Source organism: Bos grunniens, chromosome 15, assembly GCF_055505025.1.
Source record: "Bos grunniens cultivar Pamir isolate PY7600 chromosome 15, Bosgru_T2T1.0, whole genome shotgun sequence".
Classification (NCBI taxonomy): Eukaryota; Metazoa; Chordata; class Mammalia; order Artiodactyla; family Bovidae; genus Bos; species Bos grunniens.
The window spans coordinates 53,579,961-53,694,168 of record NC_141179.1 but is presented as its reverse complement, the minus strand read 5'-3'; the positions used below and the strand labels follow the sequence as shown (position 1 = coordinate 53,694,168).

Below are 114,208 nucleotides of genomic sequence, written 5' to 3'. Positions count from 1 at the left end.
AGACTCCCTGCTCCCAATGCAGGAGGCCCAGGTTCAGTCCTTGTTCAGGGAACTAGATCCTACATGCCTCAACGTAGATCAAAGATCCTGCGTGCCACAACTAAGATCTGGTACAGCCAATTAAATAAATATTTTTTTAAAATAAGACTCAGAGAATTGCAGTGACTTGCTCAATATTACACAGCTAGAAAAGTGGACTCAGGTTTTAATCTCCTAGCCCAATGATCTTTTCATCCAACCTCCACTACTCAACATTATGTGTGTGCTCAGTCATTCAGCTGTTCTGACTCTTTACAATGACCCCTTGGACTGTAGCCCACCAGGCTCCTCTGTCCATGGCATTTTCCAGGCAAGAATAATGGAGTAGGTTGCCATTTCTTACTCCAAAGGATATTCCCAACCCAGGGAATTCCCAACCCGGAATTCCCAATCTGGATCTCTTTCCTTTCCTGCATTGGTAGGTGGATTCTTTACCACCATGCCACTGTCACTATATCATTTGATAATTGTTACTTGGAGACTCACATTCAGGCCAGTTTATCTTTACTACAGGATCCCTGAGCAGTCAGTCTCTCTACTCCTATGGAAGGTCCCATGGAAGGGATCAAAACTTATTATTCGCCTATCAAATAAATAAGTGAATAAAATCATGAAAAACTCCCCCTTCCTATCCTGCTTATCTGCCTAATTAGAAACTGCAGTGTCAGACAGATATCTAGAAAAGCTTATAGGCAGGAAGAAGTTGGGGCTACACCACCTGACAATTCTTGACCAGGCTGTGAAGAGTTGTTAGAGCCATTTTAACACAGGAGAAACACTGAGTATATCTAGTAAGAGGTGTCTTTTTTTTGGTGGTGGGGGGGTGGGGTGGTATTTTGGCCCTATCCTAAGGCATGCACAACAGACCAGGGATCCAACCAGAGGCCCCTGCAGTGGGAGCTCTGAGTCCAAATCACTGACCCACCAAGGAAATCCAGAGGTGACATTTTAAATGCAAAGGACTCAACTTTTGAGAAGACTCTGATTGTTAGATATTCACCATTTGGTGAAGTTTGGATTTGTTTCTTCAAAGATCCGTACACTCCAAGATATTATGATTCTGAGTTTCTCAAGATTGTAACACTCTAGAATCCTAAGACTGTAAAGTCTCTGAAGGCTCTACAATTTTGTAATTCTTATGGAAGAACTTTCCAAAGGAAAATCAATTGTGGACTAGCCAGTTCTTAGCTGTCTCTCCTTTACCTGCCCCACCTCCAATCTGCTTTTCACTTAAAGTCTCAGGTGTTTATTGTGGTCCAATGGTTAAGAATCTGCCTTCCAATCCAAGGGAAGCAGGTTAGGACAGGGTTAGGGCCTGCCTTCCTTGCCATTCAACCTGGCAACTAAGCCACAACTAAGACCTAAGGCAGCCAAATAAACAAACAGTTAAAAGCCTATTTGTGGAAAACAAAAATTATGGCACATTCATCCACAGAGTACTTGATACTATGTATTCAATTAAAATAGTAAAAGAAATATTTACTTTGTAACAAACGATACCTAACTTTATACTGCATTGCCCCGATTGGGTACACAGAAGAAAATAAAAGGAAGAACGACAAAAATCAGTCATGATTATTTCTGGTCGGTGGATTTTTCTTTTCATTATTCTTTTCCCACGTTCCCAGTTTTCTAAATTACGTATATGTTTTCACAATCGGAAAAAAACTTTTAAGTTCAAATATGTTAGGCCACACCTGGCGCAGCCACTGTATTGTCAGGATATAGAGATGAGTCACCTCAAAGGCGAGGGAGGGGCCAGCCGGGCAAGGACGAGGGCTGGCTTTGAAGGGGAGGGACAAGCACTGGATAGGGTGGGGACTGATCAGCTAAGTTTGAGTCCAAGCCGGAAGCGCTGACGGTGGCACCCTACCGGGCAAAATCCAGCGGCAAAGCCTGGGAATAACGTGGCAGCCGCAAAACGCCAGCGGCGCTGGCCTTGCCCGAGTGGTCCCGGAAGGCCTTCTGACCCACGCCCTTGGCGAGCTCCCGCCCTTTGCTTCTCCCCATTGGTCCACTGAAATTTATTTGGCTCCTAGAGCCCGCCCCCCTGGGCCTACGAAAGGTGGTGCGTCCCTCCCCCACTTCCGACAGGAGTAGCCATACTGAGTGTGGCGGGACGTGGAAGCGGGTGTGGTCCGCTCTTTGGCTTTTGCCCCCTCCGTGTGTTTCTCTATGGTCTCGGGTTATCAGGACCCAGAAGAAAGGGTAGTTTGCCCAGTTGGTAGCGGGGCGTTCGTGTAATGTGCAGAGGTCCCCTGCCCTGCCTCCAGTTCCCGGGAGTCCAGTGGGACTTTTAGTTTTCCAGAGGTGATGTCATCGCAAAACCTTTCCAAGGTCCTAATGCCGCCGTGGTTAGGGTCTCACAACCTTAGATCATTAGAGACAGGGTGACCGAAGAGTTTATTGTTCGAACTGCGACAGCTTTGAAAGCCTAAGGGGATACTTAATAATTAACATTGACACAACAGTCATAAATGTGAACTGTTTGGGAATTTAGAGCCACCCTACTCCAGATCATCAAATCCTAGGCCCGGTTCTTTTGTTTGTGGTGTGTGTGTGTGTTGAAATGTATGTAACAAACACTTCCATTTTAACTTTTCTTTTTTTCATTTTTATTTTCTAATTTTAGTATAGTTGATTTACAATGTTACTTTGGTTTCAGGTTTATAACATACTAATTCTATATTTTTATAGCTTTTACTCCATTTAAAGTTATATCAACTGTACATTACATATTTGTATCATTTATTTCATACCTACTATTTCATGCATCTTAATCCCCTAAACCTATCTTGCCCATTCCCTACCTTGCTTCACAGTGGTAACCACTAGTTTGTTCTCCGTATCTGTGAGTGTTTCTGTTTTGTTATATATATATATATTTTTTTTTTTATGTATATATATTTCTGTTATATTCATTTGTTTATTTTTTAGATTCCACGTATAAGTGAGAACATACAGGGTTTGTCTGTGATTTATTCACGTAACATAGTACCCTCCAGCTCCAGCCATGGTGTTGCAAATTCTTTTTAACCATTTTTAAGTAGTATTATGGAGAAGTATTATGGAGAGTAGTATTATGGAGAAGGCAATGGCAACCCACTCCAGTGGGCAACCCACTCTTGCCTGAAGAGTCCCATGGACAGAGGAGCCTGGTGGGCTACAGTCCAAGGGGTCACTAAGAGTCAGACAGGACTGAGCGACTTCTCTTTCACTTTTCACTTTCATGCTTTGGAGAAGGCAATGGCAACCCACTCCAGTGTTCTTGCCTGGAGAATCCCAGGGACGGGGGAGCCTGGTGGGCTGCCGTCTATGGGGTCGCACAGAGTTGGACACCACTGACACGACTTAGTAGCAGCAGCAGCAAGTAGTAGTAGTTACATTCACAGTATAGTGCAACTATCACCATTGTTTCCAAAAACTTTTTATCACCTCAAGCAGAAACTCTACCCATTAGGCAATTACTCCCCACTCCCTCAGCCCCAACTGAACTAGTCCCTGATAGTCTCTTTGAATTTGCTTGTACTAGATACTTCACATAAGTGGAATCATGCAATGTTTGTCCTTTCAGGTCTGACTTATTTCCTCAGCATATTTTCACCCATAGTGTAGCATGTATGAGTACTTCATTCCATATAATGAAATAATAACCTTACATTGGTTATTTGTTGTTATTATTGAGTCATTAAGTTGTGTTTCACTCTTTTGTAGTGGTGGACTGTAGCCCACCAGGCTCCTCTGTCCACGGGATTTCCCAGGCAAGAATACTGGAGTAGGTTGCTGTTTCCTTCTCCAGGGAATCTTCCTGACCCAGAGACTGAACCTATGGCTCCTGCATTGGCAGGCAGATTCTTTACCATTGAGCGGCCAGGGGAGCCCTCCATTGGTTATACCACCATTTGTTTATCCATTTATTAGCTAGCTGATGGACGCTTCAGTTGTTTCTACCTTTTGGCTATTGTGAATAATGTTGCTATGAACACTCCCATATGCATTTTTTGTTTGATTACATGTTTTCAATTATTTTGAGTATGTACTTTGGTGTGCGATTGCTGGTTCGTATGGTAATTCTATGTGTTAACCTTTTGAGGAGCTGTCCTACTGTTCTCCACAGCAACTGTACCATTTTACATTCCCATCAACAATGGATAAGGATTCTAATTTCTCCACATCCTCACCAACACTTGTTATTTTCCAATTTTTGTTTTTACTTTTTATAGTCATCTTGTAGGTGTGAAATGGTAGTTCACTGTAATTTTGGTTTGCATTTCCCTAATGACAAATGACATTGAGCATCTTTTCATATGCTTACTGGTCATTTGTGTGTCTTCTCTGGATAAATTTCTATTCAAGTCCTTTGCCCATTATTTTTGAGCTGTTGAATTGTTGGAGTTCTTTATATATTCTGAATATTACTCCTTATCAGCTATAGGATTAGCAAATATTTTCTCCCATTCTGTGAACTGTCTTTCCCCTCTCTTGATACATTTGTTGGTACACAAAAGTTTTTAATTTTAGTAAAGTCCAATTTATCTATTTTGTTGTTGCCTGTGCTTTTGGTATCATACTTAAGAAATCATTGCCAAATCTAAGGTCACATGGCCCATCTCATTTTAGATATGAAGAAATTGAAGACTACATGGGGAAAAGCCTGAGGGCTCAATGTTGCCATCAATTAATGACAGTGGGGACTAAAATCCAGAGTTCCATTCAAAACCATCAATTTTTTTAAATGCTTAAAAATTATTGAGGGGAATTTTACCTTCAATAATAAAACAGTATAATAGAGTAGAACCTTCAGAATAACTTTGCTCCTAGAATAAACAGAGAAGATTGCATATATAGTTCAAATTATTGTGACAGTAGACAACTTTGATTGAGTCATTTTTTGGAGTTGGTATTAAACAAACAAATAAAAATTGATCTCTTTGAGAAAGAAACAAGCAAGAACCTGGCTTACTTCAGGACATAAAATTTATAGAATGACCCTTTAATTCATGGCCTTGTATACTAGGAATTTAGAAATCTAAATCTTTACTGGTTGAGTTACTTGTGGGGGCTCCCTGTTGAGGCCAAGAGCCAAAATGTCAATTTCACTTAAATTTTTTTACCAGTGTACATGAATAGAAATGCCTTTCAAAATTGCCTTTAAAATTGAGCACATATGTCTGAAGTTTAAAATCATTTTATTCAACAAGTACCTATAGAGAACTTTAGGTCTGTTAGGGTCTTTATTCCTATTTTGTTCATTAATTTGTAACTATTATGAATTTCTCTTTCTCTGAAATTTATATGGTGCTCTCTATTAGGGCTTGAACAAGGCTACTCCTTGCTAGAGCATGTATATAAGTCAAGAAGAAATGTGGTGTATCTGTAGTGCCAGTGCTTCCCCATCACGGTCGTTTCTGGACGTCTTAGTAGCATTATTATTTTCCCTTGAGACTATAAGGTTTGGAATAGAGATCAATTAGAAATCACCGGAATAGGAGGGATCTTAGACCCTGTCCTAATTGAAGTAGGTGGTAAGGTTGGTGGGGTCATATTATGTTCTTTTTTCTTCAAATCATTTTAATACTCTGGCAGTTATTCAAAGTATGGGGATGCTACCTTGCCTTACAACAAGCATGATCAAAGGCAATAATGAGACCAGATTCTGAACAGCAAGAGTTGTAGGAAGGCTTCAGGGCTCACAGATTGAAGAGCTTGGTTTCAGAAAGTCTCTTGAAAGCTAGCAGATAGCAGAAAGTGAAAGTGAAGTCGCTCAGTCATGTCTGACTCTTAGCGACCCCATAGACTACAGCCCACCAGGCCCTCTGTCCGTGGGATTTTCCAGGCAAGAGTACTGGAGTGGGGTGCCATTGCCTTCTCCGTTAACAGCGGCTAGGCATATTATATTTACTTGGAGCTGGTATACTTGGTGACAGCAGGTAAATTTTAAGAGATCCTCAGAGAATGGGTGAATGGATACTGAGTCATGAGTACCTTGAGGCATTCCCTGATGGTAGTTGGGCGTCAAGAGTATTTGTGGTCTGGGGTTAACAGACCAGAATGGGCTGAGCAAGTCTGTTATCTCATAGGGTCAAGCTTCTTCACTGTATAGACCCAGTTCACTGTATAGACCCAGTCTCCTTGATCCTTGAGGTAATACTTGAAAAACATGACCACCCCAAAGTCAGAGGTTCCAATTCCATCTGTCCATATTATTTTGTGCTTTAAAAAAATATGGAAGTTTTTACTTATAAAAAATTTTAAAAACTGTCCAAAATAAATGTTGCATTCACTAAGCAATTAATTTAAAAAGGGAAGAAATTGCCAACTATAATACTGTCTCTTTCAAACCTTTCCACAAACCTTCCCACCCTTCAGCCCATCTTCTATCAGAACTGCGTTTAAAAATAAACAGACCTGAAAGACAAGTGTGTCTAAATATGATTTTTGTACCTGCAGAGCATATGTCTTCTCAGGAATATAAAAAGGCATAATAATTATCTCCTTCCCAATTTTTCTGCAAATAAGAATTATAGTATTTTAATCTATCTTCTATAAAATCTGACCATTATAGTACATGTTTTCTATTTCAATCTCTCTGTTGAGCATGTGAGATTGCTTGGTTCTAAGGCTTTCAGATTAAGGCAGAAAAAAACCCTTAGCCAATCTGTCAGAATGCAAGATTTGATTTCTTACTAAAGGTTACTCATAGAGTTGCAAGATTAGCAAATGAAAATAAGGATGCCCAGTTAAATTTGAATATAGAATTTTAAATTCTAATTTAGTCTGGTATCAAGTGTTTTATCTGGCAACACAATCCAATTAATATACCAATATTTTGCATTTATTATTTCAATATGTTTTATTGAACACCACTATAGTGAAATGTTGGGCTAGGCTTTGTAGGTCAAACTGAAGGTAAAATGTGTGTCCTCAAAGATTTTATAATATTGGAAGATACCAGGCAGACACTGAAATTATATATAAGCAAATGAAAATTACATGTATAGTAAAATTAATATATAGAACTGACTGTCAATGTCTCTGTAGTTTGTTTCTTTGAATGTTGAGTATTGGTACTTCTCAGGTGTTTGTAAGAACAACAGAGTCCTTCCTCTGTAGTGAAGTTCTATCTTGAAATTAGCATGGCTTTTCCCTGTTCATTGCTACCAAAGCATAAATATTGGTATTGAACAGGGCTGTCCAATATTTTAATTCTCTCTACAGTAAAGTGAAAAATTAGAAAGCTATACACTTAGATGCTCTTTTTTCATTATAATTTCAAACTTGCTTTATCTTCATTTGTGCTTGATATTTAATCAATAATGGTTTGTTATACTTGAGCTTTTGGTTTGCGTTCTGTTAAGAACTTAATGGAGTTTAATGACCTCTAAACAAAAACTTAAAGGGACTTCTCTGGCAGTCAAGTGGTTAAAGACTCCATGCTTCCACTGCAAGAGCATGGGTTCAACCCCTTATTGGGGAACTAAGATCCCACATTCCGTGTGGGAAAAAAATAAATAAATAAAAATAAATAAACAAACACTTAAGAAGATGGTACGAAAAGGAAGTCTGTGACCCCTTTGCAATGGATGAATTGTTTTGCAATATGAATAATTTCACTGTCCAATTGATGAGTTTATAAGTAAAATGGGTTAGTAGCTCGTAAAATGTTAACTTTTCTATCAGTACCAAAAGGATGTTATCCCATGGGGAAGAGAGCAACATCTCTACATAAACACTTTTTTATCTTTCCCTCCAAATGGTAACTATTTATTGAGTTCTTTCTCTGTGCTGGTATACTAAATGCTTTACAGATATTAAATGTAATCCTGTGCTCGCTTCGGCAGCACATATACTAAAAATTGGAACGATACAGAGAAGATTAGCATGGCCCCTGCGCAAGGATGACATGCAAATTCGTGAAGCGTTCCATATTTTTAGACAATCTCTTTAACAAGTGGTGCTGGGAAAACTGGTCAACCGCTTGTAAAAGAATGAAACTAGAACACTTTCTAACACCATACACAAAAATAAACTCAAAATGGATTAAAGATCTAAACATAAGACCAGAAACTATAAAACTCCTAGAGGAGAACATAGGCAAAACACTCTCTGACATACATCACAGCAGGATCCTCTATGACCCACCTCCCAGAATATCGGAAATAAAAGCAAAAATAAACAAATGGGACCTAATTAACCTTAAAAGCTTCTGCACATCAAAGGAAACTATCAGCAAGGTGAAAAGACAGCCTTCAGAATGGGAGAAAATAATAGCAAATGAAGCAGCTGACAAACAACTAATCTCAAAAATATACAAGCAACTCCTCCAGCTCAACTCCAGAAAAATAAATGACCCAATCAAAAAATGGGCCAAAGAACTAAATAGACATTTCTCCAAAGAAGACATACAGATGGCTAACAAACACATGAAAAGATGCTCAACATCACTCATTATCAGAGAAATGCAAATCAAGACCACTATGAGGTACCATTTCACACCAGTCAGAATGGCTGCGATCCAAAAGTCTACAAATAATAAATGTTGGAGAGGGTGTGGAGGAAAGGGAACCCTCTTACACTGTTGGTGGGAATGCAAACTAGTACAGCCACTATGGAGAACAGTGTGGAGATTCCTTAAAAAACTGGAAATAGAACTGCCTTATGATCCAGCAATCCCACTGCTGGGCATACACACTGAGGAAACCAGAAGGGAAAGAGACACGTGTACCCCAATGTTCATCGCAGCACTGTTTATAATAGCCAGGACATGGAAGCAACCTAGATGTCCATCAGCAGATGAGTGGATAAGAAAGCTGTGGTACATATACACAATGGAGTATTACTCAGCCATTAAAAAGAATACATTTGAATCAGTTCTAATGAGGTGGATGAAACTGGAGCCTATTATACAGAGTGAAGTAAGCCAGAAGGAAAAACACCAATACAGTATACTAACGCATATATATGGAATTTAGAAAGATGATAACAATAACCCTGTGTACGAGACAGCAAAAGTGACGCTGATGTATGGAACAGTCTTATGGACTCTGTGGGAGAGGGAGAGGGTGGGAAGATTTGGGAGAATGGCATTGAAACATGTAAAATATCATGTATGAAACGAGATGCCAGTCCAGGTTCAATGCACGATACTGGATGCTTGGGGCTGGTGCACTGGGACGACCCAGAGGGATGGTATGGGGAGGGAGGAGGCAGGAGGGTTCAGGATGGGGAGCACATGTATACCTGTGATGGATTCATTTTGATATTTGGCAAAACTAATACAATTATGTAAAGTTTAAAAATAAAATAAAATTTAAAAAAAATAAATAAATGTAATCCTGATGGAGAAATCAAGGCTACAGAGAGAGATGTGATCCAATGTTTTTGTAGGCTATTTGGCAGTCTTTTAAACACTAACAATAGAAAACACAACAGCACACAATGTTTTTCTTAAATGAAAAGTTTGAAACACTTAATTTTGAAAAGAGAGAGCTGAGTTCAATACAAGTAAAAACTTCTTGATAGTGAAGAACTGAAATGGGGAGGTTGGAGAGATTTTCTTTACTAGGGGCTTTACTAGGGGTTTATATGCCTAGAAACTGATAGAGATGATTAAATCCTACAGATATTCTCTGAGCTCAGTAATTATGGGAAAGGGAGTTTGCCTGGAGATCAGAGAGGGGAATTTTATGTGGTTGCTCCCTTTCCAGCTTCAATCCTATGCCCATCTATTGTGGAACTTTGTACTACAATTCCTACTTCTAAACAAAAACTAATAATTATCTACCTCTAGCTATTTGGAGGAGAAGGCAATGGCAACCCACTCCAGTACTCTTGCCTGGAAAATCCCATAGGCGGAGGAGCCTGGTGGGCTGCAGTCCATGGGGTCTCGAAGAGTCGGACACGACTGAAGCGACTTAGCATCATCATCATCATCATCCGCAGCAGCAGCAGCTATTTGGATTCTTACTTCAAATGTAATATGTGTAAAACTAAACTCACTATCTTCCTCCCTTCCTTGACCTTGTATGTCTCACCTCTTTATTTGCTACCTTTTTGTTTCTTTCCTTCTCTTCTGAACCAAATTCTTTAGATGAAAGAGCCTCCATTTTCCTCCATTTCTTCTTCTCTTATTCTTTTTGTTCTTGTTGCCTCCATTTCTCAATCTCCCATTTCCCCCTAAACCCAAATATGGCTTTTGTCCTCCTCTCTCCATTGAAACTTCTAATTCAAGCCAGTGACTCTTTGAAGAAAAGAAAACTTTATTAAGATATAATTTACCTATGATAAAAATCATTCATTTCAAGTGACTTAATTATAATCCAGTGATTTTTAGTAAATTTACAGCATTGTACAATTATCACAATAAAATTTTAGAACATTTCTAGTGCTTAGAAAAGAGCCTGTGCCCATTTGCAGTTACTTACCTTTTGAGAACAGATTCAATGAATGATTTTCAGCCCACAGGTTACTTAACTGCTCTGAATACATTTGGCCCTACTGACCACACCTTTCCTTTTGAAACTTTCTCTTCCCTTCTTTTTAGCCATCACTTTCTCCTGGTTTCCCTCCTAACTTTTTGCTAGTTCTTCACAGATTGTTTTCTCTGCCTGACTTCAAATATTGCTATTCCATCCAGTTCTGTCCTCACCTTTCAGATTACTCTTTACTTAAATGATTACATTCATCTTTATGGCCACAACTGCCATCTGTAAACTTATGACTTCAAAATTTCTATTTCCAGTTCAGACTTGTGCCATGAGCTCCAGTCTGGTAGAGTATAGTAGTAAAATTGCTTATCATCAACAGTGGCTCTTCTTTGTCTGTAATAAAATGCAACAGAAAACTCATCAAATTAGCAGATAAATACTGTTGCTCTTGGGAAAGGAGATTAAGATTCACCCATACTGTGTTAAGTTTCAAAGTGGTGGATGAAATATGGAATATATGTATGATCTCTGAAGTCTCTAAGACTATATGTAAGACCATAATATACTCTTCTTAGCTGATTGTGTATTTTAAATAGAATTTTAATGTACCTGCAACTCTAGTACTTCATTCTAGTTAACACTTTTACATATGTGTCTCACCAGTTGATTGATATAAACTCAAGAGCAGGGACCAAATCTATTTCTGCTTTGTCTTTCCAGTAGGAAAGCACAGTGCTTGGTATAAAGTAGGTAAAAGTATTTGTAGAATGAATAAATGAATATGTCAAGGCAGAACATACTTGAAACTGAAATGGTGTGTTAATGTAGTGCACATTGGTGGTAGACTGCCAAATGTCATTTTCCATCTTTTCTTCCTTATTAGAAAATTGTAATTTTATTATAATAACCCATCTCCCTCCACACAGCTATACACGTGTATATATCAGAGTAATCCTATTTCTTTCTCTTGCTGGGGACAGATTTAGGATGGGTATATAAAGAAATTCTGGCCAGTGAGATGTAATGAGGTGTCTGCTGGGGAGATTCTGGGGAAAGTTTCTCACTTACAAAGAGATACATTGGGGAATTCCCTGGCTTCCCAGTGGTTAGGACTCCATACTCTCACTGCCCAGAGTCCAAGTTCAATCCTTCGTTGGGAAACTAAGATCCCACAAATCACATGTGGAGCCAAAAAAAAAAAGAAGATACACAGAAGTATCTTATTTCTTGGGACTTTATACTATCTAGAACTACCACAGCCATGTTATGATTATTTGGTAAGCTAGTATCTAGGGGCAAAGTCAATATACTGAGGAAAGCAGAACAGAAAGACAGAAGAAAGTAGTTTTTACAGACATTGTTGGATAGAAATTAAGCAAGTCTGAAGCTGCCCTAACTTGGGACTTCTTTATGTGAATTGCCCCACTGTTTAAACTATTTAGAGTTGAATTTTCTATTTCTTCCAGCTGAAAGACTCCTAACTGATAATTTTAGTAAAAGGATAACATAGTAAATAACCTATGCCTTTTCTTTTCCTCGTTAGACTACGTAGACTCTGGACAAAGAGCACACGTTGACTCTGTTGTCTGTGTTGCACTCAAGCTGTAATGTAGATGTTCTTGCAAACCTCCTCTGAAAAGACTGTTTGCATATTAACCTTGATAGTCTCAGATCTAGACAACAAAAACAATAATTTACATGTCAAGTGAAGCTGCTGCTGCTGCTGCTGCTAAGTCGCTTCAGTCATGTCAGACTCTGTGCGACCCCATAGACGGCAGCCCACCAGGATCCCCCATCCCTGGGATTCTCCAGGCAAGAACACTGGAGTGGGTTGCCATTTCCTTCTCCAATGCATGAAAGTGAAAAGTGAAAGTGAAGTCACTCAGTCGTGTCCATCTCTTGGCGACCCCATGGACTGCAGCCTACCAGGGTCCTCTGTCCATGTGATTTTCCAGGCAAGAGTACTGGAGTGGGGTGCCATTGCCTTCTCCGTCAAGTGAAGCTAGGAAGATGTATTTTAGGATCAGTGATATGGAGACTTCTTGCTTTTACTGATGAAAATAATGAGGATATTCAGCCTGATTCTACCTCTCAGTGCTGGAATTTTCTAACCTATGGGCAGAATTCTAATGGTAATTATATTCAGGAGACTTAAAGATAAATATTGACACCAGTTCTTTGCAGTTATTACAATATTATTTACACAAATTTCAGTACTTTTACTTTTTTCTCCTCCCTTTTCATCTATTCAAATTCTGCCAGTATGCCAAAATGCAACTGAGATTTCACCCTTGTCAGAAACGCTGTGACTCATGATGTTAACTCTAATGCACCAAAATACCTGTATTTCTGAACACCAAACACTGTAAGACACTATGAGTACATTATATACACAAGGTACAACCCTACCTTGAATAACTTATGATCTAATTGGAAAACCAGGACACAAAGAAAGTACGGAATAGCATATTGATTCTCAAACTTAGGGTGCATAAAAATCCATTTAATAAACCTGTTAAAAATGGATTTTCTAGGCCATACCATTAGAGACTTTTGAGTCACTAGTTTCAGCTTGGGGCTCCCTAATCTTAATTTTTGAGATTCCTTAGACTGATTTTGATTGTAGGTGTAATGAGACTTTCTATTTGAGAACACAGTGGAGTGAGAGAGTGATATTTTTTGTTTCTTTGGACTGTGGTACCATGCTGAAATGGGCCTGTGGTAGGAGTATAATTATAAAGGCCTAGATTCATTCATATTATCTTAATAGTGGTAACATGGCATCCAGTCCCATCATGGTAAATAGATGGGGAAACAGTGGAAACAGTGTCAGACTTTATTTTTTGGGGCTCCAAACTCACAGCAGATGGTGACTGCAGCCATGAAATTAAAAGACACTTGCTCCTTGGAAGAAAAGCTATGACCAACATGCTGCTGCTAAATCGCTTCAGTCGTGTCCGACTCTGTGTGACCCCATTGACGGAAGCCCACCAGGCTCCCCCATCCCTGGGATTCTCCAGGCAAGAACACTGGAGTGGGTTGCCATTTCCTTCTCCAGTGCATGAAAGTGAAAAGTGAAAGTGAAGTCGATCAGTCGTGTCCGACTCTTAACGACACCATGGACTACAGCCTACCAGGCTCCTCCATCCATGGGATTTTCCAGGCAAGAGTACTGGAGTGGGGTGCCATTGCCTTTTCCGATGACCAACATAGACAGCATATTAAAAAGCAGAGACATTACTTTGCCAACAAAGGTCCGTCTAGTCAAGGCTATGGTTTTTCCAGTAGTCATGTATGGATGTGAGAGTTGGACTATAAAGAAAGCTGAGCGCTGAAGAATTGATGCTTTTGAACTGTGGTGTTGGAGAAGATTCTTGCGAGTCCCTTGGACTGCAAGGAAATCTAACCAGTCCATCCTAAAGGAAATCAGTACTGAATATTCATTGGAAGGACTGATGCTGAAACTGAAACTCCAATACTTCGGCCACCTGATGCGAAGAGCTGACTCATTGGAAAAGACTCTGATGCTGGGAAAGATTAAAGGCGGGAGAAGGGTATGACAGAGGATGAGACGGTTGGATGGCATCACCAACTCGATGGACATGAGTTTGAGTAAACTCCGGGAGTTGATGATGGACAGGGAGGCTTGGCGTGCTGCAGTCCATGGGGTTGCAAAGACTTGGACACGACTGAGCGACTGAACTGAACTAAACTGAATAATGGTAATGGTGAAGATGGAACTAATTGTAACAGAGGGATGTTGAAGAGATAGCTATCACAGGGTGTGGTGACTAATTAAATATAAATGATAAGGAAGAAGAAAAAGTCAAGGATGACAGTAAATATCTGATTTAAGTAATTCCCAACTCTTGTTAGCTCTATGACTGATTCTCTTACTTCTTCATCTTTAAATGAAGATAATAATATCTACCTCATAGCATTATTTGGAGAAGGCAATGGCACCCCACTCCAGTACTTTTGCCTGGAAAATCCCATGGACAGAGGAGCCTGATAGCCTGCAGTCCATGGGGTCGCTAGAGTCAGACAGATTGAGCGACTTCACTTTCGCTTTTCACTTTCATGCATTGGAGAAGGAAATGGCAACCCACTCCAGTGTTCTTGCCTGGAGAATCCCAGGGACGGGGAAGCCTGGTGGGCTGCCGTCTATGGGGTCGCACAGAGTCGGACACGACTGAAGCGACTTAGCAGCAGCAGCACAGCATTATTGTAAAGTACAACAACTAAATTAGGGTGCTTAATAGACACTCAAATATTTAGTTTTCTGAAAGAAATTTAATAACAATAGATGGTAACATATGGTTAATGCTTAATGAAGGACTGGCACAAATTTTAAGAATGAAAATGGATGTGGAGTAGAAAAGATCAGTGTGGCCTGGCATAAACCATCTCAGTACTTTAAAAGAATCACTTACATTTTTAAATTTTGATTTATTTTTTTATTGAGGGAGCATTGGTTTATAACATTATATAAATGTCATGTGTAAAACATTCTATTTCTATATACCTTACATCACTTTTTTCTGTCACCATAGAAGGTGATTCCCTTTATCCATTTCTCTCTCCCCTCTGCCACTTCCTTCTTGGTAACCACTACTCTATTTTCTGTATCTATGGCTTTATTTTTGTCTGATTTAGTTTGCTCATTTATTTGGTCTTGTTTTTTTATATTCTACAAATGCGTGTAATCATACAGTTTTTGTCTTTCTCCATCTGAGTTATTTCACTTAGAATATTACCCTCAAGGTCCATCCATGTTGTCACAAATGGCAAGATTTCATCTTTTTATGGCTGAATAGTATTTGATTTTATATAAATATATATCTCACATCTTCTTTATCCATTCATCCATTGATGGGCACTTAGTTTGATTATATATCTTGGCTATTATAGATAATGATACAGTGAATATAGGGGTGCATATATCTTTTTGAATTAGTATCTTCATGTTAATTGCTTCTTATTTGGATAAATACCCAGAATGGGATGGTTGGATCACCTTAGTTCTATTTTTACTTTTTTGAGGAATCTCCATACTGTTTTCCATAGTAGTTGCACCAATTTACTAACAATTGTGCAGCACAAACGTTTCCATTTTTCCATATCCTTACCAGCATGTGCTGTATCTTGCCTTTTTAGTAATAGCCATTTTAACAGTTATGAGGGGCTTCCCTGGTGGCTCAGTGATGAAGGATCTGCCTGCCAATGCAGGAGATGTAGGTTCGATCCCCTGGAGAAGGAAATGACAACTCCAGTGTTCTTGCCTGGGAAATCCCATGGACAGAGAAGTATGGCAGACTAGTCCACGGGGCTGCAAAAGAGTCAGACATGACTTAGAAACTAAAACAGCAACAAACAACAGTTGTGAGGTGGTATCTCATTATAGTTTTCCTTTGTATTTCCCTAATATTTAGTGCTGTTGAGCATCTTTTTCTGTGCCAGTTGGCCATCTGTAGGTCTTCTTTGGAAAAATGTGTATTCAACTCCTCTGCCCATTTTTCAATTGAGTTGTTTGCTTTTTGTTGTTGAGTTGTATGAGTTCTTTATTATTTTGGATATAAACCCCTTATTGAATGTTTCATTTGCACTTAATAGGTTATTTTTTGTTGTTGTTGTTGATAGTTTTTTTTGCTGTTTGGAAGCTTTTTAGTTTGATGTTGTCCCATTTGTTTATTTTTGGTTTTGTTTCTCTTGCCTGAGTAGACACACCTAGACAGATATTACTAAGACAAATGTCAAAGAAAGTACTGTCTATGTTTTCTTCTAGGAGTTTTATTGTTTCAAGTCTTACATTCAATTCTTTAATTTGTTTTGAGTTGATTTTTGTATATGGTGTGAGATAGTGGTCTAGTTTCATTTTTTTTGCATGTGACTGTCCAGTTTTTCCAGCACCATTTATAGAATTCAATTACATTTAATCAAAATGTGTATAGGTATAGTTTTAAAAAGTCTAATGGTGCTATAATTCTCTCTTCATTTGTCTAGTTTTTTGTGTTTTTTTTTGCACTTGTTGTTAAGTTTTCCTTCAACTCTTCGCATGAGGTGGCCAAAGTACTGGAGTTTCAGCTTTAGCATCATTCCTTCCAAAGAAATCCCAGGGCTGATCTCCTTCAGAATGAACTGGATGGATCTCCTCGCAGTCCAAGGGACTCTCAAGAGTCTTCTCCAACATCACAGTTCAAAAGCATCAACTCTTCGGCGCTCAGCCTTCTTCACAGTCCAACTCTCATATCCATACATGACCACAGGAAAAATTTCTGGAAACTTTTAAGATCTTCTTTTGTCTTTGATATGGAATTTCATAATGATGTAACCTGAAATATTCTTATTTTCTTTTTGCTGGATGTCTGACATACCCTTCCAATTTGGAAACTCATGTTTCCCAGATGTGAGAACTTATTTTATATGATTTATTTTATAATAATCTCTGCATTAGAATTTCTATTATTTGTATGCTGTGTCTTCTGGATTAATCCTAGATACTCCTCAAATTATCTAGTGTCCATTTCTTAGCTTTTTGCTATGCTTTCTGGAACATTTCCTTAATGTTATTTTCCAAATATTCTATTTTTAAACTTTGGCTATCATAATTTTAATTTCCAAGAAAGCCTGTTTTCAAAGTGTCCCTTTTTTAAAAATAGGATCTTGCTATTCTTTCAAAAATGCAATAGCTTTTGCCATATATTTTCCTTTTTTTTCCTGGTTTATTTATATTCTCTATTTAATATTGGAGATGTTATCAAATATATAGCAAACCTTTACAGCTTGTTCAGATTTAAGAGAAGCATCAAAATAATCGGAAACTCAGTGTGAGGGGGTTGCATTTACTGATTGCCGCTGCTGCTGCTGCTAAGTCGCTTCAGTCGTGTCCGACTCTGTGCGACCCCATAGACGGCAGCCCAGCAGGCTCCCTCGTCCCTGGGATTCTCCAGGCAAGAACACTGGAGTGGGTTGCCATTTCCTTCTCCAATGCATGAAAGTGAAAAGTGAAAGTGAAGTCGCTCAGTCGTGTCTGACTCTTAGCGACACCATGGACTGCAGGCTACCAGGCTCCTCTGTCCATGGGATTTTCCAGGCAAGAGTACTGGAGTGGGGTGCCATTGCCTTCTCCCAGCATTTACTGATTAGAAGGGTTCAATATAGGATGATTTGAAGGTGAACTGGCTGAACTTACCTCTATATTCATAATTCACTGGCCCTTTCTCTGAGATGTTTCAGCTTATATAAAGAAGGATCTTCCCATCTCTTTTTCAGACTTATAAATTGCTGCCTGTGTTATGAAAGGTGCTTGGAGAGAGACCATTGGCTATCAAGCCCCATATCTTCTGACAGCTCCTCACCCTAGTACTCTACCATGCCTGATATGTATATGCCTAGAGATACTATGCCTAGAGCCTCTTATGTTCAATTCCTCCATTTCTAGGGATAGGTTTTTAACTACTGTTTATATGATCTTTGATACAGTTCCCTTGTGTCCCTTTTCTCCTCCCTAACTTACGTGGTACCTAGAACTTCACATTCCTGAGCCTTTCTAGTATTCTGCTTGGCTGATTGACTTGCTTCTTGTTACTTTCCCCTTCAGTAAGCACTTTCTATCCTCTGTACAGTCAGCTACCATTGTTCTTTGTCTCCTAACTTAAAATATTATGGAACTGGGTTAGAGATGTTAAAGCCAGAGTTTGCATTTTATTTTTGTTGTTCTTGTTTTGGAACAGTTTCAGAGAAGGAAGAAAGCAGAAACAACTTTAATCGACTATGCTAAAACTGGAAGTTTGTTCAGTTTTTCCAAATGATATTGTAGCTTATCATCTCACTGGATACTTTCAGCTACAAAATAAAGATTTTTATACCTTTTGATTTTTGTATAAAATTCAAAAATCCAGAAAAATGTCCCCCAAAAGATGGTTTCTCTTGGCGTTTTAGGCAAGTTAAAATTTGGCTGTACAGTCTGTTGGCATTTAAGTGCAAACAGTATTGGTCTCATTTTTCTGTCCTAAGATACTCTGTTCTTTACATAAACAGCAATAGAAGCAGTTGTTCTCTTCTTCTGTGAGAGTGATAATCTCTTAGTAGCAGGTGGGATGATTCATTCTCCTGCACATCTTAGAGGAGACTATTATTTGTGGGGGATAGAGTGTGGAGAGTTGAGAGCTCCAGCCATGTGTCAGGTATTACACATTCTGGACTAGTTTTAAAAGAAGCAACCTCTTCCCCCACTGCATTTCAAAGCCTAGAAGTAACATCTCACATCTAAGGCTCTGAGAAACCGCATTATCCTTAACAGGGACCATGATTCACATGAACAGAACAAAATGGAACTATCAAAAATAGATTGTGTAGATCACTCTGTAGCAAAAATATCTTCTGACTCAGCTTATGAATTGGCCATAATCATAGGAAGAACCATTCCATTGAGGTTCTACCTGCCTTCTCCTCCACCTTGACTGAATAACCTTTATACTACTCCCACAGCACATAAGTTATTTGGAAAACAGGTTTTGATATGAGGCCCCCCACTCCTTTTTTTTTTTTTAATTGTACTCCTTTTGAAATAGGACTTGCTTAAATATATCTTGTGTTAATTGTGGTCATGTAATTGGTCGCCTTGAATTATTGGGCATTTGTCATTTTTTATGCTTTGTAATATTGATCCACTATTATTTTTAGTAGCAATGGTTTTAATAACTTTCAGAATAGGTTAGAAGGGCTTCACATTTGATGGAATTTGAATTCCTGCCAGAGTTATTATTTGTTTCAAATATGAGCAATATGAGTTCAGTTCTTTTACCTGGGTAGTTTTTCTCCTTTTATTGATTTCCTGCCTCTCCAAGAGTAATAACTTCTTTTTAGGGAGTAGTAAGCAGAAAAAGGCATTCCAGAGTGGTAACTATTACTGTATTATATATACATACACTCGCACACAGTATTGAGCGCCTAATATTTAAGGAGTTGTATGAGGTATTTTAAGGGATCTAAAGATGAGACTATCAGATGCTTCCAGCCACAAGTAACAATGACAAAGACATATTGTGAAGACATTAATACATATAAAGACATTTATTATTTTGCTAAAAAGAAACCCAGAGGAAGTTCAGTGATATGATGATGCCTTTTAGCTTTTTGCTTAGCCATCATCAGTGAGTTGACCTTTTTCTTCAGGATTATATATTAATGTTCACATAATGTGTTTGCTCTAGATATCACATCCTTATATAACCATACTCAGTGGCAGAAAGATGGCAGTTTTTCCTCATCTATCTCTTCTCATCAAGGAAGAAAATTTATCTTAGAAGTCTCTGGCACATTTCCTTTGTATCCCATCGGCTCAGATAAAGTCAGGTGCCTATATAGCTTAGCTGAAGGGAAGCTGGAAAAGTATTCATCATTTCCAGTATATATTGTGGAAGTGTGTGTGTGTGTGTTGGTTTGGATAGGCAACAAATAGTGTCTGTCACAGGAAATGGTCCTCCTTCAGGAGGTTTTTTCTCTGGGGGCAGAAAGACAAGCTGCAATTGTACTACGATTTCTGTGTGTTAGATTCCTGGTCACACTCATGGGCTTTAAATTAGCAATCCTTTTTGAACTAATGAAAGAACGCTGCTCTGGTACTTTCCCAATGGAGCTGCCAAGGCTGTCCTCTCCCACTGTCCCCAATTTTTAGTTATGAAATTCTGATCTGGGCATCTTTTCCATAAGTGTGTTAAAGGAATGCAGTATCCATTTACATCACATGATTTTAAGTGATGTTCTCTTTCTCCAAGATGCTCTTGCCCTTCTATCTCCATATGCCCAAATCACAGTCACCTTTTGAAGAAAACTAAAAATAATCTCTCATTTATTTCACAAAAATTTGTTACATGCTTACCGTGGAGCAAGCACTCTGCAAGTGTTGGGAATACAAAACATGAGCTTTTACCTCATTAAGCATGTAGTCAGGTGGGGAAGACTGACAATTAACAAATACAATTAAGTGATGGGGAAGAATAGGATACAACGGAGGGCTTCCCAGGTGGAGCCAGTGGTAAAGAACCCACCTGCCAATGCAGGAGATGTAAGAAATAAGGGGTTGATCCCTGGGTTGGGAAGATCCCCTGCAGGAGGTAAAAGCAACCCACTCCAGTAGTCTCACCTGGAGAACCCCCATGGACAGAGGAGCCTGGCAGGCTACAGTGTATAGGGTGGCAAAGAGTCAGACTCAACTGAAGCGACTTAGCATGCACGCAGGATACAGTGGGAGTTCAGGAAAGATATTTACTCTTGGTGGGAACGGGGGCAGACTGAGAAGGTTTTTTAGAACTTTTTAAAGGTAATTTTAAAGAATGAGAGGAATTGGGAAGAGGAAGGAAGGTGTTCAAGATAAGGAGAAATCATAGAGGTGAAAGTGTTGGGGAAAGCACCTTTGAAAAAGGCCCCTTTAATTCCTTCTTCTCCCAAGTAATTTCTCCATTTGATGAATGGAGTTGCATAGTACACAATATGCAACTTTTAGACCATAAGATCTCTAAAGATAAAACATATTACTTACACAGAGCACTTGATATATATGAATTTAGCTTCAGAAGAGAATGAGACTGTATATGTGTCAATGCAAAATGCCAAGTTAAAACATTAAAAACATTTGAGGTAAGAGATGCCTATGTAATATCGCTCTTTAGAATGGTAGGAATAGTCACACCCACCCAGGTGATTACAGAGATCAAAGCAGCAGGGAAGAATTGATTCATAAAGTTCTGGAGGAAGCACAAAATAATTATAGTTCCAATCCTCAGATGTTCCTTTAAAGGTTATTTTAGGAAACATAATGAAGACCTGGTACACATCAGAAAGAAAAAATCGCCACTCATTTTTGTTTGCAGAGTTTTTCTACTTGGCATTAGCTACTCTTTTTGTGTACTAAGGTTCTGGGTTACTGGTGGGGAGGGCCTTAGCAGACCTGACAAATTACTTTTAAAATCAAATATTAAAAAAGAAAAATCAAAGTTGTGTCCATGTCACGACTGAGGTTTTTACCATTTCATTTTAGATGTGTGTTCTAAAATCTTTCTGCTGCTTGGTTGACAGGAACTAGACAGAAGTAAATTTTGATGGAGAAGGAGATTCGAGGATATATCTGTTGTCTTGATAGGCCAGAATAGATGAAGATGTAAGAATCTCTTTTCCTCCCCTCAATTTATCCTAGTTCATTCAGCAATTCATCCCTGGGTTTGAGAAGGCAATTGTTTGATCCTGTCATTTCTATAGCTAAGTAAATAACCCTCAAATAATGAGAAAATGTACATAAATGTGTTTTGTGAATGGTATGGCTCTATACACAAATTTAATAACTTATTTTTTATTATTAACTTGGAAGTATTTTTGACACCAGTTTTCAAGTGCCTTTTTCAAGGGCAAGGATTACTTTTTCATATGCTGTCCTATAGTATGGTGAGTTGTGACTGAACTATGGTAAAGGGTTGATGCCAAATTCTCTAATTTGACAAGTCATTTATTTGGTAATTCTTAACATTTATTTATCTTTTATTAATAGACTTTATTTTTTTAAAGTTTTAGATTTACAGAAAAATTGAGTAGAAAGTACAGGAAATCCCCATATGCCTCTCCTTACCCCCAGTTTCCTCTATTACCCTGATTAGTATGTTTGTTATAATTAATACACGAATATTGTTACATTGTAATTAACTAAAATCCATATATATTCAGATTTCCTTAGTTTTTGCCCAATGTCCTTTCTCTGTTCCAGGATTCCATTCAGCCTTAACAGTTTAGTTATCATGTTAGTTGTTAGTTGTATTCACATTACTCTTAGTTGTCACATCTTCTTGAGCTCCTCTTGAGTGTGACATTAGTTTTGGGGGGTCATCTTCATTTTGGGGGTCATGAACTGGGTTGAAAGTTATGGACTCTCTTCACAGAAAAATAAGCAAGCTGTAGATGGCTAATTTAAGGGAGGTCTACCCACAGCAGATTCGGAAACCCTGCTTTAGAAGAAACGGATGATCCTTAGAATATCCATTTCCCCACATCAGGGCCATGCTCTACCTGCAATTTGCTGTGTGACCTTTCTGCAAACCCATTTCGTACATGAGCCTCAGTTACACCAGCTGTGAAATGGGGGATTTGGTTTACCTGATATCTAAATCCTTTTCTATCACAGTAGAAGGTGGGGTCACCTAGAGCTGTCCACATCTGAGCCACAAAGATTGGTAACAGAAGACCGTAACAGGTCACGCAAAGAAAGTGAATAGGCTTATCAACAAGGAGTTGTGGAGGTTCAATGGGGAAAAAGACAAAACCTGGGTTCCACTTTATGACTGTGGATTTTGTAAGTCATTTCCTTCCCATGAGCTTCTGTTTCTTCATCTGCAAAAAATATGAAAGCCCTGCTTCTGGTAGTTATGAAACTCCTTGGAGCAACAGCGGAGAACGTACCAAGAAGGGTATCATGTGAAGAATTATAAGAAAGAAAATGGAGAAAGTGGGTGAAAGGCGGATGTGAGGAATGAGAAGCAAGGTTGAGGGCTCAGGAAAGAGGAACCATCTGCACACCTAAGGCCTTCCGACTTCACCTGCACTTGTCTGGGTCAATTCCATCTCCTTTCCGGCCCCGCCTCCGCCCCAATTCCCTCCCCCCCCTCAGGCTGCGACTGGCCACACTTCGCATGGCCGCCACGCTCAGCCGCTTTCCACCACGCGAAGGTGGCGCGCGCGCTCTGGGGCCGCCACCTCACTCCTATCTCTGCCTGCCCTTGACCTCTTTCGATTGGTTCATCCAGTAACTGACGTAAGTGCTCCCTATTCCACCTCCAACAGTTCCTCCAGCCTCCGCCCCACCACCTCCCTGCATCTCCCCAAGCCAGTGGAAACCTAACCACCCCTGATCTCCGCTGAGCGGGCGGAGCCGGGAAAGCAGGCTGAACCAGGAAGGCGCAGTCTGTGGCGCGCACGCGCACGCACGCACGCACGCCGGGGCTGGCGGGGCGGCAGGCTCGCGCCCGGGCTCGCCCCGCGCCGCGCCACAGGCTCGCGCACTCAGCAGGTTGGGCTGCGGCGGCGGCAGCTGTGGAGCTGAAGCGCTGCGTGTGAGAGGTCCCAAACGCTTCTGCGGCTCCCACTCCGCCACCCTCACCTCAGTTTCGGTGCCGGGTGCTGAGAGGGGAAAGGCTCTAGCCTTGGGATCCCCCCACCCCTAGCACGCCCCTGGCTGCTTCCGACACCGCCTTCATTCCCTTTCTAGCTGCGGGCCTCGCTAGGTGCTAGGCGACTCCGAGGGGAGGCGACGGCGACGGCTGCCTGTCTGTGTAGAGGAGCCCTGCTCTCCAGCCTTGCTCCGCCGCCGGGCCCTGCAGGGGCCGAGATAGCTCGGCGCCGGCCCTTCCTCTAGCCTCTTCGTTAACCGGTTGGAGCAGCGTCGGTCCGGGAGGTCTCTGGGCTGAGGCGGCGGCAGCTTCTCCGGCTCCATCATGTCCGCGGGCGGAGACTTCGGGAATCCGCTGAGGAAATTCAAGCTGGTGTTCCTGGGGGAGCAGAGCGGTGAGTGCGCGGCTCCCCCACTCCTGGCGGCTGGCCGTGGCTTCTCCGCACCGCCCCCCAATGCTGCCCTTCAGTCCGTGAAGGCTCCCTGCGGGCCTCGCGTTCGCGCTCGGTTCTACCCCCCGCAGCCCCTGCTCGTATTCGGTTCGCCGACCCCTCTTCGCCACCCGTTCCTCTTCCCATGATCCGTCGCTCGGATTTTGACCCTTCAGTCCCCGACTCCACCGGCTCCGTTCCCCGCAGCCCGGCCCTCTCGGGTCGATCTGCCCTCCCCACTCCTCACCCCGCCCAGCCCCAGCCTCCTGTCCATCCCTTTCTTCCTCCGTTCTCCGTCGTCTCGCCTACCCCAGCTCCCTCCCTTGAGCCCCACCCTTGTTCCTTGCTCTTATCCCAGTTGGTCTGCTCTGTGAGGCCCACCCGGGAAGCCCCACGGTGGGTAACCGGCCCTCTTCAGCCTAGCGCTATGAGGGTGGGATCTGGGCGTTGTTTTCCCCAGAGGTTTAGCCGCGAGAAGTGCGGGTCTTACCGAAGGTGGGAAGTAGGGAGGGGGGGGGGTCCTAGGAAATTATTGGATTGTTTTCACCTGGGTGGGGAATTGGCCGGGGTTTTGGAGGATATATATCTGAATTGGAGGGGACTTGAGGATGGAGTGGTTGGTGAGTGAGGGAGTGGCGGCGGCAGTGGCGATTTTTGCCCCTTGGGTTAGGCTGTGGCCCGTTGGAAAACCTCGTTTTCTTCTCTTGACGTTCATCCCTGACGATCCTTTCGGCAGTGTTCATGCCTTTCCAATCTCTGCCAGATGCTATGTCATGATCGTTTTACTTGGAATTTTTCACATCTCACCTCTCCTTTTTTTGCTTCAAGGCGAAGCAGTATCTGATTCTCCTCACGGTGGTGCAGACAGAAATTACTGGGGAGGTGTTAATTATTCCATTTCATTAGTATTTTCCAAATATATATCAATGTTTAGGATTCCTTTGAGAGACGGGTTTAGAATAACGAACATCTTTGTTTTGTAGGATTTCATTTGGGCTTTGGGAGTAGAGAAGAGTAGAGAAGGAATCGATTCATCCACTTGTTATCTAAATTAGATTTGAATATGTAATATCATTTTGACTAAATGATTCTTGTATAGTTAATATTATTTAGTATCTGGTGAGTGAAATTGTTATGTCATTTACCTGGTCAAACTTGTGCTGTCATTGTACTTTGTATTAGATATAAGGTTCTAATTTTGTGATGACCGGCTCTAAAATTACTTATTATGGTAATTCCAGTTTTATGCTATATTATGCAAACTTCAAACTCTGTAGTTTAGCGATTATCATGCTCTGTTGTTTTTCTCACATTTTTCTTGTCTTTAAAATCGAGTCATTGAGAGATTAGTTAGTTTCTCCCGAGTCATCAGACAATTGAGTTACCTGCTAGATATTTTAGGTTAGGCTATAGAAAACATTTATTTCTTTTGATGGGAAAGAAGATAACTGATAGATAGCAAATAAATTCGGAGCTCTTATTACTACTTTGAACTATTTATACTAATTGGAATGGCATTAAAGTAGGTTAATAATAGTTGCAAAATTGCTTCCAGTTGGACTTGAGGAATCGTTTTTCTCCTTTCATAAATAATCTTTTCTCCCTGACCTCTTATCAAGTCTCCTCTTTGCGTATTTTTCCTGAAGTAAATATAAACTTGTTCCTTTAAGTAACTTAGTGAAACCTCTGAGATTGATCCCTGTCTATGTATTTTGACAGTTTCAAGACAGTACCATACATAAAATACAACTATTGGTCATTATTGATAAATAGGACACACATACACATACACACACAAAGTGCTTATGGTGCACTCTAGGGATTTTATTGCCTGCCTTACATTGTGATGCACAGCTATTTAGTTTGCATGAAAAATACATTAATCTCTGTCTTAAGAAGATTTTAGTGTGAGTAGAGACCATAATTTAAGAATCTGCGAGTTTCCTTTGGACTTCTTGAGTATTTATATTCTAATTCACATTGCAGAGTTTTATGGCTTCTCATTTTATTTCTTAAGTCTTAACTAACTCCCCTTCCTTCCACCGTCTTAAATTTTTTGTAACTAGACTTGATTTTTTAGAACAGTTTTATATTTACAGAAAAATTAAGATCATGCAGAGATCCCATCTAACCCCACCCGGTTTCGTCTATTATTAACATCTTATATCTCTATGGTGCATTTGTTACTGTTAATGAACCAATTTTGATGCATTATTAACTAAAATACATAGTTTATTCAGGTCTTCTTAATTTTTATCTGTCTTTAAACATTCAATTCAGGATGCCACATTACATTTGGTTGTCCTGTCTCCTTAGGCTCATCTTAGATTTTTTCTTTTAGCATTGTGTTTACATGCTTTTTAACTATGTAGAACTGTGAGATTAATTATCTTTTGAGACCACTGTATTGCTCAGTAATACCACCCATTGGCTTTGGAAAGGTTGATCTCTGTTTTCACAAGCAGTGTCTGTAGTTTTCTTATGCATTAGCAGAAGTCTAGAGTCCATGTCATCTTGATTTAACTCATGAATTTTTTATTTTTAGGTTTTAGAATTCCACAATTCATCTTTCAAAGACTAATCTGTAGCAAAGCCTTGTCTCCTTAATAGCATTTACCATATTTCTAATTCTTACTTGTGTTTATTTTCGTCTGTTTCCCACAACAGAATGCAAGTCCCATGAAGATTAAAAAGTATTTTTTTTGTTCATTGTATCCCCAGTGCCTAGAAGAGTGCCAGGCTTATAGCAGGTACTCAGAATGAATGATGATTGAATCTGATAGTAACCAAAGCCAGAGTCATCTTTGTTTTGGTGAAGTCTACATTTTTTCCTTATGCAATTAATAGTAACAGTAACTCTTTTGGGAGGGGGAGGCTGCACTGCATGGTTTCTGGACCCAACCTGGGATTGAACCCAGGCCAGCCAGTGAAAGTGCCGAGTCCTAACCACTGGACTGCCAGTGAATTCCCAACAATAACATTTTGTACTTACATTATTTGATTGTATATAGGGATAGTCCATATGCTCAGGGGGCATGGATTCCAATAATTTACATACAGCCTTAATCATGGCGCATAAAAAAAGTGACCATAATTTTATACCTTTTTTTTTAGTTGAACAAAATTAGTTTTGTATTGTTAAAGTTATTTTAAATTATTTTCTTTTATTATAGTGCCTGCTGCTGCTGCTAAGTCGCTTCAGTCGTGTCCGACTCTGTGCGACCCCATAGACGGCAGCCCACCAGGCTCCCCCGTCCCTGGGATTCTCCAGGCAAGAACACTGGAGTAGGTTGCCATTTCCTTCTCCAATGCATGAAAGTGAAAAGTGAAAGTGAAGTCGCTCAGTCGTGTCCGACTCTTTAGCGACCGTATGGACTGCATGCAGCCCACCAGGCTCCTCCATCCATGGGATTTTCCAGACAAGAGTACTGGAGTGGGGTGCCATTGCCTTCTCTGATTATAGTGCCTAAAATGTGTCAAATGATTATTAAAGACAGATTCATGGAACAGATTTGAAGTTAGGGCCCTCTCCAGTACTCTTGCCTGAAAAATCCCGTGGATGGAGAAGCCTGGTAGGCTGCAGTCCATGGGGTCGCAAAGAGTCGGACACGACTGAAGCGACTTAGCAGCAGCAGCCACAGCAGACTGTTTTATTTAGCTTTTCAAAAAATTAAGGATCTGTGCTCTATAGTGAAGATGAATTGTTTAGTATTACGAAGTCTCATGTTGAATTAATGACATCAGTCTTGGTAATCTTACTGTAGTAAACTTTTATGGTTTCTTTGTATTACAGTAGTATAGATGATTTAATAAAGAAATGTTGAAATACACATCTTAAATCTGTGTATTTAAATTTTATTTGAGGAACCTCTTTTGTTACTACTTTCAACCATTGTCTTGAAATGCAGAGGCACTTCTAAGAATGTCATGATAGTTTAGAGTAGAAAATAATACAAACAAATGTTATCAGTTACAAATTAGGAAGTGTAATCTCAAAAAGAAGCACATACCTGGCTTAGTAGTGCTTATTTTTTTACTTTTTATTACCTTTTTTACATTAGTTCTTTTGAATTGTAGTATGCAGTGTTGGAAAAAAAAATCTTAATATCAGAGATAAGAAATACTGAACAGTTTTGACTGGCTAGGTCAGTGCTCTTTGTTTCTTCTCAAAATCCTGTTACGGTTTCACAAATTGTTGAGGCTTCTAAAGAGCTTTTTATATTCCTGTTTACTGCATCAAAAGTTAATTGAGAAAAAAAAAAAAGTTAATTGAGAAAATTTTAAAATATTTATTTCATCTAAAAATAATAGTATTAAATGTTACATGTTGACATAATCATTTTAATGAAAGAGAACTATTTTCCAAACAAAAATTTAGTGAAAGAGTGGCATCGTTTTGCATATTTGCAAATCTCTGTAATGTCTGATATATTAAACGTCATCTGGTTCTAATAACTGCTTCTGCATTCAGTCTCTTATAACATCACACATCATATAGGCTCTGAGAAACTCCAGTATACACTCAAGAGAGAATGAAAGTGATAAAAAGCCAAATAACATCTTGATTTTATGAAAATGGTTTTGACCCTCAAGAGAGTAGTGGGCCCAGCCAAAGGGACCTAGAGGTCTTGGGAGTTGGTGGACCATATTTTGAGAACTACTAGGTTCTAGATAATATTAAACCAGTTGTATCTTATAGCTTCATATTGTATTTAGAACGGAAGGAATTTTTTCCATATCTTGTTTTGAAATGGTAAAGCTAATCAGTAAAGCTAGTAATTATGAGCACAGTGTTTTATTTTAACTCTAATCACTCATGTTGGGCAAATTATTGACTTCTTTATAAAATAAAAATAATAGGACCTATCATACACAATTATTGTGGAGATTAAGTTAGTTAATAAAAGGTAAAGTATTTAGAAGAGTGCCTGGCACTGAAAACTGCTATGTGGTCAAATAGTTTAATATGAGCCTACTCTTAAGAAATAAACATTTCATCATGGAAGAAATATATAATGGGATTCCCAGATGGCTCAGTGGTAGAGAATCCACCTGCCATGCAGGAGACACAGGAGATTCAGGTTTGATTCCCTAGGTCAGGAAGATCCCCTGGAGGAGGAAACAGCAACCAGCTCTAGTATTCTTGCTGGGAAAATCCCATGGATAAAGAAGTGTGGTGGGCTACAGTTCTTGGGGTCGCAAAGAGTCAGACATAACTGAGTACACACACATGCACACACAGTATAGTGTGATGAGTGCAGTTACTTTGAAAGGTATAAGTAAAAGGTACAGAGAAGTGACAGAGGAGTATGGTGTTTCAGGAAAGGTACGTTGTAAATATGACTGTCACTGTTATTGTTTTCCCATCTATTTGCCATGAAGTGATGGGACCAGCAATAACCTCAGATATGCAGATGACACCACCCTTATGGCAGAAAGTGAAGAGGAACTCAAAAGCCTCTTGATGAAAGTGAAAGTGGAGAGTGAAAAAGTTGGCTTAAAGCTCAACATTCAGAAAACAAAGATCATGGCATCCGGTCCCATCACTTCATGGGAAATAGATGGGGAAACAGTGTCAGACTTTATTTTTCTGGGCTCCAAAATCACTACAGATGGTGACTGTAGCCATGAAATTAAAAGATGCTTACTCCTTGGAAGGAAAGTTATGACCAACCTAGATAGCATATTCAAAAGCAGAGACATTACTTTGCCAGCAAAGGTCCGTCTAGTCAAGGCTATGGTTTTTCCAGTGGTCATGTATGGATGTGAGAGTTGGACTGTGAAGAAAGCTGAGCACTGAAGAATTGATGCTTTTGAACTGTGGTGTTGGAGAAGACTCTTGAGAATCCCTTGGACTGCAAGGAAATCCAACCAGTCCATGGGGTTGCAAAGAGTCAGACACAACTGAGTGACTGAACTAAACTGAACTGAATGATGGTAATGGTGAAGATGGAACTCTTGAGAGTCCCTGGGACTGCAAGGAGATCCAACCAGTCCGTTCTAAAGGAGATCGGTCCTGGGTATTCTTTGGAAGGACTGATGCTGAAGCTGAAACTCCAATACTTTGGCCAGCTTTTTCACTCTCCACTTTCACTTTCATCAAGAGGCTCTTTAGTTCTTCACTTTCTGCCATAAGGGTGGTGTCATCTGCATATCTGAGGTTATTGATATTTCTCCCAGCAATCTTGATTCCAGCTTGTGCTTCATCCAGCCCAGCATTTCTCATGATGTACTCTGCATATAAGTTAAATAAGCAGGGTGACAGTATACAACTTTGACATACTCCTTTCCCAATTTGGCACCAGTCTGTTGTTCCATGTCCAGTTCTAATTGTTGCTTCTTGACCTGCATACAGATTCTTAGGAGTTCTCGCAGGAGAAGATGAGCACACGTCCTTCTACTCTGCCATCTTGGAGAAAATCCCAAAAAGGAACATGGGAGAAAGTTTTTTTAGACCTTGTGTATCTGAAAATGTGTTTGTACAGCCCTTACACTGAAGTTTGGTGGTGTTAGAATTTTAGGTTGGATGTGTTTTTTCTTCAGAAATTTGAAGACATTAATATATTGTCTTGTAGTGTCTAGTGTTGCCGTTATAACTCTTCGTCTTTTGATCGTTCATGATAATGTGTTTGTTTTCATTTTATGTGCTGAGTAATAGGTGTAAATCCTTTCAAATTGGAAACAAGTTTCGTTTCAGGAAAATTTCTTGACTTAACTAATGTGATATTCTGTTCTCCATTTTCACTCTGGAATTCTTATTAGACCTTGTGGATTGATCCTCTAATTGTATTTTATCTTGTCCCTTTTTCATTTGTTTCTGTTTTAATTCTCAAAAGATTTTCTCAACTTCTATTACATTTATTTGTGCTATCATTTTAATTTCAAAGAGCTCTTTGTTTTCTGATTGTTTCTGTCTGTAGAATCTTTTTTGAGTCTAGCATCTTCTCTTGTCACTAAAATTTTTTTTATTGAAGTGTAATTGATTTTCAACGTTTGTTAATTTCTGCTGTATCTCTTGTCATTTTGAGAACATTAAAAGGATATGACTTTCTCATTACTCAGTTTTTTGTAAATTGCTTTTTACTTTTTATTCTAGTTTTTTAATTTCTTGTTTGATGTGGTCCTCAGAGAACTAGTATTCTTAACTGTCTGCCTTTTTTTAAGAGTTGAGCACAAAAATTTGCTTTTAAGCTCTTAGGTGGGTTTATTGGGCATCTCTGTAGGACAATTTGCCTGATTTCTTTTGGGGGAAAGTCTCTGATGTTAGCTCTTTTAAGTCTTTTTGCCAGTCACATTTCTTAAAGGAGAGTTGTCCAGTGTTCTGCTGGAGAGGATAAGTTTGGTTGCCAGCTTTCTTGGAGCTGAATGGAGATGTGTACTTTAAATTAGAAGGTGAGTTAAGTTGTTTATAATAGGGAAATAGAGAATGTGATTTAGACAGATTTTAGGCCACCTCTGGACTAAAGATATTTTGATCTATAGTTCCATTTCACAAAAAGACTGAGTTCGTTTAGTTTTAGATAAAGCATTCCTTTTGTACTTCCAAAATTCTTAAAACTTTCCTCTCTAGAATATTGTACATTTGTTTTCAAAGTTTTTACTGTAATATTCTGTCTTTTATGTAAACACAATCTAAATGGTTACTTTATTCTAAATCTGATAGTTCTTAAGGCTGCACAAAATCCATCTTAGATCTTTTAAATTTCTGTACTTGGTGTCTAGCATAATGTCCTTCATATAGGCAACCATAAGATATTGAATCTGGCCAGTCATTAGGAAACTGATCTTTAAGAAGATGACATAAGCACCAGCATATTGACATTAAGTAAATAGAACAAAACTGGATGGCTATTGCAGTTATTAATTTGCAACCTCTTATGTTTGTTTTTCAAGTTGTTTAATATGGAATGTTTATTTCCTTTGGTCCATGAAATTTTTATAGTTAATGTGATGTGGGGGAAAAGTTGGAGGGCAAGAGTTAGGGATACTGAACTATGATCTTTGCTCTACCACCTTATATATTATGTGCTCTTAGAGTTTATTTTAATCTCTATGTAAAATGAAAAGAATCTACCCATATAATGTGGGCTGCATAGATGATTCTCTGTAGGCTCCATGCAGGGATTTACTGTCAGCACCCTCTCGTATTCCTACCGATTTAATCCTCACAAAGCCTCCAGAAATTGAAAATAGTTCCTCTCCACAGAAAGACTGAGTATGTTTAATTTTAAATAGAGGATTCTTTTTGTACTTCCAAAATTCTTAAAACTTTCCTCTCCAAAATATTGTACATTTGTTTTCAATATATTTACTGTAGTATTTAGTCTTTTATGTAAAAACAATCTAAGTGGTTATTTCAGTCTCAGTCTGATTGATATTCTTTCTCTATATGTTTGTTTATTTGACTGTGTTGGGTCTTAGTTGCATCATGCAGGGTCTTTTGTTGTGGCGAGTGGACTCTAGTTGTGACGTGCAGGCTCCGTCGTTGCAGCATGCGGGCTCTCTAGTTGCAAGGCATGGCCTCCGGAGTGCTCGGGCTTAGTTGCTCTGCAGCATGTGGGATCTTAATTCCCCCATGAGGGATTGAACTTGCCTCCTCTGCACTGCAAGGCAGATTCTTAACCACTATTTATTCTCATTTTACCATGAGGAAATTGAGGCACAGATAGGTTCAAATAACTTTTCTCAGTAGTGTTGAGTTGGCCAAAAAGTTGCTTTCATTTTTTTAAGTTAAAAAATAAAAGACACATTTTTCATTTTCACCAAGAACTTTATTGAACAGCCTATTTGCTGTTTTGTTCTACTACCTTCTACCATTTTTAAGGTAACTTCATAATTCCATCTTCCCAAAACTTTTTATTTTTTTGAGCAAAGAACTGTTCCAGGTGCCTTTTATAGTCTTCCAGGGAGTTGAGAGTTTTTCCATTAAGAGAACTTTATAAAGACTGAAATAAATGGACATCTGAAGGTACAGTGTCTGGTGAATATGGCAGATGAATCAGAACTTCCCAGCCAAGCTGTAGCATGTATCATCAGAGAAACATACAGTCTTGCATTATCCTGATGGAAGATTGTTTGTTTTCTGTTGACCAGTTCTGGATGCTTTTCCTTAAGTACTGCTTTCACTTAGTCTAATTGGGAGCAGTTCTTCTTGGAATTAATCATTTGGTTTTCCAGGAGTTCGTAATAGAGGACCGCCTTCTAATACCACCGTGTATACAACATCATCCGGAGAAGGCACTGGCGACCCACTCCGGTACTCTTGCCTGGAAAATCCCATAGACGGAGGAACCTGGCAGGCTGCAGTCCATGGGGTCGCTAAGAGTCGGACACGACTGAGCGACTTCACTTTCACTTTTCACTTTCATGCGTTGGAGAAGGAAATGGCAACCCACTCCAGTGTTCTTGCCTGGAGAATCCCAGGGACGGGAGCTTGGTGGGCTGCAGTCTATGGGGACACACAGAGTCGGACACGACTGAAGCGACTTAGCAGCAGCAGCAGCAGCGTACAACATCATCATCTTTGAATGAAGACCAGCCTTTGGTGTGGTTGGTGGTGTTTCATTTTGCTTGTTCCATGATCTCTTCCATTCCACATGATTGCGCAGTATCTAGTTTTCATTGCCTGTCACAGTTTGTTTTAAAAACAGAACGTTTTCATAGAGATTTGCATGCAGAAATACAGTGAACTTATATGGAACCAAGACATCAAAGTGATTAACAAAACCAAGCTGATTTTCAGCCCGTGGTTTTCAGCGCTTGATTTAGATATTTTGAGTATATCAGCTATATTCCACATGGTATAATGTTGACTGTTCTCATTTAATGTCTTTGCTTTGATTGCTATCAACTTCGATTGGTCTACCCAACTGTGGAGCATCATCTATTGAGAAATCTCCAGCATGAAGCTTTGCAGACCACTTTTGACATGTTCCATCAGTCATAGCACCTTCTTCATATACTGTGCGTCTTTTTTGCATTTTAGTTGGTTTCTACCTTTATTGAAATAATAAAGCTTAATATGCCGAAAATGATCCTTTTTACTTCCATCTTCAAAATGACTACACAAAAATTCATGAATTTTGATAATTTTTTTAAAAAAAATGTACACTGATATGACATCTGTCACAATACAATCTGATTTTGTTTTGAATGAAGTTAAAGATATCTGAGTGCTACTAGAGCCATCTTAATGGGGAAAAAAGAATGAACCTTTTACTTGGCTAACCCCAATATATACAAATGTATACAGTTTAGTAACTGGCCACACTTGGGTTTCCGCTCAGCAGTCTGGTTCTGGAGCTCTAGTACTGAAACACAAAATCTGTACTACCCTTCCTTGATAAATTTTGTGTAGGTGAAATTTGTGCAGAAAGTACAGGATACTTTGGTGTTCCTAAAACAATAAGAGTGAAAAAACTGTAATCATCTGTGGAAAGCTGAACTATATGAACTAAGTCTGTTACATAAATTTAAGTGTTTCTCAGGTATTTTGCTGTACTGGAATTTTGTAATTTACATGACAATTTTTAATACATGTCACTTAAACTGTTAAGTAGATAGTAAGATAAACAAATTAGTTTTAAAATTCAGTGGCTTTGATAAAATTTGCTTTGGTGATTGTTACTGGCTAATACTGAATTATCAAAATCACTTCAAAATGTTGCTTATACTCAAGGAACATTATAGGTTTATTTAATCATGGAATTAAAATGTGATATTCAAATGAGAATTGTTTAGTCACCTCAAGAAGCAAAAGTACAACTGAAAAAAGTCTTTGAATTTGTAATATCGTACAGAAAAGATAATGACTTATTAATTTTCAGTTCTAAGATCTGAACAATAGGAGAAAGGCTTAAGCTAAAACATGTGAATTTAAGTCATATATATGGAAGAATTTCCTGACTGAAAACATTGTAGAAGCATTAAGAGTGGGTTATGAAATCACCTGAAGATACTTCCTTTTTTGAACAGAGAAATGATTTCTTGGGAGAGTTAGGCGTGCTCAGACAGAACCAGAAGTATAACTACAATGCTTAACATTCTATTTTTGTGTTCTGCAGAACCATATTTGTTGATAATTAAATGTTCTTATTTGTTAGTTTTAGTTGGTCTTACCTCAATATAAGCTTCATTTAATCAGACCTTCTGGTGATGGTCTGGATAAATTTATTTGTATAATATAGAATAAATTACATGACATGGGTTGGGAGTGGGATAGAAAAAAAGGTATTAGAGTATAATGCTATATGAAGTTTTGTATGTATGGTTGCACAGGAGTGTTAGGTACAAATGCTAAAAATACTGTTGAACAAAAAATGAATAGCCACAGTGTTCAGTATGAGATTGGTTAGTGTTTGAAATGATCATTTAAATTGCTTTTATATGGGAGGATATAATGAATGTTGTGTAGTCACTAAGTTGTGTTCGACTCTGTTTCGACCGCATGGACTGTAGCCCTCCAGGCTCCTCTGTCCATGGGATTTCCCAGGCAAGACTACTGGAGCAGTCACCATTTCCTTCTCCAGAGGATCTTCCTGACCCAGGGATCAAACCCACATCTCCTGCATTGCAGGTGGTATCTTTACTGCTGAGCCACCAGGGAAGGCATGTAATAAATGTACCAGTAGGGATTTTGAAAACTGTTTTGGAGAAGTAAGCTTAGCTGAAGAGCTCTGAATGAATACAGAAGAAATGCAAATACCGAAGAAATGCTGTTTTAAAATTAGATATGTTTAATATTTATGTGAAAAGGAGCTATTCTAATTTCTGGAAATCTTGTGATCATTAGTGGGTAGGAATAATTCAAAGAGGACTAAAATATGTGTTTAGACAATGTAAAAGAGCCACCTAAGTAGACTATACTCTTGCGCTGAAATATTGGGGTATGAGGAAGATATAACAACTTCAGGGCTTGACCAGATCCTGATCTACTATTTGGAGATTCTGTCTTTAAAACAAAACAAAAACTAGTTGAACTAAAATACTAAAGAATTTATCCTCCACACCTAAATAATATATACCTATATTGTAAGGTATGTTTATTGGCAGTTTTAAATCCCATGAGAGCAAAGCCTTTAGTTTTCTTATTTCTTGTAACTTAAAAAGTATGCTGGAAATGTGTTTTAATAGAGTTGTAAGGAGGGTATTTTTGAGCTTTGCTTTTTTCTTTGAGTTTTTAGTTTTGATTACTCTATTGTATTATCAGAAGTATTTTTCCAAATCAAAATTATTTGGTTAAATTCTGCCATGGACAGAAAAGTTAAGGTGTACATCAAAGAGACTATACTCACAGTTTAAAGAAAAACTTTAAAAGTCAGTGACAGAGACACTGTGATAGTCTTAAACTGTTGCTTCATTCTCCTTCAAAACATGTGTCCTTTATTCTCCATAAAGAAAAACCAAACGTGTAATTTTTTCTTCTAAATAGACCAACTTATGCTTGCTTGCGTTTTTCACTTTTTTTTTTTTTTTTTGCGTTTTTCACTCTTAATGACAACTTTTTCATAGAAAATGTTAGCTTTAATGTAGATAGATGTATCAGTCTATAAAAATCTGAGTTTTGTGTCCCATTTTAAGTAGTTTTTCCATAGTGTGAGTAATGGAGATAGCTTCCCGTATAATACTTTAGAAATTTTGCTTTGCTTTTTGTGTTTTGTTTTGCCTTTCACATTTAGGTTTATAATCCACCTGAAATTGTATTTATGTGTACTATCACATAGATGCCAGGTTTAATTTTTTTCAGTATGGATGTGTAATTATCCCAACATCATATATTTTAAAACATTTCTTTTCCTCAGTGCTCTGCCATGTCAATTTTTTAATGAATGTCTGTCTGTAAATTCATTTTACAAACAGTCTGTTTCTGGAATTTCTGTTCTGATCATTGCTTTGTCTATTATTGCAATAATACAAAACCTACTCATAACTTAATATAAAAATTATTGATTTATCAGAGAGCAAATCCTCCCACCTTATTCTTTTTATTTCAGAGTGGCTTGGCAATTCTGGACTTCTGCGACCATGGGAAAAATTTTTTAAGTAGAGCTTCAATGTTTTAGTAAGATTTAAGATTTTCTTTTCTTATTTTTTCTTATTTTTCTAGGACTGTGTACATTTCATCTAATGTTTCAAACTTATTAGCACAAGTTATTCATGTTCTAATGTCTGCAGGATCTGTCTGTAGTCATGCTTCATTAGTTTCTAATACTCATTATCTGTACCTTTCATTCCTTGGTAAGATTTACTAAAGGTTTATAAGTTTAATTCTGGAGAAGGAAATGGCAACTCACTCCAGAATTCTTGCCTGGAAAAAATCCCATGGACAGAGGAGCCCAGCGGGCTACAGTTCATGGGGTCACAGGGTTGGATGCAACTGAGCACATATACATTTAATGTGTTTTTTTTCCCCCAGAAAACTATTGACCAGCCTTGCTGATTCTCAGTCATGTGTTTTCTGTCTTATTTCTGCTTTTTATTTCCTTTCTTATGGTTTCTTTGGTTTATTTGCTGATGTTTTCCATCTTCCTAAGAGAGAAATATATAGCTCTGGGTTTTTTTGTTGTCATTGTTTTCCTAATATATGCTGCATATAAGTGTGTGTGTATAATTGTATAAAATTCACTTTAGGTACTATTGTACTGTTCTGGAGATTTGTTATGCAGCATTTTTGTTATTCAGTACAAAATGCTTTCTAATTTCTGATTTCTCTTTTGACTTATTGGTTATTTAGAAGTTATTATTTTCAAACCCTTGGGGAATTATTTTTTATAATTTTCTTTATATTTTTGATATCTAATTGTACTGTGGTCAGAGAATGTATTTTCAGTGTTTTTAATTTTCTTGAGACTTTATTTATGGTCCATATGTTATGTCAGTTTTAATAAGTATTCCCTGTGTGATTGAAGAGAATGTGTATATATTAGGTGCAGAATTCAATATATGATCACTGGATCAGTTTTGTTAATCAAGTGGTTCAAATATTCTGTGTCTTTATTCAGTTTTTGTCCTGTTATTGAGAGAGGTATGTTAAAATTTCTCATGATTGTGTCTCTGTATGTTTATCCTTGTAGTTTTTCCATTTTTAACTTGTGTTTTTGAGCCTTTGATATTAGGTGTGCACAAATTTGGAATTGTTGTTATAGTCTTGGTGACTTGAACCTTTTATCATCATCAGGTGTTCCACTATTTCTAGTAATGCTTTTTGCCCTTAAGTTTACTTTGATGTTATCCACCTGCCAATGCAGGAGATGTGGGTTCGATCCCTGTGTTAGGAATATCCCCTGGAGGAGGAAATTGCAACCCACTCCAGTATTCTTGCTGGGACATCCCATGGACATAGGAGCCTAGTGGGGTGTCCATGGTGTTGCAAAAGTCAGACATGACTGAGTGAATGAGCACATACTAATATACTTACTCTGATGTTAGTATAGGTTTGATTGGAGGATAATTACTTTACACTATTGTGATGCTTTTTGCCATACATCAACATGAATCAGCCATGCGCGTACCCATGTTCCCTCCCTCTTAAGGGCTTCCCCAGCTGGCACTAGTGGTGAAGAACCTGCCTGCCAGTATAGGAGATGCAAAAGATGAGGGTTCAATCCCTGCATTGGGAAGATTTCTGGAGACAGCATGACAACCCACTCCACTATTCTTGACTAGAGAATTCCGTGGAAGAGGAGCCTGGTGATCTACGTCCACAGAGTTGCTAAGAGTTGAACACAATTGAAGTGGCTTAGCACACGCACTCCCTCTTAAATCTCTCTCCCACCTCCCTCCCCATTCCACCCCACTAGGTTGTCACAGAACACTGGCTTTGGGTTCCCTGCATCATACAGCAAATTCCCACTGGCTATTTTACATATGGTAATATATATGTGTCACAAGCTGTAATCAAAGATTGCCTGGAGAAATATTAGCAACTTCAGATATGCAGATGATACCACCCTTATGGCAGAAAGTGAAGAGGAACTAAAGAGCCTCTTGATGGTGAAAGAGGAGAGTGAAAAAGCTGGCTTAAAACTCAGCATTCAAAAACTAAGATCATGGCATCTGGTCCCATCACTTCATGGCAAACAGAAGGAGAAAAAGTGGAAACTGAGGCAGATTTTATTTTCTTGGGCTCCAAAATCACTACGGACCGTGTCTGCAGCCATGAAATGAAAAGGTGCTTGCTCCTTGGAAAGAAAGCTTGACAAAGCTAGACAGCCTATTCAAAAGCAGAGACACCACTTTGCCGACAGAGGTCCGTGTAGTCAAAGCTATGGTTTCTCCAGTGGTCATTTGTGGATGTGAGAGTTGGACCATCAAGAAGGCTGAGTGTGGAATTGATGCTTTCTAACCATGGTGCTGGAGAAGACTCTTGAGTCCCTTGGACAGCAAGGAACTCAAACTAGTCAGTCCTAAAGTAAATCAACCCTGATTCATTGGAAGGACTGATGCTGAAACTGAAACTCCAATACTTTGGCCACCTGATGCGAAGAGTCAACTCATTGGGAAAGACCCTGATGCTGGGAAAAATTGAGAGTAGGAGGAGAAGGGGGCAGCTGAGGATGAGATGGTTGGATAGCGTCACTGATTCAATGGACAGGAGTTTGAGCCAACTCCAGGAGATAGTGAAGAACAAGGAAGCCTGACACGCTACAGTCCATGGGATCACAAAGAGTCGGACCGGGACATGACCTAGCAACTGAACAACAATGTATATGTTTCAATACTACTCAAGTCATCCTGCCCTCTCCCTCCCCCATTCTTACAAAAGTCTGTTCTTCATATCTGCATCTCCTTTGTGTGCTAAGTTGCTTGTCATGTGCTACTCTTTGCTACCCTATGGACTATAGCCCACAAGGCCCCTCTGTCCATGGGATTCTCCAGGCAGGAATACTGGAGTGGTTGCCATTTCCTACTCCAGGGGATCTTCACCAACCAGGATTGAACCTGCCTCATATTTCCTGCATTGGCAGGTGGGTTCTTTACCAGCAGCATCACCTGGGAAGCTGCCCTGCAAATAGGATCATCAGTTCCACCTTTCTAGATTCCATGTATATATGTTAATATATGATGCTTGTTTCTTTCTGACTTACTCATTCTGTGTAATAGGCTCTAGGTTCATCTACTTTATTAAAACAGACTCAAATGCATTCCTTTTTATAGCTGACTAATAGTCCTTTGTATATGTACCACAACTTCTTTATCCATTCATCTACCAGTGGACATCTAGGTTGCTTCTGTGTCCTAGCTGTGGTAAATAGTGCTGCAGTGAACATTGGGGTACATGTGTCTTTTCAGTTATGGTTTCCTGAGGGTATATACCCAGCAGTACAATTGCTGGGTCATATGGTAGTTTTTTTTTTTTCCCTAGTTTTTTAAAGAATCTCCATACTGTTCTCTATAATGCCTGTTGCATTCCCACCAACAGTGCAGGAAGGTTCCCTTTTCTCCACACCCTGTCTAGCATTTACCGTTTGTAGACTTTTTGATGATGCCCATTCTGACTGATGTGAGATGATGCCTCATTGTAGCTTTGATTTGCATTTTCCTAATATTGAGCATCTTTTCATTGTCTATTAGCCATCCATATGTGGATGCAGAGTCTTAACTGTGGGACTGTCAGGAATGTCCCTCTGTCTTTTTACATTCATCATTTTTGTATTCTTATGTTTCAGATGTGTCTTAGTAGTCATCTAGTTAGGTTTTGTGTTTGTCCAGTCTGGTAATTGTTTTTAAAATTGGAACATTAGTACATTTACATTTTTAAAAAATATTTATGTATTTTTGGCTGTGCTAGGTCTTCATTGCTGCATGGGCTTTTCTGTAGTTGATGCAAGCGGGGATTAATCTCTAGTTGCAGGGTGGGGGTTTCTCATTGCAGTGGTTTCTCTTGTTGCAGAGCACAGGCTACAAGGAGCTTGGGCTTCAGTGTTTGTGGCACATGGGATCAGTAGTTGAGGTTCCTGACCTCTAGAGCACAGACCCAATAGTTGTGGTACATGGGCTTAGTTGCTCTGCAGCATGTGGGATCTTCCCTGGATCAGGGATCGAACCTGTGTCTCCTGCACTGGCAGGCAGATTCTTTACCATTGAGCCACCAGGGAAATCTAGTACATTTACATTTAATATAATTATATATTTGGATTAAAAATAAATCTACCATCATTTTAATGTGCTTTTTTTTGTCCTGAGTATTTCTTTTTTCTCTTGTGTTATTTGGATTTGTAGTCTTTAAAAAAATTATTCCATATTCTTTACTAGTTGGGGTGTTATACGTTTTTTTTTTTTTCTTGCTATTAAGTGATTACCCTAGAAGTTGTGGCACACAGCCATGACTTACAAGTCTACAGGTAAGTGATTCCTTTACCCTTCTGGACAATTCAAGGACCTTGGCACTCTAACTCTACTTACCATTCTTCCTTCTGACTTGACTTACAATGTGTACTTTAAGTGTGTGTGTGTATAAAACCCCATGTTACCATTTCAGGCAACGATTAGATTTTTATTTTACAAGGAAACCTTTTTATTGAAGTGCAGCATGTAGAAAAGCATATAAATCCTAAGTGTCAGCTTGAATGAGGAAATTTGCTAGTCATATTGACCTGAATATTCCCATCCTTATGAAAGCTATTTCTTACATTGATTAGTAAATTTGGCCTTCTGGTTCTAAAACCTGTTTATTGAGTTTTATGATGTGTGTCCCTGTGAGCTATATCTATTTTTAACTTGCCAAAAATGCAGACTCTTGACAACCTTAGTGAATGCTGCCTACTTGGTGGTTTCTTTCATTATTTCATTTCGTGCAGGCAGGTACCAAAACTATGAGTGTAGCTGTGATCAAGATAGACAAGGTCCCTATTCTGCAGCTTATCATTTATAAATTGGGAAAGGTAAAATGGTAAACAATGCATAAATAAGGTAATTTGAGATGTTTCTTATATTGCCATTTTTTCTAGTTTTCTCCCACTATAAAAAGTGGATCTTGCTTTTCCTTACCTTGTGTGTGGGTGCGTAGTCACTCAGTTGTGTCCCGACTGTTTGTGACCTCCAGGCTCCTCTGTCCATGGGTATTCTCCAGGCAAGAATACTGGAGTGGGTTGCCATGCCCTCCTCCCAGGGGATCTTCACAACTCAGGGATCGAACCCAGGTCTCCCGCGTTGCAGGTGGATTCTTTACAGTCTGAGTCACCAGGGAAGCCCTTCCTTACCTTCAGTGAAGTTGCTCAGTCGTGTCCGACTGTTTGCAACTCCATGGACTGTATACTACCAGGCTCCTCCATCCATGGGATTTTCCAGGCAAAAATACTGGAGTGGGTTGTCATTTCCTTCTCCAGGGGATCTTCCCGACCCAGGGATTGAACCCAGGTCTCCCGCATTGTAGGCAGACGCTTTACCGTCTGAACTACCTTAAATTTCTACAATTAGACTTTAAAAGATCTTGAGTAAAGCTAATGTAAAACTTACGCTAGAATTTTGAACTTTGCACTCAACTGTTCTTTGAGGATGCAGATTTTTTTCTAGCTCATCTTTTTAAAATAATTTTTTTTATTGACGTATAATTGATTTGTGTTAGTTTCTGGTGTACAGCAAAGTGAATCAGTTTTAGATATATATGTATATGTAAGTGTGTATGTATGCATATATTCTTTTTCATATTCTTTTCCACTATAGTTTATTATAGGATATTGAATATAGTTCCCTGTGCTATAAATAGAACCTCTTTATTTTCTATATAGTAGTTTGTATCTGCTAATCTCAGACTCCTAATTTATCCCTCCCCCACCTTCTTTTCCCTTTGATAACCATGTTTGTTTTCTAAGTCTGTAAGTCTCTGTTTTGTAAATAGGTTCATTTGTATCATATTTTAGATTCTATGTATAGGTGATAATCATTTGGTATTTGTCTTCCTCTTTGTGACTTATTTCACTTAGAATGATAATCTCTAGGTCCTTCCATGTTGCTACAAATGGCATTTTTCATTCTTTTTGATGACTGAGTAGTATTTCATTGTATATATACACCGCATCTTCTTTATCTATTCCTCTGTTGGTGGACATTTAGCTTGCTTCCATGTCTTGACTATTGTAAATAGTCTGGTATGAACATTGGGATGCATGTATCTTTTAAAATTAATTCAGCTCATTTTATCCTTAAGATACATTCATAGATGGATGTTGACTCTGTTGTGAGAATAAGTTAAAAGCCTTGCTGCCATCTAAAATACTTCTTGAAATACAATCTTAGGCTGAAAGTAATTTTTTTTTTTTCCACTGCACCACGCAACTTGCACAGTCTCAGTTTCGTGACCAGGGATTGAACCTGGACCACAGCAGTGAAAGCCCAAAATCCTAGCCATTTGGCCGCCAGGGAATTCAGCTGAGAGTAATGTTGAGAGGTAATTTAGTTTTTCTCTCCTCCAGGCAGAACTGTATCTGATATTGAATTCATAAGTTCATAATGTAACCAGAAAGAAAAGTTCCACAAAATTAGGTTACGTGAGCAAAATCTCAGAGGCTCAAAGGAACATGTTATGCAAGAAGAATAACTAATAGCCTTCCATCACTGTCAGATGTTTTTTATGTTTGGCAGGGGTAGGAGATGACAGTAGTTTGAGTGCCTGCTAAGGATGTTTAGCTTATGAATACTGGGGAGCATTAGAATGTTTATAAATTGATGAATGATGCCTCTGGCAGTGGGCCTTCAAGGTGGCGCAGTGGTAAAGAATCCACTTGCAGTGCAGGAGACGTGGGTTTGATCCCTGGGTCAGGAAGATCCCCTGGAGGGGGAAAAGCAAACTTATTCCAGTATTCTTGCATGGAAAGTCCCATGGACACAGGAGCCTGGTGGGCTACAGTCCATGGGGTCGCAGAGAGTCGGACATGATTGAGTGACTGAGCACAACATAACAACAAACTCTGGCAGCGTAGAGAATGGACACTTACTTTGCACAGTGCTTTCTTGTTGACTCTTGTATGGGTGCATATTTGTGTCTCAGTGCATCGTAAACTTCTCATGTCTTCAAGGCCTTACTGTTATTTGGTTTTCAATCTCATTCTCCAGCCTCCTTGTTTCCTAGCAGTTGGTAGTTTTGGAATGAAGTGAGAAATAGTAGCCATCCAAGAATTAATATATTTGTTTATGTTTTATTCATCAGTGAGTCTTTACTTGTATGTGAATATCTTTTCTGTCTTCTTGTGTAATTAACTATTTTTTGTTTTTACTTAGGATATCTCCATTTCATCAGCCTGGAAATTCATATTATAGATATAATGCCTTTAACATAAATATTATTGTAAAGAAATAAAAAATCTTTATTAAAAACAACTTTTGAGCCATATTGTGAAATTACTTATTTTAGCAATTTATATGACTGAATTCATTCTCCCTGTTTTTTTAATGTGATTGTACAAGTGTAGTTGTAGTTTTCTTCTTTTAAAAACTTTAGGAGAAACAATATCTTTATTCAGTTTTGGTCCTTAGAGAAAGGTTACTAGCTTTATTGAACTTCAGTGTTTTTGATTAGGTTTGCTACGTGGGTGTAGTGTTAGCTTGGTTTAATTGATTTTCTGTTTTGCTGTAAAATTGCATCACCTAGGTGAGACATCCTGGGTATAATATTGCAATGAGTTTTGCTTTCAGCTGAGCTTTTTTGCTGTGGTCCCTAGGTACCTTTTTCAGGTGTCTTTGTTACCATGATGGACTACAGATAGTGTTGTGGTTTGTTGTATTTTTATGCTTAACTCTGTTACTAAAATCATAGCATCTGATTTAAACTTGTATTATCATAGCACATTAATCTTTTATAGTGGTTTATTTTTGTGGGGAAAAGTTAGAAAATCTAAATATCTTGTCTCTTTCAGTGTTACCTGGCCAATGTAGCTGACAAGGTTCGAAGCAGTTGATAAATGTTCATTTATATATGTTGTAGAATAACTGAGACTTCTCTTTTTATGCAAACATTAGTCTTATATTCTTTGAATCCTAAGTATTCTCGAAGAATATATTATGTAAGGAATTACTTTATAGAAGTTAACTTACAGAAGTTCTCTCTTAAATTAGTATCCTTTGGTTTTCTGGAGGCCCAATAATTAGTTCTCTAATCTTTAGTAATCTTTAGCACTGATAACTAATCAGTGCCTTTTTTTAGTTATCTTTAGTATTCCAATATTAAAATTATTATACATAGCAAAATTTACCATTTTAACTTATTTCTATTTATACAAGCTGTCCTTTACTGTTACTATCCCCCAGAGGTTGCTCAGATTCATGTCCATTGAGTTGGTGCTACTATATAACGATCTCATCCTCTGCCACCCCCTTCTCTTTTTGCCTTCAGTCTTGCCCAGTATCAGGATCTTTTCCAGCCTGTCAGCTCTTCGGATCAGGTGGCCAAAATATTGGAACTTTAACTTCTGCAACAGTCTTTCCAAGGAGTATTCAGGACTGATTTTCTTTAGGATTGACTGATTGGATCTCCTTGCAATCCAAGGGACTCTCACTTCTCCAACCCCACAGTTCAAAAGTGTCAATTCTTTGGTGCTCAGACTTCTTTGTGGTCCAACTCTCACATCCAGTATATTCACCTTGTTGTACAGTAATCACTATCATAGATTTTTAAGCACAGCTTTATTGAGATAAAATTGTATGCCACACAGCCCTGCTTTCCCGTGGAATCTGAAGGAACTCTCAGATTTTCCCCCTCTAAAACTGATACCTAGGTTAGGTCATCATGGTGACTGGAGAGAGGTTGATGAGAGCTGTTAGTTTTTAAATTTGGTGGATCAAAAGTGCTATAACTCCAGTCAGATTCAGCAAGATCATTCTGCAAGACCATCAGGTTCTAATCAAAGTCCAAGCATGTGATGTAAACCTGGTGAACACGTTTACTTTGGTGCTTAAAGTAGAAAACCACTTCTATCTTATACTCCTGGTTTAGTTTTAGTTGGGATAATAGACGCTGTTGGAGGACATGTATTTGCTTTCAAGAAACCTGACAAGAGTTCTCACTACCAGCACATTTCAGGGGGCTACGCAAAGTATGGTCTGGCAGGCAGTCAAATTTGTTTACACACTGCCAGAAAAACTGGACTTTAAACAAGGAGCTCCTGTATTTTACTGCTTACTGAGCTCTGCTCCACAGTACCCATGTGAAAGCTGGAGGAAGTATTCAGGTTATGGGGCTGGTGGAGGAGTTGGGTAGGCAGTGTGCCACATTGCTAGAGCTTATGGCTTAAAGGTTTTGTGCACAGCTGATTCTGAAGAAGGACAAAACATTGTTTAGCAAAATGGACGCCATGAAGTATTTAATCACAAAAAAGCTAAGTTGATAAAATTAGGAAATCTGTGAAAAGAAGTTGATGTGATTATTGAAATGTTAGCTAATGTAAATCTTAGCAATGATTTGAATCTTTTGTCACACGGAAGACAAGTAATAGTTGTTGGCAGCAGAGGTCCTTTGAAATAAATCCATGGGACATCATGGCAAAGGAATCTAGCATAATAGGATTTGCTCTGTATTCATCTACCAAGGAGGAATTTCAGCATTTTGCAGCAGTCCTTCAAGCCAAAATGGAAATTGATTAGTTAAGATCAGTAATGGGTCCTCAGTATCCATTGGAAAAAGTGGCCTAGCCTCATGGAGATGATATTCATAGCAGTGGGACTAGTGGAAAAATAATTCTCTTAAAATGATTGATCCTTTCATAGATTTCCTATGTAATTAGAGGTTTCTTACTTCAGTTTTATGTACGCTACATTTTCTTTAATTATCATTCATTTGACTCAGTGAGTTTTCTAATGTTAAAAAGATTTATCTTTAGAGATCATAGGCATTGGAGTGCAGTGTATTTAATACTGGCAGCATTCTTTATGCTTTCTGTCTCTCATCAAAGTACCATCATAGTAGGAAATTCTTGATACTTGATCAGTAATTCCATAATTTCGACTAAAACATCAAAAGAGGACTGCTTGATTTCCAAGCCTACTTCTTCAGATAAAGGTTCTTTAGCCTCTGCGTGCATGCATGTTCAGTCACTCAGTTGTGTCTGACTCTTTGTGACCCCATGAACTGCAGCCCACCAGGTTCCTCTGTCCATGGAATTTTTCAGGCAGGAATACTGGAGTGAGTTGCTGTTCCCTCCTCCAGGGAATCTTCCCAACCCAGGGGATAGAATCCCTGTCTCCTGCATTGGCAGGCAGATTCTTTATCACTGAGTCACCTGGGAAGCCCTTAGTCTCTGATTAATTTTTTGGACTAAACAAGACCCCCTTTTGAAACTAATCTCATCTAGATCTATAAGTCTGTCAGAAGGGCAAGATAAACAGTATCCAGATAAATTTGTTAATTTTCCAATATTTCCCAATACATTGTGACATTCACTAGTTTAATGGTTGATTACCAATGATCCATATATTCTGTGAGGACAGCAGCCTTATCTTTGGTATAATATGATACTAGGTATGTAGTTTCCAAATAGATAATTATTCATTGATTCAATTTCAAGGTAGAGTTAGAATTATCTTTTTATGTGATTGGGATTAAATATTTTTACTTCATTAATGAATTCGGCACATTGAGAATGATCTGCTTTTGTTTTTATAACATGGTAGCTGTAATAAATTCTAGAGGAAATTAAAAAAAATTTTTTTAATCATATACCATATAGTTCACTCATTTAAAGTGTACAATTCCATAGTTTTTAGTGTATTCGAAAGTTTTGCAACCATCACCAATATCACTAATGAACATAGATGCAAAACTTGAACAAAATCCAGCAATACATTGAAAGGATCATACATTGTGATCAAGTGGGATTTCTCTCAGGGATGCAGGGACTTTTCAGTATCAGCAAATCAACCAGTGTAATATACCATATCAACAAATTGAAGAAAAAACCATATGGTCATCTCAGTAGTTACAGAAAAAGCTTTTGACAAATTCAACACCCATTTATGATAACAACTCTACAGGGTGGGGTATAGAGGGAACATATCTCATATAATAAAGGCCATATATGACAAACCCACAGCTAACATCATAGTCAACAGTGAAAAGCTGAAAAACGTTTCCTCTAAGATCAGAAACAAGACAAGGATGTCCACTCTCGTCTCTTCTATTCAACATAGGTTTGGAAGTCCTAGCTTCGGCAATCAGAGAAGAAAAAGAAAGGGAATCCAATTTGGAAAAGAAGTGAAACTGTCACTGTTTGCAGATGAAACACTATACACAGAAGATCCTAAAGATGCTACAGAAAACTGCAAGAGCTCATCATTGAATTTGGTGAAGTTGTAGGATACCAAATAAACACACAGAAATCTGTTGCATTTTTTTAAACTAATTTATTTTCAGCTGTGCTGGGTCTTTGTTGCTGCGTGTGGGACAGATTTCTCTAGTTTTGATGGAGCAGGGGTTACTCTGTAGTTGTGCTTGGGCTTCTCATTGCGATGGCTTCTCATTGCAGAGCACTGGCTCTAGGACACATGGGCTTCAGCAGTTGTAGCACATGGGCTTAGTTGCTCTGCAGCATGTGGAATCTTCCCAGACCAGGGCACCCCTGTCTCCTACATTGGCTACCGGGGAAGACCTCCGTTAGATTTCTATACACTAACAATAAAAGATCAGAAGGAGAAATTGAAGAAACAATCTGTACTGCTACATGTTAAAAAAAAAAAAAAAAAGAAAAGACATTCTTTAATACCATAAGCAAAAATAAAGTGGAGTAAAGGCCTAAGTGTAAAACCAGATACTATAAAACCCTTAGAGGAAAATATATGCAGAACACTCCTTGACTTAAATTGCAGAAATATCTTTTTCAGTTTGTCTCCTAGAGTAATGGAAATAAAAATAAACAAAAAGGATCTAATTAAACTCAAAAACCTTTGCACAGAAAAATAGAACATAAACAAAACGAAAAGACAACCCACAGAATGGAAGAAGATATTTGCAAATAATGTGACTGACAAGGAATTAGTCTCCATAATGATACAAGTGAACTTAATCAAAACAGAAAGAGACTCACAGACTTGAGAAGGAACTTAAGGTTACGGGGTTGGGGGGGCGGTGAAGGGGGGAGGAGGGAAGGGTGGGTGAGTGGATAAATTGGAAGTTTAGAATGGACATGTACATACTACTATATTTAAAATAGATAACCAACCTCAGATATGCAGATGTTATCACCCTAATGGCAGAAAGTGAAGAGGAACTAAAGAATCTCTAAAGGAACTAAAGAACTAAAGGACCTCTTGATGAAGGTAAAAGAGGAGAGTAAAAAAGCTGACTTAAAACTCAACATCCAAAAAACTAAGATCATGGCATCTGGTCCTGTCATTTCATGGCAAATAGATGGGAAAGATAGAGACAGTGGCAGATTTTATTTTCTTGGGCTCCAAAATCACTGAGGATGATGACTATGGCCATCAAATTAAAAGACACTTGTTCCTTGGAAGGAAAGCTATGACAAAGCTAGACAGCGTTTTACAAAACAGAGACATCACTTTGCTGACAAAGGTCCATACAGTCAAAACTATGGCTTTTCCAGTAGTTATGTACTGATGTGAGAGTTGGACCATGAAGAAGACTGAACACGGAAGAATTGATGCTTTCAAACTGTGGTGCTGGAGAAGACTCTTGACAGTCCCTTGGACTGCAAGGAGATCAAACCAGTCAATCCTAAAGGAAATCAACCCTGAAAATTCATTGGAGGGACTGATGCTGAAGCTCCAATACTTTGGCCATCTGATGCAAAGAGCCAACACATTGGAAAGGACCCTGATGCTGGGAATGATTGAAGGCAGGAGGAGAGGATGAGATGGTTGGATGGCATCACTGACTCAATGGACATGAGTTCGAGCCAACGCTGGGAGATAGCTAAGAACAGAGAAGCCTGGTGTGCTGAAGTTCATGGGGTCAAAAAAATTGGACACGACTTACTGACTGAACAACCACCACCATAACAAAGATGTACTATGTATAGCACAAGGAACTCTGCTCAATAGTCTGTAATAACCTAAATGGGAAAAGAATTTGAAAAAGAATAGGTACAAGTATATGTATAACTGAATCACTCTGCTGTACACCTGAAACTAACTCAACAGTGTCAATCAACTATCAGATCAGATCAGATCAGTTGCTTAGTCGTATCCGACTCTTTGCGACCCCATGAATCGCAGCATGCCAGGCCTCCCTGTCCATCACCAACTCCTGGAGTTCACTGAGACTCACATCCATCGAGTCAGTGATGCCATCCAGCCATCTCATCCTCTGTCGTCCCCTTCTCCTCCTGCCCCCAAATCCCTTCCAGCATCAGAGTCTTTTCCAATGAGTCAGCTCTTTGCATGAGGTGGCCAAAGTACTGGAGTTTCAGCTTTAGCATCATTCCTTCCAAAGAAATCCCAGGGCTAATCTCCTTCAGAATGGACTGGTTGGATCTCCTCGCAGTCCAAGGGACTCTCAAGAGTCTTCTCCAACACCACAGTTCAAAAGCATCAATTCTTCGGCTCTCAGCCTTCTTCACAGTCCAACTCTCACATCCATACATGACCACAGGAAAAACCATAGCCTTGACTAGACGAACCTTTGTTGGCAAAGTAATGTCTCTGCTTTTGAATATGCTATCTAGGTTGGTCATAACTTTCCTTCCAAGGAGTAAGCGTCTTTTAATTTCATGGCTGTAGTCCAATATAAATTAAAAGGAAAACATGATAATAAATTCTACTGGAAGTAAATTCTGCAATAAATTCTACTGGAAACTTATGAAAGCAAAATTCATGCATTTGAAGTGTACAGTTTGTAGTTTTTAGTATATTCACAAAGTTGTGCAGCCATCACCATAAGCACTTTTTAAAATTTATATTGGCTATGCTGGGTTTTCATTGTGGCCCACAGGTTCTTCCTTGCTGCATGTGGGGTTTCTGTTTTGACGGGTGGGGCTTCTCTCTAGTTGTGATGCGAGAGTATTTCGTTGCAGTAGCTCCTCTAGTTGCAGTTGCATGGGCTTTAGGGCTTCAGTAGTTGCACTGTGGCCTCAGTAGCTGTGGCACATGGGCTTACTTACCCCATGGCATGTGGAATCTTAATTCTCCAATCAGGGATCAAACCCATATCCCCTTCATTGGCACGAAGATTCCTGACCACTGGACCACCAGGGAAGTCCCACCATAAACAGTTTTAGAACATTTTCATCACCTCCAGAAGAATCTTTGTATCCATTGACTATCATCACCCAATTCCCCTACCCTCTCCAATCCTTAAGCACCCACTTATCTACTTCCTGTCTCTATGTATTTGCCTGTTCTTGACAGTTGATATAAATGGAGTCATATGTGGTCTTTTGTGACTGGCTTCTTTCACTTAGCATAGTGCTTTGTAGATTGATCTTCTTTGTGGCATGTATGAGGACTTCTTTCCTTTTTATGATTGAATAATACTCTATTATATGGATGTATCACACTTTGTTTATTCATTCATAAGGTTATAAACATTTGACTTTTATGAATCATGCATAACATATAGTATTTTCATTATCATTTAGTTGAGATTATTTTAAAATTTCCCTTGTGATTTCTTCATGGAAGAAAGTATACACTAATTAGTTATTAGTGTATTAGTTTATTTCCAAACATTTTGTGTCTTTCTAGATATCTTGTTTATAAATCTCTTTTTCAGCTTCACTGAGGGTAGAAAATATATTTTGTGTTTCAAATCACTGACATTTGTTCGGGGTTGCCTGATAGACCAGTATTTATTTTCAGTTAGAGGATAACTAGATTCTGGATTCATCTAGAATTATTCTCATCCTTGTGTTGAAATCTTAAATCATTATGAAGAAAACTGTCTTCTAAAATGCTTCCTAGTAATTGTTTATACTCACTGATCATACTTTCTGTCCGTATTAATAACCACCCTGTGATATAGGAGTTATTAGTATACTTATTTTACAAATGAAACTGGGGCACAGAAAGATTAAGTAAACTGTGTAGGTTACGTAGCTGGTAAAAAAGTGGGCTAGAGAATAGGCAAATCCATAGAGATAGAAAGTAGATTAATGGTTGCTAGGACTAGGGTTTTGTGGAGTGACTGCTAATGGGTATGGAATTTCTCTTTTGGAGGATGAAAATGTTCTGGAATTAGTGGTGATGGTTGTACAACTTTGCGAATATATTAAAAACTATTGAAGTTTTTACTTTAGAGGGGTGAATTTTATGATGTGTGAATTGTATTTCAATTTCTTTTAAAAAGACAGAACTGGAATGCCAACTCAGAAATTATTTCCCCTAAACTGCTTATTCACTCACTCAGACTTTTGAGGTTGCCATAGGTTCAATATTAGAAGTAAAATCTCATCAGCCTGTAATTTAAGAGTTATATCCTATATATGGCTTATTGCAAATGCTCTTTTCTGATTTGTTTTTGAAGAATTCAGGTACTTCTATAGAAATGGAGTTGTATATTTAATTCTTTTTAGATGTATTCCAGATAAGATTGGAAAATTAAATGAAGCTCCACAAGTAAGCTCTCTAATATAGGGTAGTTCATAATGCTTGTTAAGGTCATGAGATGCCATCTTCTCTCTCTCCTAGCTAATCTGTTTTCCACCTCAGCTTTAAAGGTTTTCTCTCAGGTTTTTCCTGGTCTTCCAGCCTCATTGTGTAAGACTACTCCCACCCACAACATTCTGTACATACTTCTACTTTTTAATCACACTGCAATAGTTTTTTCTGTCTTCCCTACTTAATTTGAACAGGGACACCATTTGAATTAGATTTCATACCTAAATTGTTCTTCAGTGATTGTTACAGTAAAATAGGAATCCCAATAAGAACTTATCAATGCTTAGTCTTTAGTGAACTACAAGAGAGTATAAATAATGCTTTGCTGATGGTCTGATTTCAGACACATTGTTATAAATGTTGGAATTGGGCTAGAATGTCTGTTTCTGGAGGTGGCATTGAGGCAGCATTTTGAATGCCATTGTAGTCTTTTTAGAGATTACTTGAAAATACATGTATCAGAATGGGACATTTGAATATTACATTTTTTGTTGTTCAGTCACCCGGTCATTTCTGACTCTTTGCAACCCCATGGACCGCAGCATGCCAGGTCTCTCTGTATCCCTCACCATCTCCCAAAGTTTGCCCAAGTTCATGTCCATTGCATCGGTGATGGCATCCAGCCATCTCATCCTCTGACGACTTCTTCTGTCCTCAATCTTTCCCAGCATCAGGGACTTTTCCATTTAGTCAGGTGTTTGCATAAGATGACCAAAATACTGAGAGTTTCAGCTTCAGCATTAATCCTTCCAACGAGTATGCAGGCTTGATTTCCCTTAAGATTGACAGGTTTGGTCTTGCCGTCCAAGGGACTTTCAGAAGTCTTCTCCATCACCACAGTTCAAAGGTATCAGTTCTTCAGCACTCGGCCTTCTCTACTGTCCAGCTTTCACAATTGTATTTGGCCACTGGGAAGACCATAGCCTTGACCACACGGACCTTTATCGGCAGAGTAATGTCTCTGCTTTTCAACACACTATCTAAGTTTGTCATAGCTTTCCTGCCAAGAAACAAACGTCTTCCAATTTAATGGCTGCAGTCACCATCTGCAGTGATTTTAGAGCCCAAGAAGAGGAAATCTGTCACTACTTCCACCTTTTCCCCTCTATTTGCCATGAAGTAATGGGGCCATGTTTTTTTTCATATTTAGTTTTAAGCTGGCTGTTTCACTCTTCCTCCTTCACCCTCGACAAGAGGCTGTTTAGTTCCTCTTCACTTACTGCCGTAAGAGTGGTATCATCCACATATCTGAGGTTGTTCATGTTTCTCCCGCCTATCTTGATTCCAGCTTGTAACTCACCCAGCCTGGCATTTCTCATAATGTCCTCAGCATGTAGATTAAACAAGCAGGGCGACAGCAGTCAGCCCTGTTGTACTCCTTTTTTGATCTTGAACCAGTCAGTTGTTCCATACAGGGTTCTAACTGTTGCTTCTTGACCTGCCTACAGGTTTCTTAGGAGACAGGTAAGACGGTCTGGTATTCCCATCTCTTTAAGAGCTTTCCACAGTTTATTATGATCCACACAGTCAAAGGGTTTGATGAAGTCAGTGAAACAGAGGTAGGTGTTTTTCTGGAATTCTCTAGCTTTCTCTGTGATCCAACGAATGTTGCAATTTGATCTCTGGTTCCTCTTCCTTTTCTAAACCAAGCTTGGACATCTGGAAGTTCTTGGTTCGCATAATGCTGAAGCCTAGCATGCAAGCCTAGCATGGGAGATGAGTGCAATTGTCCCATGGTTAGAAAAAAAGTTTTTGTTTCTTCCTGGGGGTCTCTGATTGCATTTCAGTCTTAATTGCATAACAGTACCAATTTTAGTTTCTTAAAACGCTGATATTTGCTACTTGAGAAAAAATTAGTGTATTTAACTACCTTGACCTCCAGTATTTTACAGTTGTCTTATTGCCATTTAATTTTACTCTGAGAGGGCTTCTCTCCTTTAGTTGTTTATTCTCCTCTAACTTAGATTTTTACTATTAGAAATTGTTTTGCTTTTATAAGTTTTAATTATTGTAGATGTAATCTTTTTTGTTTGTGAATAATTAATACATATGTTTGCTTTACCAAAATTAGGGTAATAAAATTATACAGATTCTTCTTTTACAACTTTATTTTACCCATTTCCTCTGTCACTAAGATTTCTATAGCAGAAATTTGAATTAGATACATAGCACTGTGGACCTTAGGAAGATGTTATAATTGATATAACCGTGGATAGCCCTGTTGTAATAGCAGGCTCTTTCTAAATTTTACTCTTAAAATAGTGGTACCTATGCTATTTTAGGCATAGTCTTATACCTAAATGTTTTTGTATATGTCTGGTTATTTTCTTACTTGTTTAGATCAAACTGCATGCTGGATTGAACTACACGTTTTGTTTTTTAATTAAAATATTTGGCTGTGCTGGATCTTCATTACTGCGCTCAGGCTTTCTCTTGCTGAGGTGAGCAGAAGCTTCTTTCTACTTGTGGTGGGTGGGCTTCTCATTTCAGTGGCTTCTCTTGTTGCAGAGCATATGCTTTAAAGAGTGTGAGGGCTTCAGTAGTGGCTCAGGAGCTTAGTTGCCCTGCAACATGTGGAATCTTCCTGGAACAGGGATCAAACCCATGTCCCCTTCATTGGCAGTAGGATTCTTAACCACTGGACCACCAGGGAAGTCTGAGCTGCATATTTGATAAATACAGCAAAGTGGCTCTATAGGAAAGGTTGTCCTTATATTATTCCCAACTGTGCAAAATTTTGTTAGCTTTGCTAATACTGGAATTTGAAATAAAATACCCCAGATGCTTCTCCCATTTTAAATGAATGTACTTAGGTGACCTAACACTGTTGTTCAGTTACTCAGTCGTGTCCAACTCTTTGTGATCCCATGGACTGCAACACACCAGGCTCCTCTGTTCTCCACTATCACCTGGAGTTTGTTCAGATTCATGTCCATTGAGTCAGTGATGCTATCTAACCATCTCATCCTCTGCTGCCCCCTTCTCCTTTTGCCTTCAGTCTTTCCCAGCATCAAGGTCTTTTCCAATGAGTGGCCAGAGTATGGGAGCTTCAGCATCAGTCTTTACAATGAATATTCAGGATTGATTTCCTTTAGGATTGGCTGGTTTGATCTCTTTGCTGTCCAAGGGACTCTCAAGTGTCTTTCTCCAGCTCCACAATTCAAAAGCATCAATCCTTTGGTGCTCAGCCTTCTTTAGGGTCCAACTCTCACATCCATACATGACCACTGGAAAAACTATTATATTATATATTATTATACAGAGCTTTGTCAACAAAGTGATGTCTCTGCTTTTTAATACTGTCTAGCTTTGTCATAGCTTGCCTTCCAGGGACAGAGTGTCTTAATTTCATGGCTGCAGTCACCATTCTTAATGATTTTGGAGCCTAAGAAAAGAAAATCTGTCACTACTTCCACTTTTTCTCTATTTGCCATAAAGTGATGGAACTGGATGCCATGATCTTAGTTTTTTGACTGTTGAGTTTCAAGTCAGCTTTTTCACTCTCCTCTTTCACATTCATCAAGGGGCTTTTCAGTTTCTCTTTACTGTATGCAGTAACCTAACCCTAACCCTAAGAGTGGGATCATCTGCATATCTGAGGTTGTTGATATTTCTCCCAGAAATCTTGATTCCAGCTTGTAATTCAGCTTGACATTTTGCATGGTGTACTCTGCATATAAGTTAAATAAGCAAGGTGACAGTATATAGCCCTGTTGCACTCCTTTCCCAATTTTGAATCAGTCATTTGCCATGTCTGGTTCTAATTGTTGCTTTTTGACACGCATACAGGTTTCTCAGGAAACATCATAAGGTGATCTGGTACTCCCATCTCTTTTAAGAATTTTCCACAGTTTGTTGTGATCCACATAGTCAAAGGCTTTAGCGTACTCAGTGATGCAGAAGGAGATGTTTTTCTGGAATTCCTTTGCATTCTTTATGATCCAGTGAATGTTGGCAATTTGATCTCTGGTTCCTCTGCTTTATCTAAACCAACTTGTACATCTAGAAGTTCTTGGTTCACTACCCCATACTATTTAGGATTTATAGCCTTTGTAATGTTACTGTCAGGACCATTCGTTTATTTGTCTTTCCATAGAAGGATCCATTCTACCTAAGGAAAAGGGTTGTCATTAAGGCTGTATTTATGTGTCAGGAGAGCATAGAGGATGAAGCTGTAAAGACTTGGATAAAGACTTCATGTGAAATGATATTTGAACTAATGACAGAGCATCCTTTGATCTTTATAATAATTTAATTGTAACATGCTGATTTTCACATTGGGGCCATGATATGTTAGATTATGAAAATATTTTCAAATACTTTTTATTATGGACTTTTTCAAATGTATGTCATATAGTTCAGATAGTATAATGAACTCTGTTCAGTGCTTACTCCCTGAAAATAGCACTAACACAACCCGTTGTTAAGGTAAATCTGAGTTTATTGCTTACCACTTTAAGGAAGATAATGCTTAGTTTTAGGAGCTTTATTAATTTCTTAGGACTGCCATAGCAATTACCACAAATTAGTGGCTTTAAATTACAGAAGTTTATTATCTCACAGTTCTTGGAGGCTAGTAGTCCCACATCAAGTTGTCAGGGAGGTCATTCTCCTTCTGAAGGCTCTGTAATAGAAACCATCGTATCTGTTTCTCTTAGCTTCTGATTATTGCTAGAACCCATTCTAATCCAGCATGACCAGAATTTAACTTGATTGTATCTGTGAAGAGCCCTATTTCCAAAGAAGGTCACTTGTCAGTTTGCCAGTGAACAGGAGCTTTGGGGATACACTATTCAAACCAACACTGTAGCCTTTTGGGAAGGAGGAGAGCAAAGTTGGGATGTTTATGGTTTGGGAGATTTGATTTAAGGAGGCTGTATTAATACAGAGGCTTGATTAGAATTGGATAAAGACTGTTGCAATCATTTAAAATTTGTAGACATGACAAAGTGTGAGCATTTTGAGACAAAGTTCAAAGAATCTGTGAGAGACTTCCCTGGTGGTCTAATGGCTAAGACTCCAAACTCCCATTGCAGGGGGCCCTAGGTTCAATCTCTGGTCAGGGAACTAGATCCCATATATGCTGCAACTAAGAGTTCACATGCTGCAACTGAAGATCTTGCATGCCACAACTAAGACCTGGCTCAGACAAACAAGCAAACATTTTTTTAAAAATCTGTGAGAGTAAACAATCATTTTATGCTATCTTATGACTACATGGACAGTTTTATGTTAATTTGATGGACTTTGGGGAATTTCCTGAAGGAACAGTAGTTATTTGCAACTCTGTTTCCCTAGATAAGAATTTCCGGGTGGCGCTAGTAATAAAGAACCCACCTCCAAGTGCAGGAGACATGAAAGTTATGGGTTCAGTCCCTGGGTTGGGAAAATCCTCTGGAGTAGGGCATGGCAACTGACTCCAGTTCTTGCCTGGAAAATCCCATGGACAGAGGAACCTGGCTAGTTACAGTGCATATGGTCACAAAGAGTTGGACATGACTGAAGTGACCTGCCTGCACACATGCAGGGTAGTAAAGTCAGATTGATAACACTAGAATGGTAAGTGATGTTTATGTAGATAGTAAGCTGTGTGATTGTAATTGTTTTTGATTTTCAGTCCCCAAGTACCATCAAAGAGCTTATGTTACTAATGTTTTGCCATTTCTTGTTTTATTTCTCTCCTATGCTCCCTCTCTGCTACCCTGAAAGAGTAGCAATCAAGCTTCCCTCCCTGTGGTCCTTTCTATCTTGTCCCTCTTTCTGTCAAACCTGTAGATTTTTATTAACCATTTACTAGCAGGCAGACATAGAATTCTTCATACAGTGTATGTAAACTTGATGAAGTGTCCCTGTTTTCTGATCTTTTTGATGATTCCATCCAACTTAAATGAAAGGTTTACTCAAGTGGATATAGTATACTCAGTTCCAGGATACTGTTACTTGTACTGTTTAGTGCCAGTTAACCAGAATCCTCTGACCTGTTACAGGTCTCCTCTGATCCCCCTTTTTAGGGATCAAGCATGTACAGGCTCTGAGGCTTGTTAGATTTCTTTTTTTTTTTTTTAGATTAGACATAATATATATACAGTAAAGCATATAAGTCTTTTAAACTTTGAATTCAGGGATTTTTGTGTGTATGTTTTACCTTTGTTAATGAACTTTTTATTTTAAAATCATTTTAAATATGTAGAAATATTAAAAACAGTACCGAATTCCCATTTAACCCTCTCCTAGGAGAAGGCAGTGACATCCAACTCCAGTACTCTTGCCTGGAGAATCCCATGGACGGAGGAGCCTGGTGGGCTGCAATCCATGGGGTCGAGAAGAGTCAGACACGACTGAGCGACTTCCTTTTCACTTTCATGCATTGGAGAAGGAAATGGCAACCCACTCCAGTGTTCTTGCCTGGAGAGTCCCAGGGACGGGGGAGTCTGGTGGGCTGCTGTCTGTGGGGTCACACAGAGTCGGACACGACTGAAGTGACTTAGCAGCAGCAGCAGTTTACCTCATGTTAACATCTAAAATTACTATAGTACATTTGTCTAAGAAACTGGCATTAGTATATTACTATATATCACCAAACTCTCCAGACATTTATTTGAATGCTACTAGATTTTTTTTTCACTAATACCCTTTTTCTGTTCCAGGATGCAGTCCAGAGTGCCACATTGCATTTAGTTTTCATGTCTCCATAGATTCCCTTGGTTTGTCACAGTTTCTCATTCAGCCTTTGTTTGTTTTTCATGATCCATCTTGAGGCAAGGTATCCTTTAAAGCAGCAGTCCCCAACGTTGTTGGCACCAGGGACGAGTTTCATGGAAGATACTGTTTCCACAGACAGGAGTGGAGTGGAGTGGAGTGTTTCAGGATAATTCAAGAGCATTACATTTATTATGCAGTTTATTTCTCTTATTACTGTATCACCTCCACCTCAGATCATCAGGCATTAGATCCTAGAGGTTGGGGACCCCTGCTTTAGAGTGCCCCCAGTTTGGGTTTGTCTGTTGTTTTTCTCAGGTGTAGGGTAGACTGCAACAGAAGTAAAGACCCTTCTTAATACAATAGATCAGGATTACATGATATCCACATAAATACATGCAGTTTGTATTGGGAATCACATATATATAATTAAGTATTTTACTTTTTTAAAAAAAATTCTTTTTGTTAAAGTATAATATCTTGTAAGGTCATAAAGTGAAGTCGTTCAGTCGTATCTGACTCTTTGCAACCCTATGAACTGTAGCCTATCATGCTCCTCCGTCCATGGGATTTTCCAGGCAAGAGTACTGGAGTGGGTTGCCATTTCCTTCTCCAGAGGATCTTCCCGACCCAGGGATCGAACCGCAGTCTCCTGCATTGTAGGCAGACGCTTTACCGTCTGGGCCACCAAGGAAGTTCATAAAGTAGACAAATTTTAAATGTATGGCTTGTTGAAAATTTTGCATATTAATACATTCTTGTAACTACTCCTCAGATAAAAATATAGGTCTTTCTAGCAGTCAGACGTTTCCCTGACTCCATATTCCAGTTAGAAACTCCTGAAGTTTCTACTATTTTGACTTCTATCTCCACTGATTAATTGTGCCAGTTTTGAACTATATATAAGTGGAATCATACAACATATATATTTTTTATATCTGACCCCTTTCACCCCATGTATTGTCTGTGAAATTTGTCCATGTTGTGTATATAAGATGTTATTTTTGCTTGTGTAATATTTTGTTATTACTATGCCATAATTTATCCATTTCCGCCCCCCCCCCCCACTCCCTTCTTTTTAGTCCCAGGGTGTGTGCAGTTTTAGTTCCTAGACTAAAATTGAATCCGTATCCCCCACAGTGGAAGCACAGAGCCCTAACCACTGGACATCCAGGGAATTCTTAATCCATTCCCTTATTGATAAAGATTTAGATTACTTCTGGTTGTTGGCCATTATGAATAAAGCTGTTTTTAACATACTTGTACATGGCTTTTTTGTTGTTATTCAAATACCACAGACATTCTTTTATTACTGAATTTTAGTATATTTTCTTGAGTAAATATTCATTTGCTTTATGCCTTTAGGACTGTTTCCAGAGATTTTAAATGCTTTTTGTTTTGTTTAAATTCTTACCAGTTCCCCTGGGAAGTTGGTGTATGCAGTTCCTTACAGTGTCATTCTGAAACTGGTTTCCCTTTCACATATCTCACAATCTGGGTTTTCCTTTTCACTCTCTTAATTGTCTGTCTCTCTCTTTTTAAAATTATTTATTTATTTGTTTCTGGCTTTGCTGGGTCTTTGTTGCTCTGCACGAGCTTTCTCTAGTTGCGGTGAGTGGGGGCTACTCTTTGTTGTGGTGCTCGGGCTTCTCATTGCAGTGGTTTCTCTTCTTGCCAAGCGTGGGCTCGGTAGTTGTGGTACACAGCCTTTGTTGTTCCGTGGTGTGTGGGATCTTCCTGGACCAGGGATTGAATGTGTGTTCCCTTTATTGGCAGACAGATTCTTAACTGATGGACCACCAGGTAATTCCGAAGCTTTTTTGTATTACAGATCTGACAAGGAATTCTCTCACTTTTGTTTGTCTGTAATCTTCACTTGTCTGTGGACTTCTCTGGTGGCTCAGACGCTAATTACATCTGCCTACAATGCAGGAGACCCAGGTTCCATCCCTTGGTCGGGAAGATCTTCTGGAGAAGGAAATGGCAAACCACTCCAGTACTCTTGCCTGGAAAATCCCATGGATGGAGGAGCGTGATAGGCTACAGTTCATGGGGTCGCAAAGAATCGAATACGACTGAGCGACTTCACTTTATGACCTTACTTTATAATCTTCACTTAATCTTCATTTTTGAAAGGTAGTTTTATGAGATATAGTATTTAAGTGTTGAAAAATATATATTTTCATTAAGAAATTTAAAGATGTAATTCCATTGTCTTGTGTTCTCACTTTCTCTGTGGAGGAGTTCATAAAAATGTATGTTCACTCTCCTCCTGCCTCTTCCCCCGTCCACCTCCTATGTGTAGTACATTTTCTCTGGATGTTTTCAAGGGTTTTCTTCCTTTATACTTGGATTTTAATAGTTTGTCAAAGTATGATTTTCTTTGTATTTGTCCTGTTCATTGAATTTCTCGGATCTGTAAGTTCTTAACTTTTCACTATATTTGAAAAGTTTTCAGCTATTATTTCTACAAATATTTTCCCCTAATTTCTTCTATCTTATCCAGTGGGAACTTCTTTTATATATATGTTAAACTGTTTGATCTATATTCAGCTTCACTTCTTTCTTCTGCCATTTCTATCAGCTGTTAAATCCATACAATTACTTTTCTGATTACTTATTGTAAGTACTTGCAATTTACGTTTGATTCTTTTTTCTCATTTTTCTCTGTGGAAATTTTCCTTTTATTTATTTCTTATACATGTCTTCTTCCAAGGTCTAGAATATGTCTCTGATAGCTGCTTTAAATGCTTGTCTGCTAACTACAAAATCTGACTCATCTTGGAGTCTTTTGGTTTAGGTTTTTTTTTTTTTTTTACTTTTTATTTTGTATTGGGGTATAGCTGATTAACAATATTGTGATAGTATCAGATGAATAGCAGAAGGAATGCAGCCGTACATATACATGTATCCATTATCCCCCCAAACTCCCCTCCGTCCAGGTTGGGGTCTGTTTTTTTACTACTTTTTTTCTTGGGTATGAATTATATATTTTTATTTCTTTTTATCACTTTTTTAATTGGATACAGGACGATGAAGAATACATATATACAGACTCTAGATTTTATTGTCTCCAAAGAGTTGTTTTGTCCTAGAAGGCAGTTACTTTGGCTGGATTCAAATTCTGAACTCTTAACATCCATCTGCTGCTGGGAACCCTGAGGTCTCCCCATCAAGTCCTCATAGATCATTGAGGACATCAGCCAAGAGTTTGGACACGTTTTAAATACAAATCTCTCTATTTGCAGCTCTCTTTCTTGCAGAAGTCTACTTTCCCAATCTTTCTAAGTGTTCTTTGAGCCCTGAACTTTGTCCTGTGACTCCTCAAACCTTTTAGGAATTGGGTCTTCTGCTACCAGAAACATGCCCATTAGGTTGTGTTTCATTGTTTGTTGTTTAGTCACTAAGTCATGCCCAGCTCTTTTGTGACCCTTTGGACTGTTGCTTGCCGGGCTCCTCTCTGTACAATGGATTTCCCTGGTGAGAATACTAGAGTGCTGGAGTGAGTTGCCATTTTCTTCTCCAGGGTATTGTCCCAATCTGGGGACTGAACCTGTGTCTCCTGCGTTGGTAGGCAGGTCCTTTACCACTGAGCCACCGTGGAAGCCCTTATGTTTCCTAGTGCTTCAGGAAAAAAGTTACTGCCTGAAAAATCTCATTCTTTGAGGTTTTTTCTTTCAAGGATATACTCCCTTTCATTTTCTATTTCTTATGGTCTAAGTTCAGGTTCTTTAAAACCTGGAGGCTAGGTAGGTAGTAACAGTAGCTTTTCTGCTGTGGTGACCATGGGTTTTTTTGGGGGAGGGGGGAGGGGGCTTGTTTTAAATAGCAAAAGGAAGTAGTATATTGAGAAGAACATGACCTTTGGTTAGAAATGGAATGGCATCATGTTGTAATAGGGAACTGAATTACCTTGGGCAATTTTCTAAACTCCTGAGCATGTTACCATTTCTTGAAAGATGGAAATAAAATTTCACTTCTTGCAAATTAATGTCAAGGTTAGCACTGTCCTATAAAATACCCAGTATAAGATCTGAGGGAGAAAAAGATACAGTATTCCCTGCTTTTCACAAGCCTGCTTTATGCCACTTTACTTTTGTGTAAGACCCATGACTACTTGTTTTCACTACCCAAAAGAAATCTGAAGAGGAATTTTGCTTTTACCAAAAAGTGAAAATAGCATTCAGTGTTTTTTACGTAGAGAGGTGTTGTTGAGGCAACACGTACCCCAGGCAGCAGGAGTGGAACCTCCAAGCTCCTTCCCTGGGAACTATACTTAGCATCAAGCCGTTATAGCTTTGAACTGTGTGGATGAGCATCTGTGCTTTAACTTGATTTTATTTTGTGCATCCACTTAGCAAGATGTGTCCTAAGGTAATTGCTGCTTTGCTTTATGCCATTTTGGCTTAGGAAAGGTTTCATACGAACACTCTACTTTCAGGTAGTGGGGGAAGCTGGTTGTTTAAATTTTTTTGTCATTATTATACATAGAAGCAAACCCATTGCCTTGGATTTACAAACCATAGGGTTTGTTGTTGTTGTTGTTTTTCATATAACTGGCTTTATTGCAATACTCTATTGTGCTATATGTAATATGTAGTCCTTGTACTGAACAAAAATTATTCTCATTAGGCATCTTTAAAAATATAAAGTATATTATCACTTTGTTGTGTTTTGTAGTAGAAGTATTTATAATAAAATAACTTGTTTAATTAAAAATAATATTTATTTGGAAGAACCCTAGATATGTATTTTTTACCTTCTGGAAAATTATTATCAGTTCAGCAAAGGTGTGTCAGACTCTGATGATGTGGACTAAATAAGACAAATATGGGCCTTACATTTTATCAAGGAAAGCAAACATTAAGCAAATCATTATAAGTTTACATACCATTTTACAGAAGGTTTTGGGGTGAACAAGAACAATTTATTTACAAAGATCCTATATTGAAGAATCATATTTAAAATGCTTAGTAATGAAATTTTAATCTTTTGAATAAAAACTGTTTTTACTAGGTACTTTGTATTTCTTCACTGTATATTTTGTATGTTCCTTGGCTTTTCTCTACCTTTCTTTCCCCCATCACTATTTTGCCTTTTATCTCTTCAGATTTTTAGATTTACTTTTTATAGATTCTGATCGGTGTTAAATAATATTAATAGTAGTATCTGTATTGTTCCTGACTTTACTATGAATGGTGGGTTTTGCCTTTAAGTACATATATATTTTTATATATAAAAGCATTTTAGAAATATACTAAAGTTTTAACATTAGTTATATATAGGTGGTAGGATATACGTAATTTTCACTTTGTTCTTGGTCTTTTCTGTATTGCCTGCTTTGTAGCATGCATTTTGCTCTTTTTATAAAGAAGGAGGGACATTTTTCAAAACAAAATAAAAACTATACTATCTACTATTGGTGATGGACAGGGAGGCCTGGCGTGCTGCAGTCCGTGGGGTTGCAAAGAATCGGACACAACTGAGTGACCGAAGTGAACTGATGTGTTAATGAAGAAGTGCATCGGTCTACTCATTGCTCCGGATAGAGACTTCCTCTCAAATATTAATTTGCTTTTGACTATGATCTAGGGAAAGTAGCTTTAGCTCTTCTACCTGCTACTTTAGATTCTTTGAAATAAGACGTTTGGGAGTAGGTGATTTTATGAGATTCTTATCTCTTTGGCTCAGTTTTTTCCTCATGTTTTCATATGAAACATGGCTGGAGGATGCAATAAAGAGGCCCAAATCAGGTCTCTTAAAGATCAGAAGTTGAAATCAAAAGTTACTTAAATCCATACAAAAATATGAATGACCAGGTATTGTTTCTTTTTCCCAAAGTATTTACATTTTGGGGAGCATTTGAAATATTTTATTTGCCCAGTTGTTTTCTAATTGATAAAATTTATTGTATTCATTTAGTATTTATTGAGTCTTGGCCAAGCTACTGGAGAAATAGGAGAATTAGATATGGTTCTTGCCCTTGAACAGTGTGCCTGTGGATAAGGATATTGGCAGTATACCACTATTTTTTCCTAGTGGCACTTCCTTGTGGATTAACCTAAAAATACCAATACAAGGTAGTGTTATGAATCTTTGGGACTGCCCTGTCAAAGAAGTATACAGCTCTAATCCTGAGATGAATTTCAAAACAATTTTCCAGGTCACTTCATTAAGCAGTCTAGTTTTTACAGCCCTCATATCCCTCCTGGAACTCTTCATCTTTAGTCTTCATACTTCCAGAGATTAAGGTTTGATTCACTGAATGAAGTGGATCTGACCTTTGTTTTCCCCAGGTTACTGTCCAGGAAGTTACTATAATTTCTTCCTAGTATAATCCTAGTTCTTTTTGTTAGGATCCAAGTAAATATTTGCTTGCCTTTTGTGAATTAGAGATGTCAACATAATTGTTTTCCTTCATGTTTTCTCTTTATTTTCCTCAACTCTTAACTAAAGGAATATGCTTTATTTGTGCTCTCAATTTGAGATATTATCTGTTACTAAAGACATTTCAACAAACTCAGGGCTATATGTTTTTAAATTATCATTAGTAGAACCATTTCAGATATTTCTCAATGAATTGAATTGCAGTTCTCTGTAGAAAAATTACTTGAGAACCCAATTTAATGTGCTAACTGAATGAATCTTTTTTTTTTTCTTTTCATTTCAGTTGGAAAGACATCACTGATTACCAGATTCATGTATGACAGTTTCGACAATACCTATCAGGTATTTTGTTTTCTCCAACCTACTAGTTGTTTTTATTTTGTTTGCAAGTAATGTTCAAGGTACTTTTAAAAATTCACTTTTTTACATTGTCCTGGATATAAAAGCACTTTGTGTAACCTGTAAAATGCTGTATAAATACAAAGTATAACTGATTATGCTTATAGTCCTCAACTTTTTCATTTAATTTCTTTAGCTTCTCTTGTAGAATCTATTGAAAAGTTATTGGTAATACCATCTAGAATAGAAGTAGAGTGATTATATCGATAGATATTCTTTTGGAGATATTTCTTCCAAGTCTAGGGTTCTGTGACATTTTGGTCTATACTTGAAGTCAAGAATAAGTACTGTAATTAGAAATCATTAATAGAAGGAGATTTGGGAATGGGTCAAAGACAGTCACAAGGGAAATTAGGAAGTATTTTGATAAATGAAAAAGAAAACACAACATTCCAAAACTAATGGGATACAGCTTAAAGCAGTTCTGTAAGGAAAACAAGAGGTATATTAACTCAGTAATTTAATCTTCTACCCTAAGAAACTAGAAAAAGAAAAGTAAACTTAAGCAGAAGTAAGAAACTGCTTTAAAATATAGGCTTTATTATTATTATTCAGGTATGATGAAGCTAACAGATCAGGAGATGATTGCTACTGAAAAGGCTGTTATACTCACAGATTCCAAGAGGGAGGGACACTCCAGGCCATAGTAGGAGGGCAGATGAAAGAAGTACTGATATTGATCAGGAGATGGGGTAGGGGACAGGAAATGTAGGTACTAGGGTGCTAGCCTTTATTGTGATTTTTTTTTTAATTGTGATTTTTGTGAGGAGGATGGGTAAGACCAGCCTAGTTTTAATAATTTCAGTGCTCCTTGGGCTGTAGGGGCTGTTCTTGGTTTTCTGGTACTTGGCCTTGGGGTGATTAGGGCAGGGGCATAGTGGCTCTGAGTGTGATTGAGGAGATGGTTGGGGTATGGGTCTGGATTTGTTGGTTTTCATATGAAAGTCCCTCTCATGGGCAAGTTTACATCTCTAGGAAATGGCAGACTCTGGGAGGGCCAGTCCCTCTAGTGTTAGGAAGCTCCCAGATATCAGGACAACAAAAATACAGAAAATAAAGACATGCTTAATTCAGAAGCTAATAAAGGTTAGAACAAAAATATATGGACGAGAGAACAGAAAAACAAGAAATTCAATGAAACCAAAAGTGGTTCTTAGGAAAGATCCACAAAATTGACAAGACTTTAGCTAACTAATAAAGAGAGAGAGAGAGACTCAAATTATTACAGTCAGGAGTGTAGGAGAAAATCTTATAACCAACTATATGGAAATAGAGATTACTATGAGAGAATATTATAAGAGAATAGTGTAAAATGGTTGTATGCCAACATATGAGATAAACTAGATGAAATGGACAAAGTCAAAGAAAGATACACTACCAAAACTAACACAAGAAGAAATAGAAAATTTGAACATACCTGTGAATAAGTAGATAAAATTAGCAATCAAAAAACTTGTCACAGGACTTCACTTGTGGTCCAGTAGTTAAGAATTTGCCTGCCAATGCAGGGGACACGGATTTGATCCCTGCTCCAGGGAGATTCCACATGCCACAGGGCAGTTAAGCCTGTGCGCCACAACTACTAATCCTGTGCTCTAGAGTCTGTGCTCCACAGCAAGAGAAACCACTGCAATGAGAAGCCCGTGCACTGCAACTGGAGAAAGCCCCATGTGCAGCAACAAAGACCCAGGACGGCCATAAATAATTTTTTTCTTTTTTAAACTCGCAAAGAAAATTGTAGGACTAGATGCCTTCACTGATCACTTCAGTGAAATACATGAAGAACAACACTAATACTTCATAAATTTCCAAAAATAGAAGAGGAAGAAACATTTTCCAACTTATCCTATGAGGATACCCAAACCAGGCAAAGACATCAAAAATAAAACTACAGGGTATATCTTTTATGAATATAAACACAACAGACCTTAGCAAAATACTACCAAACTGAATTTGCTGACTTGTAAAAAGGATCTATGCCATTTACCGGGTGGGATTGGTAGATTAGTACTGAGGTTGCAAGGTTGATTTAACATACAAAAAGTAATGAAATATGCTATATGAAAAGTCTAAAGGACACAATCAGGGAAATCCTCTGGTGGTTCAGTGGTTAGGACTCTGCACACTCACTCCTGAGGGCCCAGGTTTGATCTCTGATTGAGGAACTAACACGCCACAAACCGTGCGTTGTTGCCAAAAAAAAAAAAGAAGGACACAAATCACATGATCATTTCAGTGGACACAGAAAAAGCGTTTGACACAACCCAGTAGCCTTTGATGATGATGATAGCTTATGGTGAACTATGTCGGATTTGTGATCTCTGAAGAAGAAGATTTAGCTTCGGAACCAGAGACCAGGCTTGATCGCTCAAGAGCTTTTGAGAAAAGCTTCTGACACAGACATCAGAAGGAGGACGGAGAGTGCCCCCTGCTAGTCTTTAGCAAGGTGTTTTATGTCTATTAGAAAGCTATTAATCAGGTAAGAGAGACACCTCAAGGCTGATGGAGTTTCACCAGGCCCCTCTCCCACAAAATGCATTTTTGAGATAGGATGGCTTGAGGTGTGTCATCCCCCAGCCATAAAACAATTGATATGACTCCTGGTTTGTTGAGCTATTATCAGTCCAAGGTTTGAGAAAAGAAAAAATGTTAATCTTAGGTGGAACCATTTTGAAGAAAGGCAAATTCCAAAGCAAATACATCGTTTCATTAACATAGCTTAAGAAAAACATTTCCATAGAGAAACCTGCTTTTAATTTTGTATGGAGAAAGAAAAAAAATCTGACACTTGTAGTTTGTTTCCTCCTGCCGCTTAAGGGAGAGATAAAGAATGTCTGACACTTGCAGCCTATTTCCTCCGCTTGGAGACCCCTGGCCTTCCTGCCTGTTACCTTCTCAGTAATAAATACTCAGCAAGCTACAAATACAAGGGAAGTGTCCAAACATGATAAAGAACATCTCTATGAAAAACACGCAGCTAATATCAGACTTAATGTTTGAAGGCTGAATGTATTCTCTAAGATCAGGAACAAGACAAGGATGTCTGCCCTCAGTTGCATATATATCTGGTTATATATATATATAACTGTACAAAAAAGATCTTCATGACCCAGATAATCACGATGGTGTGATCACTGACCTAGAGCCAGACATCCTGGAATGTGAAGTCAAGTGGGCCTTAGAAAGCATCACTACAGACAAAGCTAGTGGAGGTGATGGAATTCCAGTTGAGCTATTCCAGATCCTGAAAGATGATGCTGTGAAAGTGCTGCACTCAATATGCCAGCAAATTTGGAAAACTCAGCAGTGGCCACAGGACTGGAAAAGGTCAGTTTTCATTCCAATCCCAAAGAAAGGCAATGCCAAAGAATGCTCAAACTACCGCACAATTGCACTCATCTCACATGCTAGTAAAGAAATGCTCAAAATTCTCCAAGCCAGGCTTCAGCAATATGTGAACCGTCAACTTCCTGATGTTCTAGCTGGTTTTAGAAAAGGCAGAGGAACCAGAGATCAAATTGCCAACATCCGCTGGATCATGGAAAAAGCAAGAGAGTTCCAGAAAAACATCTATTTCTGCTTTATTGACTATGCCAAAGCCTTTGACTGTGTGGATCACAAGAAACTGTGGAAAATTCTGAAAGAGATGGGAATACCAGACCACCTCATCTGCCTCTTGAGAAATTTGTATGCAGGTCAGGAAGCAACAGTTAGAACTGGACATGGAACAACAGACTGGTTCCAAATAGGAAAAGGAGTTCGTCAAGGCTGTATATTGTCACCCTGCTTATTTAACTTATATGCAGAGTACGTCATGAGAAACGCTAGACTGGAAGAAGCACAAGCTGGAATCAAGATTGCCGGGAGAAATATCAATAACCTCAGATATGCAGATGACACCACCCTTATAGCAGAAAGTGAAGAGGAACTCAAAAGCCTCTTGATGAAAGTGAAAGTGGAGAGTGAAAACGTTGGCTTAAAGCTCAACATTCAGAAAATGAAGATCATGGCATCCGGTCCCACCACTTCATGGGAAATAGATGGGGAAACAGTGTCAGGCTTTATTTTTCTGGGCTCCAAAATCACTACAGATGGTGACTGCAGCCATGAAATTAAAAGACGCTTATTCCTTGGAAGGAAAGTTATGACCAACCAAGATAGCATATTCAAAAGCAGAGACATTCCTTTGCCAACAAAGGTTTGTCTAGTCAAGGCTATGGTTTTTCCTGTGGTCATGTATGGATGTGAGAGTTGGACTGTGAAGAAGGCTGAGCGCCGAAGAATTGATGCTTTTGAACTGTGATGTTGGAGAAGACTCTTGAGAGTCCCTTGGACTGCAAGGAGATCCAACCAGTGCATTCTGAAGGAGATCAGCCCTGGGATTTCTTTGGAAGGAAAGATGCTAAAGCTGAAACTCCAATACTTTGGCCACCTCATGCGAAGAGTTGACTCATTGGAAAAGACTCTGATGCTGGGAGGGATTTGGGGGCAGGAGGAGAAGGGGACGACAGAGGATGAGATGGCTGGATGGCATCACCGACTCGATGGATGTGAGTCTGAGTGAACTCCGGGAGTTGGTGATGGACAGGGAGGCCTGGCGTGCTGCGATTCATGGGGTGGCCAAGAGTCGGACACGACTGAGCGACTGATCTGATCTGATATATATATGTAACCCTACTGCTAAGTCACTTCAGTTGTGTCCGACTCTGTTCGACCCCATAGACGGCAGCCCACCAGGCTCCCCCGTCCATGGGATTCTCCAGGCAAGAACACTGGAGTGGATTGCCATTTCCTTCTCCAATGCATGAAAGTGAAAAGTGAAAGTGAAGTCGCTCAGCCATGTCCAACCCTCAGCGACCCCATGGACTGCAGCCTTCCAAGCTCCTCCATCCGTGGGATTCTCCAGGCAAGAGTACTGGAGTGGGGTGCCATTGCCTTCTCCGATATATATAACCCTAACCCTGTATATATAACCATATATATGTATATAAATATAACCATATATATATATGTGTGTGTGTGTGTGTATGTCTAAGTTATATATATATGTATCTTTTAAATAGCTTAATTGTAAAACAAAAACCAAAGAATAAGTTAAAAAGAATAAATCAGTAATGTTCAAACCAGGTACTTTTACTTTCTGAAGTATTTCATTATACCCACTAGGGTATATAGGGTATATACAACTATGTCTGAAATTAAAGAGATCTTTAGGTGTCTAAAGTGCTGTTGCTACTTATTCATTAAGATTATTGCTCTTATTCATGCAGACATTTTTTAAGGGAGGTAATGTTGATGGGGTGAGGTTACATTTAACAGATAAGCAAAGATTTTGATTCTTTCTAAAAAGTTGTTGAAGCCAAAATACCACTGTACTTTGGCATTAATAGGAGACACTGATTAACCATGTAAGCTACAAGTTTTTATAAGAGTTAGGCACAGTCCTAGATATTATCTTACTTTAACAGGGGAATTAGGATAATGTAGTACCCCACATCCTTAACTAGGGAAATTATCTTGACAGTGTATTAAGTATTACTTTGGAATATGAAGAATTGACCATATGTAGTTAGCTGCCAACTTAGTTATCAGGTGAAGAATTCTTCAGTGGATTAAGATTCCCTATCTTATGCCCTGACCATACACACAACAGAAAGACTTCTGAAATAATTGAAGAGCTAGTCTCATAACTAGAAATTTATTATTGAGCTATATGTAATGTATATCTGAAACTTAGTTTAAATGAAATTTTATTTCACAAAAAAGATAAACTTTATATATAATTCATAATTCATGCTATTTATGATTCCTTTGCACTGAATTAATTTTATTTGAAAAAGACTAAACTGGTTGGCCAGAAGAGTCCTTTATTGACCATATTTAGTCAGTTATTTCAAAGTAAAGCCAAAAAACCTGAGAAATCTGGTAAACATTTGTAGCTAGAGGCTGTAAGTGATTCTTGTAAGTTGCTCTAGTTTTTCACCAGTTTTTTGGTTTTGTTTTCTTTTTCCAGTTGTAAATTTTTCCAGTAGTTTTAAATGTATCAGTTTGAACCATATTACATAATTGCTATCTTTATCATTCAAAAATAATAGAATATTGGCAGTTTTATATTATGTGGTTCAACTTAATATAAATAAGCTCAAGAAAGATTCCCACAATTGGAGTAGATTGTTTTGAGGAATATTACATTACTCAGGGTAACCTTTGAGATTTCTTTGAATTTAGAGGATTTCTTATTCCAAGGACTGTTACAAATCAACAATTAAGTTCAAGATAGCATAGATTAAAACAGTGGGTTTTAGACACTAATGAACTTGTCCAGAAAGATGATGGTGGTGATTAAGTATATCCTTAACCTGTATAAGTTGAAGCTCTAGGTTGTTCTATTCAAAATTCTAGTTATCAATAAAACCAAAATCCTTAACTAGATGGACTGTTTTTCTTTTTTAAATTAAACATTATTATTTATATTTTTTGCCCTCGAAGTATGCAGGATCTTTGTTTCCCAACGGGGATGGGACCCATGCCTCTTTGCAGTGAAATCACAGAGTCTTAACCACTGGACTGCCAGCGAAGTCCCAGTGGACTGTTTTTCTGACTCAGTGTTTGATTTGTCTTTTAATTTTCATTTAATTTTTTAATGACTTTTTTCGGGACTTTTGGCTTTTCCAGAGGTGTTGTCATTTTATTTGGGGTGGGGTTCTTTTTTTTTTTATTGTGGTAAGAATACTTATGAGATTCTAACTTTTTATTATACTTTAAAGTGTACACAATATAGTATTGTTATCTACATGTATATTCAATGTTCTGTAGCAAATTTCTTGAACTTGTTCACCTTATATAACTAAAATCTTATGCTCGTTATAATGACTCATTTTTAAAACCTCAGACTCTACCTAGTTTCTCTCCTAATGGACAGAAATGTAATATGGCAGAAAGATATTGAGGGGAAAAATGTATATATATATTTTTTTCCCCCACATATGTACATATATGTAAGGATATTTTTAAATGGGATTCTTTTCTAAATCAGATTATGTATCAGCATCTTCTTTCTGGGGTCCTTTCTTCATTTAAAAAAAAATTATTTCTGTTAATTTTAGATTCTTTAACTTATCCACTCTTTTCTTTCTTTAGTCATTGCGTCTTTCAACTCCTTCTCTATTTTCTCTTGCTTGAGAAGGCAGCAACCAGGCAACAGAACTTTATGTGTGTTTGAACCACAGAAGGAAGCTGATTATCATTGCTTTGTACAGAACAAAACTTGTTTTCTTCACCAAGTTACTTTTGTAACTGGGTAAAATACATTCCCCATGTGAAAATCATGTTTATGGGTTTCTAGCTTCTCTGGCATCAGGATAGGGGACAAACCACTATATACAAAGTCAGACAGAATTGTAACTTATATCTGCAATCTTTCATAAATTAGCTGTTGAGATAAATAAGCACCTTTCTGAGTGAAGAGCATCCAAATAAAATAAACAAATGGAAGTTATCACCTTGACACCGATATATTTGGATAAGCTGTTGTTCGGTCTTGATTTGTAAGCTCCTATAAAAGTAGTTTAATTTTTTTCTCTTTTTTTTTTTTTTTGCAGAGTAGACACTCCCCCCAACATCCATGAATTAGTTAACATTTAAAATAATACGTAAATGTAAATTAAGGTACATGAGAGAATTCTCTCTTTTAATTTCTTCTGTAATGATTGCTTTTTGCATTTCTCTAAAGAGGTGAGCAAAAGACTGCACTAACGTCTCATCTGTCTTTTATGAAAGTTTGAATTAGTTCCACATCAGTAGCATTAAAGATGCTGAAATAGTTGATAATGCTTAGTTTCCCAGCCATCTCATTTCTGTTCTTCCTGCTATTGGCTTAATTCTTTTCTGTAGTAGCCCAGCTTGAAATAAAATTAACTAAAAAAAAAGAGCAGCAGCAGGCTATTTTTCAAATTAGTTTTGATCTTTATGAGTTCAGTGATATAAATGATGCCCCAAAACTTGGATAGTATAATGGAAGGGGGGGACTGTTGTAAAGTCTGACTTTGTACTAATTGTAAAAACATTTATATCTTGACTGTGAGATGTGAAAATACTTGTTTCTATTTATAGCCATTAAAAATTACTTTCAGCTGTTTATAACAAACACAAAATAACATTGATAAGTGACATGAGAATTTTTTTTTCATGTAAAAGATGTGTAAAGGTAGTGTGTTTCAGAGCTAGTGCAGCAACTCCATGGTCATCCAGGACCAAAACTTCTATTTTAAGTCTAACCTAATCTAATTTATGATTTCCGTATTGAATTTTGCCTCATGGTTACTGAATGATTCCTGGATTCCAGCCTTGGTATCCACTTCAGGAAGGAAGAAGGATGAAAGGGGGAAAAAATAAGAATCTACCTCCCAACTGAGTTAACCCCATTTATTTAAAGTTCAAAGAAGGCTGGAAAATGTAGTTTTTCAAATGGGAAAAGTATGGATTTAAATAAATGTTTGATTGTGTTAGTAAGGAAGAAGGAGTAGATGGATATTTGTGTAGGTAGTTAACTACATCTGCCACACTGAGTAAATGAGGTTCTACTAGTCAGATTTCTTAAATGCAGCCATGCCACTCCTGTACTTTCCTGGGGTTTGTCAATTAGATTCTCTTGCATAGTAATTCAAGTTTATAAGCCCATCCCCATATGAAAGAGTGGGATATGACATTCAAGTTGAATGTCATAAGGTAGAATTAGTACTAGGTTATATGTTAGTCACATAGTTTGGGATAAAGGAGGAAGCTGCTTTTGTTGTTTAAAATATAAGTCTGTGGGAAATTGAAACCTACAAAACTACTCAAAAAAATAAAAGAAGACCTAATTAAATGGAGAGACATCCCAGGTGGTTAAGAATCCACCTGCCAATATAGGAGACACGGGTTTGATGCCTGGTCTCGGAAGATCCCTCATGCCATGGAGCAACTAAGCCTGTGAGCCACAACTGTTGAGCCTGTGCTCTAAAGCCCAGGAACCACAATTGCTGAGCCCACGCACCGCAACTACTGAAGCCCGAATGACCTAGAGCTTGAGCTCCTCAACAAGAGAAGCTACCACAAAATGAGAAGCTCATGCACCACAACAGAGAGTAGCCCCCACTCTCTGCAATTAGAGAAAAGACTGTGTAGCAGTGAAGACCCAGCACAGCCAAAAAATAAATAAATATAAAATAAATGAATCTCTTTGGAAAAAAAGATGTCAATACTAACTACTCAAATCAAGCTGCAAATTCATTGCAATCCTTTTCAAAATCCCCATGCCTTTTTTTGTAGATATGAAGAGATTAATCATAATTTGCAATAGCCAAGACATTACTGAAACATATGAAAAAGTTGGAGGACTCACAGTTCCCAATTTGGGAATTTCCTACAAAGCTACAGTAGTTAAAACAATGTGGTAATGGCATATAGACACAATGGAGTAGGATCAGTCGTGTCCGACTCTTTGCGACCCCACGGACTGTAGCCCACCAGGCTCCTCTGTCCATGGGATTCTCCTGGCAAGCATACTGGAATGGCTTGCCATTTCCTTCTCCAGGGGATGTTCCTGACCCAGGGATCAAACCTGTGTCTCTTATGTATCCTGCATTGGTAGGCAGAGTCTTTACTACTAGCATCACCTGGAAAGCCCCATGGAATAGGATAGAGAATCCATATATATATATATATATATCCATATCTATATATATATGTATGTATGTATGTGAGCACACACACAATTGATTTTCAGCAGAGACACCAGGCCCAACCTACAGAATAGTGGGAAATATTTGAAAGTTATATATCTGATAAGGATTTAATATCCAGAATATGTAGGAACTTGTACAAACCAATAACAAAATGACAAAAAAAATTTTTTGGCTGCACTGGGTCTTCGTTGCTTTGCGCAGGCCTTCTCTAGTTGTGGAGAAAGGGGGCTGCTCTTCATTGAGGTGTCGTGCACAGACTTCTCAACACAGTGGCTTCTCTTGTGGAGTGCCTGCTCTAGGACACACAGGCTTCAGTAGTTGTGGCACACAGGCTCAGTAGTTGCCGTGCACAGGCTTAGCTGCTCTGCAACATGTGAAATCTTCCTGGACCCAGGATCTAACCCAGTTCAGTTCAGTTGCTCAGTCGTGTCCGACTCTTTGCGACCCTATGAACCACAGCACGCCAGGCCTCCCTGTCCATCACCAACTATCGGAGTTTACCCAAACTCATGTCCATTGAGACGGTGATGCCATCTAACCATCTCATCCTTTCTCATTCCCTTTTCCTCCTGCCTTCAATCTTTCCCAACATAAGGATCTTTTCCAGTGAGTCAGCCTCTTCGCATCAGGTGGCCATAATATTGGAGTTTCAGCTTCAACATCAGTCCTTCCAATGAACACCCAGGACTGATCTCCTTTAGGATGGACTGATTGGATCTCCTTGCAGTCCAAGGGACTCCCAAGCGTCTTCCCCAACACCACAGTTCAAAAGCATCAATTCTTCTGTGCTCAGCTTTCTTTATAGTCCAACTCTCACATCCATAACATGACTACTAGAAAAACCATAGCCTTGACTAGACAGACCTTTGTTGGCAAAGTAACGTCTCTGCTTTTTAATATGCTGTCTAGGTTGGTCATAACTTTCCTTCCAAGGAGTAAGCGTCTTTTAATTTCATGGCTACAGTCACCATGTGCAGTGATTTTGGAGCCCCCAAAAATAAAGTCAGCCACCATTTCCACTGTTTCCCCATCTATTTGCCATAAAGTGATGGTACTGGATGCCATGATCTTAGTTTTCTGAATGTTGAGCTTTAAGCCAACTTTTTCACTCTTCTCTTTCACTTTCATCAAGAGGCTTTTTAGTTCTTCTTCACTTTCTGCCATAAGGGTGGTGTCATGCATATCTGAGGTTATTGATATTTCTCCTGGCAGTCTTGATTCCAGCTTGTGCTTCTTCCAGCCCAGCGTTTCTCATGATGTACTCTGCATATAAGTTAAATAAGCAGGGTGACAATATACAGCCTTGATGTACTCCTTTTCCGATTTGGAACCAGTCTGTTGTTCCATATATCGCTAGTGGGAATTTAAAATAGTGCAGCCGGGAACTTCCTTGATGATCTAGTGGTTAAGACTCTGCACTTTCATTGCAGGAGATGCGGGTTCAAACCCTGGTCCAGGAACTAAGATCCCACATGCCATGCAGCATGACCATAAAGAAAAATTAACTGATTAATTAATTAATTAAAATAAAATAGTGCCACTGCTGTAGAAACTTTCCTCACAAAGTTAAAAAGAATTACCATATGGCCCAGCAGTTTTATTCCTAGTTTTATACCAAAAAGAGTTGAAAACAGGAGCTCTTAATAGCCAAAATGTCCATCAGTGGATGAATGAAATGGTATATCCATACACTGTAATTTGGTATTGCTTACAATAGATGTGGAAACAGTGTCAGACTTTATCTTTCTGGGCTCCAAAATCACTGCAGATGGTGACTGCAGCCATGAAATTAAAAGACGCTTACTCCTTGGAAGGAAAGTTATGACCAACCTAGATAGCATATTCAAAAGCAGAGACATTACTTTGCCAACAAAGGTTTGTCTAGTCAAGGCTATGGTTTTTCCTGTGGTCATGTATGGATGTGAGAGTTGGACTGTGAAGAAGGCTGAGCGCCGAAGAATTGATGCTTTTGAACTGTGATGTTGGAGAAGACTCTTGAGAGTCCCTTGGACTGCAAGGAGATCCAACCAGTGCATTCTGAAGGAGATCAGCCCTGGGATTTCTTTGGAAGGAAAGATGCTAAAGCTGAAACTCCAATACTTTGGCCACCTCATGAGAAGAGTTGACTTGTTGGAAAAGACTCTGATGCTGGGAGGGATTGGAAGCAGGAGGAAAAGGGGATGACAGAGGATGAGATGGCTGGATGGCATCACCGACTTGATGGACATGAGTTTGAGTGAACTCCAAGAGTTGGTGATGGACAGGGAGTCCTGGCGTGCTGTGATTCATGGGGTCGCAAAGAGTCGGACACGACTGAGCCACTGAACTGAACTGAATGGGTACAAAATTTCTGTTTGGGGTGGTGAAAAACTTTTGTAAATATTACAGTTATACAGTTGTGAATGTAATTAATGCCATTGCTTATATACTTAAAATAGTTAAAATATCATATTTTATGGTATGTATATTTTTATTGTTGCTTGGTTGCTAAATAGTGTCCAACTCTTTGCAAACCCATGGACTATAGGCCACAAGATCCCCCCTGTCTATGGGATTTCCCAGTCCCACACTGGGACATACTGGAGTGAGTTTTCCTTCTCCAGGGAACCTTGCTGACCCAGGAATCAAACCCTCATCTCCTGCAGTGGTAGGCAGATTCTTTACTGCTGAGCCTCCAGGCAAGCCTGTATTTGTTTTACCACAGTTTGAAAACAAAGCTTGTCTTTAAAGAATTACATCACTGTCAGTGTTAAGTTCATCATTCGTAACAAATGTAGTACCACTCTGCTGGGGGATGTTGATAATAGGGATGCTCTGTGTATGTGAGGGCAGGGGCAAAAGGGAATCTCTGAACCTTCGCTCAGTTTTGCTGTGAACCAAAAACTACTCTTTAACCCTCTTAACCATTTTTTGAAAGACTTTTTAAAAGCGCAGTTGTGTATTTTACCACAAGTATATGTATAAAGTGTATATAAAATGTATAACATGAACTATATATGATACATGAAATTATAAATTATATATATAAAGATAGATTTTTTAAGTATATATATATATATATAAAGTGAATATAGAATTATGTATTAGAGATACAATTTTACTCCCAACTCCACAGCAGAACTTGTGTGTTCTTAGACAAGTTGCATAACTTCTCCAAACCCTAATATTGTTTTGTATAAAATGAGAAAAATAATGATGCTGGTAGCTACTTTGTAGGGATGTATTAGGATTACAGATGATCATGTAAAGGGCCTAAAAGAATCTCTAATGTACAGCAAGTGCTCAATAGGTAAAAGCCATTATCACTGAAAATTTTGTTCATTTATTATTTGGCTATGATAATTTATATATTTATTCATTATTTTTTCTACAATCATAATGCCCACTTGAACTCTAAACTGCTGTCATTAATTATTACTATTTTTAACTTCTTTGTTTTGTTTTGTTTTATAGGCAACAATTGGTATTGACTTTTTATCAAAAACGATGTACTTGGAGGATCGAACAGTGAGTAATGTTTTCAGTGTGCAATTTGCTGCAACGCTGCAGGACAGAATATTATGCTTAAAATGTAATCAGTGATTGTTGCCATAAGAGTACTTAGCAAAGTTGCCAAAGTTGGTGTACAGGCCTTGAGAAAAACTGTTATTATAGAATGAATAGTACTTAGCACTTTGAATTTTTTATCCTCAAGTAGACTCCAAAGGGGAGAGAAAGTCATTATTTGTAATACTCTGATAGCCCTAGGCTTGTTAAACAAAATATGTTGTCTTGACTTGGAATATTATAACAAATAGCATTGAGATAAGAATATTTTCATGAAGAAATTAGAGCTGCTAAAGACCTTTTGTGTACCACGCTGAACCATTCAAACATTTTATTTGAATATCACACAGTTTGTGAACTTCCAGGCTTTGTTGGAATATGGTATATACCAAAATGACTGTGAATAGACAAAAGTAATATGTATCTCCTGGTTAGATTTTTGTCTTCCATCTTTTGGACTGCTCCCTTTAAGTGCGATATAAATTCTGTATTCTAGCCTGCTGTCCTTTGAAGAGATTCTTGTCACCTAAACAGTAACTCTCTTAAATGCATTATTTTGGGACCTGTACCCAAAAAGCATTATCTCTAATGACATTTCTTTAAGTTTGTGAGTCTTTTTCTTTTGGATGTTCTCCTTTATGTTTTAATATATAGCATTTCATTTCTTAAAATTTGAAAACAGAAACTGCTTTATGATGGTAAAAGAACTTAATGCTTATTTTCAGGCTTTTCTTCCTGGAATGTAGATGTGAATAAGAAAGTAAAGACAAGTTTAAGTAGGGTTGCAATAAGATATTTCTCCTTTTTGCTAGATTATATATAATGTTCTAGAAGTAAATGTGTGGGAGAACAAGCACAATTGTCAGAGATCCAATTTCAAAGTGTTCTGTATCCAATAGAGAAAAGAGACATTTTATTTTCATTTCAGAGGGGCTGATCATTGACATTTACCTTTGTTTTTCTCTTTTATTTTCACTATTTGAACATGAGCAGTCTGCTTGTGCTGTCCGGAAGGTATAGGATTCAAAGAGAGGTTGTAGAGAGGGGGGATAAAAAGGAAGCTGTACTTCTCGTCCTGTGAAATCTTTGCTATTGCTGTTTTTTATTTTTGTATTTTTTTGAGTTATGTACCTTCAGAGCAAGCAAATTTTAAATATTACTCCCTTTTGAAAAAGGAAAGGAATTTTATGTTGTTTTCATTCCTCACATCCCTGCCACCTTTTGCATGAGTTTCCTTTTTACCTCCTTGCTACCCTCCTCCCTTTAAAAACATTATTTCTTTTTTCTTTTTAGTATGAGTTTGTTTTTTTGTTTTGTTTTTTTTTTTTTATTTATTTTTTCCCATCCCACAGATCAGGCTGCAGCTGTGGGATACTGCGGGTCAGGAACGTTTCCGTAGCCTCATTCCCAGTTACATCCGTGATTCTGCTGCAGCTGTAGTAGTTTACGATATCACAAGTAGGTATTTTGCAACGGGTTGACCTTTCTTATTTTTCTTGCTTGTTTGACTGATTTTATTGTTAGGTACGATTGCAATTATGGGACACAGCAGGTCAAGAGCGGTTCAGGAGCTTGATTCCTAGCTACATTCGTGACTCCACTGTGGCAGTTGTTGTTTATGATATCACAAGTGAGTGGGGGGGGAATTACGCATTTCTAATCTTCTTTCAACCTTTAGCTTAGTTGCATGCATGTTCTTGTTTTGTGCTTGTTTTCTATACCAGCATGTAAAATTGAGTTTTATCATACCAGACCTTATCACACACCATCTAGGCCAGAGTATTTGCTTCATTGTTTGTACCAATGTATCTTATTTCTACTATGCCAGGGTTTTTTGCCCCAGAAATTTTCATTTGGGTCTAATTATGAACCCTCTCCAAGGCTTTCTTAGTTATCCTGTTATCCCTAAGCTACACCATAATTATGGTTGGAAGAGTGTTTCCTTTTTTATTTAATTTGATTTCAGATTTCTCTAAAATAATCTGCATTTATGTCTCTTGCCAAGTTTTCCAAATCCTTCAAGGCTTCTACTGAGGCTGTTAAAAGCTTCTGCTAACCAGCTTTTCTCTGCTTTCACCTTCTAGCCATCCTCTATATAGAGGAAGAGCAGAGAAAACTTAATTTTTGTTAATCATTTTCATTTGAGTGAAATCTGGATTCTCTGACTAGTTCATTTACTTTGTTGCTAACAAGTGACACTTTTCATTTCTCTCCAAGAAAAATATTTAAATGGGAGACTAAAACAAGTGATGGTCTTCCTTTTTCTTTTCCCTCAAGACTGAATAATAATGCCTTTGGCATTTTAAGTGACTGTAAATTTTGAATAGAGCCTTGATGACTGCCAGGGAAATGCTATCTGATTAAAATTGTCTTTGTAAATTGGTTTATGATATATTAGGCAATATTAAGTATCATTCCATATAGTGCTCCATAATTTATAGGAAAACCAGGATAGTACCACATCTTGGACTTCTTTAAAAACATAAACTATAATATTAAATTAAATTAATTTAAATTTAAATTAAATATTAAATTAAATAATATTAATTAAATATTAAAAATATAAAACATAAACTATAATAATAAAATATAATATAATATAATATAAAAATGTATAATATAACATTTTTACAAATTTGCTCAAACAGAAATCATATTTACTTAAGAATAATTACAGTGGCAGAATTATAAGTTAGAGGTTTGCATTCAGAAACTTTTTATTTTGGTTAGGTGCCAAATGCAGTCCTTCTTTTCTTGAAGCTTTTCTTTGGGTTGCTACCTGTTTTAAAAATGTATGTTCATTATTGTGCTGTCACAAGTTTTGCAGCTTTAAAATGTTTGTGCTTACTTTAACCAAATCAAGTAAAACCAGGTGTATTCTTTGAAATTTGTGCACATGCGGTTAAAATATTAGCAAATTGTTTTCTTTAGCTGCTTTAAGAATTATTGAAGTACTCAGAATCCAGGGCTGGAAAAGATGGGTTTTGTTTTAAGTGATTCTGGTACATTAAACTAATAAACTCCAAGTTAAAGTGATCACAAACTGAATAAGCAATGCAAACAGAGTGGTGTTGAAAGCTATTGAAAGGCTTTACAAATTTTGTGGATGTGTTGGGACTTACTGGCTGATGTACTTTTGGAGATGCTTTCTTTGTCACGTTTGGTATGTGTAAGTAATCAAAAGAGCATTGTGGCAACATGACACCATCTTATCTGCCATAGCTATCCTTTCATCGTTTAAATATTTTTTTTCAGTTACATATAGTATACTCATCTGGTCATGTACAAAAATTTTAAACTATTATAAAAGTTACCTTGTGGATTTTATTCTTGTGATTTGTTTAGATAACTGATACTTGTACTCAGATAAAATGGAGTTATGTTGCAGGCACGTTAAAGGTGGGTTCTAATGTGCCAACCTCCTTCCAACTTCCAGTGCTTTTTTTTTTTCCTTTTTTGGTCCTTCACTTGGGAAGTTACTTGCAATAACACTAATCTCTGTCCACCTTCCTATATACCAGATGTTAACTCCTTCCAGCAAACTACAAAATGGATTGATGATGTCAGAACAGAAAGAGGAAGTGATGTTATCATCATGCTAGTAGGAAATAAAACAGATCTTGCTGACAAGAGGTATGGAATGATTTCATATGTATATGGAATGTTTGATTTCTTTGTTAAGTAGCCTATTATTTTTGTTAGTGAATCCTATTATTTTTGTTAGTTTTAAAAGGAGACTTGTTTAATCCTTAATCTTATGCCCCCATCCCTTTTCTTTAGTGTAAGAACCTGAAATAGGTAAACTCAGTCCTGGAAACTCCCTAATAGTCCAGTGGTTAGAATTCTGTGCTTTCACTGCCAAGGGACATGGGTTCAATCTCTCATTGGGAAACTAAGATCCCACAAACCCCCCGCAGTGTGGCCAAAAAAAAAAAAAACACACATTAAACTCAGTCCTTAAAATAATTATTTTTGTGTGTAAACCCATATATAAATAACTCGTGCAAGATTGTTTACACATGAAGCTGATAGCTATTTTGTATTTTTTAGGCCTCATATTAATAAATAAAAGCAGTATTCTGTTAGAGAACAAAATATTTTTAAAAACAAAATCCTATCTTTAAAAAAGTATTCATAATGATTAAATGCACACTCTTTTGCTAGCCTTATAAATATTCATTATAATTCAGTAGTGTAGTTTTTTTCTTTTCTTTTTTTAATTGTATGGTTGAGCCAAACTGTGAGGTTGAACTGAATAGCTTGATTGTGATACCTTAGTCAAATGAGCAAAGACATATTCAAGTCACAGGATGCAAAATGTATTAACATTCACTGTAGAACCCATGGCTTGAATATCTGCCTTTAGCATTCCTCAGTGATCTACTAGATAGTCCTTCTGCTTTAAGTAATCTTGACAATTTAATATTTGAGGTTTTTACTGTTTATTCATTAGTTGGATATTGAAATTCCAGTAATGAACTTTTGCTGTTAATTTAAAAGTTATAAAGAAATACAGTATGTTCAAAGACTTATGAAATGTAAAGCCTGTTTCTGCTCACAGTACCTCATTTGGAATTGGCAAGAAAGTCTTTCTTTATTTAAAAGTAAATTCAGCATATGACTTCATCTTTTCTTTATGAAAATCATTTTTTGGACTTCAATGCTATTATATAAATTTTCATTATTTATCTTCACTATGAGAATTTGAAGATCATATATATATATATATATTCTTGTAGTGGAGAGTCCCAGGATACCTTCACTATTAAAAGAAAGATAATATATATATTTGTTTCTCTTTATAGCTAGAGTTATCTAAAAGGATGCATACAAGAGTCTGTTCTTTTACTGCATAATAGTTGAGTATACAGATATAGAAAGGTATCTAAATTATGTTTATAGTAACTTTTCTTTAAGATAATATTTGTCCATTGCTTTAGAACTTCTTTCTCAGTAATTTTTGCCAGACTATTGCCTATTAGCTTTCACATTTAAAAGAATTAGAGTCTTAAAAAAATTTAATTAAAAAAAAACAAAAGAATCGGAGTCTTATCATTCCATTAAAATAATTTTGTTTTTTCATCTATTTTTATTATTATTTATTACTTCATCTATTTATTAATGTAACAGTTGCCTTGTTTTTCCAATGAAGTATAGTTGATTTATAGTGTTTCAAGTATATAGCAAAATGATTCAGAAAAAATAATGGCTCAGTTATATTAATACATATATATGTATTTATCCTTTTTTAGATTCTTTTCCATTATAGGTTATTATAAGATACTGAATATAGTTTCCTGTGCCATGCAGTAGGTCCTTGGTGTTTATCTGTTATACATACAGTGTGTATCTGTTAATCTGAAATTCCCAATACAATAATTTTTAAATGAAAAAAATTAAAAAAAAATTTTTACAGCATTAAAAGAAAATCTTTGGTACTAGGTGGCTTTTCATAAGCATAACATGGAATCCTAATGCCTTAAAGGGAAAGATTGATAAGTTTGAATACATAAATATAAAAATTGTATTCACCTATTCAATCAGTTCAGTTCAGTTGCTCAGTTGTGTCTGACTCTTTGCGACCCCATGAATCGCAGCACGCCAGGCCTCCCTGTCCATCACCAACTCCCAGAGTTCACTCAGACTCACGTCCATCGAGTCAGTGATGCCATCCAGCCATCTCATCCTCTGTCATCCTCTTCTCCTGCCCCCAATCCCTCCCAGCATCAGAGCCTTTTCCAATGAGTCAACTCTTCACATGAGGTGGCCAAAGTACTGGAGTTTCAGCTTCAGCATCAGTCCTTCCAGTGAACACCCAGGACTGATCTCCTTTAGGATGGACTGGTTGGATCTCCTTGCAGTCCAAGGGACTCTCAAGAGTCTTCTCCAACTCCACAGTTCAAAAGCATCAGTTCTTCGGCACTCAGCTTTCTTCACAGTCCAACTCTCACATCCATACATGATCTCTGGAAAAACCATAGTCTTGACTAGACAGACCTTTGCTGGCAAAGAATGTCTCTGCTTTTCAATATGCTATCTAGGTTGGTCATAACTTTCCTTCCAAGGAGTAAGCGTCTTTTAATTTCATGGCTGCAGTCACCATCTGCAGTGATTTTGCAGCCCCCCAAAATAAAATCTGACACTGTTTCCACTGTTTCCCCTTCTATTTGCCATGGAATGATGAGACCGGATGCCATGATCTTAGTTTTCTGAATGTTGAGCTTTAAGCCAACGTTTTCACTCTCCACTTTCACTTTCATCAAGAGGCTTTTTAGTTCCTCTTCACTTTCTGCCATAAGCGTTTCTTATGTACTTTGCATATAGGTTAATAAGCAGGGTGACAATATACAGTCTTGACATACTCCTTTTCCTATTTGGAACCAGTCTGTTGTTCCATGTCCAGTTCTAACTGTTGCTTCCTGACCTGCATACAGGTTTCTCAGGAGGCAGGTCAGGTGGTCTGGTATTCCCATCTCTTTAAGAATTTTCCACAGTTTCTTGTGATCCACACAGTCAAAGGCTTTGGCATAGTCAATAAAGCAGAAATAGATGTTTTTCTGGAACTCTCTTGCTTTTTCGATGATCCAGTGGATGTTGGCAATTTGATCTCTGGTTCCTCTGCCTTTTCTAAAACCAGCTTGAACATCAGGAAGTTCACGGTTCACATATTGCTGAGGCCTGGCTTGGAGAATTTTGAGCATTAGTTTACTAGCATGTGAGATGAGTGCAATTGTGCGGTAGTTTGAGCATTCTTTGGCATTGCCTTTCTTTGGGATTGGAATGAAAACGGACCTTTTCCAGTCCTGTGGCCCCTGCTGAGTTTTCCAAAATTGCCTGCATATTGAGTGCAGCACTTTCACAGCATCATCTTTCAGGATTTGAAATAGCTCAACTGGAATTCCATCACCTCCACTAGCTTTGTTCGTAGTGATGCTTTTAGATTGGCCATTATTCAAAAGATTGATAATGCACTGTATCATCAATCGTCTGAATAAATAAGAACTCTCATACACTGAAAATGTAACTAATACAATTTTTAGCGGAAACAGTTTAACATCAGTATTTAAAATACTTTTTGACTGAAATCTACTTCCAATAACTTACTCCATAGATATACCCACAGAAATTTGAAAAGATGAACATAGAGGAGTTATTATTGTTCCATTATTTGTAATATTAAAGAATTAAAATCAGTCTAAATGACTGGTAGTAGTAGTAGTATTTTATTAATATAAGTGAAATTCTTTGAGTCAGTAAAAAAGGAAAAAAGAGGAATTTATTGCTGGCTTACACATGAAGCTTAAAAACCCTTGATCGTTGCATATACCTGAATCCTTTGTCTTTAAAACAAGTAAATAAATAAGATGGTTCTGTGGCCTAGAACAAATCTGTGTAAGAATAAATGAAATTTAACTAGTATTTTTTGGGAAGAGAGTGGGATTATATAGGAGTTTATTGTATTGGTCTTTTAAAAATTACTGTTGTAATCAGATAAAAAAAGTTTTAATAACAGCAATTTAAAGTTAAATGCTTTTCCACTTTCTTTGACAATTAGTTTTTTCATGAAAACTGAGAGGAAAGACCAGAATATATCTGTTATAGTGTCTTAGCACCTAGATGCTCAGTATTCTTTTTGTCCTGTGTAGCCCAGTGCTTCACAGATGTTTCAAACCTGAGAATCACTTGGTAAACATGGTATATTAGACCCTCTTTTAAGATTCTGGCTATAGAGGATTGTGGTCAACTTTAAATTTTTTGATGTTTTTGAGCCTCCTTCCAGATTCAGTTAATCCAGAGTAGGTTCCTTGAATCTGTTTTAATTAATCTTTCTAGGTATGTGCATGCTAAGTTGTTTCAGTCATGTCTGACTCTGTGGGACCCAGTGGACTGTAACCTGCCAGGTTCCTTTGTCCATGGGGATTCTCCAGACAAGAACACTGGAATGGGTTGCCATGGATGGCCTCCTGCTGGGGATCTTCCTCACCCAGGGATCAAACCTGTGTCTCTTTGTCTCCTGCATTAGCAGGCAGGTTCTTTACCACTCGTGCAACCTAGGAAGTCTCAGTCTTTCTAGGTGTTTCTGACAAATCCAAACCACTGTTGTGAACCTTGGTATAGCTAACTTTGAACCATTTTATTGAGGTGACTTATAGTTCTACAACTAGTTAGAATTTCTACCTGGAATCCTTCACATGTAGGGTTTATGGACTAATAATCATTGATTCAGGAGATATTTATTGAGTATCATGCATATTTCAGAGGATGCTACTCTTAGGATAGTGAACTAAAATCTTCAAGGAGATTTTATTCCAGTGAATAAACCAGGCAATAAGTAAATAAAAAAAATAGCATGTTTTATAGTGATATATGCTAAGGTTGAAAATAAAGCAGGGAAAAGGAATATGAAATGTTAAGGACAAGTTTGTAATATTAGATGGGATAGCAGTGGAAAAGCTCCCTGAGAAGATGATTGGTGACTTTTGAGTAAAGAAGCTAAGGAAGTGAGGGAGTTAACTATACCAGTATGTTGAGGAAGAAAAGGTCCTAGGCAGATGACTCAGAAAATACAAAATTACTGAGTCAGGAATACACTTATTTGAGAGACAGCAAGGAATCCTATATAACTGATAAAGAGAATGATGGAAAGAGCAATATGGAAATGAAATGAAATTAAAATAAAATGAAAGATAGTGAAGGCCAGATCATGTAGCACAAAGTAAAAACTTTCTGAATGAGATTGGAGGGTTTAAGCAGAGGAGTAGCTTCTCATAGGTCACTGTTTGCTCTGTTGAAAATGCATAAGGGGAGAAAAGAGGAGGATAAACTAGACTTGATTCCAAGCAAGAAATAATGATGACTTGGACCAGGATAGTGGTAACTTGTGTGGTGATCAGTAGTCAAATTTAGATATTTTGAAGATAGAACTGACAGGATATACTGATGTGATAGATAGAATATATACTGATGGATGGAATATATTATGTTGGGGAAGGAGTCGTCAAGAATGACCCCTAGATTTTTGGCCTGAGAAACCGTCATTAACTGAGACAGGAGAGACTGCATCAAGAAACAGTTTCGGAGGGAATATCATGACTTCAGCTTTTGGTCATTTTAAGTGTAGAAAGGCTATTAGCTATCCTAATAATTAGAGGTCAGGTAGGCAGTTGGCTGTGAGCATGCAATTCAGAGCAGCAGTCCAAGCTAGATATATAAGTTGAGAGTCATCAGCATATAGATGATATTTAAAGCCATGAGACTGCATAGGATCTCCAAGGCAGTAATTGTAGATAGAGACAAGGTCCAATGAGTAAGTTTTAGGGCATCTGAAATCATTGTTTTTCAGAAACCCATAGTGCTGAAGTGTTTAAAGTTCTGCTGCTGATTGTCAGCTTACTTTCAAATGGTTAAAAAAACATATTTTAAAAAATTTATACTTGAATACATAGAGAATGAGTGGATATAACAAGCAGATAGAATAAAGCATTAGCAGTTGAAGTATTATATATAAAGAATGATTTTGCTCTTAGAAGGTGGAGAAATTGTAGAATAGTATCTTCTTGTAGATCAGAAGAGAGCGGAATCTAGCCCCCAAAAATAGTCTGACACTGTTTCCACTGTTTCCCCATCTATTTCCTATGAAGTCGTGTGACCGGATGCCATGATCTTAGTTTTCTGAATGTTGAGCTTTAAGCCAACTTTTTCACTCTCCTCTTTGACTTTCATCAAGAGGCTTTTTGGTTCCTCTTCACTTTCTGCCATAAGGGTGGTGTCATCTTAGATCCATTTAATTAGAATAGTTGCTTATTCATTAAACACCTTTATGATTGCTGGGCACAAGGAACACCAAGATAAATGAGAGAATACTGCTCTTGAAGAGCTGACATCTTGAGAAGCTTCCCTGTAAAAGAAGCATTAATACTGTGTATCAAGAAACTTTAACATATGTGACTTTAACTCACTTGTTCCAGTTATAGAAATCCACAAAATCCAACCTAAAGAAATGATCCAAAGTGCTCAAAGCACAAAGATGTCCATAGCAACATTTTCACAGTAGTGTAAAATTTGAAAGCAACATACATTTTTAATACTTTGAGACTGGTTAAAATAGATAAATGTCTAGCCATTAAAAATTGTTTTACATTAAAAAATTTTAATCACAAAACTAAATTTTTATAATCTGATATTAAAATATTGGGTTGGCCAAAAAGTTTGTTTGGGTTTTTCTGTAGACTGTTACAGGAGACCCAAACGAACTTTTTGGCCAACCCATTAAGCTATTAAAGTTTTTAAAATTTAAAAAATAAAAGTGAGCTCAGCAGGTAAAAGCAAATCATTTAAAAAATGCCCTTAAAAAATGTTTAGTTGGGTGAAAATACGGAAGTGCACAGATTTTAAGTGTAGTTGATTTATAATGTTGTACTAATTTCTGCTGTATAACAAAGTGATTCAGTTATGTATGCATTCTTTTTTATATATTCTTTTCCATTATGGTTTATCATAAAATATTAAATATAAGTCCCTATGCTATACACCTCTGGTTCTTGTTTATCCACTCTGTATACTTTGAATCTGCTAACCCCAAACTTCACTCCATCCCTCCCTTCCTCAGCAGCCACAGGTTTGTTCTTTATGTTTGTGAGTCTGTTTCATTTATATCATATTTTAGATCCTATATATAAGTGATATCATATGGTATTTGTCTTTCTGACTTAAGAAGTGCACAAATTTTAAGTATATTGCAGTTTTTTTACTCAAACTAGTCTTACCTGTATAACCAGCACCGTATTAAGAAAAGTTCAGAACCTTGTTTATAATCTTCATATCATCATCTTTCAAAAAGGTGAATTTGTTTTTTTTATTTTTCTACAGGCAAGTGTCAATCGAGGAAGGAGAGAGGAAAGCCAAAGAGCTGAATGTTATGTTTATTGAAACTAGTGCAAAAGCAGGATACAATGTAAAGCAGGTAAGTTATTTGAGAATGAGTGGGTTAAAGTTATCAAATTGAAAAAATATATTTTAAAATAATTGTATTAGTTTTCTATTCTCTAGTGTAAGATTTTCTTCCAGTTGACAGTAGCAAGCCTCATGAATTAGCAACATAACTACAGTGAACAGTGAAAAATCTAAATGTGGCATAGTTTGGGAAAAAGAGAGAAGGGACTTGTCAAACTTTTCAGATTGTTCATAGAACGAGTATTTCATTATGATTAGAAAATGATTGCTGGGTTGTAAACCTGCCATACTCTAACTGCATCCCTACTTTAAGGTGAATTTTCTTCATTTTAGTGTTTGATGAGAAGATTATGATAAAACAAGTATTTGCTTTCAGGGTTGGTATTTTGCTTGTTATAAAAATACATTCTGATTATTTTATCCTTAATAACTGCTGGTATTAACAGTGTTTATAACAGTGTTTATTCTTGTTTTGGAGAGCAGGAAAATATAGGGAGACCTCACTTTATCAAGTTGTTACCTTAAAGATAGGGGTAACCAAAAACTTACCTGCTTAATTCTTCACGTCTGCATATCATATAGAGTACTGTCCCAGATTTATAGGCTTTACCTCCCAATAAATTATTTTTTAAATCGTATGTTATCAGTAAAGGGGTAAAATTAAATCCTTGAAACTGAGTAAGTAGAGCTTTATGAAAAATTCTCATTGTAAGTAATACTGAATTGTCACTAATTTCGTCCTCATAGTATACTGTTTCATGGCTCCATATCTGCATTCATGCTGTGTTCTCTTTACTTAGAATACTCATTTTCTTCTTTCCTGACGGATACCTACCCATATTTTTAAGTTTCAGTTTAGATGTCAGCATATTTAGAGGTATTTTCTCTTACATTCTCCACCGTGCTGTTCTGTGCTTAGTTGCTTGATTGTGTCTGACTCTTTGTGACCCAATGGACTGTAGCTTACCAGGCTCCTCTGTCTATGGGGATTCTCCAGGCAAGAATACTGGAGTGGGTGCCATCTCCTCCTCCAGGGGATCTTCCCAACCCAGGGATCGAACCCAGGTCCCCCATTTCAGGTGGATTCTTTACCATCTGAGCCACCAGGGAAGCCCATTCTCCACCATACCTCCAGGTATTATCACTTAATGATAAATGACTCTCATGTGTGCTTTCACAGATCCTTGACCCCTGTGAAACCCCTGTTACAGAACTTACCACATTGTACTAAAATTGCTTTCCCATCAAAATTATATATTCTCAGAGCCTGCAAGTATATAAGGAATTTATTAAACAGTTTGAGTAATAAAAGTTGCCGTAATATTATCATATGTTACTGTATTAAGACAAAGAAGTGGGTAGCTTCATCTACCTTTCTCTATTACGGATGTTTTGATAAGGATGTGAAATAGTTGCTTATATGTTAGAATATGGACTTCTCCAAGACATCTTTGGATCTGGGTTAATGTCTAAAGAAGGGGTTGCTGTGGTCCCCTAGTCCCAACCTTAAGTAATCTCATAGGTTTAGTAACAGCTTTCTTGAGGTATAATTTGTGTACCACAAAATTCACTTGTTTTAAGTGTAGGATTCAGTTATTTTCGGTGAATTTACATCATTGTGCAACCATCAGCATAATTCAGCTTTAGAACATTTTCATCACTTGCCATGCAATTTTTTCTAAAAGCCTGACCCGTACAGACAGATATTGATAGCCATTGAAAATGAAGAGAGACTTTTTACAGAACAATCTTATCCTGAATTTGAAACACATTTGCTACTTTATTATTTCTCCTTATTTAGATGATATGTCTGAATGTGTGGTTTTGCTAAAGTCCCTATTCTATTAGGACCTGATTTTGTTATTTTTTTAAATATAAATGTGACTAAAAGTTCCATTTTCAAACTTTGGAACAGAACTGCCTTTTAATGTTTTTGTAGCTTCTTAACTCATAAAAACCATTACGTTTTATTTTATAGAGAGTACCACGGTGTGTTAGAATTTTATTTCAATATTTAAAGACCTATGCCTTGTTAGCTTATATAATTAAGTTGCGGAAGAAAGAATCCTGGGGTTCTCACATGCCCATGAAATAATGAAAAATTAAAAAACAACTAAAATCTTATGTTAATAAGCGCATTTAAGTAATAGGTTTAAAATCTTCCCCCCTAACTGTAGATAGTGCATCATATAGAATGCATTTCTGCCATGTGTGGAAATTACTGACTGATTTTAACTTTTAGATAAGAAATAAATCATAATCCATTTTTTAAAATTATTTTTTATGGATTATCTGTTCCTTGAGTTAGGTTTTATAAAGGAACTTAAAACTAATCAGCTAGAGTATCACTTTTAAAAACTTAATTTTTTAAATGACCTGTGGTTTTTAAATGGAAGTGTTTATCTTTTTAGTTGCACAAGTCACCCTAATTTTTTTTTTTTTAAAGTCTTTGATACTAGTTAGCTGTATAGAAAAATTCAAATTTTCCTAAGTAAAATCTTTATCAAATCTGCCCAGTAACCATTGCCCAATTCTTGACTGGACAGTGCACCTTGTGTGGTTGGAGTTCAGTGTTTATTTCCCTAGGATTAGAGATTAATGGGTCTCAATTTTAATGTGCATCAGTTACCTGAAAGTTTATATAAACTACTAGTTCCTGAGGCATGACTTACAGATATTGATTCAGTAAGTGTAGGTTAATATCCTAAAATCTACATTTTTAATAAGAATACCAAGGGATTTCTCATGCAAACCATACTTTGTAAAAAGACACAGAAAGCCATAGAGATGGTTTGTCAATTATATCAAATATATTCAGTGTGATAATTGTTTGAGCAAATATTAATTCCCTAATCCCTGTTAGATACAGAAGACAGGCCTCCTACACTCCAACTCCTCAATCTTTTGTAGAAGCCAAATTCAAAACATGAGGAATTAAATGTCATGTCTCCCAAGTGTCAAATGTGTCTTCATAAAGTAAGAGGACAAATGTAGTGAAACCCAGAAGCTCTCTTGATTTATTGCCTTGTTTGCTCCCATAACTTATTAACTGATAGCTGCTCCAACGTTGCCCAACTTTAGTTTACTCTCCATTCTGCTGCCAGAGTGATTGTTTTACAATACAGATCTGCTCAGGTTACATCTGTGAATTTTATCCTGAATTTTAAGCAAACTCCTTAATATGCTATGCTCTCCTGTTCAGAATATGTGATCTGGCCCCTCCATATATCACAATTCTAATCTTTGGCCACCACATACCCATACAATACATCTTTTTTTTTTTTTAACAGTATTGTATTGGTTCTGCCACACATCAACATGAATCCTTCCTTCCTGTGTTCCCCATCCTGAACCCCCCACCTACTTCCCTCCCCGTACCATCCCTCCAGGTCATCCCAATACAATACATCTTAAAGTGCCTGAAGTTTACTGTGTTCTCACATTTTCATTGTATGTGATTGTCCTTTCTAACACACTCCTTCCTCCCTGTTTGCTATCTGTAATTAAAAGCCCAGATTAAACATAATCAAATGTAGATTAAGTGCCTTTCCTGTTTGTTGTAGTAGCACTTTTAATATTGAAGTTTTTTTGTCAGCTCTGCCTCCCATTAGACTGAACTCAATAAATGTTCATTGAATGAAAGAATAATATACTGAGCTTGATTAATAATTTATTGACTGTGCTCGACTGTGTCTTAAGCTTAAAAAATCTAGGTTACATGGGGAATTTTCCTTCATTCAGTACCTTGACTGCAACTTAGATAAAGATACATTGAATTTGTTTTAATTTAGCTAAACTTATATTGAACTTTTTTCCATTCGTTTATTAAGATAAGTATTTATAGTGATATGTACACATCTTGAGTTTATAATTAGATGAATTTTGATAAATGTAATGACTGAGCGGGTTCACTTTTCACAATGACCACATTAAGGAAGATATAGAAATAGGTTGTTTGATTTCCAAATATTTGAGGCATTTCTGGATATTGTTATGGCTTCTAATTTAATTCTGCTGTGATCAGAGAATATCCTCTATAACATTTTAGTTATTTATAATTCACTGAGACTTGTTTTATGGCCTGGCACATGGCCTATGTTGATGAATGTTCCATGTGCCCTGGAAAAGAAAAACTTGTCTGCAGTTGTCAGGTACAGTGTTCTATAAATAATATCAATTAGGTCAAGACAATTGATAGCATTGTTCAAATCTTAGCCTTAGTAATTTTGGGAGGTAGGTAGTTCAGTCAATTACTGAGAATGGGGTATTAAATTTTTCTATAACAATATTTGTATTCATGGGAACTTAGTTCCCCAACCAGGGATTGAACCCGAGCCCTCAGCAGTGAAAGCATGGAGTCCTAACTATCGGAGCACCAGGGAATTCCTTCTGTCAGCTTTTACTTCATGTGTGTTGAAGTTTTGTTATTAGATGCATACATGTTAATGTTGTTATCCTCCTAATGTGTTAATTTTTAAAATAATGAGAAATATTGCTCTTTAGCTCTAATAATACTCCTTTCCATTATCTGATCTTAATATGGCCACAGTAGCTCTCTACTTACTGTTTACTTGGTATCTCTTTTTCTTTGTCAAGTGGGTCTCTTGTAGATGTTATACAGTTGGATCTTTGTTTTTCCCTCTGGTGTGACAGTCTTTTAATTTGAGTGTTTGGTTTATTTAGATTTAATTGTAGTTAGGTTTATTTCTACCATTTGCTCTTTGCTTTCTACCTGTCCCTCTGTCATTTTTGTTTTAATCAAATATTTTTATGTTGTGTTTTAATTCCTCTTTTTGATCCTTAGCTTTTGTTCGTAACCTTTTTAGTGGTTGCTCTAGGGGTTAAATTAGAGTTAGTATTATGCCATTTCATATGAGATTATGCACCCTGTCCTTTGTATTCTTGTTGTCACATATTTTGTATTTACATATATTATAAACCTCCATATTAAAGGTTTTTTTTTTTTTAGATTTACTTTTATGTTTTGACTGTGGTGGATCTTTACTACTGCATGTGGGCTTTCTTCAGTTGCAGCTCATGGGGGGCTACTCTCTAGTTGTGGTGCATGGGCTTCTCATTGCAGTGGCTTCTCTTGTGAAGAACTGGCTCTAGGTGCATGGGCTCAGTAGTTGCAGTGCATGGGCTCAGTAGTTGCGGCTCATGGGCTATAGAGCACAGGCTCAGTAGTTGTGGCATACAGGCTTAGTTGCTCTGCAGCTTGTGGATCTTCCAGCACAGGGATCTAACTAGTGTCCCTTGCATTGCAAGGCAGATTCCTAACTACTAGATCACCAGGGAAGCCCAATAAATATTTAAATTTTTGCTTTAAACAGTAATTAAAAGAAGAAAAAAGATAATCCTATTTACCTATATATTTACCATTTCCAGTGCTCTTCATTCCTTCTTACAGATCTGTTTCACCTGATATTTTTCTTTAGCCTAAATAACTTTCTTTACTGTTTGTTTCAGGGGTCTCCTAGTGATAAATTCTCTCTGCTTTCACGTATGCCAAAAGGCCTTTTGAAGAATGTTTTTGCGAGTTTTTAAATTTTGTTTTGGAAAGAGATTTTTCTCTTCCATTACTTCAAAGTTGCCTTTCTATTGTCTTCTGGCTTCCATTGTTTTTAATGAGAAGGGAACTCTAATTTATATCATTCTCTGTTTGTAATGTGTTGTTTTAAAGTATTTTTCCTGTCCCATTTTCTCATTTTCTCCAGTGGCACATCTATTAAATGACTTGATATTATCCCATGCCTGCTAGTCATTAAGGCTTCTACTCATTGTTTTTATGATCTTATTTTCCTTTCTTTTCAGATTATATATTATTATTGAAGTGTCTTAAAGTTCACTGATCCTTTTTCTGCCATATCTAAACTGTTAGGAAATCCATCCAGTGAATTTATTATTTCAGATATTTTAATTCAGTCCTAAATTTTTTTTATTTCTTAAAATTCCCATTTCTTTGTCAGAATTCCCCATCTGTTCAATCATTATGGCCATTGTTACCTTTAAGTTCTTAAACATATTTGAGTAATTGCTTTGAAGTTCTTGTCTGCTAATTCCACCATGGGAAGTATCTGATGGCTCAGCAGTAAAGCATCTACCTGCAGTACAGGAGATGCAAGTTCAATCCATGTGTCAGAAAGATCCGCTGGAGAAGGAAATGGCAACCCACTCCAGTATTCTTGCCTGGGAAATCCTGTGGACAGAAGATCCTGGCGGGCTACAGTCTGTGGCGTCTCAAAAGAGTCGGACACGACTGAGTGACTAAACAGCAACAAATTCCAACGTTTGGGTCAGCTAAGAGCCTATTTCTGTTGGCTGTTTGCTTTTTCTCTTGACTCTAGGTAGATTTTTCTTTTCTGTTTCATGTATCTAGTAATTTTTTATTGTATGCTTGGCATAGTATATACACAGAGATTCTGGTTTCTGTATTTTTCTCTAAAATTTGGGATTGTATTGTGGCAGGTTGTTATATTGCTGGCTGATGATCATGAATTTGTATAGTTTGATATTATGCATTGTTTGGGTGGACCTGTAGAAAGCCTGAGATGTTTAGCAAGCTTTTCTATTTTGGTGAGATTCAAACTCTAAACTATATCCCTGATGCAGGTGGTAGCTGAAATCTCTGCTCATTTCTTTCAGCATTCTTTCTAGCTTTTGCTTTCAAGTAGTTCCTTGAAGTCACCTACATGGTGACTCCTTAGAGCTTCTCCTACATATGTACCACTAAGGAGTTAACTGAGGGTTTGTAGGAATTTTATGTGTTGATTTTAGGGCCCCTCCTCTTGGCTCCCTCCTTTTTGTTATTTCCTTCATCAGTATGGCCATCCTGGTAGTCAGTTGACACCTCAAACATGTAAAACTCTAGTTTTTGCTTGAGTTCTAGCCACCCTTTATTGTACAAGCTAGGATTGGCTCTTGGGAAAACCTGTTAATAAGCATGACTCTCACCCATTGAGTGTGGGTTCCGTTTTTCCCAGGATTGAATTACTCCTAGTTTGTATGTCCTCTTGTCCTCTTGTTACTCTTGAAAGTCTTCAAATAGTTGTTCAGAGTTAATAATTGCTATCTGCAAGAGTATTAGTCCTATACAAGCTGCTGTGCTGTTACCAAAAGTGGAGTCTATCTTGAACTGGGGTAAAAATTAAAATATCTGATAAATGAAATAGCTGAGACTATTTAGCATGTACATACTTAGTCTTATTTAATATTGAAGGTTAGTTTACTCCTGGATTCTGTATGTTGTTGCTTATCTAAGATCAATATCAGTAGATCTTTGAAGTAAATTATTTGGTCAGTGAGTAACATATCAAAAGAAGTGATTTTGAAGAAATAATGTCAAATTCCTTCGGAGTTTTTGTTGTAGGTCAGTAACAATTTAGAAATGGTGCTGGTATTCAAAAATTTACTAGGTAAATTTTACAGTCCAGTCACTACCATGGAACACATTGGGAATCACACTCTTGTGAGCTGTTCAGTAACCATTGTGTGTGTTTTATTCAGCCATGTGTTTGTAAAACAGAGTTCCTTTTGATGATTGTGCATTGTACTCATTTTATTTGACAAAATCATGCCTTTTCACCGAAGGTAGACAGAAGTCATTCTGTATATAAGACATGTTTATCAGTACTAAAGGTACCATCTAGTTGTACTTTACATATACAGAGATGTGTTTTTAGTTTTTTCTGCTAATTGGATTCCTCCCCACTCCCTCATGTACTGGCTTATAATACATATAATAAAAGCTTAAAATAGGCTTTCTCTATTGCTTGTTTTCCTTTTTAAACAATTCTAGGAGAGATTTCACTAATGCATCATTTAATGTCTAACCATGGTTCAAGTAATTGGGTCTTAGTGCCTGAGAGCTTTGGCTTAAAATAATTTATTCCTACTCATTATTGCTACTTATTCTTCTTATTTAAAAATGGTCTTGGCTTAAAACCTTTTACTCTTTGGTTTAAGCACTTAACTCTAAAATCGTCATGGAAACAGCGTAAGAAAAATTTATCCTTTATTTTTCTAAATTTGTTCTTAAAAAACAGTAATATTGTTTTCTTTGTGAAAGTGGTCTCATATTAAAATTGCTGAAGGAAATGGTAATGACAAGGTAATATTTAAGGTTCTACCTCATTTTTCATCTGATGATTAATTCATTATTTTAGTAAAGTATTCAGTGTGTGGGTGTTACCCTTCTTGCTATATTATGTAATTTTGCATTACTGGAAAATGAACTGAAACACTCCTTGATCTTTCTCTTCTAAAATCATCAATACTTATCAGAAGAAAAAGATTTGTTTGAAAGAGAGAGGAGGACTTTTTGGGAAATTAATGATAACTGATGGGCATCAGCACTAACAACTCAGTGAAAACTTGTGTGCTGTTCATAGTGGAGTTGCATGTGTATATGAAAAAAATTGTTTTATATGTGCTGAGAAGACATACTTACTTTAAGCATTGGTAGGGATGGTGTCTCTGCCACACCACCATATCCCATGTTCACCATAGTTCTTGACTCATAGCAGATCTTAATCTTGTAATTTATCACATACCTTATTCCACAAGTATCAAGTGCCTACAGTGTATTACCACTGTTGGTTCTTCAGAGAATATAAAGTTCTTGGCTTCAAAACATTTATAGCTGAGGAAAAGAATCACGTTCTCATGAAATCTGTGTAGTGAAAGGTAGGTAGTATATGATAAAAGATGCAAATGCTACATGATAGTAAGATATTATTGAGATGTGAAATGAATAGTGACACATGAATAAGATCATATTCAGATAGGATGATCAAGGAAGACTTTGTTTATAAATGCCGCAAAAGGGACTTCCTTGGTGGTCCAGTAGCTAAGACTCCATGCTGCCAACACAGGGCTCTCAAGTTCGATCCCTGTCTGGGGACTAGATCCTGTGTGCCACAACTAAGACCTGGTGCAGCCAAATAAATAAATAATTATTTTAATGCTGTGAAAAAAGTTAAATCCTTGAGAAGTATATTTGAGAACTTCCTGATGGTGCAGTGATTAAGACTCTGCACTTGCAGTGCAGTGGACATGGGTTCAGTCCCTGGTCAGGGAACTAAGATCCCACATGCTGTATGGCTCAGCCCCCCCCAAAAAAAAGGAACATACTTGATTTAGATACATAAAAGGCAGATGATACTCCAAGAAAGAAGAGCAGTTAACATACAGTACAAGACTGCCTAGTACACATTGTATAAATACTTGTCATAAATCATAAATACTAAGTTTAAAACATTTCTTTGTTGTCTTCTTACCAAGTACTTTACATACAGTATATAAATGCTTAGATTTTTGTTGAATACAAGAATGAATCCATGTAACAGTGCTCTAAGTCTGCTGCTATTGTTGTCCTGATTTTAGAAGATCTGAGACACAGAAATTATACAGTTTTTTCCAAATTACCCAGCTACTATGTGTTAGAACCACTTAATATACCAAGTGTTGATCTCACTTATTCTCACAGTATCCCTGTCAAGTAGATAGGTATATCCATCTCACTGAGAGGAAACCAAAGTTTTAGAGGGTAAGTGACTTGCTTAAGATTATAGCTGAAGCTAGAATTTGAACCCAGGTCTATTATCTGTGCTCTTAACCCTACACCATTCTGCTGCTTTCATATTTAACCTTACCCCTAATTTATCCTTTTGTGCTTTATATCCCTAACACAGTAGGACTTTAATATCACTGAATGGTCAGGAATCCATATACAAGTGGATATGAACTGGTTAAATGAGAAATTATTATATTGACCATGTTCTTATTAATTCACTCATCAGATATTTATTGATCCCCTCCTACATGCCTAGTTTTGTTGTGTTACAGGCACTGGAGATACAACAGTTAGCAAAATATCATAATTCCATACCATTATGAAGTTTGCATTCTAGTATGAAAAGTTAGGCAATAAATGAGAATACAGTACTTCATGAGGCTATAAGTGCTTTGGAAAAAAGTAAAAGTAAGGTCAGGGAAATAAAGAGTAGTAGTTAAAGTGTTAGGATATTGATGTTTTATGAAAGATAATCAAGAAAAGCCTTTCTGATAAGGATATTTGAACAGATATCTAAAGGAATTAAGGGAGTATGTTGTTTGTGTATTTGGGGAAGAACATTCTAAGCATCAAGTGCAATGAGAAGTTCAAAGGTCGTTGGCATGTTTAAGGAATAGTAAGGCTGCTTCAGTTAGAGTGAAGTGAAGGAGGAGGCAAGTGATAGGAAATAAACTTACAGAGGGACAGTACTAGGGGACAGAGGTCCATGTCCATGCAGGCTGTAACAAGGATTTAGGCTTTTATTCTGAGTAATATGGGATTCCTAGGTGGCTCGGTGGTAAAAAAAAATCCGCCAGCCAGTGCAGGAGACATGGATTCAATCCCTGGGTGTGGAAGATCCCCTGGAGGAGGAAATGGCAACCCATTTCAGTATTCTTGCCTGGTGAATCTCCATGGATGGAGGAGCCTGGCTGGCTGAATAATTTGAGTAGTATAGGAAGCTGTTGGAAAGTTTTAATCAGAGATTTGACATGCTGTGGTTTAGGATGTAAAAGAAGTCACTGGCTACTCTGTAAAAGTAGACTGTAGAGAGGTAAGGGTAGAAGCAAAACGATTATTCAGAGTTATTGAAAAAAAACAACCAAAAACCCAGGTAATACTTTGTTTAAGAAATGCTTGGCTACTAAAATTAAAATAGAAATCTAGCAAAAAAAAAAAAATCGAAGTTAACAAATACTGAGCACTCATGTGCAAATTATAGTGATGTATAATACACTCCGTGCTCTTACAAAGATTATATTCATAATGGAAAAATTTTTGTATGTTAACGGAGCTGATTAGGATGGCTTGCGGAATGGAATTTCTTCTTGCTTATAAAATACTTAGTTACTTTTATAATAAAGGTAAGAACTGGTAGCAACAGTGATTTTACTTTGAGATCTCCAATTTACCCCTTTAAATGAACTATCTTAAATTATAGCCCAAAGTATTCAACTTGAAAGTTTCTGTGGAGAGCCAATACTCAGCTTGTCATCATCCCCAAAGCTAATTCCTGTAGCTGTCACTGCAATTTAAAATGTCTATTTCCCCCTAGAAATTACAAGTAAAATACCATACACCTGGAGGTCCAAGTGGAATTGATACCATTTTTCCAGGAAAAGAAAATGTCCTAATAAGCGTCCTGGCAAGGATGCCCCAAAATGTCTGTAGAAAGTGGATTCTTGGAACTTACCTGGTGGTGCAGTGGTTAAGATGCCATGCTTCCAATGCAGGGGGTGTGGGTTCGATCTCTGGTCGGGGAACTAAGGCCCAACATGCCACATGGTGCAGCCAAAAAATAAAAACAAAAAAGTTAAAGAAAGAAAGAAAGTGGATACTCAGTAAATACAAGTGAGAGGATTTTTTAAAAATATTACCAACAGTACCGACCCCATATTTAGTCAACTGTAATTTCTAATTTAGCAGAAGCCTCTGTTAGCATATTGTTGGCATTTAAGAAATAGATTTTCCTTTAATAATTTAAAACAGCTTAAACCTCCAGAATTTTCTCCTTCTTGTCTCTTACATATATTTATGTAAGGGTTGAACTTGGTTTTTTGGAAAGCATTTCTTAGCCCATTTTCGGATGTCTTTAGTATAAGTTAGTGATGCTTGACCTTTTTAATTGACCCTTTTAACTGAAGTATTTTGGAGGAGAACTAAATTTTTCAAATACATTGATTAAAGCTATAGGCAAAAATTTTAGGTTACAGAAAATGGATTAAATTTTTATGTCTGTAATTTGTATATTATCAGTGTTTCACAAAGCAAATTCCTATACCCAGAATCGATTGTTAGCTATTTCTTAACACAGCTCTTCCCACAGAAGAAACAACTTCTATTTATACTAGGCAACATAAGATAATAGGAAAAATATGAACTTCAGAATCTTGGCTCTGCTGTTCATTTGGTGAATGGCAGATACTCTCTTTAGCCTTAGATTTCTGTAAAATGGGGATATTAATACCTTCCTTACAAATTACTGCAAGGATAAAAATGAAAAAGTGTGTGAAGTTAAACACTCAGTATTAGCTTCTTTCTTCCCTTACTTGATTTGATTACTTCACACTCCTTACAGGTTATTTTTATAGCATTGGCCTTTAACTTTCACAGTACATTAGAATCATCTGGAGATTTTTGAATGAAACACTGAATATCCAGCCCCACCCCAAACTAGCTTACTCTGTCTTTGGGGATGGAACCCAAGCTTCTGGTGTTTTGTTTGTTTTTAAGTTTAATGGGTAATTCAGATGCACTATAGGTGTTGAGAACTACTGGACTTCACACATAACCTTTCAATAAAGCTTTCCTGAAGTATTTAGTTCTAATTACTCTCAAAGTTAAATAAAACAGTGGGAAGAACCTATGGGATCATGTTAACCTATTTACCCTTCTGTGTGTAATATATTTAATTTTATAGATAATGGAGGGTTGTTGCTTTTTTTAAGTGTATATTTATCTGTGTGCGTGTGTGCTCACTCAGTCATGTCCAACTCTTTGCGACCCTATGGACCGTAACCCACCAGGTTCCTCTATCTATGGGATTTTCTAGGCAAGAATACTGGAGTGGGTTGCCATTTCCTCCTCCATGAGATCATCCCGAGCTAGGGATCAAACCCATGTCTCCTTCATGGTAGGAGGCTTCTTTACTGTTGAGCCAATGGGGAAGCCCATATTTCTCTGATCTACCAGTTGTTATTCTGGTTCCTCTTGTCATTTTCTCCCATTACATTTTCTTGTGTTAGTCAAATCCTAACTTTTTAAAAAAAATTCTTTTTCATATTTGATTGGAGATACTTAGAGGCGTTTGTTTTTCATCAAGTTGAAGTTTATCAGTGTTTTCCTTCACTGTCACTCTGCATATTCCTTTTATATTTCCTTTTTCTACAAGAAACTGAATACATTAATTTTTTTTGTTGCCTTTTTTGGGAGTTGGGAGAATTTGATGGGCATAAGTATTGCTAATTTTTATTTCACTTGATTAAAAAAAGAGGCTTTATCAGATCTGTGGTCATGTGCTAAATAGTATTATGGATAGTCATGCCTAAAGAATTAGCTGGGAATTCAGATGCAAGTGAACTCAAAAAAGTCAGTGGTTAAAGGCACTAACAACCATTTGTACTGTACTCTATGTTTTCTAATGTGTTTTCACATGTATTAACCATTCTTTCAGTTAACATTTAAAAAAAAAATCTATTGCATGTCATGTACGAGGATAGCAGAAATGAACTATGAGCCTTGTCCTCCAGTGGTTAAAGTCTAGAGGGATAGACAGGTAAATAGGCCATTGCAATCAGTGTATTAAAAGTTCTGAAAGAAGAAATACAGGGTACTATCGGAATATATGCTGTTGCTGCTGCTGAGTCACTTCAGTCGTGTCCGACTCTGTGGGACCACATAGATGGCAGCCCACCAGGCTTCCCGTCCCTGGGATTCTCCAGGCAAGAACACTGGAGTGGGTTGCCATTTCCTTCTCCAGTGCATGAAAGTGAAAAGTGAAAGTGAAGTTGCTCAGTCATGTCCGACTCTTAGCGACCCCATGGACAGCAGCCTACCAGGCTCCTCTGTCCATGGGATTTTCTAGGCAAAAGTACTGGAGTGGGGTGCCATTGCCTTCTCCGATCAGAATATATAGAAGTATTTAATTGATTGTAAGATGGTGGGATTGAAGAATTCTGGTAGTGGGTTAGGGACGTTTTTCTCAGGAATTACCAGGAAATGGATCGTCAAGATCTGTCAACTAGACTGATTGGGCTGGGAGTAGGGGAGGATGTTCCAAGGAAAAGTAGCATCATTATGACCTTTGAACTGCACAACTACGTCCCCCTTTTTATTAGAAGGAATCTAAGGATTAGAGGAATTCATATCCTTGAGGTCACAAAACTTGTAATAATGGGGTAGTTAGTACCAGAGTTGCTTGGCTCAAATTCTGTGTCTTTCTATAAACACATTAAATACTATAAACACATTAAATACTGTGGTATGGTGTATTATGAGAATAGATAGTTGACTGTAATTCTAACAATATCCTCCTTGAAAGACCTCATTAGTTATCTGCTTTTTTTTTAAAGTCTCAAAACTTGTAAACTTCATTCCATTTTCATGGAAGGTAAACAGACCTCTGTGCCTCCACCATAAAAAAAAAATTCAATTTCTAAGCTAGCACATAATAAAATATCCTTTGGAGCCAAAAAGATTATGTAGATTATAAACAGGTAGGCAGTTAATTAAATAAATATTTCATGTCCAACCAAACTATGAGATCTTGGGGGTAATTTCTAGATTTCCCTAAGTAAGGACATTTCAGTTCCGCTTAAATATTTTCAGATAGTTTCTCCCAGCCCCCACACTTTTCCTGTCAGTTTTATATTGTTTCCTAAAGCAGAATTTTGTATCTGTTGGTGTTTTGCTGTGGTCCTTGAATTCTTGCAGAATTTCATAACATTTGGAAAAACATTCTGTTTCCGTAGTCCACAGGACCATGGATGGTTGTGAATGATATTCTATTCTAATAGAAATAGAGCTACTGTATATGAAAGACTTACTATATAACAGATCATCTTTAAGCAGTTTACATAATGATTTCACTTAATTTTCATAGTAATCTAGTTAATTATGTGTACTATTATCTTAAGTCCATTTTACAGATAAGAAAATTGAGGAACAGAAAGATGGCCTGTCAAGTGACCTACCCAGAATGTAAAAACTTCACCTTTTAGTTTTTAGCCATCTACCTTAGTATCTTTTGTTTTCAATATGTGATTTATATGACTTTATAGTTATAGTAAGATGCTGGAATTATAGAAAGAAGTCTTAATGCATGCTTTTTTTTAGCACCTTCCTTTGCTAGGATGAAATCCACATTCTTTTCAGGTCTTTCTTAGTCTGCCCTTCAATATATATAGCTTCATTCTAATTCTTTTACATATTGTGTGTTCCAGCTGGTCTGGACTATCTATCCATTCTTGAAAATCATGGCAGCCAAAACTGAGTATCATCATTATAGAATGAATTTCTGGGATACAAGATTTAGTGCCATATTGTCAGCTGCTAGATCATTCCAATAATCACTATACAGTATACTGGTTTGCAGCCCTAAATAGATGATTATTTTCAGTTGATTTTGGCAGGGGAACACTTTTTTTTTCAGTCTTTCTTATTGTCTATAAAATGTTTTCCTTCATACTCTATATTCTTCACCTCTGGATGAAAAGTGATTTTTAATGGGTGTCAGACTTTCCTGATGCATAAAATTTTGAGCTGACAAAGCTGGCATTCTGCTTTTAATGTATTATCTAATACTAATATATAAAAACTTCAAAAAGATTAGAATTATTGTCCAACTTTGCATGCATTAATTATAAACACTTGCTAGTTTTGAAAGGGCATAATACTTTTCCTACATTTATCTAAAGTACTATGTCAGTGTATTTCTCTGTTCATTTTGCTTTTGTAAATTTTGTTATTTTTGTTCATAACATTAACAGCTTTCACAGACATTAATTGTTGCAATATTTATTCTTGTATCTAGATCTAGAGAATGCTGATCTTTATTTGAAACTGAGTATTCATATATTAATCCATATGGACCCACCTTACACAGTTAACTACTGGCTTAATTAATTGTATAATTAATTAATAATTAATGGGCTTTCCTGATAGCTCAGTTGGTAAAGAATCTGCCTGCAATGCAGGAGACCCCAGTTCGATTCCTGGGTTGGGAAGATCCTCTGGAGAAGGGATAGGCTACCCACTCCAATATTCTTAGGCTTCCCTTGTGGCTCAGCTGGTAAAAAGTCCGCCTGCAGTGCAGGAGACCTGGGTTTGATCCCTGGGTTGGGAAGATCCCCTGGAGAAGAGAAAGGCTGCCCACTCCAGTATTCTGGCCTAGAGAATTCCATGGACAGTCCATGGGGTTGCAGAGTCGGACACAACTGAGTGACTTTCACTTTCACTTCACTATACAATTAATGTTGTGTTGATTTGATTGATAGTAATTTATACAATTATGCATGATCTTTGGTCATCACAATTTCTTGAGTAGCAGAAATGATGTTAAGGTAAGCATTCTGCAGTTTTAAGTCTAATAACTGATTTTGGTTGAATATTGAGGCTAATGCCTAACTTTGGCACATCTTTAAAATGCTATTAAATGTTATAGAACCAAGACAATTATACTTTTATTCATATCTTCCTTAATCCTACCCCATCAAGCTATTGCCTACAGATAAAGATTTGCTCCTTTTCTATACTTCTTTCCCTAAACAGATTATTTATAGTTCCATTCTTTCATCTCTGGCCTTCTTTCTGTTACTTCTCATTTTAATACAGCAACATTTATCGAACACTTAAACTCTTTCCATGCTTTTAAAGTGCTTTTAAACTCTTAAAGTGCTTTCCATGGTATGGTTTTCAACTGAGTGAAATCTTTAAATCCCAACTCAAATGTCATTGCCTAAGAATTTTTCTCATCTGCTTGAACAGGGCCTTCTTACAGCTGTGTTCGCCTGTCATTTTCTAGTTCCTTAATTTATAGCACTCATAACATTGTATCACAAGGAATGGTTTCAGTCTATATCCTTTGCCAAATTTTGAGCTCCTTACATCTAAAAACCACATCTTGTTCATTTCTGTGTCTCTGGAGAACTTTAGACAGTGCCTCAAGTTAAGCAAGTACTTATTTATTTAGTACAAGATAGTTACATCATATGTGCATTTTATAGGAATTTTGCACTGAATGCCTAACAAAAAAAGAGAAATGATGGAAATAATGTGGCAGTTTCACCTACCATTCTACGCAGTAAGTGGATAGATAGGTCTGGGCACAAAGTAAAAGGTGTAAGTCTTTTGTTCCTTCAGTCAGTTTCTATTCCCACATGCCTCTCAAAGTGAACATCTCACCCAACTTGAGTGTGGTGTGGTGCTTTCTAAGATAGTGATTTCTGACTAGACTGACCTTCTCATCAGATCAGATCAGTCGCTCAGTCGTGTCCGACTCTTGGCCACCCCATGAATCGCAGCACGCCAGGCCTCCCTGTCCATCACCAACTCCCGGAGTTCACTCAGACTCCCGTCCATCGAGTCAGTGATGCCATCCAGCCATCTCATCCTCTGTCGTCCCCTTCTCCTCCTGCCCCCAAATCCCTCCCAGCATCAGAGTCTTTTCCAATGAGTCAACTCTTCGCATGAGGTGGCCAGAGTACTGGAGTTTCAGCTTTAGCATCATTCCCTGCAAAGAAATCCCAGGGCTGATCTCCTTCAGAATGGACTGGTTGGATCTCCTTGCAGTCCAAGGGACTCTCAAGAGTCTTCTCCAACACCACAGTTCAAAAGCATCAATTCTTCGGCGCTCAGCCTTCTTCACAGACCAACTCTCACATCCATACATGACCACAGGAAAAACCATAGCCTTGACTAGACAAACCTTTGTTGGCAAAGGAATGTCTCTGCTTTTGAATATGCTATCTAGGTTGGTCATAACTTTCCTTCCAAGGAGTAAGCGTCTTTTAATTTCATGGCTGCAGTCACCATCTGTAGTGATTCTGGAGCCCAGAAAAATAAAGTCTGACACTGTTTCCACTGTTTCCCCATCTATTTCCCATGAAGTGATGGGACCAGATGCCATGATCTTCATTTTCTGAATGTTGAGCTTTAAGCCAACTTTTTCACTCTCCACTTTCACTTTCATCAAGAGGCTTTTGAGTTCCTCTTCACTTTCTGCTATAAGGGTGGGGTCATCTGCATGTCTGAGGTTATTGATATTTCTCCTGGCAATCTTGATTCCAGTTTGTGTTTCTTCCAGTCCAGCATTTCTCATGATGTACTCTGCATATACGTTAAATAAGCAGGGTGACAATATACAGCCTTGACGAACTCCTTTTCCTATTTGGAACCAGTCTGTTGTTCCATGTCCAGTTCTAACTGTTGCTTCCTGACCTGCATACAAATTTCTCAAGAGGCAGATGAGGTGGTCTGGTATTCCCATCTCTTTCAGAATTTTCCACATTTTATTGTGATCCACACAGTCAAAGGCTTTGGCATAGTCAATAAAGCAGAAATAGATGTTTTTCTGGAACTCTCTTGCTTTTTCCATGATCCAGCAGATGTTGGCAATTTAATCTCTGGTTCCTCTGCCTTTTCTAAAACCAGCTTGAACATCAGGAAGTTCACGGTTCACATATTGCTGAAGCCTTGCTTGGAGAATTTTGAGCATTTCTTTACTAGCATGTGAGATGAGTACAGTTGTGCGGTAGTTTGAGCATTCTTTGGCATTGCCTTTCTTTGGGATTGGAATGAAAACGGACCTTTTCCAGTCCTGTGGCCACTGCTGAGTTTTCCAAATTTGCTGGCATATTGAGTGCAGCACTTTCACAGCATCATCTTTCAGGATTTGGAATAGCTCAACTGGAATTCCATCATCTCCACTAACTTTGTTCGTAGTGATGCTTTCTAAGGCCCACTTGACTTCACATTCCAGGATGTCTGGCTCTAGGTCAGTGATCACACCATCGTGATTATCTGAGTCATGAAGATCTTTTTTGTACAGTTCTGTGTATTCTTGCCATCTCTTCTTAATATCTTCTGCTTCTGTTAGGTCCATACCATTTCTGTCCTTTATCGAGCTCATCTTTGCATGAAATGTTCCTTTGGTATCTCTGATTTTCTTGAAGAGATCCCTAGTCTTTCCCATTCTGTTGTTTTCCTCTATTTCTTTGCATTGATTGCTGAAGAAGGCTTTCTTATCTCTCCTTGCTATTCTTTGGAACTCTGCATTCAGATGTTTATATCTTTCCTCTTCTCCTTTGCTTTTCACTTCTCTTCTTTTCACAGCTATTTGTAAGGCCTCCCCAGAGAGCCATTTTGCTTTTTTGCATTTCTTTTCTATGGGAATGGTCTTGTCCCTGTCTCCTGTACAATGTCACGAACCTCATTCCATAGTTCTGTACACTAACTTTAGAACCTAACTCATTATAAATAAGATAGGAATGCCACTATACAGTTTAACTAAATTAATATTCTGTCCTTAATCTGAATTCCTATAGTACTTTGTTTATGTGACTCAAATTGTATTTTTACTACTTAGTTCTTAGCTGTTTGTTCATGTCTAATCTCACTTGTTGGAAAGCAAGGATCATATCTTTATTCCTCTTTGTGTTTGGCATATTGGTTTTCATATAGCATTTGTTTATAGAATAAATAGACATTTTAATGTGTTTTAATTATGCTAAGGTCTAAGGAATAACCCAGAAGCCATATCCTTTAACTCAGCCATCGAGTGGTCTTTACTTGATGTCGTTTGCTGAATTTCCCCTCCCAATTATCATGTCTTTTTTTTCCCCATAGCTCTTCCGACGTGTTGCAGCAGCTCTACCTGGAATGGAAAGCACACAGGACAGAAGCAGAGAAGACAGTATCCTTTTTGTTTCATAAGAAAATTTTGTTGTTAACATAGGCCTTTAAAACCCAACTTGGTTGACTTAGGAATATTATGCCATTGCCTTTTAGAGCTAAGAATTGATGGTTTGGGAGCAAAAAAGCTCTGAGTTTTTCTATAGTAAATGCAATCTGGTTATCCAAGTGTACTCTTTAGAGCCTGCTGCTCACTACAGTTAATCAGTGACAGGGTTTGTGTTTGTTTTGCCTGCTTGGTTTTTAATGAGCAGGAAACTCTTAGCATCCCACCCTGCTGCTTCTTAATTTTGACTCCTCTTGACTCTGGGCTTTTTCACCACAGTATATATCTTACTCCTGTGTTTTCTAACATTTGAGCTTTCTACTTGGAATAGGCAGGAGATAACTCAGTCTGAAGCTTTATCACGGCCTCTGCTTTCAGAAATGGGGACAGAACAAAGCACATGTAAATTATTATTTAAAAGTTTTTATATTTTCCTTATTTGTCACATATTTATCTTCTAGTGTTTTTCTATATGCAGACATTTTTATTAAAAGCCATGGAACTCATAGCACTTTATAGTCAGCTCTTCCCACTTCTAAATGTTATGTGTTTTCTAAGCCTTTATTAGTAGTATGATGTGTTCTATCGAGTTGAAGCCCAGTTGTTTGTTAAATTCTGTCCCTATTGTTGGAACTCTTGTAGGCTGTTTTCAGATTTTTGTTACAGATTATTCCTTAAGGAACATCATCTTTGTATGGTTTCTTATTCCTGTAGAATAATTACCTTAGGATAGATTCTGATGAATAGGAATTAACCTTGTTTGGAAACTTGCGGCATATAGGAGATAAAAGCACATTTATTTCATATGAGTACCTCATGTGGTAGGCTAGCTATATAGGAAATAAAATGGATGAGTAGGCTCTGAAGCCAAATAGAAATGGGAGAATCGTTGGTGTCCAGGAGAATGGGATTTGTACTTCTCTGTTTATGGTTCCTTAACTTTTGTTTCAGTGATTGACATAAAACTGGAAAAGCCTCAGGAGCAGCCAGTCAGCGAAGGAGGCTGTTCCTGCTAATCCTCCATGGCATCTTCAACTTTCCTCCAGAAGCTCACTGCTTTGGCCCCCTTACTCTTTCATTGACTGCAGTGTGAATATTGGCTTGAACCTTTTCCCTTCAGTAATAATGTATTGCAATTCATCATTGCTGCCTGTATCGTGGAGATGATCTATTAGCTTCACAAGCACAAAAAAGTCAGTGTCTTCATTATTTATATTTTACAAAAAGCCAAATGATTCCAGTATATTCCAGTGATAACTTTAAAAATTAGATACATTTTCTTAACATTGTTTTTCATTTTTAATGTTATGAGAATGTACTTCAAAATGATGGAACTCTCAGCAGTATGTGGCTTGGTTACGGAACAGTTATTCATAGGAGTACTTGCCTATGCCGACTTATTTGATCTCTCCCTGCTGTACTCACGTCTCCTTTACCCTATCTCTTATTCCTCCCCACCCTCCCTCAAAACTAACAAGAGGAGGCAAAGTCAGACCAAGCCTACTGGAATTACCTTGTATTTTAGCGATACCACTTGCTCTAGGCCTTGAGCCAAGATATCCAAAATTATTCTTGAGCACTGATATAAATTACTTAGGCCTTAATTGAGGTCAAAACTCAGCTATCATGGAAGGCAGTGCTGGAATAAGGAAAGGGTTTCTGATGTGTCTTCAGAATGAGTCCTAATGACCATACTAAGTACTTATAAGTAAATGAACATAAAATATATTTCTGACCAAAATAAATGATCCTTTCACATGTTAGACTCTGGGAGAGAAAAGTAAAAGCGCTTCAGAACAAGTTTTAAATATTTAATTCTTCTAAGAGCTAATTCTCCCAAGATTTTAAAATTGTCAAAATAGAGTTCTGATTGAAAAAGAAGACTTTTTTAAGCAATAGATTACTCTTGAGTTTCTTTATTTCTTCCTTTCTTTCTTTTTTAAAAAATGCTATGCAGGCAAGTCACTGTAGAAATCAAATTCCTTTAAGAAGAACCAGTGCAAGAATTTAAATTTGGCATCTTGATCAAAACTACTGTAACAAGTGGAAACAATGATATCTAAAGCTTACCAACTATAGACTCTTCAGCAGATTAGCAAATACTTAGCCCAGGACATTTGAGATCAAATTGAAAATGGAAAGTTATCTCATAAGCCCTTAGAGGCAGATCTGAACAAGCATACATAGAAGAGGGAAAAGAGAGAGTGAAAATAAAACTTAACATTATGCAGATTTATGCCTTATTTTTCAGCATTTTTTTTTTTATGTTGGTTCTCTCAACCTGGTTTTGCTTTTTATTAGATCTGTATAGTTTGGTTAATTAGTGAGTTGGTTTTATATTTAAGCTACAATTAATCTTTTTTCTTTGATATTTATTTCTTTGCCTTTTTAACTACTTTGAATTTTTAGATGTTTTATTCAGTCTTTAGAGCATCACAATGGCAATATGTATTTCCCTTAAAACACTGCAAACAAATATACTAGGAGTGCACCATTTTAATCTTTACTAGTTATTGTGAGATTGCTGTGTAAGTTAATAAACACATTTGTAAATACATTGTTTGCAGGAAGTAAATTTCTGAGTTACAGCTCAGGAAAAGCCTGCTGAATTTATGTTGTAAGCATTACTTAACACAGTATAAGGATGAAAAGACAGCAAAAATATCTTCATACTTCCTCATCCCCTTATTGCAACAAAGCCCTTAACTGGGAGAACCTTATTCCCCTCTCTTTCCTCTTCCTCCTCCACTTCCCACTTACTATATCACCTTATAATATTCAGAGAGCACTTGGATTATGGGTCTGAATAGAGAAATGCTTTCAGATAATCATTAGCCCACATACCCCAGTAACTTGTACTCAAAGATGGGATGGAGTTGTAAAGTGCTTTTATAATACAATATTATTGTTAAAGGCAAGGGTTGACTCTTTTGTTTTCTTTTGACATGGCATGTCCTGAAATAAATATCAATTCAATATGGCAGATGGGTCGGTCATATTCTTTATTTGGAAGAAGTTGTGATTTCTGATATGGGGATGATTGTCTTCCTACACTGTAGCATTTGATGTATCTTTAAGGCAGTAACCAGTTATGCTGCTTTTAATATTGGTCTTTTTATTTGGCTTGGGATTCTTCAACAGAAGCAGTGAAGTGTGTTCATAGTGCAGATTTTCTGTTTAATAAAGTTTTGCTGCCAAAAAAATGTATAAATAAACACAAAAGAAAACAGTTATTGACTTGGTTGCCCATTCCTGCCAAACATGTGCTACTTACTTCCTCCCGAGGACTGTAAAGGCAACATGGAATCCAGATAAGTAACAACAAAACTGAGAAACCTCAGGGGAATCAGAAGACGCTTTTCAACTGTTGAGGGTGAGGGAAAGTGGCTGCAACTTGAAAGATAGGGTCACCGGTGGAGGCAATGATAAGATGTCTTAAGGAGAGCAGTTTAAGTACCACTTATGTCACCTCACTCTTAATTCCACCTTTGCCTTGAGACAGGAGTGACAAACTACCCTTCCACCAAATCTAGCCTGCAACCTGTTTTTAAATTAAATTTTGTTAGACCTCAGCCATACTCACAAAAATCGGGTTGAGAAGTTGTAACTGACTTTATGGCCTCCAAAGCCAAAAATATTTATTGTCTTTTACAGAAAAAAGGGTTGATCCCTGCCTTAGGGCAAACTATAACTAGCCCCATTACTATAGAAATGGAGGCCACAACGTAGATTACAGGTGCAGATATCCACAAGGGTGAAGTCAGGGCAGAACAGAATCTGTGAGAGGGAGTTCCCTGGTGATCTAGTGGTTAAGATTCTGGGCTTTCCCTGCTGTGGCCCAGGTTAATCCCTCATCAGGAAACTGAGAATCCCTCGAGCTGTACGGCATGGCAAAAAAAAAAAAAAAATCCTTGAGTAGTGAGAATGAAACTAGGTGGGAAATAACTTATCTACCTTAGGCTTTTCACTCACTCTATCCTTTGAAAACATCAGTTAGTGGTCTGTAATCTAGGGAGACTGCCTCCTGCAAAGTTGCTTCTTCCTAGACTGGATTTAAAGGTTTGGTTTGGTGGGATGAAACTGAATGGAAACAGTTACATGTGGTCTTGTGGTTCCTAGAAAGCTGTGCCAAGGTTTGTCCCTTCCCTACCTTAATACTTGACATTCTGGTCTTTGGCACTTGCCCAGTGTACCTTCCCAGAGTTACAGCCCAAACCCTAGGAGAATTTGGACTCATAAGCTAGAGTAGTTGGATATCTGAAAAAACTCTCAAAAGAAAAAGTGAATACCATTTGAAGCAGAAATACTTGAAAAGACAACCAATAATTTAAATATGGCATGATAAATATTAAAGAAATAAGATAATGGTAATATGTGGAGCAAGAGTGAAAAATACAACTAT

The 114,208-nt window shown here is 37.6% G+C and overlaps 1 protein-coding gene, 1 non-coding gene and 1 pseudogene across 7 annotated transcripts; all 3 read left to right on the top strand.

The window, feature by feature from the left end:
* The first annotated feature begins 7,864 nt into the window (after positions 1-7,864).
* LOC147358234 (U6 spliceosomal RNA) lies at positions 7,865-7,972 on the top strand. The gene has a single exon (XR_015142517.1). It is a non-coding gene; the product is annotated as a U6 spliceosomal RNA (small nuclear RNA).
* Positions 7,973-23,106: 15,134 nt separating this feature from the next.
* RAB6A (RAB6A, member RAS oncogene family) lies at positions 23,107-112,789 on the top strand. Of its 6 annotated transcripts, none has more exons than XM_086340735.1 (8): positions 23,107-23,265; positions 65,959-66,017; positions 79,253-79,306; positions 80,870-80,975; positions 82,867-82,978; positions 90,215-90,308; positions 109,695-109,761; positions 110,758-112,789. In XM_086340735.1, exons 2-8 carry the CDS (start codon positions 65,988-65,990, stop codon positions 110,820-110,822), a joined length of 528 nt encoding a protein of 175 aa, XP_086196861.1. In that variant the 5' UTR covers positions 23,107-23,265; positions 65,959-65,987; the 3' UTR covers positions 110,823-112,789. The 6 variants fall into 6 exon arrangements, with proteins under 6 accessions (XP_086196861.1, XP_086196863.1, XP_086196858.1 ...); XM_086340737.1 differs by lacking the exon at positions 80,870-80,975 and adding an exon at positions 80,698-80,803 and having other exon boundaries at positions 23,140-23,265; XM_086340732.1 differs by lacking the exon at positions 23,107-23,265 and adding an exon at positions 23,510-24,014.
* LOC147358233 (zeta-crystallin pseudogene) lies at positions 45,628-46,883 on the top strand (annotated as a pseudogene).
* Positions 112,790-114,208: the final 1,419 nt, after the last annotated feature.

Excerpts from the sequence above, each read along its gene's own strand:
- RAB6A (XM_086340732.1), top strand. The coding sequence starts at position 23,945 with ATGTCCGCGGGCGGAGACTTCGGGAATCCGCTGAGGAAATTCAAGCTG. Across the intron at positions 90,309-109,694 it reads CAGGATACAATGTAAAGCAG|CTCTTCCGACGTGTTGCAGC; the intron begins GTAAGTTATTTG and ends TTTTCCCCATAG. Across the intron at positions 109,762-110,757 it reads GGACAGAAGCAGAGAAGACA|TGATTGACATAAAACTGGAA; the intron begins GTATCCTTTTTG and ends CTTTTGTTTCAG.